Raw genomic sequence first — 144179 nt, forward strand, 5'->3', positions numbered from 1 at the left:
CAGGACTTCTGCATTCTCATGCAGGAGTTTGGAGTCCCATTGGCACCAGGTAAGACAGTGGGGCCATCTACTTCACTGGAGTTTCTGTGAATTGAGCTCGATTCAGTGGAGGGATGCTTCCGTCTGCCAATGGAGAAGGTGGCCAAGTTCAGGGCTTCCTTAATACAATGCCTGGGCAAAGAAAAAGTGACCCTGCACCCGTTACAACAAACAGTGGGTCAGCTTAACTTTGCCTTGAGAGTAATACCGATGGCTCGCCCCTTCTCACGTTTCATTGCACAGGCTATGGCCGGCCTCAAGGAGGGACACCACCGCACGAGACTGTCGGCAGAGGTTCGCCAGGATATGCGTATTTGGTTGGCATTCCTGGCGGACTTCAACGGTCGAGTGGCGTGCAACAAACCCCCAGCATCGTCGGACGAACTGGGTTTGTGGACCGACTCAGCCGGGAGCGTGGGATTTGGCGCCATCTTTGGTAACCGATGGTCGGCGCAAGTATGGCCGACGTGGTGGCACTCCAGTGGCCTAACAGGTAACATTGGGCTCTTGGAGCTATTTCCCATTTGGGTGGCTCTGTTGGCATGGCCAGAAGGTTTTAGGGACCGCTCAGTTGTGTTTTGGTCAGACAATATGACAGTGGTCGAGTGCATTAATCAGCAGGCAGCACGCTGCAAGTGGATCTTGAGACTGTTGAAAGAAATTGTATTACGTTGCATGAGATTGAATGTACAGTTCAGGGCAAAGCATGTGCCGGGTGTACTGAATAATGCAGCTGATGCACTCTCTCGTTCACACATGCAGGCTTTCAGGGGCTATCTACCTACAGCGGATCTAGTGGCGGCACTGTTCCCCGAAGCACTATGGCTGATCGGTGCCCCGGATTATAGGACCCCGTGGCAGCCAGTTTAGCGCCCAGGACGAGGAAAGCCTATGAGGGAGCGTTTGGTTCTTACTGCGCCTTTTTAGGGCCGGCAGGGAGACATAGCTGGGGGCAGGAGGAATCCTTCCTGGGGTTCTTAGTGGCGCTTCATAGAGAAGGCCGATCAGCCGCGACGGCCAACAGACATAGGGCGGCCATATCATTCATGGCACAGCTCCACGGAATACGGGACCCAACGGGTTCCTTTTTAGTCAGGAAGGCGCTCTGCGGTTGGCAACGCCTTGAGGGTCGCAGACAAGATACAAGGCACCCGATTGGTTTAGAAAGATTGTCTCTGCTACTAGCAAAACTGGATGAGACATGCTCCTCCCCTTCCGAGGTAGTTCTGTTCCAAGCGGCTTTCGCCTTGGCATTCCATGGGGCTATGCGGGTGAGTGAACTCGTAGCGAGGAACAAGAAAGATATGGAGGGAGGCCTATGCAGGGATCACGTTCAAATACGGGGTGATTCTATGCTAGTCTCGATAGCCAGGTCCAAGACAGACCAGGATGCTATAGGGAGTAGTGTTGTTGTGCAGTGCGCTCGAGGGAGCCCCAGTTGTCCAATAAGGTATGTAGAGGACTACCTGGCACAGAGGCCGGCGACATGGGGAGGGAGTCTGCTTAGACACAAGGATGGCACCCCGTTGACGAAATTTCAATTTCAGAGGGTGCTGGTGCTTACGATTGCTGCGGCAGGCTTGAACTCCTGCGATTTTGGGACCCACTCATTCAGAATAGGGGCCGCTACTGAGGCTACGGCTCGGGCTCTGGGTGCGGAAGAAGTGCAACAGCTAGGCTGTTGGTCCTCGAACTGTTTCAAGAGGTATGTGCGACTGCACATGTTGTAAAAGACTGATGAAATGCACTCATGCTTGTTGTCTTTTGTTTGAATGACAGTTTCGCAAGCCTGTGACGCGGGGCGTAATTTGGGATCAACCCATCACCAGGGGACCAGCGGTCGAGGATCACCGACTGGAGAGCAAGTGGTATGGGTCGTGGGCCACTCATACATGAGGCGCGCCGGGGACGTATTCATGGCAGGTGACGCGACTCACGCATCTGGGGAATACGGGTTCAGAGTAACCTTCCATGGGAAGGGAGGCCTCTGTTTTGACCAATTTCAATCGTTTGTGGAGGGTCTCTTAGGGCGGCAAAGGTCACCGCCATCTATAATCATAGTACACTTGGGGGGCAATGACTTGGTAAGACTGGGAAGACGAGTGTTAGTGGAACACATTTTGTCGGCAGTCAGCTGGTTGGCTAAGAGGCTTCCGGGGTGCACAATTGCCTGGTCCCACATGATCCCCAGGAGAGTTTGGCGGGGGGTGTCTCTGTGACGGCGTTGAACCACTCGGTAAAGAGGGTCAACAATAAAATTGGGAAATTGTTTCGCTCCGCGCATTTACAAAGCATTCCCCATGGGTGTATTCGGGGTGATCACTTTTACTTGACTGATGGGGTTCACATGTCCAGGGCGGGGAATGATTTACTCATAGGAGACTTCATAGCATGGCTAGTGGGATTGAGGAGGCATGACCTTTAGGAGGTGTGGGGGGGCCGGATAGTCGGTCAACTATCCGCCCTGTGGCGGTAAGGTCATGATCGGTGAGCAGTAATTTCAAAGTCCCTGGGGGGGCGCCACCCAGAATGGATGGGAGTGCCCGGGGGGAGGCAGCCATTGGCCCCTCCCACTGGGAGGCGGCACCCACTACGGATGGGTCGCCTAGGGGGAGACGGCCATAGGCCCCTCCCAGGAGGGAGATGGCTAGATGCCCCTCCTACGAATTTCCCAGGGGCCGGATATCCGCTCCGGCGGAAGAGAATGTGGGGAAGGGGGGGAGTCCACGCTGTCCTTCTTACAGATACCTCACACGGGAACTCGGACGACCTTTAAGATGGCGTCGAGTGAAAGGGGGCCCCCACGACAAGGGAAGTTACAGTTGGCAACGAGGGTAAAGTCCTCTGCGCATGCGCCACTCACACCGTGAGGGCGGGAGTTTGGTAGTAGGGATCTGACACCGGTTAAGACCTTGCCGTTGGCCCTTAATGCTAGGATGTACAATTTTATTTTAGAATGTATGCATTTTCAGGATGCTAGACTCGGCTAGGAAACCTTTGTATTAGAGATCTGTTAAGGTTAGCCAAAGAACATGTCTTCATCAAAATGTAATGAAAGTAAAATTGTACATAATTTATGAAACGTTTTAATTTAATGTTTTAAATTTTGTTTCATATTTTTAATAAATACGGCCGGGGGGTAACTCCCCCCCGCCTTCCAAAAGCTCAAACTTGTGTCTGTCTCCTCCCCTTGGGGAATTGGTGTTGGGAGGGGGTGGCGGGCATCCCGGCCATATGGAAAGGGAAGACCACTCGGTCCCCCCGAACGTATGGACGGGTGCCCCGATCCCCCCGGGAAACCATTTTTGGGCGGGGGCGTGGTTCGGCTGGTATGCCCAAAGCGGCGTAGCCGGAGCACGCCCTTCCCGCCCAGAAGGGGTTGTCCTAGACACCCGCCTGGAAGACCGCGCCCAGTGGGCGTACCTGAGGAGGGTCCCCGCCCTCCCGCAGACAGATAAATAGAGCGGGAATCCAATGAAGCGTCCTCTTGTTCCAGTGCTCTGAAGGCTGCACCACTCGTTGCTCGTGAGCCCTCGACGGAACAAGCGGCAATTTTGACCCACCCACCAGCCCCTTCTTGCAATGTTTGTTTGAATAAAGTAATTGTTGGTGGTAATCGAATGTATTAAAGAGATGCAGTCACATTTTACAGCATTGATATATGCCTTCTTCCGCACCCAGACCCCGAGCCGTAGCTTCAGTAGCAGCCCCTATTCTGAATGAGTGGGTCCCAAAATTGCACGTGTTCAAGCCCGCCACAGCAATCGTAAGCGCCAGCACCCTCTGAAATTGATATTTCGTCAACGGGGTGCCATCCTTGTGTCTAAGCAGACTCCCTCCCCATGTCGCCGGCATCTGTGCCAGGTAGACCTCTACATACCTTATCGGCTCCCTCGAGCGCACTGCACAACAACACTACTCCCTATAGCATCCTGGTCTGTCTTGGACCTGGCTATCGAGACTAGCATAGAATCACCCCGTATTTGAAGATAAGAAAGTAAAAAGGAAAATGATTGAAAAGGAGAGGAGTCTAAATGAGGAACTATTAATAAGAAAAAGGAATAGAAGATGACTGAGAGTGAGTGAAGGGAAGTCACAGAGTGAAGGGATGAAGGGAATGAGGTTAATATAGAACGATGGAGGAAAAAGGAGTGAGAGAGTAAGTACACAGAAAAACAAAGGGAAGGACTGAGTGAACTGCAGAACAATGAGTGAGAAAGGAAAAAGAGTAAAGGAGCAAAAGAAAGAAAGAGAGGGGAAGAAAACTAAAGCAGTGGTACTGAGAGAATGTGAGAAAGATGGAAAGTGGTGGAAGGGAGAGAGAAAATGCAGACAGTTCAAATTGGATTGAGGAGTTGTGAATGAAGTGGAGTAAAGGAACAGCAATGAAACAAAGTTAAAAAAGGCAGTGTAAATGAGTAAAGAGAGCTAAATAAGGGTGGAAAAAGGAAAATGAGTGTGAGATAATTGGAATACAATATAAATTACACAATGCAAACTATAGAATAACTTCTACAATATGTTACATTGTTTATTTTTGCTGTTCTCAGAATATATTGAATTTCACTTAAATTAGTGAGTTCAAACTTTCATCATATAACAGCGGGAAAAAAAAACACAATCTAAAAGATTGTGTTTAAAAAAAAACATAAAAACTTACAACTCATATATGTACACTAATCTTTGATTCACTTACTTTTCCGTGAGGCCAAATAGAAGATAGTGAAGGTCCTTTTGGTGGAAAAAAAGTCTGCTGTTCTCTATAACTTCCATTTCATCGACTTCCTATGAAAAAAAGAGCTAAGAACATCATACCTTACACTTTCCTTACAGCCAAATCGTGTCAGATAAATGAGTATTTTTTACTATGAGATCCACTTACAGTACCTATATGAGATAAATAATTTTAAACATTAGATTAACTAACTAACTAACTTTTATTAACTATTCCCGTCTTCAAAGGCCAATTCCCTTTACTAAAACTTTGGTTTTAAAAATACTAGGTAAGAATTTTTAAAGTCATAAGGCAAACGTTGTTTATAAGTCAAATGAGAATCATTGCAGTAAGTCCAACCTTTTTTACATTTTAAGTAGCATGTATATTGTCCTGATGTTGTCGAAGGACCGTCATGATAAATAATAGCTTCAGTTGTAAAGGTTCTTCCTGAAATTGAAAACTGAGAAGCCACAAAATTTTTGATAGAAGTTGTCAATTTAGTTCCATCAGGTCTACATCGTTGGAAAACTAAAATGATATACTGACCATAACTTTGTATAAATAATGTGGATAGCATTGGACACTTACATTGGGTACACACCATATTATGATCTGCTGCTTTAACTAGATTTTTAAATGACACTGATTTACAGTCTGGTAAAGTCAAATATATAAATCTTTCAGTGTCTATTCTAGTATTACTTGATGAACTACAATTGTGGCAGTCATGCTGCCATTGATAAGAAAGGCTGAAAAGATTATCTACATCTACACCTTCATCTTCCAAAACACCAAACATATACATTAAAAATTCCTGACAATCCTGCTGAATGTTCTGTGAAAATTTATCTTGACCAGAACACATATCTAAAATATTTCGAATTTCTGTTACACTTTCTATTTTTGCTCTATCACTGCTACATTTTTCAAACACAGAATTCAATAAACCATACAATCTTTGATCCCAATTTTCAACAATCTGTTCTAGTAAAGTTTGAAGTAAAAAAAAAACATTAACCACTACATTAGCATAGCAGTTGATACCAGAACTATTTTCAAACTGAAATCCGACAACATTTTCATCACAATCCTTTTTCTTTCTGTTTTGAATTACAGTTTCATCTACTTTTTGTCTGTTTGCAACTACCTCACTGCAATTATTCTCATTTCTTCTTTTTCGGCCTACCACACGTTTTTCAAACAGAGGATATTGAGGCAAATGTAGAGCATACTCTCGTCTTAACCTATTGTATTCTTTAACACAATCTAAATCTGCACAAATCTTTGTCTCATCACACTCAATCAAGTACAATCCTGATAAAGTTCTGACTCGGGATAATGCCACATATGCCATACCCTCTTAAAACACAGATCTTCCAATGTTCACCAAAGCACTATCTACACTTAAACCTTGAGATTTATGAATTGTTACTGCATATGCCAAACAAACAGGAAACTTTTCGGCGAACATATAAGTCTTTTACAAGTAAAAATCTAGCAGAACAACGACTGACTTGTTGTACTTGCTCAATACCATCAAATTTTATTTCTAAAAATTCAATTCCATCTCTATTTCTATAATTCACAAAATCAACAACATAACCCATTGCTCCATTTACCAGACCTCTTTCAACATTTAAATTCCTTCTCAAAATGATACGACAATTTAAACACACATTCAGAGTCTTTTCAAAACCAGCTGTTTTAGAAATACTTTTCTCTAATGAATCCAATTTTGTTTTCAAATTTTCTGACAAAACAATTGTTGCACCCATATGCTCTATTTTATCTATTGTTTCCAGTTTCACAATCTCTTCATTTTCTAACTTTAACATTTTGTTGTTGAAGATGGAACATTCTTGCAGAGTTGGCATCAAACATATCCCAGATTTCTTCTCAGTCATTTTTTTAAAAATATTCTCTGGCAGAATGTTTTCATTTGGATACAAATTTGAAATTAATCGAGCATGTAAAGCTTCTTTCCCAAGCTCACTTACTTTTCCAATTCTTACATCTTGCAGAATATTTTTATAATCTTCATCCTTTGCCTGTCGCATATTATGAAGCACTTCAGCATATTTAATATTTAACCATATATTAACGTTTCCAATGCTTCCAAGGGACTTCCTGGTATCTTCATGTGTGAGCATTTTAAACACTGGTTGTCCTTTTACTGGAGTCAACTGCAATAGATCTCCAAAAACAATAATGTGTTTTCCTCCAAATAACACATCATACTCTGTTCTAAGAATTTCTTGCATTCTCAAATGCACAAAAGCAAGCATTAGATTTGAGACCATGCTTACTTCATCAATGATAGTTTCATTTTCTTCAAGACTCTTGAAACTTCAGAACACGCATCTCCAGATAACTTGCTGTAATGCAATTTATTATCACGCTCAACTGGCAGCATCAGTAAACGATGTAGAGTAATCCCTTTAATGTTATGTGCTGCCAGACCAGTTGGAGCAGTTACAACACAAGACAGCGGTGAATTAGTCCTTTTCTGCAGATAAGTTGAAATGGCTTTAATCAGAAATCTTTTTCCTGTCCCCGCTTCTCCACTTACGTACAGTCGGACAGGCTCAAATGATGTACATGAGCACTCTTTTTTCTCATGTCTAAATCCATGTTCAATCTGTTCTATGACTTCATCATATATCTTTTTCTGCTCAACGTTTAGTTGCTTTACCAAATCTTCTAGGTTAACTCCATCCTCTAGAGCTTGTTCCATAGCTCTTTCCACCTCATCCATGGCAGTTGCAGCTTCATTTTGGATAATTGGTCCTCCTAGTGGATCCTGACTCAATGAAGTAGAACTCTGACTGTCTTGAGAACTGTCTCTAGCAATCTCTTCAGCAATTGTGGTTTCTTGCTCTATTTCTTCGTTCAACATTTGCAGACAATTTAGAAAAATAGGACATTCTATGGTATCCTTAGTTGCATTAAAAGAGTCTTCATAACAGAGAAAATCTCCAAGTAGTTCCTCTTCTGTACGTCATGGCTTAAAGAGTTGCAAAAGAGCTAAATAGTAAAATTCTCTTTTGTCTGGAGCTTCGCAACTCAATTTTTGATGATTAATCAAATGGCCTTTTCTCTGCTTCACTAGACATCCTTCATACCCAATGACAGCATATTTCCCATTATTGATATCTTCTGTGATGTTTCTCTTATAACTGTAGTTTTGCAGAACTTCATACAAACAACTGTTCTCAAGGTGAGTACTTCTATTTGGATAGTATGTATCCAACATATTTGTCTTCAAAATATCTGTACTGTTTGGTTCTTTCTCCGCCAAATATTTAATTTCTTGTACAGATTTCAAAACTAGGTTTCGTGTTGCAGCATATGTATATGAGGAGCACCTCTCACTTGATATTCCTTCCTCCAAAAGAAATCCAAAACCTCTCCAAGGGGAGGATTTTTTTTGTTGGTAATAAAAGACATCATAGCTTCAAATCTATGATTAAAATATCTGCAAACATTCACTGGATCCAAGAACACAGTTCTCCAGGTGTTTTCAATTCTATATTTTGTATGTTTCCATTTGCCTCTCGTAGAAATTGAAGTAAGTCGTCCCATGCATACTCAGCACAGCTAAGAGTGAGGAACCATGTAGGAGTTCCTAAGTTTCTTAGCATATATTTCAATTCTCCATGACGACGGAACCAATACTCATTTGTTCCACGCTGACATGCGATGAGATTATTTAGCTGAGATTCCAAAATACTGTCTTGCAGATTGACTTTCTCCATAAAGTCCCTTGCTGAAACATTTTGCAGATGAGCTCCACTTTTCAATATATGATTAACTGCATAAGAAAGCCCAGACAAATCACTTTCATACAGTAGATGAAACAAATACGGAATGTATTGCCGAAACCTTGGATCTTCAGCATATAATCTTAAAGTCCGGTATTCAGCTGCAGGAATTTGAACTGGTCGATCGTCATATCGTCCACCACGACCTGTTGGAAATAACTGTGGAAAACAACGAGCTTCCAAACTTTCTTCCCATACACTAATGGGACTTCCTTTTGCTGCTTTCATTTGAAACAAGTCAATTGCATTCCCCAATACTTCTTTGGAATGCAATGGATGAACAGTATAATGTTCATTTATTTCTTCACTTCTAGACACATCAACTTTTTCAATTTGGCCAACTGAACAATCACAGTCTTCTTCTGGTGCTGTTTCCTCTGCTCCATCTTCGTAGTACTCATTGTTTTTGACCAAATACAACGTTGCCTTTTTGACTTTCCTAACATCCACTAAATCTTGACAGACTTTCTTACTCTTTGTCGGAACCCCATTAACTAGAATAACCAGAGGATCCTCTTCTACTCTTTCTACACCAATTGTATCAATATTTTACTTGACATCTAGAGGCAAATAAACAACTCTTCCCTTTAATCCTCTTTGTAAATCTGTAGGAGGTAATTTCCCTATCTTAGGCTCCATGCGAACAATAGCTTGAAAAGGATGGACACATTGAATCAAAATTGATTCATAAGTATTTAAATCCATTAATGCAGAAGGAATATCTATCAACTGAAGATTATTATGAGAAGCTCTAGCAGGCATTCCATTTTCATTTAATTTTTTCAAACAATAACTACACATAGGCTGATCAAAACTCAAATCAAAAGAATTCTCCACCAACGAATAACTTACAAAATCCTTCCATTCACTATTATTTTCCAATTCACATTTTGCATATAAATCAACTAACCTAGTCTGAATCTTATAATGAGTCCGTCAACAACACACACAAGTTAAATTAGGCCTTTCACTTGATTTCACCTTAAACTTGGTAATTTCCTCGTCAAACTTTTCTGGACTTGAAATCTGTCCATTGTCTTCCACATTACCATCCATTACTATATCCATTTCTACACTGTCCTCTTTGTTCCCAAAATAACAAAACTCAATTTCTTCACAAATAGTCTTCACATCCACTTCAGATCCATGCAAAAGAGCACTTTTTAACTGTTTAAGCTTAAGTGCTGGACTTTTTGCATAATACAACCTTCTCACTAATTTCCTCACCTTATTATGATGCACTGCTAACATCCTAAAATGATGAAAAACACACTGACATACTTTTCTAGAAAGACAAGCCAGTGAATGCCCATGCAAACCTGTGCTTTCTCTCACTCTGCAAGGATCTAACTCTTGCAAGATCTTCATTTTTTGTTTTAGACTTTTCTTACTATATGTACGTAAGAAATTTCGAAGCAAATCGATTGAATCCTGTCGCACACTACCAATACTACTGCACTTCCATGTGTACACTGGACCCTTAGTACATCTCCCTAAAACTTCATCACTTAACACCTCTTCTACATCTCTAGACACAAGTTTCTCTTTTTCCATCACACAACCATCTTTCACCTCATATGCTCGACCACTGGTGTCAACTGCATGCACCAAATCATTTTCCTGAAAGTAACTCGCCTCATTAAAAAATGGCTCAGAACTTGAACTATGCATCCATTCTCCAGAAAATACTTCACAAAAATTAGTCCGATTAATAATTCTTTTCCATCTACTGTTCGATTTGAAAACATCAATTGCCTTATTAAGTATCCTAATTCTATTGATTCCTAAAATAAATAATTTTTTCTTAACTTCAAAAGCCTGATCAACAATCTTCTCTACACTTTTCTTTTTCCTGTAAAAAGCAGCTCTCTGTTTACCTTTCTTTTCATTTTTTAGCAAATTAAAAACTACCCTATTGCGAAACATTCGTCTACGAATGTCCCTAAATTGATTTAACCTTCTATTGCTATCCATAGTCTTATCTCCTGCTCCAATAGAGACATTTTTTGAGGGCCTCTCCTTCCTTTTTAGATTTGTTCTCTGCTTCTGGATCTTCTTATTACCATTATCATTACTTTTTGATCTACATAAATTGTGAAGAAAAGACTTAATTGTCTTACCTGGAGCTTTTCTGGTGTTTTTTGAAGTACTTGTTGTATAGGATTCTTTTAATTCCTTTGATGATTTTGTTCTTTTACGTATGGTATTTTTTCTATTCCTTTGCCTTGATGGCACTTTTGCTTGCTTTTAAAATGTTGATTTCAATCAGTGGTTCTGAAAAAAATAACACATTAAAGACCACTATTAGCAAACAACAAAGTAATGACAAAATGAAAACAATATCAACACTAATTTGCAACATATTAAAGTTTATACCACAGCAACTCAGGGCCTTATTTATGAAGGCCTTGCGCCACCAGTGCGTCCCATGTTAAAAGAGACGCACCGGGGCCACAAGGCAATCATAAATAAGGGCCAAATGTAAATACCATTGATTTGCCCCCAAAAACGTTTTTTGAATAACATTTAAGAAACACTGCGCAGAACCTATGTACAACCACTCAATATCACTTCTGAAACCTCACTGTTTCCCAAAATACAAATCCTCTATCTTGCAAATGTTCTTAGCAAGTATTATCAAAAAGCAAAAAACAAACCAACAGCAAACAAACTCAGGGCCTTATTTATGAAGGCCTTGCACCACCAGAGCGTCACTTATTTCCCATGTTTAAAGTGATGCACCGGCAGCACAAGGCAATCATAAATAAGGGCCAAATGAAAATTCCAATGATTTGCCCCCAAAATCGTTTTTAGAATAACATTTTAGAAACACAGCGAAGATTCTATTTACAAGCACTCAATATCACTACTGAACCCTCACTGTTTCCCAAAATACAAATCATCTATTTTGCAAATGTTAATATCAAGCATTATCAAAAAGCAAGACACAAACCAACAACAAAAAAACTCAGGTCCTTATTTATGAAGGCCTTGCGCCACCAGTGCGTCCCATGTTAAAAGAGACGCACCAGTGCCACAAGGCAGTCATAAATAAGGACCAAATGTAAATACCATTGATTTGCCCCCAAAATCGTTTTTTGAATAACAATGAAGAAACACTGCGCAGTACCTATGTACAACCACTCAATATAACTTTTGAAACCTCACTGTTTCCCAAAATACAAATCCTCTATCTTGCAAATGTTCATAGCAAGCATTATCAAAAAGCAAAAAACAAAACAAAAGCAAATAAACTCAGGGCTTTATTTATGAAGGCCTTGCGCCACCAGAGCGTCACTTATTTCCCATGTTTAAAGTGATGCACCGGCAGCACAAGGCAATAATAAATAAGGGCCAAATGAAAATACCATTGATTTGCAACCAAAATCGTTTTTTGAATAACATTTAAGAAACACTGCGCAGAACCTATGTACAACCACTCTATATCATTTTGAAACCTTACTGTTTCCCAAAATACAAATTCTCTATCTTGCAAATATTCATAGCAAGCATTATCAAAAAGCAAAAAACAAACCAACAACAAACAAACTCAGGGCCTTATTAATGAAGGCCTTGCACCACGAGTGCGTCCCATGTTAAAAGAGACGCACTGGTGCCACAAGGCGATCATAAATATGGGCTAAATGTAAATACCATTAATTTTCCCCCAAAATCGTTTTTTGAATAACATTTAAGAAACACTGCGCAGAACCTATGTACAACCACTCAATATCACTTTTGAAACCTCACTGTTTCCCAAAATACAAATCCTCTATCTTGCAAATGTTCATAGCAAGTATTATCAAAAAGCAAAAAAGCAAAAAACAAACCAACAGCAAACAAACTCAGGGCCTTATTTATGAAGGCCTTGCGCCACAAGAGCGTCACTTATTTCCCATATTTAAAGTGATGCACCGGCTGCACAAGGCAATCATAAATAAGGGCCAAATGAAAATATCATTGATTTGCACCCAAAATCGTTTTTTGAATAACATTTTAGAAACACAGCAAAGATCCTATGTACAAGCACTCAATTTCACTACTGAACCCTCACTATTTCACAAAATACAAATCCTCTATCTTGCAAATGTTGATATCAAGCATTGTCAAAAAGCAAGACACAAACCAACAACAAAAAAACTCAGGACCTTATTTATGAAGGCCTTGCGCCACGAGTGCGTCCCATGTTAAAAGAGACGTATTGGTGCCACAGGGCAATCATAAATATGGGCTAAATGTAAATATCTTTGATTTTTCCCCAAAATCGTTTTTTGAATAACATTTAAGAAACACTGCGCTGAACCTATGTACAACCACTCAGTATCACTTTTGAAACCTCACAGTTTCCCAAAATACAAATCCTCTATCTTGCAAATGTTCATAGCAAGTATTATCAAAAAGCAAAAAACAAACCAACAGCAAACAAACTCAGGGCCTTATTTATGAAGGCCTTGCGCCACAAGAGCGTCACTTATTTCCCATGTTTAAAGTGATGCACCGGTTGCACTTGGCAATCATAAATAAGGGCCAAATGCAAATACCATTGATTTGCACCCAAAAACGTTTTTGGAATAACATTTTAGAAACACAGCAAAGATCCTATGTACAAGCACTCAATTTCACTACTGAACCCTCACTATTTCACAAAATACAAATCCTCTATCTTGCAAATGTTGATATCAAGCATTATCAAAAAGCAAGACACAAACCAACAACAAAAAAACTCAGGACCTTATTTATGAAGGCCTTGCGCCACGAGTGCGTCCCATGTTAAAAGAGACGCACTGGTGCCACACGGCAATCATAAATATGGGCTAAATGTAAATACCATTGATTTTCCCCCAAAATCGTTTTTTGAATAACATTTAAGAAACACTGCGCAGAACCTATGTACAACCACTCAATATCATTTTTGAAACCTCACTGTTTCCCAAAATACAAATCCTCTATCTTGCAAATGTTCATAGCAAGTATTATCAAAAAGCAAAAAACAAACCAACAGCAAACAAACTCAGGGCCTTATTTATGAAGGCCTTGCGCCACAAGAGCGTCACTTATTTCCCATGTTTAAAGTGATGCACGGCTGCACAAGGCAATCATATGGCCGGGATGCCTGTCACCCCCTCCCAACACAATCCCCAAGGATGGGAAGACGGACGCAGTTCTGAACTTTTGGAAGGCGGGAGGGAGTTACCCTCCCGGCCGTATTTATTAAAATATGAAACAAAATTAAAACATTAAAATAACAGTTTCATATCATGTACAATTTTCTATTTATGACATTACGATGCAGACATTTTATTGGCTAACCTTAACAAATCTCTAATACAAAGGTTCTCCTAGCCGAGTCTAAGCATCCTGCAAATGCATACTTTCTAAATAAAATTGTACATCCTAACATTACGGGCCAGCGGCAAGGTCGTAACCGGTGTCAGGTCCCCACTACCAAAATTCCCCCCTCACGGTGTGAGGGGCGGGCGCACAGAGGACTGTATCTCTGTGCCAACTTCCAATTTCCCTTGTCTTAGCGGGGGCCCCTTATTTAACTCGACGCCATCTTAATGGTCGTCCGAGGACTCGTGTGAGGTGTCTAGAAGGTAGCGTGGACCCCCCTCCCACCCCACACTGTTTCTCACATCCGCCGTCGCGGATATCCTGGCCCCGGGAAATTCGTAGGAGGGGCATCTAGCCGCCTCCTCCCCTGGGAGGGGCCTATGACCGCCTTCCCTTCGGCGACCCCATACTTAGTGGGTGCCGCCTCCCCGTGTGAGGGGCCAATGGCCGCCTCCCCCCGGGCGCTCCCATCCATAATGGGTGGCGCCCCCCTCTAGGGACCTTGAAATTACTGCTCACCGATCATGACCTTACCGCCCGACCAAAAAATAAATACGACATTTTATCTACCTATTGCAGAAGAAAATTAAACTTTACGTTGCAATATTTATCGTCTTAACGTAAACATTCAACACATCTTTCAATTAGACTGTGATACTCTGCTTCACTGGGGAAGGAAAATGTTATGCAGCCAATCATTTTATTGCAGTACAGACGTCGACATCTTTATTAACCACTAAATCAGGAGAAAAGGATATTATCAAAGCCAAAACCAATTTTATTGCAATACTAACGTTGCCATAAGGGGCTGGTGGGTGGGTCAAAAATTAATCCTTGTTCCGTCGAGGGCTCACGTGCAACGAGACGGTGCAGCTTCCAAGCACAGGAACAAGCGGATGCTTCTTTGGATTGTTGCTCCTTTTATTCCTCTTCGGGTGGGCATGTACCCTCCTCTGGTACGCCTACGGGGCGTGGCCGACGGTGTAGGTGTCTAGGACAACCCTCCTTGGGCGGGAAAAAGGCGCGCCCCGGCTACGCCGCTTCAGGCATACCAGCCGAGACACGCCCCCTGCCCAAAATGGTTTCCCGGGGGGATCCGGACCCCCTACCATACGTTCGGGGGGACCGAGTGGTCGCCCCTTTCCATATGGCCGGTATGCCTGTCACCCCCTCCCAACACAATCCCCAAGGATGGGAAGACGGACGCAGTTCTGAACTTTTGGAAGGCGGGAGGGAGTTACCCTCCCGGCCGTATTTATTAAAATATGAAACAAAATTAAAACATTAAAATAACAGTTTCATATCATGTACAATTTTCTATTTATGACATTACGATGCAGACATGTTTATTGGCTAACCTTAACAAATCTCTAATACAAAGGTTCTCCTAGCCGAGTCTAAGCATCCTGCAAATGCATACTTTCTAAATAAAATTGTACATCCTAACATTACGGGCCAACGGCAAGGTCGTAACCGGTGTCAGGTCCCCACTACCAAAATTCCCCCCTCACGGTGTGAGGGGCAGGCGCACAGAGGACTGAACCTCTGTGCCAACTTCCAATTTCCCTTGTCTTAGCGGGGGCCCCTTATTTAACTCAACGCCATCTTAATGGTCGTCCGAGGACTCGTGTGAGGTGTCTAGAAGGTAGCGTGGACCCCCCTCCCACCCCACACTGTTTCTCACATCCGCCGTCGCGGATATCCTGGCCCCGGGAAATTCGTTGGTAGGGGCATCTTGCCGCCTCTTCCCCTGGGAGGGGCCTATGACCGCCTTCCCTTCGGCGACCCCATACTTAGTGGGTGCCGCCTCCCCGTGTGAGGGGCCAATGGCCGCCTCCCCCCGGGCGCTCCCATCCATAATGGGTGGCGCCCCCCTCTAGGGACCTTGAAATTACTGCTCACCGATCATGACCTTACCGCCACAGGCCGGATAGTTGACCGGCTATCCGGCCCCCCCACACTCCTACTAAAGGTCATGCTTTTACAAACCCCTTAACCATGCTATGAAGTCTCCTATGAGTAAGACATTCCCCTCCCGGGACAAATGGACCCCATCTTCGAGATACATGTGATCCCCCCGAATACATCCATGCGGAATACAGTGCAACTGCGCCGAGCGAAACAACCTTCCAAGCTTGTTATTGACTTTCTTTACAGAATGATTCAAAGCTGATACAGAGAGGGCCCCCCGCCACACCTTCCTGGGAATCATGTGTGACCATGCTATCGTGCACCCCGGGACCCTTCTTGCTAACCAGCTAACAGTGGATAGAATTCTCTCGAGTAGTACTCGCCTACCGAGTGTCACCAGATCATTGCCCCCCAGGTGTACTATGATTACAGACGGCGGTGACCTTGTCCGCTCTAACAGTCCCTCAATAAAATGTTGAAATTGGTCAATACAGAGCCCGCCCCTTCCGTGGAAGGTCACCCTGTACCCGTATTCCCCAGCTGCGTGAATCATGTCACCTGCTTTGAATACGTCCGCGGCACGCCTCACGTATGAGTGGCCCACGACCCACACCACTCTCCCCTCAGTCGGTGATCTTTGACCGCTGGTCCCCAGGTGTCGGGTCGACTGCACAGTCCGCCCCGCATCGTATGCTTGCGAAACTGTAAACCAAACAGAAGACAAGAAGCGTGAGTGCATGACATTGGCTTCACAACATGTGCAACCGCACATACCTTTTATAACAGTTCGAGGACCAACGCCCCAATTGTTTCACCTTTTCCACACTCAGACCCCTGGCTGTAGCCTCTGTAGCAGCCCTGATCCTAAAGGAATGGGTCCCAAAATCGCCCGGGTCCAAGCCCGCTGCCGCGATTGCCATTGTAAGCACCCGCTGAAACTGGAACCTAGTCAGTGGGGTGGCGTCGGTGTGTCTCAGCAAGCTTCCGCCCCATGTTACTGCCCTCTGCGCTAAATATTCCTCAACGCATGTCACCGGGCACATGGGGGACCCTCGCATGCGCTGGACAATCATACTGTCCCCCATAGCACCTTGATCGGTCTTGGACCTGGCTATTGTGATTACCATTGAATCACCCTTGATCAGAATGTGTTCACGACACAGTCCTCCCCCCACATCCTGCTTATATTTTGCCACCAGCTCGCTCACCCGCATAGCCCCATGGAATGCTAATGCGAAAGCGGCCCGGAACAGCACTGCCTCGGACTGGGAGGAACATGTCGCGGGGAGTACTGACATCAACAGGTACAATCTTTCCAACCCAATCGGGCGCCTCTCGTCAACTCTATGACCCTCGAGGCGTTGCCACCCACGTAGTGCCTTCTTTACCAGAAAGGACGATGTGGGGTCCTTGAAGCCATGCGCCTGTGCCATGAATGCAATGGCCGCCCGGTGCCTATTGGCCGTTGCCGCTGATCGGCCTGCCTTGTGGAGTGCTACTAAAAACTTTAGAACATACTCCTCCTGCCCCAATTATCCCCTCCTACTGGACCCAAAAATGCACAATAGGAACGAAACGCTCCTTCGTATGCCTTCCTTGTCCTGGGGGCTAGGCTTGCTCCCACGAGGTCCTGTAATCCGGGGCACCGAGTAACCAGAGAGCTTCGGGAAATGGTGCTGCCACTAGGTCCGCGGAAGGTAGATAACCCCTGAAGGCCTGCATGTGGGAACGAGAGAGTGCATCAGCCGCTTGGTTCAACACACCCGGCACGTGCCTCGCCCTAAACTGTACGTTCAGTCTCATGCAAAGTAGTACAATTTCCTTCAGTAATCTCAATATCCACTTGCAGCGTGCTGCCTGATTATTTATGCATTCAACTACGGTCATGTTGTCGGACCAAAACACCACTGTGCGATCACGAAACTCATCCGGCCATGCCTTCAGAGCCACAAAAATAGGGAACAGCTCAAGAAACCCAATGTTACCTGTGAGCCCACTGGTGTGCCACCACGTCGGCCATGTTTGTGCCGACCACCGATTACCGAAGATGGCGCCAAATCCCACGCTCCCTGCCGAGTCGGTCCACAAACCCAGCTCGTCCGAGGACGCTGGTGACTTGCCCCACACCACTCGACCGTTGAAATCTGCCAGAAATGCCAACCATATGCGCATGTCCTGGCGAACCTCTGCAGACAGTCTGGTGCGATGGTGTCCTTCCTTGAGACTAGACATGGCTTGTGCAATAGAGCGGGAAAAGGGGCGGGCCATTGGTATCACTCGTAGGGCAAAGTTAAGCTGGCCCACTGCTTGTTGCAACTGATGGAGAGTAACCTTCTCTTTGCTAATGCACAGTTCCAGGGAAGCCCTGAACTTCGCTACCTTCCCCACCGGCAAACGGAAACATCCTTCCACCGAATCAAGCTCAATTCCAAGAAACTCGAGTGAAGTGGATGGTCCGACCGTTTTACCGGGTGCCAATGGCACCCCGAACCTCTTCATGAGAGTGCAAAATTCCTGTAACGCCAGTGCACATTGTGTGTCGCCAGCAGCCCCCAGGAACAAAAAATCGTCTAGGTAATGCATAACCTGGGTATGGCCAGTGGCTTTGGTGAACGCCCATTGCAGAAAACAACTGAATTTTTCAAAATAGGCACAAGAGATAGAACAACCCATTGGCATACATTTATCCATGTAGTAGCGTCCCTGAAACCCAAAGCCTAACAGACGCTGATCCTGTGGGTGTACCGGGAGCAACCGGAACGCTGACTCAATATCCGATTTAGCCATCAGCGCTCCGGGCCCCAGGCGATTCAACATGGCGACGGCCTCATCGAAGGATGCATACCGCACCGAACAAATTCCTGGATCAATCGCATCGTTCACCGAAAGACCCCTTGGGGCCGACAAATTATGAATTAACCTAAACTCACCTGGGTCCTTCTTGGGGACTACTCCCAACGGTGAACAAACGAAATTAGGGACTGGCGGGTGCCTATATGGGCCAGCAACCCGGCTCCGGGCAACCTCTTTTGCAATCTTACTTTCCACCACCGCCGTATTCTGCTGCACCGACAGTTAGTTTTTACACAGTGATTCCCCCCGAAAATCCCCCGCCGGGATGTGGAAACCATACGAGAAGCCGTCCCGCAACACCCCAGCGGAGACATGATCAGGGTATTCATTTAGCCAGGGGATCATTGCCATGACATGTACGGGGGTAGGTAGCGGTACCCCATGGTCGACATTAGACCTGTTTGGTCCCTCCTCTACCCCGTGTATCGCCATTCGGTATACACCTGTTACAACGCATTCGTTACTCCGCACTACCATTACAACGCGACTTTTACAACGCATACCATTACAACGCATTGCGCTGGGGGGCGCTCTAGGATAGGGAATAAGTATAATTTACTATCCAACACCTTCCCTAGGGTCCACGGGGACTGGAGTTAGAATAGTAAATTATACTTACCACTATCCAGCACCTCAAAGCGCTATGCGTTGTAATGGTATGCGTTGTAATGGTCGCGTTGTAATGGTAGGTAGTTGTAACGGTATGCGTTGTAACATGGTACATCCTCGCCATTCTTAGCTCTGCACGAACTCTCAGGGTGCGAAGAGTGTCCGCACCCTGCACACTCATGCCTGAACTTACATGTCCCTTGTGGCCTCGTGCACTTGCCTCTGTTAAAGTTCCAACAAACCCCTTTTTTACCTCCGTTCCCACCACTCCTTGGTTGGTGGTCACCATTGGCGCCTGCTCGAAAGGGCGCCGCCGAATGATGGCGGGAGGGCGCCGACCCATTCCCGCCAAGCGAAGACGACTTCGTCGGGCCCGGCAGGAGCTGCTTCTGCCAAGAGATGGAGTCGAGACAATCCCACGTCAGAGATGAATCGTGCTCCTTGGCCTTACGAAACTTACTATCATAACCCAACCATTCATTGCCTTCATATGATTCATAGAAATTCATTATACGCGTCTGATAGCAGGCCAATTCCGTCAACACTTTGGGCCTACGTTCCCCCATGATAGCGGTAAACATCGCAAATGCCCTGGCCCAATTTGAGATCGTCTCATCCACCCTGAATCCCGCCATTTTTGCACGCCACACATTCGGGTGCCACAAATCTTTCTGACTTTTAACATACTCCACCTCGTGGTGGTCGGTCAACAGAGAAAACATATTTACATATTCATCAGCCCAAATCAACTCTTTCGTGGCCAGCGGAATATGTTGGACCACCTTTTCCCTTCTTGAGGGTATCGCTCCCTCCCTCGCCATTGGCAATGGCTGCTTACCCGAATCCGTAGCTGGTCCCGCTGTCTTTCCAACGCCAGACGCCGGTCGTTCCGAGGGAACCTGTGGGGAGACAACAGGGAGATTCGCCTTTGCAGCATCTCTCGATTGCCGCAACTGCTTCATTAGTAATCTGGCCTCTTTGGCCGTGTCTCCTGGTGCCGTAGCACCTTCGGTATTTTTGCCGAGCCATGCGGCTAACTGGGCGGCCAGCTCTGGAGGCATATCCTCCTTGTTAGTGGGCGTCACTACAACCGGAATCGGTTGGCCTGCGTCGGGGGTCGGAACCGGGGTCTCCACCGGACTAACCGGGCTTGCCGGGGGTGACTCGGGGACCGGGGCCTCCCTCCCTGCCGCCCTGTTCCTGGCCCTTTTACCTCTCCCAGCGGGGACTACTCCCGGCAATGCTGGGCCGATTACCTTCTTCGGTCTGCCCGAGTTGTTCATTGCCGCCATCTGTTTTTTCATGCTCGCCATTTCCTTCATTAGCATGCAGAGCATCTGGTCAGTCCCTGCCTTCTTACCGGGCTTCTTGCCAGGCATCGTTGTCGGATATTCGATCCTTGTTGCGTACGAGGTCCTGGATCCGACGGTACGGAGTCGCTGAAAGAGAAACACAAGAATTACAAGTTCTCAAAAATTGCTCATTGTTCCGTCGAGGGCTCACGTGCAACGAGACGGTGCAGCTTCCAAGCACAGGAACAAGAGGATGCTTCTTTGGATTGTTGCTCCTTTTATTCCTCTTCGGGAGGGCGTGTACCCTCCTCTGGTACGCCTACGGGGCGTGGCCGACGGTGTAGGTGTCTAGGACAACCCTCCTTGGGCGGGAAAAAGGCGCGCCCCGGCTACGCCGCTTCGGGCATACCAGCCGAGACACGCCCCCTGCCCAAAATGGTATCCCGGGGGATCCGGGCCCCCTACCATACGTTCGGGGGGACCGAGTGGTCGCCCCTTTCCATAAATAAGGGCCAAATGAAAATACCATTGATTTGCCCCGAAAATCGTTTTTGGAATAACATTTTAGAAACACAGCAAAGATCCTATGTACAAGCACTCAATTTCACTACTGATCCCTCACTATTTCACAAAATACAAATCCTCTATCTTGCAAATGTTGATATCAAGCATTATCAAAAAGCAAGACACAAACCAACAACAAAAAAACTCAGGACCTTATTTATGAAGGCCTTGCGCCACCAGTGCGTCCCATGTTAAAAGAGACGCACTGGTGCCACAAGGCAATTATAAATAAGGGCTAAATGTAAACACCATTGATTTTCCCCCAAAATCGTTTTTTGAATAACATTTAAGAAACACTGCGCAGAACCTATGTAAAAACACTCAATATCACTTTTGAAACCTCACTGTTTCCTAAAATACAAATCATCTATCTTGCAAATGTTCATAGCAAGTATTATCAAAAAGCAAAAAACAAACCAACAGCAAATAAACTCAGGGCCTTATTTATGAAGGCCTTGCGCCACAAGAGCGTCACTCATTTCCCATGTTTAAAGTGATGCACCGGCTGCACAAGGCAATCATAAATAAGGGCCAAATGAAAATACCATTGATTTGCACCCAAAATCGTTTTTTGAATAACATTTTAGAAACACAGCAAAGATCCTATGTACAAGCACTCAATTTCACTACTGAACCCTCACTATTTCACAAAATACAAATCCTCTATCTTGCAAATGTTGATATCAAGCATTATCAAAAAGCAAGACACAAACCAACAACAAAAAAACTCAGGACCTTATTTATGAAGGCCTTGCGCCACGAGTGCGTCCCATGTTAAAAGAGACGCACTGGTGCCACAAGGCAATCATAAATATGGGCTAAATGTAAATACCATTGATTTTCCCCCAAAATCGTTTTTTGAATAACATTTAAGAAACAATGCGCAGAACCTATGTACAACCACTCAATATCATTTTTGAAACCTCACTGTTTCCCAAAATACAAATCCTCTATCTTGCAAATGTTCATAGCAAGTATTATCAAAAAGCAAAAAACAAACCAACAGCAAACAAACTCAGGGCCTTATTTATGAAGGCCTTGCGCCACAAAAGCGTCACTTATTTCCCATGTTTAAAGTGATGCACCGGCTGCACAAGGCAATCATAAATAAGGGCCAAATGAAAATACCATTGATTTGTACCCAAAATCGTTTTTGGAATAACATTTTAGAAACACAGCAAAGATCCTATGTACAAGCACTCACTTTCACTACTGAACCCTCACTATTTCACAAAATACAAATCCTCTATCTTGCAAATGTTGATATCAAGCATTATCAAAAAGCAAGACACAAACCAACAACAAAAAAACTCAGGACCTTATTTATGAAGGCCTTGCGCCACGAGTGCGTCCCATGTTAAAAGAGACGCACTGGTGCCACAAGGCAATCATAAATAAGGGCTAAAAGTAAATACCATTGATTTCCCCCCAAAATCGTTTTTTGAATAACATTTAAGAAACACTGCGCAGAACCTATGTACAACCACTCAATATCACTTTTGAAACCTCACTGTGTCCCAAAATACAAATCCTCTATCTTGCAAATGTTCATAGCAAGTATTATCAAAAAGCAAAAAACAAACCAACAGCAAACAAACTCAGGGCCTTATTTATGAAGGCCTTGCGCCTCAAGAGCGTCACTTTTTTCCCATGTTTAAAGTGATGTACTAGCAGCACAAGGCAATCATAAATATGGGCCAATTGAAAATACCATTGATTTGCCCCCAAAATCGTTTTTTGAAAAACATTTTAGAAACACAACACAGGACCTATGTACAAGCACTCAATTTCACTACTGAACCCTCACTATTTTACAAAATACAAATCCTCTATCTTGCAAATGTTGATATCAAGCATTATCAAAAAGCAAGACACAAACCAACAACAAAAAAACTCAGGACCTTATTTATGAAGGCCTTTTGTCACCAGAGCGTCACTTTTTTCCCATGTTTAAAGTGATGTACCAGCAGCACAAGGCAATCATAAATAAGGGCCAAATGAAAATACCATTGATTTGCCCCCAAAATCGTTTTTGAATAACATTTTAGAAACACAACACAGGACCTATGTACAAGCATTCAATTTCACTACTGAAACTTAACTATCTGCTTCCAAATATTCTCCATAGAGCAAACAAGTCTCTATCTAAATTAAATAAATCATTACTTACCTTTACAAATGCTTTGGGAGATTGAAAACAGTGTCAGACACACACACCAATTTTTCTTCAGCAGAGCAAAAGGTGTGCACTCAATACACTGAAACCAAGACTGGCATAGAAAATCTCTAACTTTACACACATATGCCTTATTTCAACCAATCAAAAGTCTTCCCTCACTATTTTCAAACCAACACCCTTCCCCCTCTCAGACCTTTCTATCTGTTACCATAGCAATTCCCTCCTAACTGAACTCTCAGGTTCAAATGTTTATTCTACAATGTTGCAAATTAAGTCAGCAAGGATGTTTGGCCTCTCAATACACTAGCTTATCCAGGGCATTATTGCTTTTAGTGACTTTTTCTTAACCATTCAAATTGCTTCTTACACACAACACAACCATGCACCCTAACTTTCTGTTTTCAACTAACTGAATCCACCAATCATTGCTTGTGATTCAACAGCAGGGAAACTCCACAATTATTTTTTTGTAAACTCCTACTGTTCCAACTGCCATTTCATTCCCACACTTCATCTGACTGCACCTGAACCTTCTCACATCATGTATTCTGTATGGATTATTGGACATAGCTATATCCACTGGACTCAAAGGTATGCAGCAAGCAGAAATTATCACAACCTTGATTTATCAAATGTGGAAATCAAGTGGATTGGCCAGAGAGGATTGAGATGTCATCAATTGATACCATTGGTGAAAACCTTTTTGCATCTGCCAAACCCTGACCTCTTAATAGTGCACTGTGGTGGAAATGATTTGGGCACTATGACTGGGGTTGGTCTGGAAATGCTTTTAAAGGACTCCTTTGATCAATTGATGACACTTTTTCCACAAACTGCCTTGGTATATTCCAATATATGCCAAAGACAGAAATGGAACTGGTCCAACCAATTTTGTCCACAATTTGAGAAAGCACGGAAACATGTGAATAAATCTATTTCTGCTTACATGAGAGACTTTGGAATGGGTTCAATATACAACAACAACTTGCGTTACAACATGCAAGACATCTACAGAGGAGATGGTGTGCACTTCTCAGATGAGGGGAATAGAATATTCCTCCTGAATTTAGGACTGTGGATTGGAACCTACTTGTAGGTACCTAAATCAGCCACAGAACCCAAAAGCTCTTTTCAGAGTTACCCTACCTCTGATCATTCAAAACGTTTATCTTTTTCTAACTTTTTTCACTTTTTTTCACCAAAGTACGCTCCCCGGTACGCTCACCGGTGCGCATACCGGGCGCTCCCCCGCGAAATTTTTAATTTTAATTTTTTATTTTTTGCCTATATGAGCGTCCTAAGCCCCCCTCAGAAAACCTAGAGGGTCAGGAAGTGTCTACCGTGCCCCCTTCTACCCATTCCCAACTTTGTTTGTCCTCCATCTTGTGTCTCGATTCTACCGAAACACAAAATGGAGGACTCCCGTAACGCTGCTGGTGCGCGTACCGGGCGCGCACCGGTAAGCTCTTCCAAAAAAAAGGTGGGAAAGTAATTTACAGAAAAACCACTGGAGACACTTACACCAAATATAGAATACGCCCTACTACATAGCAGTCCCTTCCATTTACCCAAATTTGGTGGTATTCCATTTAGCCATTTGGGCTGTAGCCCTGTCTAAATATCCTGAGGTAAATTACATGACAAAAACACATATGAAACTGTTTGAATTTTCAACCAATTAAAATGTTACTCACATTTTGTACTTTTATGTGCTGACATTTGATTGGTTAAGTACATGAAGATATATGAAAAATGAGAGAGAAACACAGCCATTTTGACTAACACTACCTAAGGTACATTTGGAAAACATTTTCACAGAAAACTTCAACTACTTTGTAGAAGGTAAGTTGTTAATTTGAAAGGAGAACTATGTTATGCACTTTAAGTTAATTTGGGAAAACGTTTTCAGATAGTTATATACTGTCCCTCTGTAAGAGTTAGACATTGAGAAAGGCTTATTTATTTAAATTATTGATTGAGTTAGGCTTCTCTGGTATAATTATGAATTTACTTAGGCTTCATCACAGGCACTTTTTAATAGTTCTACTTCCTGCCTGAAACCATACACTGCCCAAAGATAACTTCACTGTTAAAAACTCACAAGTACCTGTCTGAACTTAAACTGAACAGGGCCCTATCTCTACTGATATATTTATTTTTAATGCAATTTACAGCAAGAAAATGGAAGCACAACAAAATGAAAATAATATTTCATTTCAAATTAATATGGAAAACAATCCTAAGGAAGACAAAGAAGAAATAGACTTTTTGGATGTCACTGTAGACCAAGACTTAATTAAATGTGTTGAAGAAATTGAATCATGGAATGAAAAGGAGGACATACTTGATGAATTAATGTTGCAAATTCTTTTAGATTTTGAAAAATCACAACAATAAATTTAAATTTAAAAAGTTAAAATTGTTTGAGACATTATTCTTTTTTATATGTAAATTATGAAATAGTACCCAAAAAGATATAATATAAAGTGAGACTTAAAATATACTGTGCAACTTTTTTGTGTTACATAGTAAGTTTGCTCATAGTTACTTCCTTTCTCCCACTATATTATCTCCAATGTGTATTTGACATCTCTTTATCATCTCCTGCCTCCATATTGTTTCTGCTTTCCTGACAGACTATGGTATGAATTCCATATACCACAATAACTTCTGTAACAACATGCAAGATATCCACATAGGAGACAGTGTATATAACATTTTAGACTCTGCATTGGTACCTACATGTTGGTACTTAAATAAAAAAAAACAACAAAAAGAACAATTAATAAACAGACAATATTTGAAAAGTCTATTTCTAATTTCTAATTTCTAGGTTTGGTAGAGCGCAACAGCTACCCCTGCAATGGGGTGTCCCGGCGCTAAGAGACACACTAACTCTTACAGAACTGGGGGGGGAGGATGAGGCCCTAGAGAGTGGGGAAGAGGTGGGTCTTGATGGCTTTGCGAAAGGCCGGGAGACAATCTATGGAGCGGATGCTTAGGGGGAGATCGTTCCATAGCTTGGGCCCCAGGACGCTAAAGGAGCGGCCACCAGTGCGACTAAGTCTGATTCTGGGGACTGTCAGGAGAAGTTGATTAGAGGAGCGAAGGTCGCGGCCGGGGATGTATGGTCGGGCCAGATTTCGCAACAGAGGGGGGTTTCCCTGCTTGACGATCTTAAAGATCGTGATAAGAGCTTTGAATTTCACTCTGTGCTCCACAGGCAGCCAGTGTAATTTGCGGATGGTAGCTCTGGCTGAGCATCTGCGTGGGAGACCGACCAGTAATCTGGCCGCCGTATTCTGGATACGTTGGAACCTAGCTATTTCCGCTTTGTTTGCTCCCAGTAGAAGAACGTTGGCATAGTCCAGGCGGGACAAGATGGTTGCCTGGATAATAAGCTGGCGAGCTTTAGAGTCAAAGAGTCCAAGTATAGGCCGGAGGTTCCTTAGGAGCCCTATGCAGGTGGCTGCCACCTTTTTAGTATGTGACTGGAAGCTGAGATTGGCATCCATCCAGACTCCCAGATTTTTTACACAGTTTTTAGGGGATGGAGTGGTGCCAAGGGATGACGGCCACCAGTGCTCGTTCCATAGGCAGGTGTTACGGCCAAGGAGGAGCACCTCGGTTTTCCCGGCATTAAGTTGGAGGTAGTTGTCCGTCATCCATTGTGCCACTGATGCCATGCCCTCTCTAAACTTGGATGCCGCGGTGGACGGGCTTTCCGAGAGGGTGACGACCAACTGGGTGTCGTCGGCGTATGAGACCAGCGAGAGTCCCCACTCTTTGGCCACATCCGCAAGCGGCTGGACATATAAGTTAAAGAGGGAGGAACTCAACGCTGAACCCTGGGGGACTCCTTGGGCTATGGGGTGAGATTTAGAGAGAAAAGGGGGGGCTGACACCTTAAAGGATCTGTCCTTAAGAAAGGATTGGAACCATGAAAGAGCGAGGCCAGTTACACCGGCCATCTCCAGACGTTCCAGAAGGTTGTCATGGGATACCGTGTCAAAGGCTGCGCTGAGATCTAAGAGAATCAGCGCAGCACTTTGCCCGGAGTCTAGGATCGTCCGGAGATGTTCGGTGGTGGCCAGTAAGGCAGACTCAGTACTATGGCCCGCTCGAAAGCCATTTTGGGATGGATCCAGAATTCCGTGACGGTTCACATGTTTCGAGAGAGTGCCATTGACATGGGCCTCTGCTATCTTGGATATCCAGGGTAGAAGAGATATTGGTCGGTAGTTTTCCGGTTTGGAAGGGTCAAGGGAGGGTTTCTTAATTATTGGTGATACCCACGCTTGTTTCCAAGCGATAGGTACAGATCCAGAGGTAAAGGAGAGATTGAGGATATCCATCATGGGAGGTAGAAAAAGATCCAATGAGTCCAGGAAGTGAGAGGGGCTCATTGGATCAGCTGGGGACCCAGACTTCACCTTCCTGCATAGTTTGGTCAGTTCAGCGGCAGTGATGGCAGGAATTTGGGTGAGAGGGATACGGGTGGGGACTGTGGTTGTAGGCTCTCTGGGGTGAGGAGGGTTCTGAAGAAAGGTTGCATATATTTTTTGAACTTTTTCAACGAAGTATGTGGCAAGCTGCTCACATTGTTCGTTGGATGAGATTTTTGGAGATGGCGCCCTAGGGTTTTGAAGTTCTTTGACTAGCCTAAAAATTACTTTAGATGAGTTCGGGTTGGAGCTAATTTTGTTAGCATAAAAAGAAGCGCGGGAGGATCTGATGGCTTTATGGTAGCTTTTGAGTTTGGATAGATAGTTTGCTTTATCCTGGTTGTCAGAGTTTTTTCTCCATTGGCGCTCGGCTTTTTTACAATCCTTACGAAGTGCTTTGAGGGTATCATCATACCATGGATTGGAGGGCGAATTGCGTCCTTTAGTCAGTTTAACTGGGATGAGAGTGTCGAGGCCATTGGTAATCCAGGTAGTGAAGGAGGTGTAGGTCGTTTCTATCTCCTGATTAGTATCGCAGTGGAAGTTACCTAAGGTTTTATGTAGAGCGGAAGTGGAGAGCTTGTGCCAAGGTCTTCTAAGGCGTTGGTTGGATTCAGTTTTATACTGCCGATGTGGTGCAGGAACCATAAGTTTAACGAGGTAGTGGTCCGTCCATCCCATTGGGGAGGGGGTCTCCGTGACTGCCTCTTGGATGTTAGTGAAGATCGGATCTAGGGTATGGCCTGCTATGTGGGTAGGGGCATGGGCTAGAGAGTTAAGTTGTAGTGCCGAAAGGTCTGCAAGAAGGTTAGAAATTGTATGGTCATTAGTTAAATCAAAATGCAGATTAAGATCACCTAGTATGGTGAAATTGGCGGATTTGGTAATAAGCGCCGTGGAAGTTTCAAGGAGGGCGTCAATGAACCTTGAGGCCTGGCCTGGTGGGCGATATATGTAAAGGCTGGATAGCGTAGATTGAGGACTGATGCTGATTTTAAATTCTTTTTTCCCCATAGTACGCTCCCCGGTGCGCGTACCGGGCGCTCCCCCCGCAAAAAATTGAAAAAATGTTTACTTTTTTTTGGCCCGCTGGGCCCTTTTAAAAACCCCCACATCAAACCTAGGGGGTCAGGGAGGGTCTACTCTGCCCCCTTATGGTCATTTCCCCCTTTGTTTTGGCCACCTCTCATGTCTCGATCTTACCGAGACACAAGATGGCGGCCGCTCCGGACTGTTTAGAATGTTTACATACACCCGAGAGTCAATCAGCTCTCCGTGCGCAAGTCGCGTGTCGCGCCCGATACGCGCCCCGGTGCGCATACCGGGGCGCTGCCATAGATATATATATTTTTTTAACCTAAATTACTCAAAATCCACTGGAGCACAAATCTTGAGACATAGCAAAGGCACATCGGGCTACCAGTCCCTACAATTTTGCCAAGTTTGATGTAAATCCATTCAGCCATTCGGGCTAAAAGTGAGGTCGACCGCCCTATGGAAATTAACATGGGGAAAACGCGTTTTGGGACCCCCCTTTTATCTCGGCCCCCGCTTGATGCAGCCCCCCCAAACTTTTAGGGAAGGACCGGAGCTCAATGAGGCCATTTTGAGGAGATTTTCAGGCAGATTCATCAACCGGCGCCAAAGTTATTCTAAATAGAATTTTGAGATTTAACATTGACCGCCAGTAGGTAATATATATATATATATATATATATATATATATATATATATATATATATATATATATACGAACCAATTCCGAAATCTCCATCAAGATCTGACGTTTATTGAAAGTTTATTCACTCTGACGCGTACTGACACACCTGCCTTGTTCACATAGGCAGTCGCTTTAGACGAAATGCATTTTAAAACAAGTACTGCGATCACATGATCCAATTAACTTTGAACATGGAAGACAGACTTTAGCTTTTACATGAGATGTATCATGTTTCTCAAAACATCATCAATCTTCATGTGTATTTAAAGATGTGGCTAACAGTGAAAATAACAATATAAAACATCTATAATACCAGGGAACCCTCTATGATTTTTGCAATGTTCATTCATCTTTGCATTTCAAAACATGGACCTTCAATGCCTTGCAATCTATGGTATCATCCCTTGATTTATTTAATAGGAAATGCATTCTGTTTGGGTTCCTCATAATAAATGTTTGTTTAAAATTGCTGATTTCAACTTATAAAAATACTCTTAAATAATTTTCTTAAGACATAAATACACAACTGAAAGATAAAACAATGAATCTTGATGTCCCATTAGAGAAACATACAATAAAGGGCAAGTGCACTACATGATTTAATATTGGAGTCCAATTGAATCACATGATTTCAGCATTATCATGGAGTATCTTCTTTTCCACACCACCTTTGTTTCTGCCAAAAAACCAAATAAATCACTTTCAAACATATGTTAAAATTCCTTATACCACATGTCACCAGTAAAAGCAATTAATGAACCTAACTTTTATTTCAATAAAATGCAAATGCTATACAACACTATTTTACTCATGTGCAAATTCCCCAATAAAATGAATAAAGTGCACATGCTTCACAGCACTAATGTGCAAATATCGCAGAAAGTGATGATGCTTCACAGTACATATAAATAAAAGCTCTGTTTTTCTGATAATATTAATCATTAGATTAAAAGTATTATTACTAACTGTTGTTTTTTTAAAATATATATATATATATATATTTATTTATAAATATCATTTTGGAACTCCGTGGAGATCCACATATTACAATGATACAAATTAAACATAATAAGATAACGCCACATGTTGTCAACCTATTTAACAGTGATATGCCATTCAACTAATACAATTCTAGGAAACATTTAAAAAAGTTAAAAATTCTGTTACAGAAAATTTCATTCGGGGGACAGATGATTGCATTAATCAAGGATTTAGCAGTTAAAATACCAAATTGGATACATACGGGCTTTACCCACTGCCGACGGTGCGCCATTAGGGCTGGGCAAACTAACAAGATGTGTAGGGAGTCTTGGACTGAACTGTTACAAAAATTACATATATTGGTAGTGCCATACCATTTAGCTAGCAGCTTATTCAATGGAAGTATATCATGCCTAAGAAGTAGCCAGAAGCGGCGCAAGCCATGGGGCATATTCCAAGTGACGTAAGGTTGTATTTGTTTTACCATACAAGAATCAACAGTTTGGTTTCTCCCCTTTTTTTGTAAGGTCAGGGTACGATCCCTTTCATAGCTCAACTTCCAGGTGGCATGCTTTAATGTGAGCTTTAGTTGTTGAGTAGAAAGGACTAGGAGGGAAACTTCCTCCAGATCCAAGAGTTTGAGGGCCTTCCTATAATTCCTTATAAGCAAAGAGTACTCTTTTAATGGGCCCATCAACTCTTTTTTAATTAGGGATCTTAATGTTGCCGGCTTTCCCTTGATCAGACATATTACCCAGCGAATGACTCCTGCCAAAGCCTGTGCCCAGCTGCTTCTTAGCCCGAGTTCCAGACGAAGAGCTGCAGTGCTACAGCTATTATTAGCTGATATTAAGCTTCTCAAGAGGGATCCCTCAACTGTATCTAAGAAACCCCATTCAGCTAATTCAATAAACTCTATACCATAAAGCAAAGTTGGAGGGATTTTTGCCCGGAATGCCTCCAATAGGTAGTCAAAATGCCTTTTACCAGTCGACTTATATAGTGCTCTTAAGCCATTTCCCTGTGTTTTTGCCTTGTGAGTGCTATTTTCAATATGGGATTTATTGCTTAGATTACTATTCACAACCTTGCCCAAGAATACTTAGGATAATACTCTTTCTAATTTCTTTCCTCCCAATTCCCAGCTGATGTTTTCTAATCTTAGTTTTTTCCTCCCCTCCATGCACATTACCTTACTTTTAGAGATGTTTATTTTCAGGTAATGCTCTTCGGAAAATGCGTGTAATAATTGGAGACGATTGTTAAGTCCCTTTGGGGTGAGGTCTAAGATCAATATGTCATCCGCATACATTAGGCAAGAGATGTATGAGTCTCCTAAGCGAGGGGCAATGCCGTCACCTGCGGATATTATACGGGGAAGATCACTTACATATAGGGAGAATAACAAAGGGGCTAGGAGACAACCCTGTTTGAGGCCATTTGCAGATGGTATGAGCTGGGATAGGCCTCTTTCCCCCCCCCAATAATACTCTGCACCAGGTGTTGTCGTGTAGGTCTTGAACCAATCCTAAAAGACCATGAGGCATGCCAAGATCGTGTAGCTTTCTCCACAGTAGCTGTCGGTCGACCTTATCGAAAGCCGTGGAGAAATCTATGAATGCCACATAGACTCTCCCCTTTCTGGCTCCGATATATTTATCTGTTATCACCTGGAGGGCTGCCAAGTTATCCAGGGTACCGTGATTTTTCCTAAAGCCTGTCTGCTCAAGTGGAAGAACAGCCGAGTGCTCCACCCAGATATTTATCCGCTTGAGCAGACACCTTGTGAAGACTTTGCCGACTGCATCCAGTAATGCAATCTGGCGGTAATTCTGGGGGGATAGGCGATCACCTTTTTTAAACAACGGCACCAGGATGCTTCCCTTCCAGGAGGGTAACACCTTACCTCTTGATAGGCAAATGTTAAAAACTGGACAGAGTAGCTTGCACCATTTAGCCCTGTTCTGTTTCAATACATTGATAGGCACCTCATCCGGGCCCATTGCCCCGGAAAAACGCATTTCACTAATTGCCAAATCTATGTCCTTTTCTATAAATGGTTCTAATGGTACCCTCGTATCTATTTGCCATGTTTGAGAATTCGCTTCGTTATTACTAGCGTAGAGGTTGATGACAAATTCCCTCCATATTTGTTCCTCGATGGCAATGGGGGCGGGACTTGTTCTCATTCCGCACCCTTCACCTACGAGGGACCAGAATTGCCTCATTTCCCCGTGGATAGCCGCTTCTCTTAGTTTTACCCATATAGAATCCTCCTTTTCTTTGCGTAACTTAGTCAATAACCTTCTCCTTTTCCTTTTTAGCTTAGTTATTTTTTGTGCTGTATCCGGTAATCTGTTCAGATATTGGGCCCTAACTAGTTTGTTTATTTCTATATTTAGAGATCTCAAAGGGCTGGGGGAAATTCTAATAGATTTTTTCCTATTAAGTGTTTTTGTCCCTGCTACCACTGAATTCATAAAAACGCAGAAGTTTTCGATTTCAAAGCCATTCCAGGACGGAAGCTCGGAGATTGCTGCATCCAGCATTACCTCCAAATTTCGATGCGCCTTCGCGTTCCAAAAACACCTTCCTGATTTGGAATGGAAATTTGTTTGGTCATTGTTCAGTGACCATTGATCACAACTTGGGAGCTTTATATTTAACCAAACGGAAAGAATTTTATGATCACTTAGTGGGGTATCAATTACCTTAAGATCCTTCAGCAGCACGAATGAGTGGAACCCCGTTATTACGTAGTCCAAAATCGATTTCCCTCTATATGATTTGTGTGTGAAATTAGCCGGGGAATCTAATGGGAGTCTCCCATTAACTATGAGCCCGTCTATTTCTACCAACTCCTTTAGAATTATTTTGCCCCGTTTATTTGTTTTTATGCTTTCAGGGAATACTGCCCGGGGAATACAAAGTGTTTCCTCTCGTGATTTATCACTAAATAAGTTTAAGCTTAGATTGGAAATCTTACTATTTAGATCCCCAACTAGAATTATGTCTGACATCGGATCTTTCTCCCTAATACCCTGGACATGCAAGAAAACCTTTTTGAGTATTGCATTAAAGCCTGTTTCTGGAGGAATATAAGCATTAATCAGGACCAGACGGTTGGTAGTTTTAGAATTATCAAACCCAAGTATAGTTACTGCTTGGAACAGATTACTAGGGTCCAGATAATGTTCATAGTTCCAATTTATTTTATTTGATAAAAGGCAGGCTATCCCCCCACTCGCATGACCTTTTTTGTTCAAGATAGCACTGCCTTCTAAGACATAGTAGTCCTTCCCTAGTTGGATTTTATCGGGACACCATGTCTCTTGGAGACATATTATGTTTTGCTCCAGAGATAAGAGAAAAGCCAGTTTCTCTGGACTGTTTTTTATGCCCGCTGCATTCCAAGAGATTATGGATAGTTTTGTGCTAAAGATCCTGATTATTTAAGTGATTATTTGAGGCTTTTTCTGCCAAGACTCGGGGGAGCCAATTCCATTGGGCACTTTCAATTCCTGAGACTGGTTGGTAAGATAACGGAGGAGGGGCAGGGTAGGACACCATACGGGAGTCCTTAGACTTGCATATTTTTAGCTCTGTTAGTTCCCCAGGCTTATTTATACGCCCTGTAGCTGCATGCAACAGGGAGAATGGGGGTTTCTGGGAGGGTTTGGGGAAACCTTACTTTGACCTGAATGACCCAAAACCGGAATGACGTCTATCCCTCTGCTCTGCAAATCTTCTGAACGTTGTAGAATAAGGTTGGCTACTAACTTAGAATAGAACCTCACCCTAGTTGTCATCCCCACTTCTGATTGTAATATTTGTACTCTATCTAAGTCAGCCGATTGTATCAATTTCAAGTTGGCCGATTCTTGAAAGTATTTGAGTAAGAGGGATCTGTTCAAAATACATTCGGTATCGAACAGGGGAGAGAATTCCACCCATAGAGTATCTATACCTTTTTCTTTGGGCTCAGCCGGTGTAATTCCTTTTGCTACTATTCCCGAGAAAGATGGCCCCAAGGGATTGAGTGTTGCGCCCGCTTTGCTCGGGGGTTTATGATCTTGACCCAAAAATGTGGGGGTATTGGACCCTGTTACGTCCCTAGCAACGAAAGCTTGTTGGGAGGTAATATTTGAGTCTACTTTTAATAAGAGGGGAGGAGCGGGACTCAGGGATATTGCGGGCATAATCACAGGTAGGGGTGCGAAGTTTCCCATGTTGCTCTTGGGTTCAGTGTTATTCTCCTTTTCAGCTACCGCCTGAATGTGGGGAACCCCATTATTTAAGGATAAATTAAGGTGTTTTCTAAAGAGGATTTTCCTCCGCCTATTTTTTTCTATCCGTCTCAGCAATTTTCTTTTGTTTTTTCCCTTCTTCTTTAAGTCCTGTAACTTCCCTTTATTGCCGTTTTCTTCTGAAGTCTCACCCACTTCTATATTTCCTTCGCCCAGTTGTTTCTTAAAAATTGGAAAAAGGTCAGTCCCTAGTTTTGGGGGGGGATTTTCAGAGGGGTTTACTTCTATATCGTTGATACTTAGATTTCCTTCTTCAAGTACTTCAATCACAGTTTTATTGATTTTGGACTGCTGATCTTTTATATCTACCCCATTTAGTGCTGGAGGGGAAGAGGACTGTACTTGGACTATATCCTTCTCTTTTTGAGTGGCCAATAAGACCTTTAGAATCTTGGTCACTGTGTCCAAGACACAATCCGATCCCCCCACAAATTTTTCCAAAAGTTGTAGGATGGATGACAATAAATGTTCTAATGTAAGTAGGGAGTCAGAGATAGGATTGTCATTTCCCTGGCATTGTAGTGCCTCCATCCCAGTCAAATTTAGATTAGGACTAATGGAAAAATTTGAATGCGAGGATTTGGAAGGGGTACTACTGTACAACTTCAAGCCAGCGTGGGTCGATGTTAGCGGAGTTTTTAGGTCCATCTCTGCTTTGACCGGGTCGTTTTCTATATATCTTTGACATAGGTCATTATCCAACAACAATGGGGACAAACCATTGTTAAAGGAAACTTTTGTCAAAGAAGTGTTTAAAGTATGGTGGGTGATCACTGGCGGAGTTTCCCCTATATGCATATTATCCTCTTCTATACCATCCCTAGTTTTTATAATTACTTCTGGTTCTAAATCAGTGTTATTTTTCGCTGTGGAAAATACGGGAGGAGAGAAAACACTCTCGACAGTTAGAGGAACTACTTTTGATTCTATTATACTGGTAACCGCAATTTCCTTTCTGTTTTCAAACAATTCTCTTGGAGAGTTGGACAATGTATCCGTGGGGATAACACCAGATTCTATAAGGACCGCTGATTTATTATCCTCCATTGCAGCTTTAGTCTTGCCCTTTTCCCACAAGTTAAAAATCTGACAAGTACTCTTCAGATTGGAGGCCTGACCAAGCTTGTTTCGGAGGGGGTTCGATCTGCCGAGGGTCAGGCGCTCCTGGGACTTGGAGTCCTGCGCCTGCCCTCGCTCGCAGCCCTGCACTGACCTCTGCCCCAAAGTGCACTTCAGCAGTTCGTGACTTGGCCACAGCACTAACCTCTGCACAGTTCCCTCAGTGCAAAACCGGCAGTCAGGCAAACGATGCGGGACCCGCGAAGCGGGTTCCGCGAGTAGTTAAGGTGGGGAGCTGAAGGAAGAGCAGTTCCGCCAATACAAGCTCGCAGTCCAGCAGTCTTCTCCAAAACCAAGCAGGTAAGAAATCCGGCGAGATCCACAGGCTCAAGGGTTTTAGCGGCGCTGAGGCAGGGGAGAAGCCAGCAGGGAGAGCCTCACAGCTGATGACAATGCCGAGGGTCAGGCGCTCCTGGGACTTGGAGTCCTGCGCCTGCCCTCGCTCGCAGCCCTGCACTGACCTCTGCCCCAAAGTGCACTTCAGCAGTTCATGACTTGGCCACAGCACTAACCTCTGCACAGTTCCCTCAGTGCAAAACCGGCAGTCAGGCAAACGATGCGGGACCCGCGAAGCGGGTTCCGCGAGTAGTTAAGGTGGGGAGCTGAAGGAAGAGCAGTTCCGCCAATACAAGCTCGCAGTCCAGCAGTCTTCTCCAAAACCAAGCAGGTAAGAAATCCGTCGAGATCCACAGGCTCAAGGGTTTTAGCGGCGCTGAGGCGGGGGAGGAGCCAGCAGGGAGAGCCTCACAGCTGATGACAATGCCGAGGGTCAGGCGCTCCTGGGACTTGGAGTCCTGCGCCTGCCCTCGCTCGCAGCCCTGCACTGACCCCTGCCCCAAAGTGCACTTCAGCAGTTCGTGACTTGGCCACAGCACTAACCTCTGCACAGTTCCCTCAGTGCAAAACCGGCAGTCAGGCAAACGATGCGGGACCCGCGAAGCGGGTTCCGCGAGTAGTTAAGGTGGGGAGCTGAAGGAAGAGCAGTTCCGTCAATACAAGCTCGCAGTCCAGCAGTCTTCTCCAAAACCAAGCAGGTAAGAAATCCGGCGAGATCCACAGGCTCAAGGGTTTTAGCGGCGCTGAGGCGGGGGAGGAGCCAGCAGGGAGAGCCTCACAGCTGATGACAATGCCGAGGGTCAGGCGCTCCTGGGACTTGGAGTCCTGCGCCTGCCCTCGCTCGCAGCCCTGCACTGACCTCTGCCCCAAAGTGCACTTCAGCAGTTCGTGACTTGGCCACAGCACTAACCTCTGCACAGTTCCCTCAGTGCAAAACCGGCAGTCAGGCAAACAATGCGGGACCCGCAAAGCGGGTTCCGCGAGTAGTTAAGGTGGGGAGCTGAAGGAAGAGCATTTCCGCCAATACAAGCTCGCAGTCCAGCAGTCTTCTCCAAAACCAAGCAGGTAAGAAATCCGGCGAGATCCACAGGCTCAAGGTTTTTAGCGGCGCTGAGGCGGGGGAGGAGCCAGCAGGGAGAGCCTCACAGCTGATGACAATGCCGAGGGTCAGGCGCTCCTGGGACTTGGAGTCCTGCGCCTGCCCTCGCTCGCAGCCCTGCACTGACCTCTGCCCCAAAGTGCACTTCAGCAGTTCGTGACTTGGCCACAGCACTAACCTCTGCACAGTTCCCTCAGTGCAAAACCGGCAGTCAGGCAAACGATGCGGGACCCGCGAAGCGGGTTCCGCGAGTAGTTAAGGTGGAGAGCTGAAGGAAGAGCAGTTCCGCCAATACAAGCTCGCAGTCCAGCAGTCTTCTCCAAAACCAAGCAGGTAAGAAATCCGGCGAGATCCACAGGCTCAAGGGTTTTAGCGGCGCTGAGGCGGGGGAGGAGCCAGCAGGGAGAGCCTCACAGCTGATGACAATGCCGAGGGTCAGGCGCTCCTGGGACTTGGAGTCCTGCGCCTGCCCTCGCTCGCAGCCCTGCACTGACCTCTGCCCCAAAGTGCACTTCAGCAGTTCGTAACTTGGCCACAGCACTAACCTCTGCACAGTTCCCTCAGTGCAAAACCGGCAGTCAGGCAAACGATGCGGGACCCGCGAAGCGGGTTCCGCGAGTAGTTAAGGTGGGGAGCTGAAGGAAGAGCAGTTCCGCCAATACAAGCTCGCAGTCCAGCAGTCTTCTCCAAAACCAAGCAGGTAATAAAAATAAAAAAGCTCGTAGTTTGAACTCCAAGGTATCACATTATTATTCTTTTGATTATTAAGACTCCTTCTTTGTTCTGTGTAGTAATAAGCCGTCTTCCTTCCTCTGTTATTTAAAAAACAGAATTAAAATCTTACTGCAATGAAGAACCTATTTATATTAAATGGACGTGCAGATGCTCCTCAGCATTCATTCCATGAATATTCTTGGTATTGAAGAAAAGTATATACTGTGACTCAAGTTGGCGTAATTTTTTTTCTCAATTACCACCTTCTTATAGATTGTTATACTTGGTCAATAGCAAAGTACACCAATTCATTGGTGTTTTCTTTGTGTACTTTATTGATGTGGCGTGCTGCCACATAACTTTTGTCATTATTCCTTATGGCCCTAAGATGTTGGAGAATACGTACATGTACCATATGGATTGTGCTTCCAATATACATTTTAGGACATGAACATCTTAGTATATAGACCACGAAATCACTTTTACAGTTCAAGGAACATCTTATCTTCCATGGGCTACTTATCAAAGGGCAAAATGACCTGTTGTTCATTTTTGCCATATCTAAATACCTTACATTTAAAGCATTTATGGAACATGGGGCTGGCTGTCAGCCACCCTCCCCCTCTTTTAGTTTCTGGATTGGTCTTGAACAGGTCATTCCTCATTGACTTTGCTTTGTTAAACGTTACCATCTGTCTTCGTGGCACTATATCATGCAGTATCGGATCTTGCTTAACTAGATACCAATCCCTACACAGGCTAACTATGACTTTAGCCTGGTAGGCATTGAATCCAGTAATCATTCTGATCTGATTTTCAGTGTTCTTTTTCTTTTCTTTCACTTTCTCCACATCAGGTTTAAGCAATTTATTTTTCTCATTTGTGTCCACCTTGTTTTTGGCTTGCTTTAATGTAACCTACTTATACCCTCTATGTAGAAACCTTTTAGTTAGGGCATTTTGTGCTTCCTCTAGGGCCACCGGCTCACTACAGTTTTGTTTCATTTTTAAGTGTTCTGCATATGGATGCTCATTTTCAATCTTTGGGGATGGAAATTTTCCGCATGCAAGATCGTTTTGCCTGAAGTCGGCTTCTTATATGTATGGGTATAGATTGCCCCTTGATTTATATATACCTCAAGATTTAAGTATGTCACACTAGACTCACTGATGCATTCTGTGAATTTTAAATTGAGATAATTTATATTGATCTCATGTATAAATATCAGGGCTGGTTCCTTCGAACCGTCATACGGCATAGAAAGATCGTCAATGAATCGGATCCACCTTACTATGTTGTCATTCCATCCCCTGACATATTTGGTTCTGAACACCTGCTCTTCCCACCAGCCCATATGCAAATTAGCATACCTAAGGGCGAAGCAGGTGCCCATTGCCTTGCCTTCCAGCTGTTTGTAAGTATCTCCTCCGTACATAGAGTGGTTATTGATCAAACATAGTCTGCACATTTCAATCAAAATATTGGCGTGTTGGTATAAATTGGTAGATCTCGTATTCAAAAAATGTTGTATTGCTCACAAGCCATCTTCATGGGCAATGCTTCTATACAAACTAATAACGTCAAACATGATCAAAAGATATGTTTCCTTCCAAACTACGGTTGCAATCTGATTCAGGAAGTCTCTTGTGTCCTGAATGTATGCAGGTTATGCTTGTACTTATGTTTGCAGGAAAGAGTCTAGGTACCTAGAGGATGGTTCAAATAAACTGCCAATGGCCGATATAATTTGCCGCTCTGGCGGTGTCTCCTTATTTTTATGAATCTTAGGTATCCGATATAAGGTTGGCAGTACTGGATTTTCAACTTTAAGAAACAGATATTCTGGGGGTGTGGCTACGGCAAGAAGATGGCCACCTAGCGCGGGGTCTCCGCCGCATCGGGACAGACTTTTGTCATTTGGTCCGCTTCCTGCCCTTTTCTGTAGACTTGGGACATTGAAAGGGCTACCGGAATGTGAGCGTTTCCCATAGAGTCATTTCTCGAGCCTCTCCTTCTTGGCATTGTTCTGCGGCCGTGACCCCTTTCCTCACAGCGGAGCGGGTCGCCGCAATTTTATGCGCTCTTCTCCCGCCATACGATGCTGCCTCTCACCGCGCCTCAGGAGTGTGAACAACGCTGGTGAGCAGGGCAACTTCAGTGTTTTGGCAGTATTTTACAGAGGTCTGCCACCTCTGTAGACCTGTTGTCACATTATTATCTGCATATGGTCCTCGCTATATTTCCTCATTGTGTCTCATGAAGTTATCTTTTCATCTTCACTTCGTTGACTTCAAATGCCTGCTTTTCCCCGGAATGCTTCTTCAGCCACACTTCCTGCTGCTGCTGCTGACAGTGGATCTTTCCTTCCAGCTGCATTACTCCTGCCTTTCCTGATTTTTTCGCATGTGGCCAGTTGTTACAGTCATTGCGTGGAATAGTACTAAAATTAAATATCTTGGTGTTTTGTTCTCCAATTCTATTTCATCCTCTATTAAATTAAATATGTCTACAGTTATTTCTCGGATAAAGCATCTGTTTTCTTTCTGGAATCCCCTATTTCTTGCTTGGTGGAGTCGTCTTGACGCTATTAAAATGATGATTGCCCCTATTCTTATTTATATGCTCTCTAAGCTTGTTCATATTCCTGCTTTCTATTTTATTCATATTGATTCTGTTTTATCTAAGTTTCTTTGGAAACATAAAAAAGCTCAGATTTCTTTGTTAGCTCTTCGCAAGGTCAAACCGAATGGGGGTGTCAATTTTCCTGATTTCCGTTTATACCACAAATCCTTTTCTTTACGTCAAGCTTCTAGATGGTTGTCATCGGAGCACTCTCCTTTTTCCCTCGTCTGGCTTCACATTGAACATTCTTTATTATTACCTTCTTCATTTCAGGACGTATCTCGTTTTACTACCAAATCTCCCTATACAATTCCCCCTTTGTTTAAACACACCTCTTCTCTCCTGAAACCTTTGCTCTCCCCATTGTCTATTTCTCGTGAGTCTTTCTTGCTTTTGCCCATCTGGTATAATTCTCTAATCTTGTTCAATAACACACCTATTGCTTGGACCTCTTGGAGATCAAGGGATATAACTTTGAGTCAATCAACTCTTCGATGGTATCTCACCTTGCTCCTTTCCCCAATTTCAAAAGCGATTTCACTGCCCTCATTCTTTTTCTCAGAAATATCATAATCTTATGGAAATTATTCTTGATCGTTATTATTCTCTTCCTTCTTCAACTTCACCTTCCCCTCCTTCTCCTCTTCTAATAATACTTGCTACCCTTCCTAAAGCTTCTCTTATTTACCAATTTGTCTCTTCCCCTAACCCTGACTGTGCCAAAACTAAACTGGAGACTTCATGGGAAAGAGATCTGGACTTCACATGGCCTGTACCTCTATAGGATAAACTTTGGTCCAAAACCCTGAAAACCTCTCGTTCCGCTTCCCTTACTCAATCTTTATTATTCCTATATCACAGACTCTATATTTCTCCTCTTTCTCTCTCTCACTTTTCCTCTTCCTCTAACTCTAATTGTTGAACCTGTAATTCACCCACTGCTGATCTTCTTCATCTCCTCTTTTTCTGCCCTCCTGTAGCTTCATTCTGGAAGCAAGTCTGGACTCATCTTTCTCGCATTTTTACACAGATTGTTTCTTATTCCCATACCCTTGTGTTTATGGCGAGTCTCTCGGACTCTTTAAATCTCCCTTCACACTCACTTGGTCTTTTTGACCTAATGCTTGCTCTTGCTTTTCAACATGTCATCTCTAATTGGAAGTCTCTTACCAAGGTTTCCATACGTTGTTGGTGGAATTCCTTATGTCATTTCCATGGACTCGATGTTGCATTTGCCTCCTCCTGTAAACCCTCTCGTAATGTTGAACACTATTGGTTGCCCCTTACCACATTCCCCCAATCAGAGGTACACCTTTCTCTCCTCAGAAAATGTTAAGCCTCCCTGAAGGATCTTTACTCTCTCCTACTTGTTTTCTTTCCTATAGTTCACAGTTTTCTTTATAATATAAGGTTTTTCAGATATTGTGTAATTTATTTTCTCATTCATTGAGCAATTGTCTTGCCTGCTGTTAATTTTATATAAGCATAATTTTGTTATAACATAGACTCTATTCCCTTCTTTTCCTTTCCCCTTCCTTTTCCCTTAAAAATTCTAAAAATTGCTTGGTTTCTTAGTATTGTCATCAGTAGATTTTCTTTTGGGGGGTGGGGGTTCTGCTTGATTGATTAACCCTAATCCTCACCATCTTGCTAAATCCTTCCAATATGTATGCTTTATTTCAAACAAGTTACTCTGGGGAACCTTTAGATAACAATTCTTGTCCTTAAGTTTTAACATAGATTCATTTTTATATACCTCTAATGGCCAGAGGACAAGGTTCCCACCCTTTTCCGCCTGTCTGACCACTATGTCTGGTCTATTTTTTGTTTTATTCATTACTGCCTGGTATTCTTTTTCAAAGTGACTCGATTTCTTTGAAAATTCTTTGCTGGAGGTTACTGACAATTCTTTTAAGTCATTGATTACAAGGTCTGAAAATATATCTATTGCATCTTTGGGTGTGTTGGGTGTAAATGTGGATTTCGGTTTGAATGAAGTGATTGAACTATCATATGCATCTAAACATAATAGATCAGTTGGCTGGCTCACCGAACCCACTGTACTTAACCCCTCTCCCTCTTGATGCAATTGTTGAAGATCAAACAGTACCTCCATATCATCAACTTCTAGACTTCCTGTTTCTTCTCTTTCAAATGATGTTCTCTCTTGATTAGTTTTGCTACTGCTGAAAAATTTCTTACGTTTTAATTTTCGTATACATTTAAAAAAATTAATACGAGTCTCTGTGTAGCTGAAGTTCGTACGTTTGCAGAATGAGAGTCCCAATGTTAAGAGATATATACACAGTTATTACCAACTATTTAGGTAGTTATATTTAGGACCTAGTTTCCAAAAAAAAAGCGATGTTTGTTTAGCCAACAACTTTGGTGTCATTTGATGAATCTTCTTGATATTTTCAAAATGAGTACAATGCTCAGGTCAGCTACTGTGATGAAAATTGCAGGGTGATCCATCAAGAAGGGACCGAGAATGCAACTTTCCCATACATTTTTCCTTAGGATTTTTTAACACAACTACAGCTCCACCGTTGGACAGAATTACACCACATTTGACAGAAAGCTAGCATTTGGACCAGAAAGTGTGGTTTGGGTATTTGGTGTAAATCCATTCAGTAGTTTTAGAGATATTAACTGAAAAACAAATGTGAATATCCAGGGACACAGATCCTCAATTGGATCCGACAGTGCCCGTGCTGGAATTTGATTGGCTGCCAACACTTCAACCAGGAAGTGTTGGCAGCCATCTTGGGACTCACACTTAGCTGAGTCTCAAAACAAAACTTTAAAAATAAAGAAAAGAGGGCAGTGTAGAAATAACATTACCCCCTGGAACTGGTGGTGTGGTTCTCCAGAAATTCCGCCGGGGGTTAAAATATGTTTTTCAATTTTACCCCAAAACATAAACAAATACTGTATGTTTCCCAGTTAACAGACACACTACCAACCAAAGGAACAGTTCAAGTGCCATAGAAAAGGATTACTGCATAGTCCCAATTGCAGAAATCACACACTGGATACTGCCTAGTATGGACAGTGCATGGCCCATACTTAATGCAAATTACATTGTCCCGGTTTGACTGTGGTACCGGGTCACTACTATATTAATTCTATGCAGACCCTATTTTATGTTAGTCAACTGTCTCAAGCAAAAGACAAAACACAATATCTATGCTGGAACATTCCTTTCAGACAAAGAGTCAGGTCCCAATACATGAACACTGCACAGTCCCTTACATAGTTACAGTATGAGAATAGAGCAGGGCCCATATAAACAAATGGCTTTCTGAAATGGCACTGAGCGGTAAACAGGGCACAGCAGGGATGTTCTGGCTTCTTGTGATGGAATATGTAGCAGGAGCATCATGAAGGACTACTTTCATGGATATTCGATGTGCAACGTGATGAGGGGGGCAATATGTGCGTTCCTTACGATGGAGCATTAAAACATGAGTGATCAATGCACAGTATTGTGCAGGTGCACTGTACAGGTTGACTGACCAGGGCTATTGTGCATTAAACAGACTGCAGGTGTATTTTTCTGCTTGCATAGTGAATGGGGACAATGCACAAGTTTGCGATGGGCATTCTGCTGATATTGTTCAGGTGATTTCTACAGGGGGAAATGTGCAGAGGTATTTTACAAGGACATTGGTGAAGTGGCATTGTGCAGGTGACATTGCAAATCCTGGATAACAAACAAGGGCTTATACTCAAAGAGCAATGAACTGGTAGTGGCACGGCGAAAAGTGGAAAATGTCACGAAATTGGCATTCACATTCTTGACACTGGGTGATAAGGAAAATATGTATCCTTCCTACAAGGCCTGTGATGGTTAGGAGGGGCAGTTGGGGACAAGGGAGGAAGCTGCAATTAGAAAGATATGGGGTGGCAGCTCACACCACCTCAGAACATCCCTGGGCTATGATGGTTGATTTCTACTTCACTGTTAGAAATCCCAATATCCTCAGCACTTGGTGGGGAGTGACATGGATGGGGAAGCTCCGATAGTGATTCTGTTCTTTATGACCAAAACCCATGAGAGTTATGGTGCTTGTATAACCCAGCAGAGTGAGAACACCTGACCTGTACTTGGTTCAATGTGTGCGTCCCAACAGCCCTGCAATGAGTATGAGGGATGTGTTAAGCGAGCAGGTCCTGCAGGTGTGACTCCACCATTACCCATCAGTCAAGTGTGAATACAGTGAGGGGCACTAGAGTGGGATTGACAAATTAGCATTTCAGAACTAGTGCAGTGACATGGCATCTTTCTGGCTCTGATAAACAAGGTCAAGATACGGAGGAGACATTGAGGGCTACTGGTAAAAAGAAGTAGATCGTGGGCAATCATGGATATACACACAGTGGATATTCAGGGAACAATGGATGACATCTGCTGGGTAGACATTGGCGGACACATGGAGGGATGCTGCTTGGACATAGAGGCCCTGACAAATGCTAAATTGCTGAGGGAATTGAAAGGGCAGTGACAGATGAGCTTAGAGTGGGCACCGACAAACAAGTGGTAGGAAATTGAAGGGGTAGGGATGGCATTGTCACAGGTGCCAGATTATTGAAAGAGAATTGGATGGCCATTGTCAGGGCAGGCACTGGCAGTGGTGGGGCCATTGGACTGGCATTGACATGTAAGTGGACACCCAGTGTTCAAATATTTTATAAGGATTGGTACAAATGTTGCAGTGGGGAGAAGCAAAGGCTCAACCAGGCAGTGTTTGACACACAGTGAAAGATTACCCTACAGATCAAGGTCAGAAGGAGTGTTCTTCCTACAAACCTCACACAAGCTGCTTGCTCTGTGCCTTGTGACCCCCTGATCTCATTGTGAGCTGATTCTGGGACAATAGGTGGCATTCCTGTAGGGGGGGGGAAACCAGATTGTCGTGCTACTTCAGCCAGCGATGTGTGATGGAGGAGTTTTGAGAGAGCCGGGGGACTTTTTGTGGGGTAGCAACCTCTTATTACCTGTATAATGCACTGTTTCTCACACGTCTCGTTTTTGTTATCAGAGCAACAATCTGGAGTGACTGTGACAAGTGGATTCTTCATTACCGCACCTGGTGGGAGCAAAGTACATGGTTCTCACTTTAAATGACTATGAGTTTTCAAATGCGCACAATCACCTGGAGGCATCCCTTATTTGTCCCACCTCATCCAGCTTAGTAGTATGCAACTCACAGACTCCTACAGCTACTCACATACCCACTCATATATCCATAAAACCACTCACACACCCATACAGCCACTAACACACCCACTTACAGATCCATAAAGTCATACACACTTACACACAGACCCATACAGCTACTCACATACCCATTTACAGACCCATACAGCCACTCACAAACCCACCCACACATCCACACAGCTACTCATGCACCCATTCACAGCCCCATCCAGTCACCAACACCCACTCACCAACTCACAAATCCGCACACACTCCCTCAACACTACTCGCACACCCACTCATACTTCAATACAGAAACTGACACACCTACTCATTGATGAATACAGCAATCATATACCCAGTCACCAACCCATACAGCCACTTACACACCCACTCACTGACCCATACAGCCACCACCAACTCACAGACACATGCAACTACTCAACACCGGCTCACAGACCAATGCAGCCACTCACACACCCACCAAACCACCAACACACCCACTCACAGACTCATACAGCTGCTCACATGCACGCTCACTGACCTATACAGCCAGTCACACAACCAGTCTCAAAGAGAACAGGTTACAGTTCAGGAATAAAATGTAAAAAAAACCTCAGAAATTCACTTAAGAAAACCAAAGGTACAGGGACGTTATAGCTAGGAAATAACTTTCAAAAACCTTAGAAATTAAAAAAAATAAAGTTACAGGTACGTTATAGTACAGAAATGAAATGTAAAAAACTTTGAAAAACTGAAAAACACTGAGTTTACAGGGTCATTATAGTAGGCTCAGATTTTACTCATACAAAACCATTGAAATTCAGCAGTTACAGGTATCTGAGCTTAGTGTCTCTTATGCGCTTGCAATGCACTGCTTTTGACCTCACATATTACATAACTCATGGCAAATGACATCATCGATGACATCTCAACTGATATCACTGATGACATCATCCACAGAACAACTCACACAGCCACTCACATCTACATACAACCTCTCATCTACCTACTCACATGCCCACACAACTACTCACATATCCATTCACACACCCATACACCTACTGATACACACCCACTCACTCACATAGCCACTCATAACCCACTCACTCACCCATACAGCCACTCAAACGCCACTCATCCACGTATATAGTTACTAACAGAGCAATTCACTCACCCATACAGCCACTCACACATCCATTTACTCATCCATAAAACCACTTACATACTCATTAATACATTGATATGAGCACTGACATGCCCACTCATTCACCTTTACAGTCACTCACAAAAATATGTACTGTGGAAAACAGCCACTCTCATACCTATTCGCTGACCAATTCACCCACTCAAACAGACACTCATGTACTCATATACCTACTTACACACTCAGTCACTCACCCATAGAACCATTCACATAGCCAATCAGTCACTTATACAACCACTCACACTTACACTCACCCACCACTCACACAGTCATTTAGTCACTGACTCACCCACTCATACAGCCACTCACACAGCCTCTCACCCACCCATACAGCCACTCACACACCCACATTCACCAATACAGCCACTCATAGTCACTCACTCACTGACATAGCTACTCACATACCCACTCATTACTGCATACAGCTACTCACACAGACACTCACTTACCTAAATACTTACTCACACAGCCACTTACTCACCCAAACAGCAACTCACACAACTACACACTCACCCATACAGCTACTCACACACCCGCTTATTCACCTATGCAGCCACTCACACACCCATTTGTTCATCCATACAGCCTCTCAACACAGCCACTCACTCACCCACACATCGCTTACATACCTATTCATACATTCATAAAACCACTCACACTCCAATACAGGCACACACACACTATCTCACTTAACCAAACACCCTCTCAAACAGCCAGTCACTCACCCATATAGCCACTTACACAGCAGGTCACTCACTTATACAGCAATCCAAACACCCACTCCCTCAGCCATACAGTCACACACATACCCACTCAGCACCCATACAGCCACTTACACAGCCACTAAGTCACCAGTACAGTTACTCACACACCCACATATACAACCATACAGCCACTCAGACACCCATAAAGGCACTCAGATACCGACTCACACACTGATACACACAGTCGCACAGCCACTCACAAAATCTATGTGAAAAAATGTGAACACTCACTAGTAGTACAAAAAGTATACTAATTTAACTTGTGTGATACTTTAGTATATATGTTTAACACTCATTAACCTTTGGATAACACTCACAATCACTGGATGATGTCATCAGTGATATCATCAGTGAAGTCATTTTAGATGTCATCAGTGATGTCCTCAGTCACACACATACCCACTCACCACCCATACAGCCACTTACACAGCCACTAAGTCACCAGTACAGTTACTCACACACCCACATATACAACCATACAGCCACTCAGACACCCATAACGGCACTCAGATACCGACACACACACTGATACACAATGTCGCACAGCCACTCACAAAATCTATGTGAAGAAATGTGAACACTCACTAGTAGTACAAAAAGAATACTAATTTAACTTGTGTGATACCTTAGTATATATATTTAACACTCATAAACCTTTGGATAACACTCACAATCACTGGATGATGTCATCAGTGATATCATCAGTGATGTTATTTTAGATGTCATCAGTGATGTTCTCAGTGATGTCAGTGACCATGTCATGAGTTATGTAGTAAGTGAGGTCATAAGAAGTGCATTGCGGGGACATAAGTTATAGGTAACTCAGGTAACAATAAATGCTGAATATACATATAAAGCTACATTTAGTGTTTGGGGGTTGATAGTGGTAAAGGGTGGTAAGGGAAATGTTAGTGGTGTGTATTGGTAAAGGGTGGTAAGGTTAATTTTAGGGTTTAGGTGTTGGTAGTGGTACATGGAGGTATGGTAAATTTACAGTTTGGGGTGCGTAGTGGTAAAGGGTGGTAGGAGTAATTTTAGAGTTTAGGGATGGGCAACAGTCTCATGGCTTAGTGAACTAATGTGTCCACTATAGGGGCCTGTGTCTGACCTCATGATCACAGGATTAAATCCCGGCAGGTCCACTTAGCCTTTCATCCTTCTGAGGTTGGTAAAATGAGTACCATGGGGCAGGGTAACAAAAACATCTGTTATTTAGGGTTGGAACCCTTCTGGGTGAACGTGTGCTTTACAAATACATTTGTTATGTTAGTGGTAAAGGGAGTTGAGGATAATTTTAGAGTTTAGGTATGGGCACTGGTAAAGGGTGGAATGGGTACATTTTTGGTTTAGGAATGGGTAGCTGTAAAGGAAGGTTAGGAGTAAATGTAAAAAAGGAGCTTTAGGAGTCACCATCCCAAAAGAAGAAAAAAACACATAGTGGGTTTAGGGGTGTGCAGTGGTAAATGGAGGTATAGGTAATTTTAGGGTTTACGGGTGGGTAATGGTAAAGGCAGGTTAGAAGGAAATGAAAATGGGTAGGGGCTAGGGGATTCCCCCCCAAAAGAAAAATGAATAAATTTAATATTAAATTAAGGCTGCTTGGAAAAGGCATGAGTAGTAACAGCATGAGTTGTAAACGTTGTACAACTTCTGGCGTTCGACACATTGGAAGCCATGATACTATGACTGAAGATGAAAAAGTGAAAGCCAGAAGAAAATTAGACTGCAGGTATTCTTCTTCTATGCACACAGGATCTAGCACGACATCACCATATTCAGTAGTACCGGCCCTACCCTGGTCCAGTTTAGGAAATAGCTGAAAATACCCCTCTTTAAAGAAAAGCACTACATCACGACACAGTAACAGTTACACTCCACTTTTAGAACTCAGCTACTTCTCCAATCAATCACTCCTTAACCTTGTCTTTACCTTTGACCCGCTGCTTAGCACCCTGCAGCCTTTCCAGTACATTTTCATTACAGAAAAACCACATACACACATACAAGGGTGCGTTTAAGTGTCGTTTAAATTTTCTTGAAGGTGAAAATATTTTCCATTAACATTTTTTATCAGTAGACTAGTCACACCGGAAAAATATGCTATAATATATTTAATCGTACATTGGGTTAGAAAAGTGTTGCACATAATATTACAGAGAGTGCAGAACGAAGCAATCAAATTCACATCACTATGCTGGAGCAAGAGATACGAAACATTAGATTGCTATTTTTGGTTATTTGGTTGGCCTTTGCAAATACTTAGGACAGCAGTCATAAATTAAAATAACAATTTTTTACACTTCCACGTGTTATTTTAAAGAATTTAGATTTTACCTGTGGATTGCTTATTACTGCAGAATAAAGTAAGCTTGTGAATCTTGGATATGTGGACGGGAAAGTTATCTGAGCTTTTTCGTTTGAAGATTTGGGCGCGCTTACTTTTTTCAAAGCCGCAGGAACTGTGTCTGAAGTGAGTAAAACATTTATGAAGCTAAAGAAAAGTAACACTTGCCAGCTGCATCCAGTAGCTTGCATTAATATTGTCAGCTCCAGCTGCTTTACTTATAGATGGTTTCTTGAGCTCCTGTATTGCAATACCAATCATGGTGTGGAAGTAGAGAGGAGAAATTCTTTACTTTTGTACTAGGGCAGTTGTGTGCTGTTTGAACATTTGTCAGAAAAGTTATGTGTTGGGAGCTACCCTTTCTGTCAGGAAAAGGACTGGGTCAATAACTAAGAAAAAAACAGGTTGCCTTTTCCTGAATATTGTACCTTTCTAGGTGTGCCTCTTCCACTGGAGGTGGCCACCCCTGTATTCACCAGAATTGTGCACTCTTATCTAGGTTACCAAATTTACAGCATAGGTTATCAAACTTTCAATATCATGTGGGACCATGTATGACGCTTAGATTTGTTTAAAAATATATAATTCATTTATTCAAGATAAAGTTTTTGTTTAAAAAGTCATAATGTTACAAGGCTGTTGCAATTAAAAACCGTTCCACGATATATGTTCAATGTATATAGACAATATTACTAGCACATTTTAAAAAAACAATACCTCATAAATTTTTTAAAAAAAATTTTCTTATATAACATAATTTTTCAAAAACATATTCATAGAAAACACAAATGTTAGGAACAAAACTGTCGACGTGGCGTTTCGGTGCCCCTGATGTTCTTGCACCTTCTTCAGGACTTGTTCCCTGATTGGTCACATCCAGGTTGTGTTCCCTGGGCCCTTTTGGTTATATGAGGCTGTTTAACATCTGCTCATATCCTCTTTCCCTTCTTTTAATATGGGACTTCTTATCAATCAATTTTGTTTGGATGTTCTGTGGAGAGTGTGGAAATTTAACCACTTCAGTACGGTTTTTATTTCCACTTGTTACTTTATGTTTCAGGAGGATGCCTCTGGGAGCTCCCTTTCTTATTGGTTGGGTGCTTCCTGCCCCTGCTCCGTCTTATAAGATCTTTTGAGTGATTCTTAGTTTACTTCACTCAGGTGGCTGATGATCTTTGGATAGATGCCTTTTATCTTGGCTTGAGTTTCTAAAAAAGGGGGTTGAATATTAAGGTTGCTGAAGGGAGCTGAACTGCGTGGCGTCCTCCTGCTCTCGTGAGTGTTCTCGATCGAGAACACTCACGAGAGCAGGAGGACGCCACGCAGTTCAGCTCCCTTCAGCAACCTTAATATTCAACCCCCTTTTTTAGAAACTCAAGCCAAGATAAAAGGCATCTATCCAAAGATCATCAGCCACCTGAGTGAAGTAAACTAAGAATCACTCAAAAGATCTTATAAGACGGAGCAGGGGCAGGAAGCACCCAACCAATAAGAAAGGGAGCTCCCAGAGGCATCCTCCTGAAACATAAAGTAACAAGTGGAAATAAAAACCGTACTGAAGTGGTTAAATTTCCACACTCTCCACAGAACATCCAAACAAAATTGATTGATAAGAAGTCCCATATTAAAAGAAGGGAAAGAGGATATGAGCAGATGTTAAACAGCCTCATATAACCAAAAGGGCCCAGGGAACACAACCTGGATGTGACCAATCAGGGAACAAGTCCTGAAGAAGGTGCAAGAACATCAGGGGCACCGAAACGCCGCGTCGACAGTTTTGTTCCTAACATTTGTGTTTTCTATGAATATGTTTTTGAAAAATTATGTTATATAAGAAAAAAAATTTTAAAAAATTTATGAGGTATTGTTTTTTTAAAATGTGCTAGTAATATTGTCTATATACATTGAACATATATCGTGGAACGGTTTTTAATTGCAACAGCCTTGTAACATTATGACTTTTTAAACAAAAACTTTATCTTGAATAAATGAATTATATATTTTTAAACAAATCTAAGCGTCATACATGGTCCCACATGATATTGAAAGTTTGATAACCTATGCTGTAAATTTGGTAACCTAGATAAGAGTGCACAATTCTGGTGAATACAGGGGTGGCCACCTCCAGTGGAAGAGGCACACCTAGAAAGGTACAATATTCAGGAAAAGGCAACCTGTTTTTTTCACTGTTTGAACATTTTCCACTCAATAAATGTGGATCATGTTTATTGAACAAGTTACTGTTCTTGTTCACTCTATGCACTGAGCATCATGAAAATATTGCACAGTTAAAATACATTTTATAATATTCTTAAGCTTCTTGTAAAATATGTATGCATTCAAGTCGGTTCATTTTTTTATTTAAATTTACTCATAGACTGATCAGCGAATAAGCCTGGAATCGTGTTGTGTGCAAGTCTGAATTAACCAGACCAGTCACTTGCATGGTTGTAGAATTCAGTGATAATATTTACTTCTGCTATTCCCCTTTCCTCATCCCAGTAGTAACATCTTTGAGGTGGGTCCACTTCTCAATTTTCCTAAAATTGTACCTACATAAGACTCTTCTCTTTCCAGCGAGGAAAACAGAAAAGGCCTATCCTCGATGTGTTCTGTGTAACTGTGCAATCACATTATTGGATCGAAGCAGTTTCCCCACCGAGATGACGGTGGGTGTGTAATTACAGGCTTGAGGGGTGAGGAATCAGTGTACTGAGCATTACCTGTAAATAATGTGATTGTTGCCCTCTCAATCCCTTCCTTTTATCTTAAACTTAACCATAAACTAGAGCATCACGTCTTCGTATCAATCCCAAAAATATGGCACAAATGCAGCATACTGTCAGCCCTCTAACACAAGGATCCTAAAAAACAAATTAAGAATACCCTAGAAGGCAAAATATGACCACTTGATAGTGGGCTGCATAGGCTCCTCGCAAGGTCCAATTAAAGTGTTTCCACCTGAAGGATGAATACCCCCTCACTAAACCTACAAGCAGAAAAATGCAATATAAAGAGAATTTAGAACATTGGAATGTTGGGAGCTCCATTGCAGACAATGGAATGCTCCCTGCTTCTACGGGCCGGTAAAGGCCCGCAGAGCAACATTCCAGTGTTTTACAAAGGCTTCTCGAAGCTCGAGGGGATTTATATCCCTCAAGCTTCGAGAACCCTTTGTGTAATTTGTTACAACATTCTGCCCTCTAGTGGCAGAATGTTCTAATAGCCTTATAGCCCTTTGTAGCAGGGCTATACCGGCAATTAAAGTCCCGCTGTCTCGTTAAAGTCCCTCGCCTTCGGCTCAGGACTTTATCAGCGGGCCTTTAATAGCCGGTATAGGGCTTTAAGGCTATAATAAATCCCCCCAATGAGTAAAGCCCGGAGAGGAGCTTTGGGTGTTAGTGGAGATCAAAGAAAGGGGCAAAGAACCTAGTTCATATCACACCTCATTTGGATATTCAACAAGTTCTTAGTCGCATGAATTTGTACATACAGGGAAGAGCGGGATATGAGCTCCTCGTCTATGGTACATCTGCAAGCATCAGTGAAGAGCAATGCAGTCAGGAAGCTGGTTGGCACGATAAGAGCACAGTTGCCAATCCCTAAAGTAATTGCGGGACAGGTGGTAAGAGAATGCAATTCAGCACTATGTTTTATGAGGGGTTTAGGAAACAGACTCCTCTACCTTCATCCCTGCCCCTGTTGCTCTGTACATTTTGATAATGGATTTCAGGGAAGGCCAAGTGCATACTAACCAACAACTAAAGTCATTCATGATTCACCAAGGTGCTACAGCAGAAGGCGATTGAGTGGAGCAGGAAGTGCTACAATCAGAAAGGGCACATCTACTACCAAGCTGAAACCAATCAACACGTTTTGAAGGACATGTTGGAGGAGGCTGAACCCCATTTAAGAAGAGCCAATATACAATTATTTGGAAATCCAGAGGAAGTTAACCGCATCCGTGCGGCGCGAATTCCCCGCCCATGCTGACTCCGCCTTGCGCGGGCGGAGTCATGACGGAACGGTTCCGTCATCAGCACAGCTCAGCCGATGCTGATGACGGAACCGTTCTGTCATCAGCATCGAAGGGGTTAAGGAATGCAATAAACAGAAATCATTAAACAACTTAGGGCCTGATTTATATGTTGCCAGTATGTATATCCATCGCAACGACGAAGTGGAATACATACCGCAACATGAAGAGCCCACCCCCCTGAATTGGCTATGGAGGTGACTAATTTGTTACAGTAATAGCCAAACCTCTCTAACGGCCCGATGGAGTAAGGGCTGTTGGAGAAATGGCTACATGCCCATCAGCCCAATCAGGATGGGTGGATATGCAGTAGTTTGTTTACTGTCCATCACCGCCAGGCAAACCCTGGCACTGAGGGACAATAAAAAACAAATAATGCTCCCCATTGCCATGGGGGATCACACCCATGTGAGGGGAGCAATATCCTGTCTGGGGATTTTCTTTTTGAAAATAATAAAATAATACTGTTTGGTGCAGGGCCGTGTCATGCATAACTGGTGTTACAAAAGCTGTCCTAAGTTGAGTGACAAGATTGCATTCATAATAATCAGAGTTTTATCGACATTATCATTATTTTCCACGTACTACTGATTTAGTTTCACACAGACTTTTTTAATAACTTCAAGAGAGTGTCAACAGTTTTTCAATGGAAAACAACATACCACGAATATTGTGGAATAACTTAGCACATACTAAAATTGTGTAGTGGCTTTTCTTGAATAAAAAAATATTATTGGCAGTGATTTACACATTAACGACAATACTGATAGACCCCCTCCAGAAGCAGGCCCATTGGCCCCACTACTTCAGAGCATGATTCAATCATATCTTGTTCCCAGGAAATTTGGGGGCATATTTACGAGCCCCGTTGCGTCACTCTTGCACCACCCAACGTGACCCAATACAAAAAAGAAATTTATGAAACAAAGGAAAGCCACCCTGTGTGGCCCTGAGTGGTTTCATAAAACTGCGCCAGAGAGGTTTTCCATTGGCATTGCATGGATGTTCCCATATAACTCCTATGGTTTTTGATGCATTATCAGATTTACCAGAACAGATAAAACCTGGGATAGCGCCGATAGATACACATCCCAGGTGCGGCGTAACAATGAGAAATATCTTTATTTTTTCGCAATACTTCCTCTTTCTATGTGTGCTGCATTCTGCAGCACACATAGAAAGAGGCATTTGCATCTCAGAATAGTTTTTGTGCAAGAAGGTGTCCCTTCCTGCACAAAAACAATCCTATCTGCAATGCAATGCAAGGGCGTCTGCATTGGCGCTGCGCTGCGAAAAAGGCGCCAGCACAAAGACAAGGACCGGAACGTGTTATATTCTTTATTCCTGCCCTTTCCCTGTTATGTAGCGCAGCAAGGTGACCTGCTGTGCTGTGAGTCTTTTTTGTAAATATGCCCCATGATGTTTACTAAAGCATGTAGGAGTGTCCTTCACAATAAAGTAAGATTTTCTGTGAGATTAAGATACTAATCGAAATACAAATATCCCTTTTTTACACTGCAGCAGGCTGAAAGGGTTTATGAACATATCCAAGAGATTGAATACAGGTGTCCATAATTTTGCAATTGAGTGCCATGTGTAGTGAGAAGACGAAGTTCGACAAGCCAATCAAATGTATAAATACATTGATGGCACATCATGTAGACTAATTGGGGTTATAATATCACCAAAAGAGTGGAAATACATATCTTTCTACTGCCAGAACGATTTTCCACTGTGAAGTTTAAAAATAATGAATTATTTTGATGTTTAAACAGAATGAATTATTTTGATGTTGAGGGAAGAGTGGGAAGAACCTTGAAATTATAATAATTGTAATTTGTAGAATTAGTAAATGTGCTAGGGCAAACCATGAAAATAGTTTGAGAGAATATAGGGAATATTACATAAGTGCCTAGCAGAAAGGAAGTGAGTGAGTTGATGAATATATGATATTAATGCGATCAAACATTTGGACAGTTATTGGAGGATTCCAAATATGTGCACTCATTTAATTATTACTTAAATAATACTTAAAGGAAAAATATGTTTGTTTCTATCTGACCGTCGTGCACCTTTAATGTTACATAACTAATATAATCATTAGTTTGCATTTTGTAATAAAATATAAAAAATAAATCAAAAGGACATCTTGAGTTTCACTACGGACTCAAGTACCAAAACTCAATTATGCTTTTTCACTTCAGGTCCTTTGAGAAAGATCATCTGTTCTCGCACAGGCCAGTAAATTAGCAAACCAAATCTATGTAAAAGTAATGAACTTCAGCACATTCCCAATGGCATAGATGTTCAAAGCAAAATTCTGGTCAAAGTCCAGAGAGGGGTAACATGAAGAACAATTCTGATTCATGTGGAAAACACTGCCCATTAGGACAGTAACCAATAGAGGTCACTGAAAGTTGTCAGTACCAGAGCAAGGCTCCGGACTATCCAGGGTTCTCTGACCCCAGAGGTTTCTCAGAGTGGGGGGTTATAACCTTTGGTGTTCGGCACCCTACTTCCACTCTACCTCCCACCAGTACCGTGGTAGTTTCCAGAGACTGGCTTTACAGCCCAGGTTAAATACCCTGAGGATGAACAGTTGACTGTGGTGAGTCCTTCCTCCCGATCCCCCTCGATCTGGATCTCCATATCCTTCACTTGGGAGTGATACCCTAGAAAAGTGAGCTTTCAGGAAGCCCTGGGAAGCCACCCCTTCCAGCTTTCTGGACACTGGCAGTAATTCAATACCCAGAATGTAGTCAATGGACATCGATGGGAATACCTATTCCTGTGGATCTTCCAACAGAGGATGGTCTTTTGGTACAGACCAGGCCTCTTGCTTGTGTCCCACCTGGGAGTAATCAAGCACCGGGGCTGGAAATGGAGCTCCCTGGACCACCGGCTTCCAGACCCTCTCCTCCTACTTATAGAATGGGCATGGGAACCCTTTCCCCCACACTATTCTCAGACCTATGTGGGACACTTTATCCTCCCCCTCACTCTGTAGGAGGAACTGGAACCACCCCCTTAAGGGTCAACACAAGGTACCTTCTCAGACAATTTGGTACTAGTCCAAAGGTCCGCCTTCCTTGCAAGCTCCCTGGGGTCAGTGAGCTTGCATTCCTTTAGGTATTGGCATAGCTCTGGAAACAAATGAATGAACATGTGTTCTCTGGCAACCAAATTGTACAGTCCTTATAAGTGTTTATCTCACTACTCTTTACCCAACTATTCAGTGCCTTACAAAACAAGTCCACTGAATCCACCCAGGAATGTTAGGGCAACTTGTGGCTGTCCCTAAACATCTTCCTGCACTTTTCAGGTTTGGGACTATATTTCTTGATAAGTGTGCCCCTCATGAGTGGATACCTCACCCTATCCCCTTCCCCTAGGAATAGCAGTGCATCCCTCCCTTCACTCGGACTGTACCCCTGAAGACTGGCGTCCCAATCCTACACAGGGACACTGTGTATCTCAGGGACAACCTCATAGGCTTCAAATCACTTATGAATATTCTCTCCTGAACACAGTTAGGCACCATGCCCTGGGGTATATAGACCCTCCTGTCTCCAATGGGCAATGTGCAGTTGCTGGCATAATAATTGCTGTCCTCAGAGGATTATTTGAGCTTTAGTTCCAGCTCTGTTAGACCCAGTTCATAAGCTGACTATCTGCCTCAGCCTTCTCCTTTGCCAAGACTCCTTCTGACGCAGCCTTTCTCTCCTTCATTAAGGCTTTTCTGCCTCAGCTCTTTTCTCTTCTGCAGCACAGTGTGTCTAGTTTTACTTCAGGTCCCTCTCAAGGTGTCTGTCCTTCAAATCTTCAGGAGATAGATTGTGAGAGGATACTGTGCTTCCAGCGAAGGATCCAGCAGGGTACCCAATCTCTTTAGGCCCTCATCTTTCCTAAGGAGCCATTGCCAGGTAATTTCCCTTCTCTTCCTTATAGTTCTCAGGGTCATCACCTGCTTGGTCCTCTGTTAGAACTAACTACCAGTGTGCTACCTCAAAACAACTCTTCTTCACGGTCAGCCCCCCAGCTCCTTCAGCTTCTTCATATTGCAAAATAAGAGACAGTTGGGGTTCATTTGCATTCTGGCAAAGTATCACAGGTACACCAACAAAAAGTCTGAAGTGCAGAAAAGGGAGGCAGAAACTATCAATTGAGAGAAAAAAAGGAGAATTTAAAAAGAGGTTGAATCTGGAATCAAATTATTTATAAAGGGGTTTTTATGTTACGACAAAATAACGCAAGGCACTACAAAAACATAATTACTGAATCCCGCCACTTAGCACCAATGGAGAAATTGGGTAGTTGGTTGGGCATGGGGTGAAAACCTACAAAAACAACAGTCACAATCATTGTCAGGAAGAACCACAAACAATCACTGAATTAACCTGTACTTCACGCCTAACCCTATGGCAGTTCAGCACAAAAGCAGTCAGGCTTAACTTAGAAGCAATTTGTAAAGTACTTATGAAGCACCAAAACAGTAATAAAATGAAACACAAAACAAGAAAAACTCTACACCAATTTAGAAAAATTGAGTCAATTTTATTAAATTATTTGATACCCATGTGACATAAATCCAATCAGTAGAACCATAATCTTGCATTTTTAAATTTAAAGTAAAAACTAGTGTCTTAAAGATCAAAGTGCCAACCGTGGATATTTAGTCCCACAAGACTCGGTCAAAGTTGAGAAATTAGGCCAACCACGATGAAGCATGGGCTAGATACAAGAAGTGGATTAGGCCTGGTTGGTGCTTAATTAGGACTTAAAAGAAATTCATTAGAAAATGTCTGAGAAGGCAAAGTTCAGCGGGGTAAGGCTGCAGGCGGTGTCTGAGGAGGAGACTTCATCATCGGGGAGCCAATGGATGAAGTCGTCATGATGATTTCCACGCTTGGACTTAGTCTCTTTATTGGAAGTCAAAAAACCTCTGGCAGAACAAAGCTATAGCTAACGAGGGCTTCACGGGTCAGAGAGCCCTTTTACGAAGGACCACTAAGCAGGATTTTCCAATCCAAGGAAGAACGTAACAGGAGCTGACGCAAAGTCAGTCCACCTAGCTATGCTCCTTGGGCAGGTAGGTCCTGGTCTCCTCTCAGTTCTCAGATCACTTTATAACCAACAATTTTTTAAGTCCCTAGTTTTGGATTTTGGCTATCTGGGCCCCTATAGCACCACTTCGAAGCATCCCAGACTAGAAAGTAACCACTTGAATGGTCTGGACTCACACAGGTGTGGGTTCAAGATGGTTGGGACCTTTTCTGTTCCTTAGGCTGTGATCAGGAGGACAACCATCTAGCCCTTGGGGTCACTCTGGTAGAATGGGGCTCAAGCAGCAGGGCAGGCCCCTGAGACTTCAAGGCATGCTTCAGCCAAAGTATAGTCCTTCCAGGTGCAACACGCAGTCTTTTGAAATACACAGCAAGCCACAGCAGCAGGCAGTCCTTTGAGAGTCCTTCCCCAGGTCCAGAAAGTGAAGTGAAGAGTGGGTCTGAGGATCATATTTTTATACCTGGTGCCTTCTTTGAAGTGTGGAGAAGTTTCTAGAGATTCCTCTTGAAGTGCTTGGATTTTCCTGGTACCCCTGGCCTGGCTCCATCCTGGCTGTAGGCACGATGGGGTAGTGGGAAGTTCTTTGTGTGAAAGCATGGCACAGGCTATTGAGTTGTAATTGGGGCTGTGCCCAGCTCTGCCAACATCCTGCCAGTGATGGCCCATTCAGGCACCCCTAATCCCTCTATTTGGTAATTGTCTGGGAGGAATATACATGGTCCAACTTCCAAATACACACTGTCATATGACCCAGGAGCAGGCTGCAAGCAACAAATAGCTTGGGAAGAAAAATAACTTTCTAAAACTGCAAAAACAACAATTGATGGACGGAATGTTGCACAATAACAAAACATTCACCCCCAGTCACAGATCTGGGTTTAATCCATCATTATTTTGCTCACCACACCACCCCAGTACAGTATGCAACATTCCATCCATCATCTTGAGTGTTTTGCTGTTCTCCCTATGTGGAAAGGGTACATGGGTCCCGTGCTCACTACGCCACTGAAGTCAAGCTATCCTGGCTGAAGACGGCTGATAGCCAGAAACCGGTCCTAAGATGCTTGTTTCTGGTCCAGGGAAGACATGGCTTGGTAGTTCGGTCTGGACTGTTCCCATGAGGCACAGAGTCAAGATTGATTTGCATTTGGCCATGTCTGAACTGGGGTGGCTTGGTGAGCAAAATAACAATGGATTAAACCCAGATCTGTGACTGGGGGTGAATGTTTTGCCATTGTACAACATTCCGTCCATCATCTTGTGTGTTTAACTTTCTAAAACTGGCATTTTCTAAATTGTAACTTAAAATCTAACTTTACCATTTCTAGAGGATCTTAAATTAAACATGAAGTGCACACCTTTTCCCGATCAAAGGTTAACATTTATACAATGCAATAAGGTAACCCAATATTATCCTAGAGAAGAGATAGGCCTCACTGTAGTAAAAAACACATTTGGGAGTTTTCATTATCAGGACATGTAAAATGTTAAAGTACATCTGACCTTTTATTTGCAATGCACCCTGCCCCATGGGCTGCCTATGGTCTACCTTAGGGGTGACCTATATGTAAAAAGGGGACTTGACGGCTTGACAAGGGAGTTGTTTTGCGAAGTTGAATTGGCAGTAAAAATCTGCATCTAGGCTGCAATGCCAGACATGGGACATGTTTTAAGGGACTACTTAAATGGGTGGCACAATAAGTCCTACAGACCCACAAGTAGCATTTAATTTACCAGGCATAGGTATATGGTATACCACTTTTCTAAGAACAAATAAGCAAATTAAATGTGGGAATCAGGTGTAAGCCAATTTCACCTTGTTTAAGGGAGTGAGCACAAGCACTTTAGCATTGCTTAGCAGTGGTTAAGTGCAGAGAGTCCTAAGATTCTTAAAAACGAATTCAGAAAAATAGGAGGGTGCTTGCAAAAAGTGTGGAGGAAATCCACCTTAAGGTTGACAGGTCAAACATGTGAAATGTCTATTCAATTGTATTTCATCCAACTTCTCCTTTGTATATTATCATTCACCCTTTTTCAATTGTCTGTGGTGTATTATCCCTATCACTTCTTTACTGGGCACTGCTCCCCTCTCCTGATGTTCCAAGGAAAAATCTATTTTTTGTGTGTTATTAAGCCCTTTGCTGCGGAGGTTCATCCCCCCGCTGTCCTGGGGGGAGGGGGGCGCGCACAGCACCCCCATGCTAATGACGAGCTCAGCTCCTCATGAGCTACGGCGCTCCTGTGCTCATGACGAGCTCAGCTCGTCACAGGTGTATTGCCTCCCGTGGAACGCTCAGCACAGTGGGGGAATTCTCCCCAAACCTAAGCGTTCCACGGGCCATGACGAGCTGAGCTCGTCATGAGCACCGGAGCGCCGTGGCTCATGACGAGCTCAGCTCGTTATGAGCATTCAAGGTGTTAAGAGGGGTGCTCAGCAAGCTTTTTGTGTTGAGAAGAGTAGGCATGATTTATATAGAAGACTTTCTCAAGCCCCTAAAAAAACGGACAGCTATTAAGCGGGAAGCTCAAGCTTTTGTGACCTCAGTCTTAGTGTTCCTTTCTTTTACAGACTGAAAGGATGAATGTTAGCACATCATAATTGTATATGGGACAATAGATAATATACATCTTCAAATGTGAGTTTATTGGGACTTCTACTGTTAGTGATTGAGCAAATGCTAACACTTAATGGGTTGAACTTCTGTATCTAGGCCTGGGCATACTTTTCAAAAAATTAATTTGTGAATATATGTGGATGACAACAAAAAGTACGGATTGACTCAGCAAAACGAATGGTTCAATTTTGGTATCAAATATTCAGCCCTTCATCTGAGGACATACAAAGGGGGTTATTCACAAAAAAAGTAGGAAAAGTACAAATGTAGATCTTGTCCTCTGCTCGATTGTGCTCTTTACTATTTACCTTTTTTTTTTTTTAACAGCCCCTCGTACCTTACATTTCTAGAACGCACGGGATCACTAAAGAAAGAACACTTTCCGAGCATAACAAGAGAGTCTTTCACAGTCCACCGCCTAAATCTGGTATGTAGTCTTAAGTCAGAGACATTGCATTGGTCCTTTGTGCAACTTTAATGGAGACAAATATGGAGATTTATATACAAAACTTTATTGTTTTGTCGTTTACATCTTACAGACAAAAAAGAAAAAAGGCCCTGATGAGATTCCAGGAACTGGTTTCCTGTAATCGAAACGCGTCGGCATATTTGGAGGCACAAGCATATTTGGAGGCACATTTGGAGGAATAATTGGCTAACAAGAGCTATCTGTTAGCTTAAATATCATGAAATAGCATCATTAATTTGACTCTATTCATCAAGCTCTCTTTTCCTCCTTTTGATTTTGTCTATCATTCATTGTACACATGAATTTAATGTGTGTTTTGTTGTGATGATGTTGTTTTTTTGAGTTTGTTTAGATACATTGTGCTATGTTTTGTTTATAAATTGGTTTGTATAGTCTTGTAAATATATGTACAGTTTGTCCTATCTTTGCTAATGAATGTATATATAAAAAAAACGTTGAAAGAAGTCAAAGGTATAAAATAGAAGTACCTGGTCAGAATTCAATAAAGAGTATTCTTGACCTTCATTAATTGTTCTTGTGTTTTAAGAAAAGAGTGTGTATTTTGCTTTACTATTTACCAACATGTCTAGATTCACCGCTTGAAAACTCAACAGGCACATTTTTTTCTGCAGGGATTTTTTTTTATTCCTTGGAGAAAGACTGTTTTCTTTAGCACCAGCCGATCTGTAGCTGTTCTCGTCCCATTCCCGCCATAGATGAACATTATGCCAGCCCTTTGTTGAAGTAAATGTATAACCCTTACCAGGGTGGAAAGGAGAGGGAGAGGAGTTAAGACCAAACACACTGTACGTATTAGTTAGGGGACATTGTTAAACTTTCAATACAAACCATGCCTTGAAATACCCACTTTCCAACACCATATGTGGGATTTATGATTGTGGAGATCTCAGCACTTGTGGTGGGGATCTCTTTGTGAATTCCAGGCAAGCATAGAAAAGGTACATTTGGTTACACTCATATGGTCACAACTGAATTTTCCATATACCTTAGTGAATAACCACATGTTTTTAACTGCCTGACTAACTCTACCCACCGAACTTAGGAAAATATTTTGGGTTTCTAGACTCTGAAGACCCCTACAATTTAAGATGGTTAAGGTATTGGATGAAGATATTATCTTGTACTTTACTGTAACTGAAGTTTGGGGTCATAGATGTGTAAGATTGTGCTGAAAAAGCTTTTACATAAGTACGTCAAGTACCAGATCACATGGGCACCTTCAGGTCACAAAAGGTCCTTATCACGTGTGGAGACCCCCAAGGTTCTATACTGTCTTCTGTCATCTTCAACATATCAATTACATGAAGCCTTTTGGTGCTCTGCTTACAGATAACCAGACGAGAACCCTCTGGATATAAATTCATCAGTACTTTTATTTTTGTGACACATAGACTTTGTTCAATGTGTTACTCTTAAGCTGTTTCAAAACGTGCAAACAGCTTTAATGTATTTATCCTGGGGTAGTACCTTTTTGGGTAAAAACAGTTAAAGGCATGACGCATTGCTTGACAAACATACAAATATCTTAAGCAACATTCACAAGTATAGAATCATCATGAGTTCTTATCATTCCAAAAGAATGTCCTGCACATTGTTAATACAGATAATTGCTCATTTACTGTCCATGTAAATGCAGTTCCTGTGGTCCCTAACGAGGGCTATGTATTTAATTGATAATTATACAATGAACTTCCTCTGATGTGGAACACTGAGGGGAGAAAAACATAGTTCCGTCTTAATTTATAATCCAATTTGAATGCACGTTTTTGCATGTGAGGTGTAATACCGTACATCACTTGTGTTACCCCGTGGTGGTCTCACTTGACATTTGTAAATCTGAATATTATGGCTGGAAGAGAATGGCATATTCATTGAGAAACTGAAGCTTACATTCAGTAAATTGTGTACTGCCAGTATAAAGGGGCTGAAATGTGTATCTGTATACCTCTAAAGTGAGTCGAGTTTATTCCAGTATCCTCTCTGTTACTGGGTATGACACATCATGTTTTGTGTGTGGCTGGTTAATTTGCCCTGCTTTTAATCCGCTTTGTTCTTCTGCTGTCAAGCGTTTGGGGTGAACCTGTCCCGTTTAGTAGAAAGTTGAGACAGGCATTGTCTGGCACTGTCCTTTCTGTCAGGTTGACAGAATTAGTTTTTTCCGAGAGGTCATGCAGAGTATCACAACCTGGTTCGTGTAGTTATCCTGTTAACCTCCTGGTTGGGGATGCCCATGTTGGGTGCTAGTGCGATGTTATTTTGGGTGCCTGATACACATGTGAACACCAGCTGTCCAGGAACCAGCTTTCACCAGGTACGTAACATACTGACGCTTTTTGGTGGAATTCATTCACTTTCTGTTCACACCAGTGTACACGGATGTCTCACTTCATTTTGAATGTAGTGCTTTGTTATATTTGTCTGCTTTACTTGCTAAAACGAGACAGGCATTTTTGTTTGAGTGCATGTTCATCAATTAAATAAATGTGGAAATGCGCAAATTTTCCACTCCATTTATTCTCAAAACACAAAATAAATATAGAATGGCCATTAAATAAATACCAATGGAATGGCCAAGAAATGCATATGGATACATACAGACGGAAGTGTTAAAAAACATAAATAACATAAAACCGGGAGCCCTAATCATGAGTGTAGTTCTGTACAGATGGCATGCTGAGAAATATACTTTGAGTAAGCAAGTTCACGTTTATGTCTTTGTGTCAAGATACTTTTCAATTCGGGTTGTTTTTTAATCAAATGGGGGCCCACAGTGATGACAGTCTGGAAGATTCATGTACTTTTGGCTTGAATTGATATACTAGCATGGCCATCATAACTGTATGTAAAGGCCTTCCATATATTTGTACAACACTGAGCTAATGGCTGCCACAATGGCACAATGACTTCATGTCTATCAGTCCTCATTAATTGCATAGATAGGTAAATTAGTCACCACATGTTTTAGTGCTTGGCTGAGGTGTGTATTCAAATAACCAAATAATGTGAATAATTCCATATAATGAATGCAGCCCAGTTTCTGCTGGGCTTGACTTCATGATAATCTTGGACTTCTGATTAAGTAAGATAGATTCAGTATATAAAAAAAAGATAAATTCAGAATTTGCACATGTTCGGGACTTTTGCACTATGTTTATTATGTGAAAATCCTGAAATGTACCCATTACACCACTCTGTGCGCCCGATTTGTGGTAAAAATGTACTGCGAATGAGCCATTTGTGGCAAAACTTTATTGTGAACACACAGGAATAATACAACACTGGTGGTGATTTATTGTACACTTTTTAGCGCAAATTCCGCCCTCAAAGCTTTTAACTCGAAAATATAGCACTAAATGATGGATTTGCAAATCAGGTAATTATGCACAATGCTGAAATTTCGTATAATTACATGAAAACAAATGACAAGAAATGACTTGGAAGAGCCTACCAAGCACTCCCAGTTCAGCTTAAAAGAAAACAGCAGAACAGAAGATGTTTCCTCGCAACTTCATTGGTTGTAGGTCTCTTGGTAGCCGTTATTTTGTTCACTCTTGTCATCTTTGCCAACATGATTTTGTATTTCCCTTCCCTCTCTTACCTGTTCCCTTATCTCCTGGGGACATCATTGTTTACAAGATGTGTTCCTTTTTTTGGGGTAATACTTTTTATTTCCTGAATTGCATTTTGCATCTCTGTGGTGCTTTCAAGTTTGGGGATGGAGTGGGAACTCTCCTGGGGTGTCAATTGCCACTTCATTGGAGCATCAGGTAAGTGGATAATAGGGTTCTGAGATATTATGATATTATGCCGCTATGAACATGCTCCATGCATAGAGTCAATATTATTTTTTAATTGTTATCTTTCTAAGAGATCACAAAGCCTGCACCCAAAAAGATTTAGGGGGAGAGTGACTAGATGCTTAACAATAACCATTCTAACATTAAACCAATGGGATCACATCCATTATTTCTCTTTATTTCTCAGACCCCATTTTCTCCTGAGCGAGTGTGGTTGTGGCATTGCTATCATTTCTTCACCCTATCCCTCTGCAGAATTGACAATAGTGTATTATCATTGGTGATCTTTGCCTACGCATTATCATAAGATTTCCTTTTGTGACACACATACTCCATTTCAAGAATCAATGCAGGCAGCACATATAAACTGGTCTTTCCTTACCTAATGTCTAGATCATATCTACCAGCATTCTGTAGAGAACAGCCTGCATCATAGATACCAGGGGACGCATTACAGACAAGGTGCATTTTCATTGTTTGCACCGGGCGTCTCTTTTGAAAGGTGCACCCACAGCAAACTAGGAAAATGCACCCTATTATGATGAATGCACTGCCCTCAGGACAGCCCCGAACTTGCGCTGCCTTGTAAAGACAGCTGCACTGGCTTTCCATCAACAAAAGGATCACCTTCGAGCTCCTCGCTCACGCACACAAGGCACTCCACAACACCGGACTGGCATACCTCAACAGATGACTCACCTTCTACACCCCGAACTGCCAGATCCGCTCCGCCGACCTAGCCAACGCCACCGTTCCCCACATCCGAAGAGTGACCACCGGCAGCGGATCGTTCTCCCACCTCGCCGTCAAAACCTGGAAACACCCTCCCCATCCTCCTACGGCAGACCCAGGACCTACTAACCTTCAGGAGGCTACTCAAGACCTGGCTATTCGAGCAGTAGCAGCACCCCTCCACCATCCCCCGCACCTTGAGACCCTCACGGGTGTGTGGTGCACTTTACAAATGTTCTGATTGATTGTTTAAAGCAGCTGCTCCATGTTTTCACAGTGCAGGCGGCAACCCGCATGAACTTTCAAAGGGGATTACAGATCTCCTTGCAGGCGTGTGCAGTCAGAAACTGCACTCGCCTGCACTGTTAAAGGGTATGTCTGGGAGTCAATGTGACCCCCTTTAACCCCGCCAGAGAGCTGCTAACTGCGTGCCACCTTCTAGGTGGTGCACAGTGAGTGTGCCCCTGAGAGCTTCTTTGCCTTTGCACCAGAGTCTGTAATAAGGCGCAGGTTTAGAAGCAATAAGATTCCCTCATTTGCATGGGGCACGGCCCATGCAAATTAAGGAACACCCCTGAAAATAGCACTGGCCCTTTATGTGCACCAGTGCTATCAGTAAAGAAGGGGATGCACACGCATCTGCACCCCTTTCTGTAAAGCCAAAGTGTCCCGGGGTGCGCAAAGCAGACACAAATGCCCATTGGACCCCTGGGGCACTTTCTGTAAAACGGCCCCAAGGGTTGAGGAAAGACTGTCTAAGAATTGTGTTTTAGCTGAACCAGATTTTGTTCATGAACGTGGTAGGAGTCCACCCCACTCAAATTATTAACCCTATTTCTGACACTTTTGCATTGTGTATTTACACAGCTTAACACAGAGCATGCATCATCTCTATTGGGACAGTGTAGTAGCCATCTAATTCGCATGGTTTCTTTTCTTATTACAGGGATAGTCAAATGCCAGACCAAACCTCTAATAACCTAATGAAATCACAACTCACAGGTGATAACTTTATCACATATGAAACAGTGTTACGTTCACTAGAAAAGTAAAGATTCAGTTAAAATGCCCAGTCAGTTTGTAAATACCTGTGATCTCTGTCAAGTTTTCTTCTTTCAATATTATACATACATTTCAGGAATTCATGTATTTTATGAAAGACGTCTCTACCTCCCTGGGTTTTAGGCAGGGCAGGCCCACTTATGATTTGCACTAATGCATTTTATTCACTTGCTTCTTAACACCTCTAGTATTGGCTCTAAAATAACGCCTCAGAGAACAGAAGATTACCTTTTGTAATGAAGGTGAGTTTAATGTCTAAGCATTGAGATTCTGTTAAATCAAACTGATTCTCTACCACAAACAAGCTATAATAAGTGTCCACATTTGCATAGATGACACAAAAAAATATTTCTGGGGCAGATTTACAAGCCACTCGCACCACAGGTGCATCAAGTTGCGTGACGCACAGGTGGCACAGCCTTCTAAGTGATATTTACAAGAACAGGTAAAGTCACGCTGCGTGACTCAACCTGTGCTTGTAAATATGGCCCCTGTTCATGCACCACTTTGCGTGTTAGGGGCGTGCCATGGATTTTGCTGTGGGTCTTCCCACGCAATAACCATGTCCACTGATGCATTTCCAGATTTACGAGAAATCGTAAATCTGGAAATGCGTCAGAATGCTACGCCACCCTAGGGCTGGCATTGCGAGGTGCAATGAGGAGAAATGTTTTCAGTTCTCCCTGTTTTTTCCTCCTTCAATGCGTGCTGCATTCTACAGCACACATTGGAAGAGGAAATCACCTCAATTGACTGCTTTTGTGCAGGAAGGCACCCTTTCCTGCACAAAAACCATCTCCCCTTGATGCAGGAATCCTTGCACCATGGTGCAAGGGTGCCTGCACTGGCGAATGGCAGCAGTTTGTGCGACAGCGCAGAAGGAAGGATGCGACATATTGTTGTAAATATGTTGCATCGCTGTGCTTCGAAACTAATGCAGCGCGGTGCAGCAAAATGACTTGAGGCACCGCTCTGTGTTAGTTTCTTGTAGAGCTGCCCCCCAAAACTTACAATTTGTTTGTTAAAACCCTTCATGAACACTTGTACACTTGCAGTAATGCACACAAATATTCACTATTCAGCGAGGTCCCATCTTGGTTTTATCCCCTTTTCCACGTCAAACAAGTTTTTCATAAAGGTAAGAGTTCAAATTTCATGATACCACTCTTCATAGTAACGTTAGCCCCTTTGCAGCATCCCCCCCCTCTTCTGCAGTTTACTAGGTGTAATCCTGTACCTTTTCCCAGCCTATAGAAAATATATTAATACAGCATTGCTAAATGAAATAAAGAATATCGGTGGAAATCCAAACAAGATTAATCATCTATTGTGTGACTAGATGTCAGAATATGGCTATGAAGAAATATTGGTGGCATAAATATTGTGTCTTAAATATCGGCTACATTGTTCCATTGAGTGTAGCTATTGTTTCTATTACTAACGCCAACGGGGTTATATTTTTGTTAACAATATCAGCTACATTTTATTTATTTATTTAGCGATTTATAAAGCGCCTGGTGACCCGGAGGCATCCCCGCGCTTCACTACATAGTTCCATTGAGTGTAGATTTCTATTGTTTCTATCACTAAATCCACTGGGGTTATATTTTTGTAAACAATATTTAGTACATGATATTTCTTTCAGACCATATTCTGACAACGATATTCTGGTACCATACTCTGTGGATGACGTGAAGACCAACAAGATATGTTTCTGCAACATAGGATTGGATCTTCATTGACAGTTATAAAACACTAGTATATTCTTCATTGCATTACATTAATGACTTCAATTAAGATTTCTGAAATGCAGAAACAGGACTATAGGTATGTAACCTTTTCTGTCCTATGATCTTACATCGGGAGTTCATTAAGAAGAAGGATATGGTTTCCCCCCACTGTCTCAGGAAAGATATATATCAAGATACTCTAAGCCTAACCTCTAACATTTCAAGGTGATCATAGATATAATACCATAGAGCAGAGCAAACAGATATTTTGGCCTGGCAGCCAACAACATAATTAAACAAAACCCAGCATAGTATGAAGGGACGCAGAAGAGTTATTCATAAAGATTAGTACATTGTCTGCATATGCAGCAATCCTAATGATAATATGCTGAACAACAAGTCCTAGAAGTCATAAGATAACCACCCTCTAGCTCCTCTGCCTCCCTTACTCCAGTACTGACCCATAGGAAGCAAATGACTGTGTCCATGCTCACCAGCAACTGTGCCAGAAAGGAATGCTGTCAGCCTCAATGCCATCCTGCTCCCTAAAGAAGTGCATAGAAGATAATCAGTTGAAATGTCCTTCCCCATGAAAAGAGATGAACAGAGATCTACTGTATAATAAATGCTGGGATCCCAGACCACATATTTTCCTAAAGTATTCCTAGCACCTTAGGTTGAAAGTAATGCAATATTTTTGAAAATAGAAGGATGCCTGAATAACACATTAAAATAAGTGAGAAAGTTTTTTCCTGAAATAACTGAGTGAAACACAAACACTGGCCATCTGCGTTTGGACCAGGAAACAGCTTATCAAGCTTTACCATTAATGATATGAATTAGAAGCCAAATTTAGGAGTATTCTGCCAGCAAAATGTACTTTAACAAATGTGTGCAGCCTGTTGTTTGTGAATAAGCTGCATTCACAAGTACGCATAGCCTGACAGATTGTTTTAATTGACAGAAGAATATGTATGGCATACACAGCTCTTAAATATACATTTAAAACTGAGAAATTAACCTTTTCATCTGCTCTTAAAATATTGACACTTCAAATCCTTGGAAGATCAGAAAATGTTTGCACATTCTCACTCTATGACACTTAAAAATAAAATATTGACTGTCTCCCACGTTCTCATATTTACTGAACTGTGTTGAAATTAAAATTGATAACTAGCGAGTACTTGCAGCAAATTCAAAGCATTTTACTTTAAACCAGATATATGCGTTTTCACTTAAAACGCACATACTATTTAAAAACATCCATTATACAATTATACATTTTAAAATATCCGGTTTGTAATTCAAATTTTTTTTGTATTGTTGACATTCTCAGTACATTCATTTCAGTATATGGATTTTATCCTTTATGCCAAAATGAGTACTGAAGGTTAAGTATATCATTTTATGGATTCATTATGTGGTTTGCTAAAAGTTTACATTTTACTCAATACTTGTTAGCGGTATCCAATCTTTATAAAGGTAATTGAATTGATCAATCACATCTGTTAAATCGTTTCTAATACCAGGGCTTGTCATCATCATAGAACACAATATGGAAGAACTGGCAGTGCAGTTGTAATTAATCAACACAAAGAAATTGGAGTGTAACTGGTTCGATTATAGTATTAATAACAAAACACGACAATACAAACAAACTATTACACAATGAAACAGAATTGTGTAATTAGCAAGCAATAAAATATTGAAAACAAGGTTGAAAATCTGTATTATTTGTAAAATGAATTATTTTGAATTGAGTCATTTAGGAGCATGTTATTTTGAGATTAAGCAACTAAAGAAGTAAGTAGAGACCACAGACACACAGAAAGAGGAAACAACACATTGCAGCTCTTTCTTTCTTCCACGCTTTTATCAATCACACCAAGTCCTGAATAAGGGGCAGGAAGCTCCTTTGTCCCTCTCCCCAATCTTCTCCAGTATTCTCCTCCTGGCTCTACTAGTCCACGGAGAACAATGTCATCACTCCAGTTCAAAGAATGATGTACGAGGAATTTACAATGTTACTGCAACCATCAGTTCTAGAGAACCACACAGCATCATGAAGATATCAAAGGAAAGACACAATGGCCTTTGGAGATGCGGGCATTGTCCTGGAAGAGGTGTGCAATGGGCAGTAAGATGCAGACTCAGGTTCAAGGTGACATGATTACTGGACTAGGGAGACGCATCAACTAGTCAATGGAATTATGTCATAAATATCTGCCCATGAAAGGAGGTCACTGGCATAGGGAGTGGTGGGTAATGAGCTGGAGAAATGAGGGGCCTGATTCACAAAAGTCCTCCACATTTGTGATGGAGGCCCCAAAGTCGTGCTGGGGAGCCCCCACTCGTGGCAGGACCTCTGAAATGAGAAACTGCAGTTCAGAGGTCCTACCACAAGTGCAGGCCCCTCACCACAACTGCGGGGCATATGCCACAAGTGTGGAGGTCCTTTCTGAATGGGGCCCCAGACTCTAAGACAAATACACAGACACTAACAATGAGCCAGGTTGACAGTAATATGGGCATTAAGCCAAGGAAAGGCTATTCGCTAACGCACTCATTCACCCATTATGAACCAGTTTTATTTGTGTTCGCAAGGATTTCTGCCAGTTCGTGAGTGTTTTTTACCAGTTTGCAAACGCGAACTTACTTGTCGGGTCGCAATGGTCACGACCATGTTGTTTCTACGTCTGGTTCATCACAGCACCCTCTGTTTCACCCCTGCCACCCTCTGTCTCACCCATGCCACCCTCTGGTACATCACTGCCACCCTCTGGTTCATCACTGTAGATTATGGGGGGAAAAGCACACCTGCCCAGCCTCAACTGACATGAATTAATTAGGGGTTGATTAATGTGTCACTGAATTTGAACTTCCAGTCTGGCACCTGCTTCCTTATCTGTAATTTGCTTTCTGTTACAGTGTAATTTTTTTTAACAGGACCTTTGTGGCATACTTGCAGCTATTCTCTGAGCCTGCTGTGAGGGTCAGAGCAGGGTCATAGAATAGTTGTAAGTAGGCAACTGAACTCTGGAGGGGCCCCTCAAGAAGCACTACAGGGAATGGTTACTAATGAGGAGTTTGAACTTTTGCACCTGCTGAGTGCTTTCAGTTTTGCAAAAATCGTTTTTCTGCAATTTTGCGGGATTGGCGGGGCGCGAATTTGCGCGAGATCGAATTCGGAAGCCGCGAATTCGTGCGAATATGCGATTTGTTTTTTGTCGGCGTGGTTTTGTGCGTTTTAGCGAGCCGCTTGTAGCGCAACGGCGCGAAGTTACCCTCACGGTCATACACGGGCGCGGCCATCTTGTTTGTGTGACGTATTTCCGTTTCCGAGCGCTATGTGTAATCTCGCAAAGTGTGCGGCTCGCTAAAACAAGTTCGCTTGTGATCGCGATCGCGAGGGAAATCTCGCGCGAACTTACCCATGCGGTCGTGAATGGGCGCGCCATCTTGTTTCTCATTCATTGCTATGGTTCTGGGCATGCTTTCTGTATCCTCTGTCAATCTCTGCCATCCTTTGCTTGTTTGAAGTTTTTTTAATCTATTTTACTTATTATCTATCCCTCTATTTTTCTAGCTCTATATTTTTGTGTTTTCTGCTACTTTTGGTTAATTTTAAACTACTTTTTCAAACTCTTTTCTTTTCTTCTTCCCTATTCTATTTCTTATTTCTTATTTACCTTCATTTCTGCCCAGACCATGGTAAAGGGAGCCGGAAAGCAGCCTGAGAAGGGGAAGGGTCCCGCACCCCGTGCCTGGCTCCCCTGCGGGCGTTTGAGGGGGGATCAAGTCACAGCCCGGGAGATCTTCAGCGGTGGCCGCACTAGTGTTTCATGTCCAGTGCCGCCTCTCCAGGACCATCATGGCAGGCAGCAAGATCGCTAGCGGCTACGGAATCCGGGAGCGACGGAAGCGGTTGGAGAAGGTGTGCCGGGCCATGTATCAACACTCTTGGGTCTGGCGCACCTACAACCAGGCCACCCACCGTTGGACAGATCTCCTGGACCGGGAACGCAACTTGGTCGACCTGCTCTGCCTCGAGATCCCCGGGCTTGGTGAGTAGTAGTAGCTATTTCATCACTACTCTGTTTTCTCCTGCTCTTTGTGTTATTATATTGCACATTTTTGTTTCTTACCAAGAGCAATAATGCTGCGGATTACATTGTAGGTAAATTATATTTCAAAATCTTCTGTGCATTTCAGGTGCACTGCTCTCCTTTTCAGTAGCGTTGCTACTATGCTTATTTGTTTTCGATTTTGTGTTCATTTCATTGGCCTGAGAAATTATGCATGAGTGTAGTTTAAAGAACTGCGTAATGCTAGACACTAAGGATCAGATTTTCAATTACTGGCGCATCCCTGCAAAGTAGCAGGGATGCACCAGTAATTGTGCGCCACGCCACCACCACCCATGGTGCGCCGTATTTACAATGTGGCGCACCACGGGCCCAAAACGTCACCGAAGCGTTACGCATCTGTGCCGTAAAGGCGGCGCATTGCTGGAGTTGCGTCGCAACGATGGCGCAGCTCCAGTAATGCTCTGGGGTGCCCTATCTCCTCAATGCTGCGTCAAGCCGTACGTCTGCTTCAAGCAGGCGCAGGGTTTGAGTCACGCATCATTGTCCTAAAAGTGACTGATTGAAATCTTGTAGATTTCCCTCAGCCACTTTTAGGATGCGTTCCTGCGCAGGAACGCCCTCCCTTGCGCCGGAACGCCCCCTGATGGCACAGGGCTTTACAACGTGATGCATCTCCCATATGCGTCACGTTGTTAATATATGCCGCACCATGGCGCCTCTTTTGTTCTGCCGCTGCGTCACAAAAGTCACTCAACAATGGAGAAAAGAGCCGCAAGGGGCTTGTAAATCTGCCTCTACAGACTCAAGTCCAGTCCTTCCTTTGTACACCTGGCAATAAGAAGAAATAGTGGTGGTGGATTGATAGTTTGAGTATTTTAATGACTGGTTAATGTAGTAGGAAACTTTTTAGTGTTGTCGCTGATCTGCAATCACGATGGAGTTTGTCTGTTACTTCACGTGCTGGGGACTGCTGCCTGCCAGTCCTAGGCGAACCTTTTTAGTAGTTTGTTCAGTGAGTTACATAACTTTCCAAGTCCACGGTCCGCAAATCAAGCAATACTAATATCGTATTAGACCACATGAGATAGGTCAATATATCCCGTGGAATAGTTGTCTATTTGCTATTTCCCCCAAATATTTTGTTATTGTTCTTTTGAAATATTTCAATTGGTTGACAACAATCATCCATGTTTTCGGGACTTTCTTTCTTTCATGTTGTAAATCAGCTCCCCCCAGGGGCAAGAGGACAGAGGAGGAGGGGTTATCGGCTACTGCTGCTGTTCAAGGCCAGGATCGGTCAGGCGAGAGCTCCTTTGCTGGCCCCGGTAAGTTTTCATTTTAATATAGAGTACCTATTTTTTCCTAGCGTTCCTCATTTGATTTTTTTCTAAATCATCTTTGATCTTTTTGTAGACTGTATCTAAATTCTTAACCTGCCTCTACTATGACTCCCTGTGGTATTACTAGATTATTCTTATTAGTCTGTCTGTGTAGCTAACTAAGATTGCACATTGGCAAAAGGTGTTAAACGAACCTCCCATTCTAGTCAGCAATAGCTCTATTCACTGAGTGCAGTCCTCAAGGATTGTCCATAATGTCTTTTCAAGTCTTCTAAATGTTTATGCTTTGGCAATTACCAACAATAAAAAGGTGAATGACCACCAAGAAAGAATAAGATACTACTTTACTTTTTTTTTGGATAGGAGGACAATCCATACTACTACTGTTGCAGGGACAAATCTGCACAAACAGAACTATGGACACTAAATAGGGCATTGTTTATCAATTATAATAGGCGCAGGTAGACTTTCCACATACCTCAGTGATATCAGACTTTGAAGAACCCCCAATCTCCTTACTGACTAGATAGTGTGGCAGAGTCATTTAGCTCCTGACTTCATCGATGATTGATCCCCAATGATGATTATCCAACACAGGACAGGAGTACAGAGTCAGAGTCCAGAAGTGTCAGAGGCACGGACTCATGCTTGCAAATTGCAAAACCTTTTGCTCATTCACTCTTGACAAAAAAACACAGAGTCTATTTAAGTTTTAAAGATTTATTGAAAGTAAAAATATTTATTAAAATCAAGCTTGTCATAAAACATAAACGGTTGATTAAAAATGGAAAAGTGCTTAGTGATTTATTTCACACATTTATTGTGGGCGAGCCGAGCCCTCACCTGGTTTGAACCTTAATTTTTCTTTTTGGTGCTAAATCGTTGGTCACTCCGTCCTAGTAATGATGATTTGTTCTTAGAAGTGAAGCTTCTGTCTGTTATGAGAAAAATGGTGCGTGTTAAAAAGCAAGCATTCATCAGTTGTGCCAAAAAGTGCAGCAAAACAACCCCCTTCCGTGGAAAAAGTCACATTTTTACTTTAGAGTAGACAGTCACAAATTATTAGATTGGTTTCTGTATTCACATTTCTTAATTCCTAGACAAAATACTAGTGAGTGGTGTATGTCTATGACATCTAACATTCTTAAATGTACTTTGTAGGTGGAACATCTGGTGCTGGGTCCCGCGCGGAGGTGGAGGAGGAGACTTCTGGGAAGGAGGTGGTGCAAGTGCCGGACGAAACTGCTGTGCGGGTTGCCACGGTAGTGGCGGGTAGTAGTAAGCTCTTATATTTCTTACTTATTGAGATTGTAGACTGCATAGTGTGCTCCCCGTGGGAAAACGTAAGGTTTGTCCAGATGAGAGACATGAAGAAGAATGATTGACATTAAGGGCCTCATTAGGATCGCAGACGGACTTGCGTCCGTCCGCGACCCCAGAGCAGGAGGGAACCTCCGCATGGCATGCGGAGTTCCCTCCTGTGCAATTAGGATGTGACCGCCGCCCTGGTGGTCACATCCTCTATTTTTAACATTGCGGCGGGTGCGGCTTCAAGCTGCACCCGCAGCAATGTTAAAAATGCAGGTATGCAGAAAGAGGCAGGCACCACGCGGTGCCTGTCGCTTTCCGCATACAAATTCAGGGGGGTACCATAGGGACACCCCATGTGCACCCCCCACCCCCCTTTCACCTAGGGGGCCCACAACGGGCCCCCGCAGTGAAGTTGCACATGCTTTTCCACGGCGGAAAACCCGCCGCGGAAAAGCATCTGAAACAGGCCATCCTAATATGGCGGACGGTGTCTGACAGACACCGTCACCATATTAGAGCTTTTCCACCGCGGTTGTAAGCCAGCCGTGGCGGAAAAGCTGTGGATGGAAACCAGGACCCACCAGCCATCCTAATGTGGCATTGGGTATTTGGTGGGTCCCCTGCGGATTTTCCACATCCTCCGGGCCGGCGGTGGCTTCTGCCGGCCCAGAGGATGCGGAAAATTTGCAATCCTAATAACCCCCATAGTTTGAATGGATGGATGCCTGGATCATGGTACTATCTGACTCTTAGATAGCATATGTGTATCTAGAGAGAGTAGATGGTCACTGGATGAACTAAGTGTTACTTTCAAGAGCATGTAACACCGCACCTGCACGTCTGTCCCAGTGTAGGAAAAGCAAGGAAAAGAAGTTGTAATTTTGTCCGAATAATACCATGAATAGTAGCAGTAGTTTGTATTGCAAGCACAGCATATATCCGGCTATTACGATGGCCACTCACTACCTCTGTTAATAAGTTTAGTAGGACTAGGTCATTCATGTGTGGATGAATCACTGTTCACTCAATAAAAAGCAAAGCACCTAAAGTCATCCCACATGTAAGCAAATACATACCATGTGCAGTGATAGATAATCAGATTATTTATCTTCTTCATTTTCCTTTTCTAGTATTCATTGGCACTGTAGGGTGAAAGTTAAATTAATTAAGCAGTAGCCGTTGTAACAGAGTATTCTCAGTGCCACCTGTAATAGAAAAGTAAGAGCATCACCACCTGCGTGTACTGGACTGGTACAGTAACGCAAGTCTGTCTCACTCATCATGGCGGCCATCTGTTTTTCTCGGGTGCAGGTTGACTGCGCTGGCATTATGCCGGCTTGCAGAAGTTAACGTACCAATTTTGCTAAACAAGAGAGAAGAATAAGAATAAGACTGGTGTACTGTCATAGTCGACTCTAATGGAGTGAGTCCATAGTGCTCGTAGAATTGATTCCTTAAACTCCCATTAATGTTAGATCAAGGATGAAGAAGTGGGAGGTTAGATAGATACTGGCCACAATAGTTATGTACTGCGCTAGCAAGTTGCTAGTTCTACTGTGACACAACTTTCTGCTGAATCATTTTGTGCTAATCTTAAAGAGCATTGGTTACAGATTATGTCTTTCTTTCTTCATATAGATGCTCCTTCCAAACCAACACGGAAGGAGCTGGCTAAAAGGGACCGGCAACGGAGGCTGGAGGTCACTGTCGCCGAATATCGGCGGCTGGTGGCCCAGGAGGAGGAGGACACGCAGAGTATGTCGACAACATCCACGGCGACACCTGCAGCCTCCTCCGTGCTCCTTGGGCCAGCCAGTCAGCGCAGCAGGTCTCCAGCGGTACAGAGCCGGGGTACCGCAGCCACCCACCACCTCCGAGCAGCAAAGAAATCTGCTGCCCCCCACAGCAGTTGCAAAAAAAGGATGCACCGCCTTTCCCTCAGGGTGTCCTACCTCGAGGAGGAGCTCCTGAACACCAAAACCCTCCTCGAGACCCTCCGCAAGGAGCATGCCGACCTGGCCCGAAAAGTCAACAGCAGCCAGCAGTAGGAGGAGACTGTCCCTTGCCCCTTTTTTAAAGACTTCTGGGGGGTGGGAATTGGGAGTTGGGTTTTCTACTTTTTTGGACTTAGTTTTCACGGACATTCGTTGGGGTTCGGGAGGGGGGGCGGGTTGAGTCTTGCGGGAGATTATTTATGTTAGGGATATATAAAAATACTTTAAACTTTATCTTAGCATACGTGTTTTTTACAGCTTTTGAGGCTGGAGGGTGGGGGTTTAACAGTAAGTTTGTTTTCCTGAAACTTAAGTGGCATCTTGATTCAAGTTGTGTAAGTACTAATTGCCCAAATGTTTTCGAAACTAAGTGCCTCTCACAGAGTAAGTGAATTCAATAGTCCTAGGACCGTCAGTCTCTCGTCTCTCCTAATACTCCATTATACTACCTCCCCCAAACGCTTATCTTACCTGTAATTTGTGTTTGGAAATAGGGCTAGGCACAGAGCTGGCTGCACGCGATTAAGGTTGGCAATCCTGGGCGGATGAAATGTCATCATTGCGGTGGTACTTGTGGTGTTACACAGTGGCAGTTGCAGCATCTGAAAAAAAAGAAAATGAAACCTTGTTTGTCCTTACCGTAGCATTAGAATGGTACGATAGAGAATATAGCAGGTGACAGTACACTAGAACAGTGCCACAATGTTGCCAAACAAATGGTAAAGTATTGAAAGTATAACTAGTACTTGAGTTGAATTTCTTTGACATTGGCTACTACTACAAGAAATAGTACTGAAGGTGAAGGACACAGCAGCGTAATAATTTGCCACGTCTTGGAGGAGGATGTTCTTGATGACTAATCAAGTTGATGGCGCACATGAAAATCTGCTTTCATTTGCCAATAGTGACTCAGTGTCAAGCTGAGTAAGAATATATCCTCGGATTCCTTCACTAGCCTGTTGCTATGACCTTATCCTCCCCAGCAAGTGTGTGGAATTATTGCTGTCATTTAGTCACACATCAATCAAAACCACACAGGCCGGGGGAAGAGGGTTAGGGTTTGGGAATGGGGGTTTTTGGGAAAGTTTTGTTGAGAGAAGAAAAAAAAAGCACAGCAGGGACAAACAATAATTGAAGATAAACAAATCTTTGGGTACAAAGCTAACCATAAATCTTTTAAGTGACATAAAGGAAGTGCATGCACTACTGCATGCATGGTTACTGAAAAGTAGGTAGTACTTTCGACAACCGTGAATGAAAGAATGCGACAGTACAGGGCTGCAGTAATAATTATGCGTTTTCACTTGCCTATCTCTGCACTCAGAGAAACACTTCTTACATTAAATTAGGTTTAAAAAATAGCAGAATTAAAACCTATAGAATGACTGTAGGGATGAGTTTAGAAGCAGAGATCAAAGAAATGCAGAGTCACACTCCTAGAAGTTCACAGCAATAACATTAACTAAAAGATAATTAGAAAAGAACGGATACTGTATCTGTATGTTGTTGTAGTTGTCCTAATGAATTTGGTAAGTTGCATGCATCCAACCATTCCTCCTATTAGCGGGACTCCTCCATTCCATCTGACGCTCCGTCCATCAATGTTGGTGACCAGAAGACTAAGCATGGGCGAATTTTGCGAATCTCGCGTTCGTGAATTTTGTGGATTTGCGAACTCGCAATCCGCAAAATCCGCGAATTCTCGCGAATTTGCGGATTTGTTTTTTTTGGTGTTCGCGCGGGTTTCTGCCAGTTCGCGAGTGTTTTTGTACAATTTCGCAAACGCGAACTTACCTGTCAGGTCGCAAGTTTTGCGAACTTGTTGTTTCTACGTGTCCAGCCTGTTTGGGACACTCTTCTTCGTCACTGCCACCCTCTGTCACCACTGCCACTCTCTGACTACTCATGCCACCCTCTGGCTCACCCATGCCACCTTCTGTTTCATCACAGCACCCTCTGGTTGTCCAGTGTACATTATTGTGGCAAAGCAAAGCACACCTTCCCTGCCTCAAGTGACCTGAATTAATTTGGGGCTGATTAATGTGTCACAGAATATTTTTTTAGCTGGCACCTGCTTCCTTAGTGCTTCCTGATTAGTGATCTTTTGCACTTGCTAAGTGCTTTCATTGTTGCAAAATTAGTTACAACACCTGCCCTGCCCCAACTGACAATAATGAATTAGGGGCTGATTAATGTGTCACTGGATTTGAACTTCCAGCCTGGCTCCTGCTTGTCTCCCTTAGCTGTAATTCAGGACCTTTGTGGCATATGTGTAACTATTCTGAGGGTCAGAGCAGGGTCACATAATAGTTGCAAGTAGGCAACTGAACTCTGGAGGGGCCCCTCAGGAAGCACTACAGGAAATGGCTACTAATGATGAGCTTGAACTTTTGAACCTGGTAAGTAGTTTCAGTTTTGCTAAGATCGTATTTCTGCAATTTAGCGCTTATTCGCGGGGCGCGAACTCACGCGAACAGTGCGAGCAAGCCATAAAATCCGCTGCTCGCGGATTTGCGGATTTGCGGATTTTGCGGGAAATTCGGATTGCGAATTTACCGAAAATCCGCAAAATCCGCGAGCGGAACGGATTTTCCGCCCATACTTACAGAAGACACCCTGTCCACTGCCTGCCTGGCGGATACTGAATTGTGGCTCGCTAATGTGAAGCCTGACTTCATCCTTTTTTTCCCAATGCACAGGCTGAAACCCGGCCTGTTTTTATTGATGGAAAAACAGGAAGTGATATTAGAACACCACTGACAAATAAATATAAGGTATGTACGCTGTGTAGTGCAAAAAGTCACACTTTGAGTTTCCTAATAGACAGTACAATATTTTTGAAAGTGCGTACTCTGTCTGAGTCTCCTTTTGTAGGATAAATAAGTATGGGCGAATTAATTTAGCGGATCTTTCCCCTCAAGCCAGGTGTACTGTAAACTGTGTTTTAGAACAAAATTAGACCTTCCCAGTAGTGCTCCCAGACCCTTACTAAACCCAGTCGCAAAAATGTAGAAGAAACCCAATCAGATCTCCAAAAACGAGGCCTAGTAGAAAATGGTGACAAAACGTACTTTGAAAGTAAAGTAGGCCCAAATCCTCCCTTACCCACCATGGATTGTATTCAAACCACTTGCAAGCAAGCAAAAGTATCCATACCCAGCATCGCTCCAAGACTCGCAAAACCCCCCCACAAACAGCACCCTCCCAAACACATGCAATACAATACTGCTAACCCTAACAAGCCCTAAGTTAAGAATAGTGGCAAACGCTTTCTTTAACTAGGCCGAATACCCCCTTACCCACCATGGATTTTCTTCAAACCACTTGCAACCAAAATTACACATTCCCACGAGTGCTCTCAGACCCCAGAACTCAGTTGCAAAAATCTAGAACACCCCGAAACACATGCAATCCTGCTGCTAGTGCTAACCCTAACGAGCCCTAAGTTAATGTGCCAAAACGCTTTTCAGCATGGATTTCCTCCAAACCACTTTTATCTGGTATTAGACCTTCCCAGCAATGCCCCAAGACCTGCCAACCCACCCACAAAAAAGCAGAACACCCCCATACAGGCAAACAGCAAAAATTGAAAATCTCATACTTAAAATATTTTCGGCCTTCTTTCAATTCTGTCCAAACACGCTCTGCAGCTAGGCCCTGACTCCCCTTTTCCACCATGGATTTCCTGAAAAACAAATGCAATCAACATTAGACTGTGCCAAACAGTGCTCCCAGACCCCAAAACCCACCCACAATAACCTAAAAGCTTGCCAAACAGCACCCCAAAGACAGGCAAGTGATCAAAAGCGCAAAATCTTTTTCTTCTCCGATTTTCTCCAAACCACTTTCATCCGGTATTAGACATTCCCAGCAATGGCCCCAGACCCTTCAAACCCAGGCGGAAACAAGTAGAAGACCCCCAAACAGCCAAAAAGCAAAACTAAAAAATGGGGACTTTGAAATTTTCAGGCAAATTTCCAAAATCGCTCCGCGCGCGCTCTGCAATTAGGCCCTAAATCCCCTTTGCCACCATGGATTTGCTTCAAACCTCTTGCAATCAAAAGTATCCATACCCAGCAGTGCTCCCAGACCCAAAAACCCACCCACAAACACCCGTAACCACCCAAACAGCACCTCAAAGACAAGCAAGTCAGCAAAAACGCAAAAAGATATTCACCTCCGATTTTGTCCAAACCACTTTGATCCGGTATTAGACATTCCCAGCAATGGCCCCAGACCCCAACAGCCACCTGCAAAAAAGCAGAACACCCCCAAACTGGCAAAAAGCAAAAATGAGCCTACTACCTGGAATTCAGTCCAAATACGCTGTGCAGCTAGGCCCTAACTCCCCTTTTCCACAATGGATTTCCTGAAAAACAAATGCAATCAACATTAGACTGTGCCAGCAGTGCTCCCAGACCCCAAAACCCACCCACAACAACCTAAATGCCCGCCAAACAGCACCTCAAAGACAGGCAAGTGATCAAAAGTGCAAAATCTTTTTCTGCTCCGATTTTCTCCAAGCCACTTTTATCCGGTATTAGACCTTCCCAGCAATGGCCCCAGACCTGTTAACCCAGGCGGAAACAAGTAGAAGACCCCCAAACAGCCAAAAAGCAAAACTGCAAAAATGGGGACTTTGAAATATTCAGGCAAATTTCCAAAATCACTCCGGGCGCGCTCTGCAGCTAGGCCCTAACTCCCCTTTGCCACCATGGATTTGCTTCAAACCTCTTGCAATCAAAAGTATCCATACGCAGCAGTGCTCCCAGACCCCAAAACCCACCCACAAACACCCGGAACCCCCCAAACAGCACCACAAAGACAAGCAAGTCAGCAAAAACGTTAAAAAAGTCACCTCCGATTTTGTCCAAACCCCTTTGATCCGGTATTAGACATTCCCAGCAATGGCCCCAGACCCCTGCAGCCACCCGCAAAAAAGCAGAACACCCCCAAACTGGCAAAAAGCAAAAATGGGCCTACTACCGGGATTCAATCCAAATACGCTGTGCAGCTAGGCCCTAACTCCCCTGTTCCACCATGGATTTCCTGAAAAACAAATGCAATCAACATTAGACTGTGCCAGCAGTGCTCCCAGACCCCAAACCCCACCCACAATAACCTAAAAGCCTGCCAAACAGCACCCAAAAGACAGGCAAGTGATCAAAATCGCAAAATCTGCTCCAATTTTCTCCAAACCACTTTTATCCGGTATTAGACCTTCACAGCAATGCCCCAGACCCATCAACTCACCCGCAAAGAAGTATAACACCCCCACAAGTGCAGAGTCTTTCTTCATTGGGCGTAATCCAGCCATCTGCTTTGAGGGAAATAGGAGTCTGGAGGAGGAGGATAGAGGAGCATGTTCTTGCGAACTTGTGAACCTGAGGAATGCAGACTACGGCACCTTCAAATCAATAAGCAAATAAGTAAAGACAGTTCTGCTGATGGGCTTGTTTTTGTGATTAGGTGATTAAAGTTTTTTTTATATAGATTTTGCAAAACAAAGAAAGACAGACACACAGCAATAAAAGTGAATAAGGACGAAAAAGAAAGTTAGTGATTCATTGACTCATTTTCAGGGCTCGGTGTCTGGGAAGAATAGGTCGTCCTCATACTCTGCGAATTCAGGCGGGAGTAGGTCACCTAGCAGAGAAGAACTTCCCTCATCTAAGTTGGTGTCCTCCTTGTCTTCTTCCTGCGTGTATTCTCCTATTTTGTAATCTGGTGGTATGAGGTGCTGATTCATCTTGATCATTGTTAACCTCTCCACATTTTTGAGCGAGAGGCGGGTCCTTTTGCAAGTTACAATGCCACCAGCAGCACTGAAAACATGTTCAGAAGACACGCTTGTGAGTGGGCAAGACAAGTAATTTATAGCCAGGTTGGTGATCTCTGGCCACAATTCTCTTTTCCCATGCCAATACGCCAATGGGTCATCATGAACATAGACCTCTGTTGAGTCATTCAGATAGTCCTGCACAATCGACTCAAGGTTCTCCAGGGTTCCCACACTTTGCTTACTTTTTGCTGGGACCTTTTGAGAAGCAAACCCAAGCTGAGTTAACCAATCCTCTTCTTCACACAATGCTACTGTTGTGTCTGGTGCAGATGATCCGGTTGCTGGTGTCTTTAACGGCTGAGAGGGAAAATCACTCACTTCTGCCACAGCCACAGATGCAGAAGTGGATTCTTTTGACTCCGGATGGCCTGCTGATGCTGATGTACTGCCTTTTCCTTCAATTTCCTGTCAATCTTTTTCAAACCTCCTGGCTGCCACAGCTAGCCAATCTTTGTACTTTGTAACTTCTGCATCATCAAATGAAAGAATACTCTGCCTGCCAGTGCCTTTTTGTACCCTGGATCCAGAATAGTAGCACAAATGTAATGCTGTTCTGTGTGGATCTTTTGAAGATGTTCATCGCAAAGTAGGCGCTGTAATAACTTCTCCGCCAACTCAAATGCTTGTTCCTTTTCTTCATCATTTTGAAACGTAGAAGACACTGCCTTCAGTTGGTGCTCTAGCATGCGCAACAATGGGATAGCATTTCCCAAATTACAGTCCTCCCTGCTGACTGCACGCATGAAGACCTCAAAAGGACGAAGCATGTCTGTCAGGCTTTGAACTAGCTTCCATTGCTCCACATGTATCCTCAGGTCCTTCATAGCTGCACCCTGTATAAAGAAATACTGATCGACTACCGCACACTGCTCAAACAGACGCTCTAGCATGTAGAAGGTTGAGTTCCAACGTGTTGCCACCGCCTGGATGAGCGCTTTCACTGGCAGTTTACGTTGATGTTGCAGGCACCTCAGCTGCTTCCTGGCCTTAAAAGAATGGTTGAAATGTGTGCACATTCTTCGGCAGGTGGTAAGTAACTTGCACACTGGACTTTCTTCACTCAAGAATTTTTTAACAACCAGGTTTATACAGTGCGCCAAAAACGGCACTCTGAAATAGTTACCCTTATCAATGGCCTTAACTACATTTGCGCCATTATCCGTGGAAACATAACCAATCATGTGTTTTCTTGGAGACAGCCATTGTAACACCTTTGTCTTAAACGCATGCAAAATGTTTTCTCCTGTATGACTTTTCTTCATGCCAAACATGGCTAGTGTGGCATGTTTCCGAGCAGCTTTAAAAACGTTGTCCGGGTCAACACCTGCGCTTAGCTTTGCTTTAACCCCTGAAAAAGAGACCCAGTGTGCAGTGATGCACATGTAATCAATGGCTTGGCAACTGGTCCACATGTCTGTTGTCAGATGTATAGTGTGAACAGCACTCTTCTGCAAAGCTGCCCCAATCACCTCCAGCACATCTTCATGTAGTACTGGAACCGCAAATCTGGCAAAATAGAACCGGCTAGGAACCTTCCATTTAGGGCAGAGCATTGCCACTATTTCAAGAAAACCAACCCCTTCCACAAAAGAAAAAGGGAGAAGGTCCAGCGCTAGCATTTTAGCCAGCTTAGTGTTATACAGACGCGTCATTGGGTGGTTGCGTTCAAATGGCGCATCTGAAAACAACATGCTTCTAATGGTGGGCTGGACCATTTTACGGGATGATGATGACTTCTTCGACCCAGTTACGCTCGGTGATGATGAACTTTTTTGCATTGGTGTCTCACTCTCTCCCACACTCTTAGTGTGGCTCATATATCTTGCAGGGGGTGTGCTGCTGACAGGGGTACTGGGTGTAAGTGAAGAAATGTTTGACGCTTCTTCCTCCTCGTCATCAACAGATGAAACATCAACGGATACAGTTTGTTGACTTGCAATTCGGCCTTCCTTGATCTCCTTTAGGTGCGCATGCCATTTGACAGTGTGCTGTCTCTCAAGATGACCTCTCTGGCCTCCGGTACCATAGTTGGTACCAAGCTTACCATGACTAACTCCAAGCTTACAAATGGTACAAATGGCTATGTTTTCCCTTGTTGGGCTAACACTAAAGAAGTCCCAAACTGCAGACTTCAAATGTCTGTGGGGGGCGGAGGAGGCGATACTGGGAATGCTAATGACAGATGAAGTGGAGGATGTGTGTTGCCGAACTTTACTACGTTGTGCACTTGCAGCACCACTAATTGAGGAAATGGAGGTCGAGGTGGATGGAGGTCCCTTCTGGGGAGAAAATATGGAAGCGGTAGGTGGTGGTGTACTAGTTAACTGTATTGGTGGTGGTCCCATTGCCTCGTCGACAACATCACGCTCAGCAGCATTTCGGGCTAGGGTAAAAATGTCTGTTTGCTGCATGCCTGCTGGGGCTGCAGTGACGTCTATGATGACTGCATCGTCGTCGTGAGGGTCTTCATCAGCAGGAGTATACCCCACTTCTTGTTCAGCATCATCATCACACTCCATACGTACAAGTCTTTCGGGGACATTCCTTTTACGCTTATCTACCTTTGTCAGATCATGGTGTGCCTCACTCTCAGACGGCCGTGGTGGTTCCCAATTTGGATCCATATCATCAGAAGGAATGGGGCTTGAAGAAGATGTAGACACCATCCTTGATCTTTTCCTCGCTAGGGATCTGGAAGACAATGAATGATCAGGAGGAGTGGCTTCCTCAAATGATACCTCAGCTTGAATGTTGATTTCCTGATGTGCCCCTACTTCGGGAGGAACAACTATTGTGGGCACTTGTGCCGCTCCATGCACCTCTGCTTGCGCATCTCCTTGCGCTGCCTCTCCTTCCACATGTACTTGGGCTTGTACTTGCAGATGTGGTTGTTGTTGCGGCTGTGGTTGTTGAACACTCGTCAGATGAGTTACAACAACCTGTGTTGTTTGAGGGATGCTGCTACTTTCTTGCGATGAGCCAACATCACTGGTCGATGGTGATTGAACAACTATACTGGCTGCCTCTGCAGCACTCAAGGGCTTGGACTTAAGTTGGCGTGGTAGTGGTGGCACTGAGCCCAAAGGAGCGTTGGTGCTGCTCCCAGCTTTGTCCCCAGGAGACCCCGCTGCTGCTGCAGGCGTACTTTTTTTTCCCCCAAAAAATGCGGCGGTCGGCACACCAGTCTCCTTGGTAAGTGGCGCCACTTGCTTCTTCTGCTCCTTACTGGCAACTTTCTTGCTAGAGGAGCTATGGGCAACTTTTTTTGGAGCCATCTTCTTCAGATGTCAGAACAGCAGGCCGCAGTTGCACAAGTTGCAGAGTTGTCTGTGGCCACACGTGACGTTGTGCTGCACACACCGCAGCAGGACTTGTTCCTGGCACTGATGATGAGGAACGATGAGGCTGAAGATTCGTCTTTCTGCACCTAAAAGCAAACGAAGCCAGAGGAACATCAGTTAAATAAATGTTGCATATGTAGCACTTCAATTAATAGTTTGCAAGTAAGCATTTTTATTTTACCCACCCCCCAAAAAAACACAAAAAAATCACCACAATCCAATGCCATCCATGCCCTCAATCATGTTCAAATTTAAGACACCCCACAGAAAGACTAGGCCCATGCACCCCTGAGTACCCCTGGGCATAATGGATGAAAGCATGGCAGACTGGGTGCAGGCCTATGGCACAACAAAGCACACTGCCTGGCTTCAAAATGGCCCCTAGACCCCACCACATGGCCAGGCCCTGCCTGTACCAGTCCTCAAAATGGCCCCCACCCACATGGACAGGTCCCATCAACACCCCAAAACATCGACAAAACACACACAAATCACCACAATCCAATGCCATCCATGCCCTCCATGATGTTTACATTAAAAAGACCCCACAGAAAGACTCAGCCCATGCACCACTGAGTACCCCTGGGCAAAAGGCCCCAACAACAGCCCAAAAATCGAAAAACACACAAAAATCACCACAATCCTATGCCATCCATGCCCTCAATCGTGTTCAAACTCAAGACACCCCACAGAAAGACTAGGCCCATGCAACCCTGAGTACCCCTGGACATAATGGATGAAAGAATGGCAGACTGGGTGCAGGCCTATGGCACAACAAACCACACTGGCTGGCTTCAAAATGGCCCCTAGACCCCCACCACACGACCAGGCCCTGCCTGTACCAGGCCTCAAAATGGTCCCCTCCCACATGGACAGGCCCCATCAACACCCTAAAAAATCGAAAAAACACACAAAAATCACCACAATCCAATGCCATCCATGCCCTCCATGATGTTTACATTAAAGAGACCCCACAGAAAGACTCAGTCCATGCACCACTGAGTACCCCTGGGCAAAAGGCCCCAACAAACGCCCAAAAAACGAAAAACACACAAAAATCACCACAATCCAATGCCATCCATGCCCTCAATCATGTCCAAATTCAAGACCCCCCACAGAATGACTAGGCCCATGCACCCCTGAGTGCCCCTGGGCATAATGGATGAAAGTATGGCAGACTGGGTGCAGGCCTATTGCACAACAAAGCACACTGCCTATCTTCAAAATGGCCCCTAGACCCCACCACATGGCCAGGCCCTGCCTGTACCAGTCCTCAAAATGGCCCCCACCCACATGGACAGGCCCCATCAACACCCCAAAAAATCGAAAAATCACCACAATCCAATGCCATCCATGCCCTCCATGATGTTTACATTAAAGAGACCCTACAGAAAGACTCAGTCCATGCACCACTGAGTACCCCTGGGCAAAAGGCCCCAACAACAGCCCAAAAATCGGAAAACACACAAAAATCACCACAATCCAATGCCATCCATGCCTCCATAGCGGGCGTACGGAGGGGCGAAATAGGTATACGGCTGTATACAGACCACTGAAACTAATACGTTTCCTGTACTGTGGCCTCCCTTCCCTCTAATCCCGTGAAGCATTCTAAACCCCTAAAGAGGAGTTTTTTCTGCTTTTAATGCAACCACTTTTGGGTTGCTTATTTCTCTGCCCTATAACATATTTTGTTATCTGGGAACAAAGGGTTGCAGGCACGGCAGGGTGTTAGTGTACCCTGACCACCCAACACCTTTATTTTGGTCCTGATGAATAACCGGTAATTTCCTTTACGGTTTGAAACATGTAGACCTCACACATACCTCACAGATACATTTGGTCAGAATAAAACCATCACTGTATCAATCACGCACTGTTTTTATTTTTGTCCAGTAGTCTTAGAATAAAATATTGTATAAGCCATACCAGGACAAATTTTAACTCACTGAAACCTTTTTTCTTTACATTCATCACTCACATACCCGCTCCACTGTATCCCAGGTGTTGCAGCACACCTTGATGGCACTCGGCTGTCAAGGTGGCCTTGATGATGAAGCAAGTCACCGACCATGTCGGTGAGTGAGGGGTTCATTAAACACAAAGAAGGACTTCTTCTTTTTTCATTAGAATTCCATCCCACCGATATCGCTCTTTAGCCTTATCTATGGTGATACTCCTCCTTTTGTTATATAGTTTCCTATCCAGGGGATTAGGAGTACCCTTCCATCCACCAAGGTGGATAAAATCCCTCTACTCTCCATTTTTGTTTGTAATATACATTAAAGAGACCCCACAGAAAGACTCAGTCCATGCACCACTGAGTACCCCTGGGCAAAAGGCCCCAACAGCAGCCCAAAAATCGGAAAACACACAAAAATCACCACAATCCAATGCCATCCATGCCCTCAATCATGTTCAAATTCAAGACACCCCTCAGAAAGACTAGGCCCATGCACCCCTGAGTACCCCTGGGCATAATGGATGAAAGCATGGCAGACTGGGTGCAGGCCTATGGCACAACAAACCACACTGCCTGGCTTCAAAATGGCCCTCAGACCCCCACCACACGACCAGGCCCTGCCTGTACCAGGCTTCAAAATGGCCCCTCCCACATGGACAGGCCCCATCAACACACCAAAAAATCGAAAAAACACAAAAAAATCACCACAATCCAATGCCATCCATGCCCTCCATGATGTTTACATTAAAGAGACCCTACAGAGAGACTCAGTCCATGCACCACTGAGTACCCCTGGGCAAAAGGCCCCAACAACAGCCCAAAAATCGGAAAACACACAAAAATCACCACAATCCAATGCCATCCATGCCCTCAATCATGTTCAAATTCAAGACACCCCACAGAAAGACTAGGCCCATGCACCCCTGACTACCCCTGGGCATAATGGATGAAAGCATGGCAGACTGGGTGCAGGCCTATGGCACAACAAAGCACACTGCCTGGCTTCAAAATGGCCCCTAGACCCACACCACATGGCCAGGCCCTGCCTGTACCAGGCCTCAAAATGGCCCCCACCCACATGGACAGGCCCCATCAACACCCCAAAAAATCGAAAAAACACACAAAAATCATCACAATCCAATGTCATCCATGCCCTCCATGATGTTTACTTAAAGAGACCCCACAGAAAGACTCAGTCCATGCACCACTGAGTACCCCTGGGCAAAAGGCCCCATCAACAGCCAAAAAATCGAAAAACACACAAAAATCTCCACAATCCAATGCCATCCATGCCCTCCATGATGTTTACATTACAGAGACCCCACAGAAAGACTCAGTCCATGCACCACTGAGTACCCCTGGGCAAAAGGCCCCAACAGCACCCAAAAAAAATCGAAAAACACACAAAAATCAGCACAATCCAAAGCCATCCATGCCCTAAATCATGTTTAAATTCAACAAAACAGTTGTATTATGCACCCATAACTAACCCTGGTCCTACTGGATACTGTGGCTACCCACAATATATTTTATTTAATGTTCTGAAAAAGTTCCAAAATTGTAGTTGCAGCAACTGTAATGCCCCAAACAAACTGACTTGTGAAATATCTAATCCAAAAGTGATCCAAAGAAAGTCAAAAAGGCCTCAAATCCAAATATCCAGCAGCATCCACCAAAAGTAATCCTTCCCGGTCAAGATCCAAATGAAAGTGACCAGCACATGAAGAAAGCACTGGGAGGAGCCTGCTGGATAGGAACAGGAAGTTGGAGACTGTGGGGCACTTCCTTCCTCCCCCCTCCCCCAAAATGGACTCCTTGCAAAAAAAAGTGCAGGCAAATGTCAACCTGAGGAGTTATTCTGATAAAAATCATCATTTTCAGAACGTTTATGCTGCCTGCTGGTGGATTTCTTGTGCGAAATTGCAAATTTTGCCATTTCGCAATTGCGAGGTTGTCGCTGCATCTACGTGTTCGCAAGTGTTTACTCCGGCGAACTCCCACGATGCGTGATCACGGGCCTTTATGACGTACTCGCGTTGACAAACTCTCACTGTGCAAGGTGGCAAGCCGTGATGACGTAATCGCGGTCGACAAACTCCCGCGGGATCCCGCAGCAAGATCCAAAATGGCGCAGCACACGCAAAACATAAGGAAAAACAACTCTGCAAACGCTGAATGACGGTAAGTGAACGCCGCGCGCCGCAATATTGCATCACCAAGCCAAAAAATCCGCTGCGTGTGAATTTGCGAATTTTCGGCAAATTCGCGAGAGTACGCGGATTGCGAATTTGCCGAAAATCCGGAAATTCCGCGAGCGGAACGGATTTTACGCCCATGCTTAGTCAGAAGATCCAAATGCCTGGCAAGTAGCTCCTTTGGAGCCAAACTCACTATGGTGCTCTACTTTGAAGAAACCCTCAGCTAGTATATGCCAAGCACTGAGATGGTATACAACAAGAATCAAAAACCTAACCAATCTTCTCCAAGTTAACAAGGTACCTGTCAGGACCACACACCTGAAGGTCAGGACATCTGCAGGGGCAATGAATGACCCTCTTACGTTCAAAGACACCCTCCAGCACTGCTGTGTAAAACAGGAGTCACAGTAGATGTCCCAAAAAGGAAGGGGAAATGGAGGAAGCGAGAGGAAAGAGAAAAACACTGCTGCACCTTGCCACCTGGTCCTCCCTAGAATCCAATGGTTCTGGATACAAGCACAGTCATAAAAAACCTACATAAAAATGTAAAATATAAAGAAACTATTAGCTGTAATACTATAATTATCACAAAAGCAATTATAGTGTTATACACAAGGATATAAAGAGCATGATACACACACCTGCACAGTTTTCTCAGGATAGCTTCAATAATAGAGTCTGTAACAAAAGATAGAAATACAAAGAGAAAATAAAGACAGAATCAACTTCGGTTCATACTTTCAATATGTCCCAAATGAACTAAAGATCAGAGGCCAAAGACCCGTAGTGAACAATGTTTCTATTTCACTGTGTGAGAAGTCCAAAATGTTTAAATAGGCATGTTCTAAGCAAGTAGAATATAATACAAAAAGTAGCACACTTGAGTCACCACTACTGGACTTTAAACAAATGCAGGATTTAAATAGTCACTTGACTGAAGTAGGAGTTTCAAGGCCATCTCCTAAGAAGAAAAGCCAGCTCAACAACAAACCGTTGCACAACGAGTTTCTCCTGCGAAGCAAGCAAGCGTCCGAGTCAAACTAAAGGGAGAAATGCCTGTTCTCCAATCTTGTGTGAGAGCCGACGGCTGGCTAATCAGAAAGAAGAGTGCGGTGTGGGCCAATCAGGAAGGAGGAACTCCGCAAGAAGGAAACCGGAATAAGGTTAAGCACTATGACCTGAACTGGTAGACTTTTATTCATTCTGCAAGGCTATTGAGGCACGTTCCTGAAGCCTGCGTGTTTAACAGGAAGGGCCACATGTCTGATTCACATGAACATGCAGCATTCTGAAAAACGTGTGATGAATTATGATTTTTGCAAAATAATCTTGCTTGATCAAATCTGCTCATAAATGTGTTACTAACAAAACAAAGGACTAATGGTGTGAAAAAGTATTAATATAGGTAAAATTTAAGTGGATATGTGCAAAAAAGGCATCGCTCTTTTAGTAAAATATAAGCTGCAACATTTAAGATGCAGAAAGCATAGAAAATATGAAGTGTTTTCACATGAACTAAAATGTTATGAGAGAGACTTGAAAATATTGCATTTAAAATCTTACATATAGAAATATGAAATAGTAATAATTGAAACACTCATAGAAAATGTTTTGTGAAATGTTTATCCTTACTTAAAACAATTATTATTATTAGTTTGATTATTGAAAAGTTAGATTATACTTATGGATTTAATCAGCATGATACATTTTTTGTTTCTGTTACTATATGTGTCGCCTTCTCTTCTTAAATATAAATGTGTTTGTTTTATTTTTCAGAAAACCGATGATTATATACTTTTTCTATGAAGGCTTCAAACCCTGCTAGAGAGTTTTTTCTTTCCCTAACTTAGGCCACAGAAGAATGTACTTTGGTTTTAATTTGTTCTGAAATACTGATTTATTTGTTTAGCTGTGCTTAGCATATCACTAGGATTTCCTTACTACTGTGAGAAAATTACATTTTATGAATAATTGTGTCAACTATGTTGCAAGTTGATATGGAAGCAAGCATAAGGACATGAAAGAATCACATTTTCTTTTCCTGCTTCCTTAGAGCGATGATGACATTTAATTTTACCAAAAAACTCTAACAGAAAAATCTGGATGAACTGACTGAGAAGATGATCACTTCACAAATTTGACCAATGAAATTGTGTAGAACTGTGGAATTGCAACTTTAGGGGGGTTGGAACTTTACCATTTGCGGTATAATTTTTTCAGAGAGAAAATAATTTGGCTGTTCCTTTTTCGATGAGAAGAGAGCCTTTGCTGCTGTACTTTCTATGCTATTTTGGCTGACTATCATCCTTGCAATTCCTGAGCGAAAATATCCTGATTACTTTGCACTTCATAGGCTGATGATGTTGCTCAAGCTATATCTTTTTGGCTGAAGGGTTAGCTATTTCTGACTTTTGCACGCTGTGCATGAGTATTCTATTATCTAGGTTCGTAGGAAATTCTGATTTGCTTACTGATATTGCAATTATGTGTTCCTTTTGTCTCTCATCCCTCTCCTTTCACACTTGTTATTGAATGTTGATGTATTAGCATGAGCTATGTTATTATTGTGAATTTAACTGTAATAACGGAATAACGAAGTGTATTTGACCATTCATATTTTGAAAAGTTAGATAAAAGTAATTTGATAACTATTCAGAGTTCCTCATTATTAATGAATATGTAGACATATGTATATTGTGATTACTGTTGCTGGACAGGCTTATCCTTCATTATAGGTCCTCATGAGGGATACAGCATCCGTCTGTTATCATCAAGTCTACCAAAGATTTATCAGAGCACCTCATATCTGTAAGTGGTTATTGAGTTTCTATGGGCCCAAACTCTTAGATCTAATAACAGTTTTGCACATGATATTTAAGATTTTGTGAAGGAGTTTAAAAATGTACACCGCTTCCGCTGGATCTTGTGTAAACGCGTGTTGCAAAGTGACCACCCAAACACTGCTGTAGCGCGTGAATTTTGTGCATTGCATTTATTAAAACCATGAATTGGGATTAAACAATAAACATTGGCAGCTTCAAATAACAAACATTAAATACTATTAAGTACAGTTTTCTTGGACAAAATATAAAACATAGGAGGACAACTCTGTCACATTTAAAATATTATATGCACAAGACTTTATCCTCATGAATATTTTCTTTGCATTTCTCACGTTTTAAAGATAGTGATATGCTTTACATGGTTCCCATATGGGTGTTGGCAAATGACACAGGAAACCCCATGGTTAGCCATGACAGTCTTCCCCCCCAAAGGTCGTGGTAAGGGCCGAGGTTTTGAGGGATTCTGCGAATGATATCGTCTGATGAACACTAGCGGCTGGTCCCCATGAATTCTCTTCTGGACCATATCCCTCCCATGCCAGAACATAAAACAATGGCCCTTGTACCCGTTTTGGATCTAGAACCTTAGCAACCTCATAATCCCAGTGTCCCTCTACATTGGCATGGGGTGGAGGTGGTGCTGTTTTTGTGGTGAAGGAATAGGGTCGCAAAAGAGACACATGAAATAGAGGATGGATCTGACAGTAATCAGGTAAGGAGAGCTCTAATGTGACTGGGCTATTTGTCACTTGATTGTGAATGCGACAAGATATCTAGGATGCAGTTTTCTGGATCCGGCTAAACGTATGTTTTTTGAGGATAACCAGACTGGATCTCCACTTTGTAGGAGGGAGAAGATTTACTATGCTAATCAGCTTGTGTCTTGACTTGCTGTTGATGTTGCAGGAGATGGTGTATGGCCTGTTTTTGAATGTTGACTAATTCCTGGTGATGTGTTGTCACAGTAGAAACAGCAGCTGTTATTTGGGGATATGAAATTGGGAGCATTCAGGGATGTTATCCCAACAGACAGTAAAATGAAGACATACCTATTACAGAATGACTACTATAATTGTACACAAATTCCACTAAAGGTAGAGCTTTGTCCCATTCTGTTTTCAAGGTGGAAATGGGACAATGCCGAATGTGTTCCATAGATTGATTCAGAGGTTCCGCTTGGCCATCCGTTTGATGGTGGTAAGCGAAGGACAAATGGACATCGACACCCAAGGAAGCACAAAACCCACATGAGAATTGTGACCCAAATTGTGGTACCCGGTCAGACATGAATACAGTAGGCAGACCATGGAACTTGACACCTGTTGGAGAAAAAGGTCAGAACGTTCTTTTGCTGTGGGTAGTCTTTTAAATGGAATAAGGTGACCCATTTTGGTGATATGATCAATTACAACCCATATTGTAGTGTACCCATTGGAAGGTGGAAGATCTGTGATGAAATCCATACTCAGGGTATGCCAAGGGGCTGGTATCAACATGGGACATAAGAGGTCTGTGGGTGATATTTGAGGGGTTTTTGTCCGGACACATGTGGTAAAATTCTGGAATTACTTTTTTGGCATCGGACATTAGTGTAGACCACTAAAACCATCTATGACACCTTTCTACAGTTTTCTATAGCAGGGTTCCCAGCAAGGACAGAATCATTATTCCTAAGGAGTACTATGTTGCGTAACTCCTGAGTGGAAACAAACAATTGCTGATTGTGATAGACCAAACTTTTTTGTTCATGGAGATCATGTGGCAAGGGCTTGCTGACAGGGGAATATCGCCACTTGGCCAAAAACTCTTGGGATGAACTAAGGGCCACAATTCTATTGGGTGGAATGATGGGTCTAGGAGGTTCAGTGTCTGACCGAAGGGCAGTATAACCAAATTGTGATATTGTGTCAGCTTTCTAGGTCTTCTTCACTGGCCAGTAAGTAATAATGAAATCCAATTCATTAAAAATGGAAGCCATAGAAGTTAAGAGGAGTTAAAGACTTGATCCCTTGAAAGAACAGTAAATTGCTGTGATCGGTGTAGATAGTAATGGTCTGTTTTTCACCCAATAAATATTGCCACCATTTTGTAAAGGCGAGTTTGATGGCTAACAATCTTCACTCAGTTACAGTGTAGTTTTGTTCAGCCGGTAGTAACTTCTTAGAGAAGTATGCTACTGGATGAAACCATTCCGTCTCAGGATCTCTCTATGATAACAGACCTCCCACGGCTACTTGGGAGGCGTCTGCCTCCACATAAAATTGTTGGGATAGATGGTATGCTGCAAAACAGGTGCTTCAGTGAAGGCCTTTTAAAGCTGTTAAAAAGCATGCTCTGCTTCCAGGGTTTGTTGAACAGGAACTCCTTTTCGTAATATACGTGTGATCAGAGATATATGGTGAAAAACTGAGAACTAAACCACCAATAGAAATCGGCAACCCATAAGAATCTTTGGACCCCGTTGAGTATTGCCTGTACTTTCAAGCAATCCATAGCGATGCCATCGGGGGAGATGATGCAGTTAAAAACTCAATGTTAGTAGCGTGGAAGACACAATTTTCTAATTTTGCAAACAGGTGATTGTCCCGTAATTTCTGGAGAACCACCCAGACATGAACTACATGTTCCTTGATGGAAGAGGAGTAGATGAGGTTGTTGTGTATATAGACGACCATGAAGCCATCCAAGTAATCCTGCAGCACTTCATTGATAAAAAATGTAAATGCTGCAGGAGCGTTGCACAGACCGAAAGGCATGACAGTATACTCAAATAGCCCAAAGGTGGTCCTGAAGGCGGTCTTCCACTCATCTCCTTCTTTTACCCTTGTCAGGTGATAGGCCCCTCGAAGATCAAGCTTTGTAAAGCTGGTAGTGTGTTGAACTTGATCCAATAAGACCAGAATAAGAGGGAGTGGGTATTTATTCTTGATTGTCACTTTGTTTACCACGCGGTAGTCTATACAAGTGCAGAGTTCATGATTCTTTTTTGGTAAAAAGAACAATGGTGAGCTGACAGGGGAGGTGGAGTGCCGTATAAACCCTTTAGCCAGTAGATCATTCAAGTATTCTCATAAATAGCAGGTCTTTGGGTCCGTTAAAGCATATACCCTATTGCTTTGAAGGATGGCTCCAGAAATTAAATTAATCCTGCAGTCATAGGACCTGTGAGGTGGTAACTGGGTGGCTTGTTGTTCAGAGAAGACATCATGGAAATCTTGGTATGAGGAGATAAAACAAGGACGTAGCTGGCAGAGGTGACATGGGTCGAAGCACAATGGAGAGGTGTCACTGACTATGGTGTGTGTACGTAACAAGATTCCCAACAAAGCATAGAGTCAAGAACCACAGTCCTGTGTACACAGTTAATTTTGGGGTTGTGCCGTTGGAGCCACGGGAAACCTCGAATGGCTATGAATATAGGTGTGTCAATCAGATCTAAATGAATGCTTTCGAATGCCCATTTGCACATTCCACGGTTAAAGAAGAGGTTTGCTATAGGATGAGTCCAGATGACAATTCCAAACCATCTACGGCCGGGACTGGTTCTAGGAGGTCTTTTTTAACAGTGGAGATGTTTAATGTTTTAGCTAATCCAATAGATAAAACATTCTCAGTAGCTCCTGAATCAAGTAGGATTGGTATGACTTTCCTGATTTGGGGGACAGGATAAGTGTAACAATCAAGATTAATTGTCGTGGTACTGGACAGTTAGTATTACCAAGATTGTGACCTAAGGCTGCTTTTGTGGACCAGCTCGATAAGGGGGCCTCAATCCTTATCAAGCTAGGCAGTTTTCAGATTGGTCCTGTCTACAAACAGAGGTACAGTAACAAGCCCCATGACTTTCTTTGGAATGTTAGGTTTATGGATACACTCACGAGCAAAGTGCCCAGCCTTCCCACAATATAGGCAAAGTTTTAACCGCTGTCTCCAATCCTTCTCATATTTTAATATTGTTTTTTTAATGCTTCCTATCTGCATGGGTTCCACAGGATCTTCGAAGGGGGACACAGCATCTTTTTTCTCTGTCTTGACAATTGCTACACGGTTGCCATCACTGCATGCCTTTTCCCCTTTACGTTCCCCCAAATGATTATCTAATCGGACTATCAGATCAATAATTCCGATCAGTCAATGGGCGGTTCCGCGATTTGAGCCAGTATGTCCTTTAATTTAGCCCGGAGACTGCAATAGGGAGGTACGTTTCTCATCAGGCCATTCTGTCTATGTGATTAACCGATTAAAAGATGTAATGTATGATAAGAGATCTTTATTGCCTTGATGCAGGTTTAAAAGCTCATTATCACTAGCCTGCACATATTGATGTTTAGCAAACAATTTTCACATGGCTTCCTTCAACTGGTTAAAATTGTGCAATAAAGGATCATTTCGTTCTATGGATGAAATGGACCGCATAGCGGCATTTCCTCCCAAATAGGAGAGTATGATGGTCACTTTAGTGGGGAAAGCCGCTTGACGACAAAGGAAGTGGAGTTGGAATTGGTTCATGAATATGCTTAATTTGAAAGAGTCACCAAAGAACCGTTCGGGTGAGGACATTGCACCTGACGGTGATGCTGGATAGGTGGTGGCAGAAAATTCTAAACAGGGTGGTTGTATTACCTTTTTCTGCTAAGGTTTAACAGTGCTATTCCGTAAATCCCCATGTGGTTATACCGATGTAATTCTACCTGTAATTCGTGGTTCTCCTGTTTTAAACATGCTACTTCGTGTTGAAGATATACTAAGGCTCTTGTTAAGACTTGCAAAGATGGGGTGTCCTTAGTATCAGGGTCCATCACCCAGTCATCCTGTATTTTGTGGCTTGATTTTCTGTTAGGACCACACTCCTGAAGGTCAGGACATCTGCAGGGGCAATGAATGACCCTCTTACTTTCTAAGACACCCTGCGGCACTGCTGTGTAAAACATGAGTCCCAGTAGATGTCCCAAGAAGGAAGAGGAATTGGAGGATACAAGAGAAAAGAGAAAAACACTGCTGTGGCTTGCCACCTGGTCCTGCCTAGGTTCCAATAGTTTTGGATGCAAGCGCAGTCATAAAACACCTACAGCAAAATGTAAACTATAAAGGAACTATTAGCTGTAATACTATAATTATCGCTGAAGCAAGTATAGTGTTATACACATGGATTTAAAGAGCATGATCCACATACCTTCACGGTTTCCTCAGAATAGCTTCAACAATGGAGTCTGTAACAAAAGAAAGAAATATAAAGAGCAACAAAAAAGAAAGAAGGAATCCACTTCAGTTTGTACTTTCAATATGTCCCAAATGAACTAAAGATCAGAGGTCAAAGACCCGTAGTGCAAAATGTTTCTATTTCACAGTGTGTGAGGTCCAAAATGTTTAAATAAGCATGTTCTATGCAGCGCTTGAGTCTCCAATATAGAACTTCAAACAAATGCAGGCTTTAAAGTGTCAATTCACTGAAGTAGGAGATTCAAGTCGATCTCCTAAGAAGAACCCTGAGTCAAAAGGGAGAAATGCCTGTTCTCCAATCCTGCATGAGAGCCGACTGCTGACCAATCGGAAAGAAGAGTGCGGTGTGGGCAAATCAAGGAGCAGGAATTGTGCAGGAATGAAACAGGAAGAAAGTCAAGCCCTGTAACCTGGGCTATGAGGCATTTATTCACTCTGCACGGCCGTTGAGACACGTTCCAGTAGCCTGCGTGAAGGGTCACTTGTTTGATTCACGTGAATGTTCTGTGTTGTGGAAAACGTGTAAATTGGAAAGGGAAGACCACTCGGTCCCCCCGAACGTATGGATGGGTTCCCCGATCCCCCGGGAAACCATTTTGGGCGGGGGGCGTGGTTTGGCTGGTATGCCCAAAGGGGCGTAGCCGGAGCACACCCTTCCGCCCAGAAGGGGTTGTCCTAGACACCCGCCCGGAAGACCGCGTCCAGTGGGCGTACCTGAGGAGGGTCCCCGCCCTCCCGCAGACAGATAAATGGAGCGGGAATCTGAAGAAGCGTCCTCTTGTTCCAGTGCTCTGAAGGCTGCACCCCTCGTTGCTCGTGAGCCCTCGACGGAACAAGCGGCAATTTTGAGAACTTGTAATCTTGTTGTTTCTCTTTCAGTCCCAGGAGTGCGAAGGATCTGGGACCTCGTTGATCAACTTGAGAGGAGTAAACGAAGCTATGGCCGGCAAAAAAGCGGGAAAGAGCTCCGAACTGGAGAAGGTACTGCGCACCTTGTCGAATCGAATGGCGATCATGGACCGAAAACTGGGTAAAGTAGATTCGATCGGTCGAGGTTTGGCCGAAGTTAAAAAGCAGTTAGCGGCCCAGAACAACCCCTATGGCCGTCCCAAGAAGGTGATAGGCCCGGCCTTGCCGAAAGTCGGCCCTGAGGGTAGGGGGAAGCGTAATAAGAAGAGGGCAGTCTCCGGGGAGGACCCGGTTCCGGAGGTGCCCCCAGCTGCCCCCATCACACCAGCGGACAGCCCGGTTCCGAGTCCAGACATAGGTTTACCAATCCCTGTTGTAATTACCCGGGTTAATGATGATCAGATGCCCCCGGAACTGGCCCTCCAGTTAGCGGCAGTGTTGCCCTGGCTTAAAAAGAAAGCAGGGGGGGCAGTGGCTGCGGGGGATCCAGCCGAGGAGGCTAGATTAATAATTGAGCAGTTACGGCAGTCGAGAGAAGCCGGGACGGCGAATGTTCCTTCTATTTCCCCACAGGTGGCAGCAGGAATAACTACGGTTGGCCGGGAAAAGACAGCAGACACAGCGGTTGAACCCGGTAAGAACCCATTGCCAATGGGTTCTTACCGGGTTCAAAGTTCAGTGCCTTCAAGGCGCGAGAGGGTGGCCCAGCACATCCCTGCGGCCACGAAGGAAATGATATGGGGGGACAAGTATGTTAATATGTTTTCATTATTGACCGACCATCGTGAGATGGAATACGCAAAGACTCAGAAAGATCTATGGCACCCCAGTGTATGGTGGGCCAAGATGGCGGAATTTAGGGTCAATGAGACCGTAGCGAACTGGGTGAAGGCCTTCTCTATATTTACGGCAGTAATGGGGGAACGTAAGCCTGAAGTGTTGCCCGAGCTATCCTGTTACCAGAATAGGATCATGGATTTTTATAACATGTACGGGGGGAATGAGTGGAAAGGATATGACATGCAATTCCGAAAGGCTAAAGAGTTTGATGTAACGTTGACATGGGATTGCCTCGACACAGTATCGTGGCATAAGCAGCTCCTGCCTGGATCGGCAGGTACGTCCTTGCCGGGCGGGAGCGGGCCTGGGACAGTTCAGCAAAGGCCTGCGCAGCCCTTTCGATCAAGCGCCGGTGGGGAGTCACAGCCCAAGACCGGCGGAAATGAGGGCAAGTGCGGGGTCTGCTGGGGTTTCAACAGAGGTAACTGTAACAGGCCCCAGGGAACATGTAAGTTCCGGCATGCTTGTGCGGGCTGTGGGAACTCCTCACACCCGGAGAGTAGCTGTAGATCCAAGAGTGGTGGTTCGGGAGGAAAGGGGGGGTCCAAGCAAGAGTGAGGTGATGCTTGGGAAGCAATCGTCTTCGCCCATTGACATAATGGCTTTGACTCCCTGGTTGAATAAATACCCTGATCATGTATCCGCCGGGATTTTGAGGAGTGGTTTCCTGCATGGCTTCAACATCCCGGCGGGGTATTTTTGGGGGAACCCCTTTTGTAAAAATCAGCAATCCGTCCAACACAACCCAGCAGTGGTAGCCAGGAAAATCTCCAAAGAAGTCAGCTTGGGGCGGGTAGCAGGAACTTTTCCATGCCCGCCGGTGGCGGACTTTGTATGTTCACCTCTGGGAGTAGTTCCGAAGAAAGACCCGGGGGAGTATAGACTCATTCACAATCTGTCGGCCCCGAGGGGCGCCTCGGTGAATGAAGCCATTGATCCGGATGTCTGTTCAGTCCGGTATGCATCGTTCGACGATGCCGTTGCCCTACTGAATCGCCTGGGCCCCGGTGCTCTGATGGCGAAATCGGACATCGAATCGGCATTCAGATTGCTCCCAGTACACCCATGGGACCAGCACTTGCTAGGTTTTACGTTCCAAGGGAACTACTACATGGATAAATGCATGCCCATGGGTAGCGCAATTTCTTGTGCTTATTTTGAAATGTTCAGCAGTTTTTTAGAGTGGGCATTCACCGAGGCCACTGGGAATAGACCAGTGATGCACTATTTAGATGACTTCCTGTTCTTAGGGCCGGCCGGCGATGCGAAATGTACGCAGGCGCTGCGGGACTTCTGCATCCTCATGCAGGAGTTCGGAGTCCCATTGGCACCAGGTAAGACGGTGGGGCCATCTACTTCACTGGAGTTTCTGGGAATTGAGCTCGATTCAGTGGAGGGATGCTTCCGTCTGCCAATGGAGAAGGTGGCCAAGTTCAGGGCTTCCTTAACACAATGCCTGGGCAAAGAAAAAGTGACCCTGCACCAGTTACAACAAACAGTGGGTCAGCTTAACTTTGCCTTGAGAGTAATACCGATGGCTCACCCCTTCTCACGCTCCATTGCACAAGCTATGGTTGGCCTCAAGGAGGGACACCACCGCACGAGACTGTCGGCAGAGGTTCGCCAGGATATGCGCATTTGGTTGGCATTTCTGGCGGACTTCAATGGTCGAGTAATGTGGAACAAACCCCCTGCATCGTCGGACGAACTGGGTTTGTGGACCGATTCAGCCGGGAGCTTGGGATTTGGCGCCTTCTTTGCTAACCGATGGTCGGCGCAAGTATGGCCGACGTGGTGGCACTCCAGCGGTCTGACAGGTAACATTGGGTTCTTGGAGCTATTTCCCATTTGGGTTGCTCTGTTGGCATGGCCAGACGATTTTAGGGACCGCTCAGTAGTGTTTTGGTCAGACAATATGACTGTGGTTGAGTGCATTAATCAGCAGGCAGCCCACTGCAAGTGGATCTTGAGATTGTTGAAAGAAATTGTTTTACGTTGCATGAGATTGAATGTACAGTTCAGGGCAAAACATGTGCCGGGTGTACTGAATAATGCAGCTGATGCACTTTCTCTTTCACACATGCAGGCTTTCAGGGGCTATCTACCCACAGCGGACCTAGTGGCGGCACCGTTCCCCGACGCACTATGGCTGATCGGTGCCCCGGATTACAAGACCTCGTGGCAGCCAGCTTAGCGCCCAGGACAAGGAAGGCTTATGAGGGAGCGTTTCGTTCCTACTGCACCTTTTTAGGCCCGGCAGGGAGACATAGCTGGGGCAGGAGGAATCCTTCCTTGGTTTCTTAGTAGCGCTGCATAGAGAGGGCCGATCAGCTGCAACCGCCAACAGATATAGGGCGGCCATTTCATTCATGGCACAGCTCAACGGCATAAGGGACCCAATGGGTTCCTTTGTAGTCAGGAAAGCGCTCCGCGGCTGGCAACGCCTGGAGGGTCGCAGAGAGGATATGAGGCGCCCGATTGGTTTAGAGAGATTTTCTCGGCTTTTAGCAAAACTGGATGAGACATGCTCCTCCCCTTCCGAAGCAGTTCTGTTCCGGGCGGCTTTCGCCTTGGCATTTCATGGGGCCATGCGGGTAAGCGAACTCGTGGCGAGGAACAAGAGAGATATGGAGGGAGGCTTATGCAGTGATCACATACAAATATGGGGTGATTCGATGCTGATCTCGATAGCCAGGTCCAAGACGGACCAGGGAGCTATGGGAGATAGTGTTGTTGTGCAGCGCGCTCGAGGGTGCCCCACTTGTCCGATAAGGTGTCTAGAGGAATATTTGGCACAGAGGCCGGTGACATGGGGAGGGAGCCTACTTAGGCACAAGGATGGCACCCCTCTGACGAGATTTCAGTTTCAGAGGGTGCTAGCACTTACAATCGCTGCGGCGGGCATGGACCCGTGCGATTTTGGGACCCATTCATTTAGAATAGGGGCCGCTACAGAGGCTACGGCCCGGGGTCTGGGTGCGGAAGAAGTAAAACAGCTAGGCCGTTGGTCCTCGAACTGCTTCAAGAGGTATGTGCGATTGTACATGTTGTAAAAGACTGGTGAAATGCACTCACGCTTGTTGTCTTTTGTTTGAATTACAGTTTCGCAAGCCTGTGACGCGGGGCGGAATTTGGAGTCAACCCATCACCAGGAGACCAGCGGTCAAGGATCACCCACTGGAGAGCAAGTGGTATGGGTCGTGGGCCACTCATACGTGAGGCGCGCCGGGTACGTATTCATGGCAGGTGACGCAATTCACGCATCTGGGGAATACGGGTTCAGAGTGACCTTCGGTGGGAAAGGAGGCCTCTGTGTTGACCAATTTCAACCATTTATGGAGGGTTTCTTAGGGCGGCAAAGGTCACCGCCATCTATAATCATAGTACACTTGGGGAGCAATGACTTAGTAAGACTGGGAAGACGAGTGTTACTGGAACACATTTTGTCGGCAGTCAGCTGGTTGGCTAAGAGGCTTCCGGGGTGCACAATCGCCTGGTCCCACATGATCCCCAGGAAAGTTTGGCGGGGGGGGTTTCTCTGTGTCAGCGTTGAACCACTCGGTAAAGAGGGTCAACAATAAAATTGGGAAATTGTTTCGCTCCGCGCAGTTGCATAGCATTCCCCATGGGTGCATTCGGGGTGATCACTTTTATTTGAATGATGGGGTTCACCTGTCCAGGGCGGGGAATGATTTACTCATAGGAGACTTCATAGCAGGGCTAAGGGGTTTGAGGAGGCATGACCTTTAGGAGGTTTGGGGGGGGGGCGGATAGCCGGTCAACTATCCGGCCTGTGGCGGTAAGGTCATGATCGGTGAGCAGTAATTTCAAGGTCCCTAGGGGGGGCGCCACCCAGAATGGATGGGAGCGCCCGGGGGGAGGCGGCCATTGGCCCCTCCCACAGGGAGGTGGCACCCACTACGGATGGGTCACCTAGGGGGAGACGGCCATAGGCCCCTCCCAGGGGGGAGACGGCTAGATGCCCCTCCTACGAATTTCCCGGGGGCCGGATATACGCTCCGGCGGAAGAGAGTGTGGGGAAGGGGGGGAGTCCACACTGTCCTTCTTACAGATACCTCACACGGGAACTCGGACGACCTTTAAGATGGCGTCGAGTGAAAGGGGGCCCCCATGACAAGGGAATTTACAGTTGGCAACGAGGGTAAAGTCCTCTGCGCATGCGCCACTCACACCGTGAGGGCGGGAGATTGGTAGTAGGGATCTGACACCGGTTAAGACCTTGCCGTTGGCCCTTAATGCTAGGATGTACAATTTTAGTTTAGAATGTTTGCATTTTCAGGATGCTAGACTCGGCTAGGAAACCTTTGTATTAGAGATCTGTTAAGGTTAGCCAAAGAACATGTCTTCATCAAAAATGTAATGAAAGTAAAATTGTACATAATTCATGAAACGTTTTAATTTAATGTTTTAAATTTTGTTTCATATTTGAATAAATACGGCCGGGGGGGTAACTCCCCCCGCCTTCCAAAAGCTCAAACCTGTGTCTGTCTCCTCCCCTTGGGGAATTGGTGTTGGGAGGGGGTGGCAGGCATCCCGGCCATATGGAAAGGGAAGACCACTCGGTCCCCCCGAATGTTTGGATGGGTGCCCGACCCCCCCGGGAAACCATTTTGGGCGGGGGGCGTGGTTCGGCTGGTATGCCCAAAGCAGTGTAGCCGGAGCACGCCCTTCCCGCCCAGAAGGGGTTGTCCTAGACACCCGCTCGGAAGACCGCGCCCAGTGGGCATACCTGAGGAGGGTCCCCGCCCTCCCACAGACGGATAAATGGAGCGGGAATCCGAAGAAGCGTCCTCTTGTTCCAGTGCTCTGAAGGCTGCACCCCTCGTTGCTCGTGAGCCCTCGACGGAACAAGCTGCAATTTTGACCCACCCACCAGCCCCTATTGCAGTGTTTGTTTGAATAAAGTAATTGTTGATGATATCCGAGTGTATTAAAGAGATGCAGTCACGTTTTTCAGCATTTATGTATGCCTTGGATTGAATAAATGTGTATAGGCCTTTTTCCCTTTGTAGAAAAGTAAAGGAGTGTATCACATGATCAAGTCAAGTCAAGTCAAAAAGGCTTTATTTCGACATATAAAAATATCTTAAAAAGCGTACATACAATAAAATTCATTTCAGTGCATTTAAAGATAAAAACCACAGATTTAAATATACCCTGATAAAAAGATAATTAAACAATTTGTCTGAGTCTTTTTGACCGAATTCGCCATGCCCACCCAAGGTACTTCGAGGTGGCACAAGCGTAAAAGGTACGAGTGTCTGAAAGAAGAATCCTTAGGGCCACGTTACAATGCCTAGTGCCCAGTGTGCGACACATGGGTTTTAGCCATTTTGACCGTGGGACTTTATATGCAGGACACTCGAATAAAAGGTGGGGGACGGATTCTTGGCGCTGTGGGCAGAAAGGACACCACGGAGCAGTCTGGTATGGAATTTTCCAATGACTAGTAAATTCCATTACGGGGAGGAGGCCAATTCTAAATTTAAAATACAGGGACCTTTCCCAAGGGGCTGAGATTATGTCCAAATACAGTTCTCTAAAAGGAGTATCTTTGGACTCCATGAAGTTTCTGGTCGACTTGCAAATCGAGGTGGAAGAATTCCTTCTATTTGTCACCCAGTTCCAATAAAGCTGTTTTATTGTTGATTTGGGCGGGGCTGTCTGTTGGAACCATGCTTCTTCCAGCCCCAGATTGGTGAGTAATGCTTTGATGTCCGTTAGCCACTTTATTTTCGCCCAACCTGCCGATCTTAATATCTCCCGCAGTCCATCCGCATAACTTGAGAGTTCGGGGACTCTCCAGATGCGGGCCCACAGGAGCAGGGGGCGTAACTTTGCTAGATCTTCGATCGCCCGACAGCCCATATCCAATTGCAGTGGCAAGATGGGGACAGAAGGGCCGAGGGACATCAGGCTTCTCAAGAAGATGTTCTCAGCTCGAGTAAGGTCTTTCAAGTTCGACATTCCCCATAGTTCCGCCCCGTACAAAGCGGCACTTACTCCTCTAGCCGAGTAGATATCCAAAACTGCAGCTATGGGTTTGGTTGAGGATGCTCTCTGCTCTTTCAGCAGGGTCCCGGTTACTCTTTTTAGGTTTAACAGCATTTTAGTCAAATGCTGGTCCCATTTCATAGTATCCATTAACCTGATACCCAGGTAATCGAAGGTCTTAGTCCTGTCCAGTGCCACGGAGCCCAATCTTGGCGGAGGGCCAAGTTTTTGCGGAGGGTTCAAAATGAGATACTTTGTTTTGTCTGTATTTATACAGAGTCCTCTTTGTTTGCAAAAATCGTCAAAGCCCGAAAGAAGCTGTTGTAGGCCCATTGGCGATTTTGATAAGAGCAAAGTATCGTCCGCAAAAAGCAGGGTGGGAACAGAACGACCTGCCAGGCGAGGGGCATCTGCTGGTATCCTTGACAGGTGGTCCACCACCCCATTAACATAGAGCGAAAAGAGTGTTGGGGCAAGAACACACCCTTGCCGCACTCCTCTGTTCACATCTATTCTTCGGGTCTTTTGACCGTTAGGACCCCAGCGGATTTGGGCATAGTTGTTTTCGTGAAACTTCATGATCAGATGAAGCAGGTAGGGTGGCAGGCCGAGGTCATTAAGGACCTTCCATAAGTTGTTTCTAGGGACCAAATCGAAGGCCGTTCGGAGGTCGATAAAAGCAAGATATAATGTGCCCTTCCCAATCGTAACGACCTTCCAATGAATCATAAATAGCCTTAACGATTGTTCAATTGTTCCTGTGCCAGTTCGGAACCCTGCCTGGAGATCCGAAAGTACCCTGTTTTCATCTGCCCATTGCTGTATTCTAGTTAAAAGGACCTTGCCTGCAACTTTTTGTGAGCAGTCTATCAGGCTAATTGGCCTGTAATTCCCTGGGTCTTCTCTTGAACCTTTTTTGTGCAGGGGGACCACTTCAGCGGCCATCCAGGAAGCAGGCAGAGGAGCACCCGCCATGGCAGCGTTCAATACAGATGAAATCAGCGTGCTCCAATCGTCTAGGTCAACACGGAGCAAGTCACCCGGAAGACCATCGGGGCCAGCCGCCTTGCGCGGGACGAGAGATTTTATTGCACCTTCCGCTTCTTTCTTAGTGAACAGACTTTCCTCAGGTCTCTCCTCCACTCGTGAGGGCTGTGGTACTGTGAAATCCGTCGCTTCAGCTGCGGTTGCTGTGTACAATTTTGAAAAATGTGTGTACCATAGTTCCTCGGTTATGTTACAGGTTATGACTGTGTCAAGGGGTCTGTTTTTCTTGTGCACTAGGTCCCAAAAACCTTTTGCGTTTTTTCCGGCGCTGGCAATTCGGAGATCCTGCCAAAATTTGTCTTCCCAGTCTCTCTTTGCTGTTTTAAGCTCCGTTTTATAGTTCTTCCGTTTGGTGGCTATTAGGGAAGCATCTCCGCTTTTTACAGCCGCTATCAGAGCTCTCTTCAAGGCACGACACTCCTTCGAGTACCATCCTGGCTTGCCATGCCGGTTATCACGATTAGACTTTCCATTTTTTACTTTAGCCTTGAAAAGGTCCCCAATTGACAGCGAGACCTCGCAAAACAACGCTGTTATCTGATTTGGGCAAACAGGCTCAGTTTCCAAAATGGCGCAGGCTGTAGAAGTGACGGCTCTGATACATGCCAATTTCTCCTCATCTATTGCCACTTTGTCCCATTTCAGACGTCTTAAGCAGTTTGATGGAACCACCCCTCCCAATGGCCCTATTGCTAGTGTATCCTGGTTTCCAATTGCTTGGGTAATCTCTTTCCACCAGTTTGATAAGGTCAAAGAAAGAGCATTATGGTCACTATCCAGGGAGGGTAAGACTATCATATCCTTCATGTGTGCCCACAGGGAAAAATTTAAAAGGATGTAATCAATCCGGGATGAGTGACCGACCCTGTTATATGTGTGGGCCCCCGCTAAGTCTGATGGTGTCCTACCATTGGCTGCTCTTAAGCCGTGCTCCAGAGTGAGGGAATTTAGCTGGATGATTCTGGGGGTCCAACTGTTTATGATGGGAAGATCAAGTGACGGGACGCCTCTCCTAGAATCTTCATCATATAAATCCAGGGATTCATCGGGCAACAAAGGCTCGTATGTACAATTGAAGTCCCCCATAACCAAGATTAAAGAGTCGCTGCTACACTCGCCCAGGGTTAGCTCGAGGTCCGAGAGCGTTGGTGACAAGGCTCTCCCAGAGGCCCCTCGTGTGTAGATGTTAATAATCTCCAGCTTTTCAGCTCTCCTTGGACAAGTTACAGTAAGGCGCATCAAATCTGGAGATTTCTGGGGGTGATGGTGTACCCTCCATCCCAAAGAGATGTCTACCCAAACCAAGAGACCTCCATAGGGGCGACCTCTTCCCGAAGTTGGAATTTCTGCCGGGACAAAGAAGGTGGCATGACCCACTCGGTACCTTGGTTCTACGCACCACGTCTCTTGGAATGCACAGACTGAGTGGGGTTCGATGAGAGCCACCCAGTCCGGGACATCTAGCTTGCTGTTTAAGCCTGCCACATTCCAACTAATGGTTTTCAAGAATGCATGATGCTGGGGCTCATTACAACCGCCATTCCCACCCGGTGGACCTGGGGTTTGAGTTCCAACCACTAACTCAATTTTATCTGTCCCGTCATCTAATGGAACGGTAGGCGGGGATTGGGGTACAACATTAGTGGGCAAGGGAACCTCCCCAGCTATACATATTTTATTAACCCTGGGGGGGGAGACATTGATAGCCGCTAAATTATAAAGTCACCAACCCCAACCCTGTGGAATGGCTGATTGAGTAGGGGTCCATACCCTTGCTCTTGGGTCCAAGGTTGGATAATGAGGGAGCCATGCTCCTCTACCCCCATCTTGAAGGGACTTGTTTAGCCCCATTAAAGGGGGGGGTGATAAAAGTACCCCAAATCTCTGGTCTGTATGTCGCAGAAGTTGTGATACGACTGCTGACTACAGATCATACCAGCTGCTCTGGGGTCATTAAAGTTGATCAACACACAATCCCCGGTAATAGCCTTACGTCTGTTGCCAATCCAACCCACGCGTCGGACGAAGGCTATTCTACCATCGATGTGCCCTGGGAGGGGTCTATTAGCTTTTAGCCAGGAGAGCGTCTTGTGTTTAAGGTCAGAGTAAGACTCACAAGAACCCTCTTCAAGCTCGGGGACCCCTGTTAAAATTACCACATAAGGCTTACAGCCAGGGGGAAGACTAGCATTTGGCGTGTGCCGCTTTACCCTGTCTTTAGCCGGAGATTTTACCGTGGTTTTTACTGGAGGTTTGGTCACAGCCTCAGTAACAGGAGTAGGAGGGGATGGGGTTGTAACACCCTTACTTGGATTCATTATGTTACCAGTTACCTTAGTGTTAGAGACTATAGGCTTGGGATTTGCAGCAAATTTGACCTTAGATGCCTTGGGAGCCTGGGTACTAGATTTATTCATTGGACGGGCTAAACTAGACTCAGGAGTAGAAGTGGGAGGGGGGGGGTATGGTTCCAGTGTTGGATTGCTTCGATTGGAGAGCCTTTGCCATGGCGGGTGTTTTTCGGCAAGATGTGGGCTCAGGGGGGGCTGTAGAAATAGAGGGAACTAATGGCACAGCACCCCTCCTTGGCCCTCCATTTTCTTCAGCCTGGGACTTAGCGTGAAATTTAACGAACGATTTCACTGCATAAAAGTTGTCCAGCATTGACTGCTCAAGTTAGGCTAGCTTGCGAGTGAGGCCGTCAATCTTATCTACGAGCGGCATCACCACAGACTTAATAATGCTCTCTACTTGAGGGAAAATGCTAGTATCTATAGGAGCCATTTGACCAGGAATACCCTTCAAGGCAGAGTCTCCGCTGTGGGATGCGTGAGGTTTTAAATAAGGAACCTGATTCGGAGTAGTACCCCCTTTTGATACAATGTTCCTACTTACTTTACTGTGAGGTTTTAGAGATCCTCCCCTGCGGGGGCTAGCGGGACGCTTTCTCTTCTTTTGAGGGACTGTGCCTAGGGTTGAATTCCCTACAGGTGCAGTTTGGGAAGTTACTACTCTAAGAGTGTTGATACCGGTGTGTCCTGTAGTGGATGGGGAAGTCACAGCTTCACTAATAAGCACAGGGGGGCTGGGGACGTCAAGGTTTTTGGGGTTGCTATCTGAAATCTGGCCCCCTGGAGATGGAATACTAGGAGCGGAGGAAATGGAGTGTGTCGGGTCAAGTACAATACTTGGTGCTGTGGTGGTTACCCTTTCTAAACTGGCCCTAATCCGACTCACTCTCTCGTCTATAGTTGGAGAATCAACTATCAACAAAGGAGTTAGAGGAATATGACCAGGGCTATCAGCTAGAGCAATGGCTCCCAGAGATGAGCGCTTGTTAGACAAACTCAAAGAGTCCCGAGATAACCTTCGTTCTGCCAAGATTATCTCCTTCTCAACTATGGAAACTGCTCGGGTTATGAACTGGTCCATTGTACCTAAAACAACGTCTCCAGCAGATTTCTTTGTCTTACAGGATCGAGTACCTGAAGCCATTGTCCTAGTGGCTGGATATCCGCTTTACGGAGCCAAGGGATGTAGCCCAGCCCGGCCTCCTCCGGCCCCGGACGGCCACAGACGGTCCCGCCCTTGTCCCGGGCTTCTCCCGGCGCGCTCCCGCGTAGCGGGGGCGACTCCCTCCTTTTGAGTCTGCAACTGTTAGGATGTGATAGGCGGGGGCGTGGCCAGCGGGGAGAGCAGCCCAGGTGTTGCAGGTTGGGCGCGCAGGGGCTCCTGGATGCTGGAGTCCCTGCCTGTGCTCGCAGCCCCGCTGGTCAACTCGCCTCTCCCCGCGCTCTTCTCCAGCAACCAGCAGTCACCAGCAGCAGATGGCGCGCTGCGGGACCCGCGGAGCGGGTCCGGCGAGGTGTCGGTCGGGAGGTGCTGAGGGTCCGTTTCCCACAAGGAGGTGCTGAGGGTCCGTTTCCCACAAGGAACAGCAGGGAATACACGCTCTTCCGAAATCCGGGTAAGATTAGGCAGAAGAAACAGCTTCCAAGGGTCCCACAGGGGCGAGAGTGAAGCCCGTTTTTCACTCTGTTGGCGGGGGGTGTGGCCAGCGGGGAGAGCAGCCCAGGTGTTGCAGGTTGGGCGCGCAGGGGCTCCTGGATTCTGGAGTCCCTGCCTGTGCTCGCAGCCCCGCTGGTCAACTCGCCTCTCCCCGCGCTCTTCTCCAGCAACCAGCAGTCACCAGCAGCAGATGGCGCGCTGCGGGACCCGCGGAGCGGGTCCGGCGAGGTGTCGGTCGGGAGGTGCTGAGGGTCCGTTTCCCACAAGGAGGTGCTGAGGGTCCGTTTCCCACAAGGAACAGCAGGGAATACACGCTCTTCCGAAATCCGGGTAAGATTAGGCAGAAGAAACAGCTTCCAAGGGTCACATGATGAAATTGTCTTGTGCTTTAGGACTTTTTTCCCTTTGTACAAATGAAAAGTTGATGAATCATCAAGCTGTTTCAGGTTAGGCGAATTTTTCTTTCCTTAGTAGGTAAAACAACTGTCGTATTTATTTTTGGTCGGGCGGTAAGGTCATGATCGGTGGGCAGTAATTTCAAGGTCACTAGGGGGGGCGCCACCCAGAATGGATGGGAGCGCCTGGGGGGAGGTGTCCATTGGCCCCTCCCACAGGGAGGCGGCACCCACTACGGATGGGTCGCCTAGGGGGAGACGGCCATAGGCCCCTCCCAGGGGGGAGATGGCTAGATGCCCCTCCTACGAATTTCCCGGGGGCCGGATATCCGCTCCGGCGGAAGAGAGTGTGGGGAGTCAGTCCACGCTGTCCTTCTTACAGATACCTCACACGGGAACTCGGATGACCTTTAAGATGGCGTCGAGTGAAAGGGGGCCCCCACGACAAGGGAAGTTACAGTTGGCAACGAGGGTAAAGTCCTCTGCGCATGCCCCACTCACACCGTGGGGGCGGGAGATTGGTAGTAGGGATCTGACACCGGTTAAGACCTTGCCGTTGGCCCTTAATGCTAGGATGTACAATTTTAGTTTAGAATGTATGCATTTTCAGGATGCTAGACTCGGCTAGAAAACCTTTGTATTAGAGATCTGTTAAGGTTAGCCAAAGAACATGTCTTCATCAAAAATGTAATGAAAGTAAAATTGTACATAATTCATGAAATGTTTTAATTTAATGTTTTAAATTTTGTTTCATATTTTAATAAATACGGCCGGGGGGGTAACTCCCCCCGCCTTCCAAAAGCTCAAACCTGTGTCTGTCTCCTCCCCTTGGGGAATTGGTGTTGGGAGGGGGTGGCGGGCATCCCGGCCATAGTGTGCTGCCAAGCGACCACCCAAACACTGTTGAAGCGTGTGAATTTCGTGAATGACATTTATTAAACCATGAATTAGGATTAAACAATGAACATTGGTAGCTTCAAATAACAAACAATAAATACTACTAAGTACAGAAGTGTTTTCTTGAATAGAATATAAAACATAGGAGGACAACTCTGTCACAATTAAAATATTACATGTGCAAGACTATATCCCCATGAATATGTTCTTTGTATTCCTCACAATTTAAAGATATCGATATGATTTACATGGTTCCCATATGGGTGATGGTAAATAACATAGGAAACCCCATAGTTAGTCCTGACAGTACCTAACAGTTGAGCACTCTTTCTACTGAGATCACATGCACCCGTGTTGGTGGTGTCCACAAGACGAAACAATCATTATTGGAGTCTCACTAACTGAACCCCTGTACCCTCAAACACTGAATCTTGAATTAAGACTGGAACACAAACATTTGGCTCCTCCACTCCAAAACTCATGCAGAGCACACATAACAAGACACAATGTCCTTGAGTGTTGGAGCATCAAAGTACCTTATCACTATAAGGGACTCCACCCATCTGGAAACCCCACAACTATCATTTCGATGGCAAATTGTATTCTGTGCAAAAAGCGAAAATAACATTAAAAAAACATGTTAACATAGAGGTGCCTATTGTAGTGAGGATACGATATTGCTTGCAGACATTGCTGGGTTAGCATGAGTGAACTAAATGCTTAGACTCCATCTTGCCGCTTTTGCACACGACACTTCATGCTTCTGTTCTCGTAAATAAAACTGCTTGCTTTTCTTCACATGAGAACGGTCTGTTTTTCACAAGTATAGGTTTACACCGCGACTTCAGTCTGCACAGAGTATTCAAGGTCAAATAACAATGGATGCCGTTAATTCTTGTTGATCAGTCCCAATCACTTAGACAAAACACGAATGCGGCTGCACATAACTGAAACTCGAGTGTTTTTAATATGGCATTGCATGAATGTAGAGAGCACTTGGAGAAAGCCTTTCCATCTACAGAGAGCTGTGCTTGTCCTGGGATGTAATTCTCTTCACCTGATCTTGGAGGTATGGAGACCCCCCTTTCTGCAACCTAGAGATCTTCTATTATTATAAAAATAGGTACTAGCCAGTGGAGGGTGGTATTCAGTGCTATAACCCTGTTTCCACTATCACTATATTATGATTTCTCCCTTTGTGTTTTATGGAACTGTAACCATACCGATTGTGTTATTTTTATGCATCGTTTTACTAGTATTGGCAGGAATACTGCATCTTAGAGAACGTAGTTAAAATAAACATTTTAAACTATAACGTGCCTCTGATTACACACATTGTAGACTTGTATGAGAATGAAAACAAATGTGTGTTCTTAATTCCCACTATTCCTGCGAGTACACTAAGTCGCTTGTTCTGGGTTGTTTAATCATTGGTAGCTTCTCTGTAGCACAGAGAACAAATGAGACACTGATGCTAGTCTGATTGGGGTCTGGGCACTTAGGTGGATTTTTGGTTCACCACAATACACAGAGGTCCTGGTTTCCTGCGCATAGTTCTGTGCATGAGCAGAATCCCTGCAACACTATTTGCAGTGACATTTTAGGGTACATAATGTAGTACACCAGTATTCCTTACATTCTTTTATGTAACCCTTCATGCTTTTGTGAATTGAGCACAAAAACATCTAAACCTGAAATAAAATGTGAATATTATGGCAAAGCTTATTAAGAAAAAACGATTGCATCTTCCTTGCATTTTTATTATAATTGAGTTGGACAATTTTGGGGACGCTTACAAAAGCATAAAACCGTGATCATTACTTGCCATTCTCATCATTAAAATACTTTTGTGAATCAGCCCCAGAGATGTGTTTACTTGACTGGCTGTATATTTCACCTGATAAGAAGTAAGCTTAAAACCAATGTGCTGAAAAGTTCAGGGACGACAGCCAGATTTTTTGTGTAAAACCCTCTTATAAAACACTTATCCTTAGATTAGTGGATCAACTAAACAATCCTTATAACAAAACTACATCTACCAAGGGGAAATATTTAAAGAAACTAAACATAATCATAGAATGTAAGTCAGGATGAGTAAGCATGGCAAATACGTACACCGTCTATACATAACTATACATAACTTCTCCATGGCATGTAACACCTAGCTTACGCAGGTCCCACATGACAACACGGCTGACATAAGCCCTACTGTGCAAGCGGTGGAACTGAACCCTGATCTGCTCTTTGTCCATATGGAGATCATGAAACTCAATAGCATTTTCAGGGTTCTGGATACTTCAATGCACAAAGGTAGGACTGAAACGTATTTACTAGACAATTTATTAAGAGCACCATTCCTGCAATATTGTTATTGAATAAACTCCTAGTGAGAAGGGCACAAAGATCAATTTTACCTCTAGACTGGTTCATGGGGAGAGTCTGCATCAATCATTGTCAGACTCCTAGTATAAAGACACTATGATTGCACCCTGAGGCATACCCAAGAAGCTAGGGAGACAAAGTATAAAAGGCCAGAGCCAGATTTTTGTAGATTTATTATTAGTCAATCAAAAACAGAGGAGGTTTCTCCATGTCAAGAAAATTGCCCTGCCCATTACTAGAAACAACGGGGCAGACTGATGACAAAGATAGCAATTTGTCCAGATAAGGCCTAGAGTTAGCTCAAATTTCAGTCACCCTATCATCAAAGTAGAACAGTTGATTGGGGAAGCCGGATTTTGGTTATATCCTTCATATCCTTCATTTCCTTTGTTTTCTTCTTTTTTCTTTATCAAGGTTTTTTTGGTCATAGGATAGACAATTAATAGCAATTCGTGCAGGATAAAATTATAGTATAACAAAACAGTGCCAATAGTCACAATTAGTTATTAGCAAGTTCATACATGGATATGCCTAAATTACAAAAATAATTGAAAGACTCACCAAGATTAGATTAAATTGCATGAAATAACAGGGATTTAAACATATATAAAACCATTTCAACTTCCAACCAATCACTTGGGTTTTTGAGAAATTCAGTTTGTAGCCAGAAAAGTGGCCAAATATGCTTGCTTCACGAGCAATCTGAGTAATTGCTACTGCTGGATTAGAGGGAAAACGTGTCACATTGTCGGCATATGCATTTAGTTTCAATTGTTGGCCCTCGAGAGCCCATGGTTGGATATCTATATTCCGAGAGAGGTATTGTAGATCGGGCTCCATATACAAAGCAAAACGGAGGGGGGAGAGTGGACACCCCTGCCTTGTCCCGGCGAGAGATCAGGAAAAATCCCCAATGGCTCCCGACGTGTTCCACCCGAGCACTTTGTGTCTCATAAAGTGTCCAAATCATTTTAATTAAATCTTCCTCTCTACCAAAGGCAGACAATTTGATTGATAAGCAGTCCCATGCAACATGGACAAATGCCTTCTTGGCGTGCAGTAATCTCATGCCCGTATTCATATTGCACTTCTCAGCGATGTCAAAGGTAGCGATTGCTGTATTGATGTGACCAATAGAGTCACTCCCTGAAACAAATACATGTTGCTGTGGATTACTGACAATACTAAGGATGGAATTACGGAATTAAGGTGGGAAGGCAAGATTTTAGCTAACCATTTGGCATCAGTGTTAATGAGTGAAATGGGCCGGCATGAGCCCAAATCCTCACCCTGTTTTGCTTTTTTATAAAAGACCACAATTTTAATTATTTGCCATTTTTTAAAAGACTAAAATTTTAGTTTTTTGCCAGCTTGTAGGGTCTGGCCCTCCTGCCTGAATAAATTGAATACCAGAAGTAAATTCCAAACACAATATGTCCCTTAATATCTTATAAAACTCAGTGGGTAGTGGTCTTCCCCTGCAGCCTTACCTGATGGCAGGGCCATTAATGCAGCCTCAGTTTCCAGCCTTGAAATATCTGACTGCAGGTCATTTGACTGGTCTTCTGCTAGAGACAGGAGATTGCATTGTTGAATATATCCTGTACATTTACATTGATCAAACTATAGTGGCTGTATAATTTTCCATAAAACAGAGAGAATTGTTTTAGAATAGCGGTGGTGTTTGAATAAAGTTTCCCATCTAGTCCCTTGATGGCCTGAATTTTACCCTTATTTTGTTTTTCTGTAATTTGGGGCCAGATGTAGGTAAATGAGATTTACCGATTTTTAATTACCGAATTTTACCGATTCGGTAATTAAAAATCGGTAAATCTGAGGGGTGGATATGTAGGAACATCCAGATGTTCCTTTTACCGAATCGGTAAATATCTGTATTTACCGATTCGGTAAATACCGACCGGTAATGCCCCATTCATTCCTATGGGCTTTGAAGCCCATAGGAATGAATGGGGCATTACCGGTCGGTATTTACCGAATCGGTAAATACCGATTCTGACAAGGGTGCAGGGGGTGTCACTTTGACACCCTCTAGCACCCCCAAAAAAGGTTCGGGGGCCATGTGGCAGGCATACCTGCCCTAAGGGCAGGTCTGCCTGTCATATGGCACAGGTGTGCATGCACATGTGTGCATGCACACCAGAATCGTTATTTTACCATCAAATAGTATTTGATGGTAAAATACCGGTTCTGTAATGCTTGTGGGACTCAGAAGAGTCCCACCTACATATCTATTTTACCGAATCGGAAAAAATACCGATTCGGTATTTTACAGAATCGGTAAATTTACCGATCGGTAAATTTACTGATTCTGTAAAATACAGGGCCCTACATCTCAAATTGCATTTACCGGTCGGTAACGGCCGAATTCGGCCGTTACCGACCGGTAAATGCCTACCTACATCTGGCCCTTGGTATGCTAATTCTCTGCCGACCTTTTCCTCATATTCATCCTGAAGACTCTTATTTTTAACAAGTCTAGTAGCTATCTGTTCCCTCAGTCTCCGTCCAGCACAGGCTTGCATCTCTAGAAGTTAAGTGAATATTTGACCTGCATCAACAGTGCCCTGCATAATTTTAATTGCATGAAGCAGTTCAAGGTGGTGGACCATTTAGTTTAAAGAACTAACTACATTTTATTTGACTACATATTGAAGCGTGATACCATGACTTATGCCTTCATAGTGTCCCATATTATTGATGGTGAAGCCGACCCTCTATTAGTAGTAAACAATTCCTTAAGAGACTCCAAATTGAGACTGATGTAATCGCTATTAGTAAGTGGCGAGGGAAAGTGATCCTAGGAGTATTGGACTTAAATCCAGAGAAAATTGGAAGTAGATTGGATTATGGTCTGATTTATCCTTGGGCATACTGACATTTCCATAGTTTCACGCCATGTACACTTAATGAAAACCATGTAAATTCTTGAGTATTGTTTGTGAGGATGGGACATCCCTATAGCCTTCATTTCCTCTCTTTGTTGAAATATTCTGTTTGCTCATCGGATAAAGGTTGTGGTCTGATGTATAAATATTTCACATTTACTTCTATGCAATTATGACTTGCTTAAACAATGGATTTTAACACAGTTGAATTTGTTCAAGCAGGAGTCCATGAGCTGTAATAATTATCACTAAGTACAGCTAGATAAATGTTGGGCTTGTGTAGATGTGTATTTGATATAATGAATCTGTGAGGCGTATGTTTACTAATCTTTGCTTTTGAAATCTCACTATTATTTCCTTGCCTTTACCTTTTTCATTCAGAACAATTGTTTTTCTTTCCCTGTTTTTCGCATTTCCAGGAAATGTTTAATCTAGCCATACTTGTTCTCAGTATGAAACAGTTATTAGTATAATTTATGGGGCAATATATGTGAATTTAATGGCTATCAAATCCATGCCTAGTGAATGGATTTGACCTGAGAAATCTCTGTCATCTCACTTTTAGTTCATGGAGTGTCACAAGAAGACCACTAAGGATCATATCAGAGTTATTGCAAAATTGTTGAAGTATGTCATACCTTGTTACTGTTCTCTGTTTGGGTGGCCTACCTCTTTAGCATCACCTGTTTGGCCCTGTATCTGTGTGGGCCTACCTGAAAACTGAATAGTTATTATTGGCTCACATTTTTCAAAGCGATAGTTGCTTGCTTGCCCTTTTCTGGTGATGTACGTCTCAGAATAACGCTTGCACATCTCATGGAACCAGGTTGTGTGTCTGAATTCTGAGAATAGTAAACCTTAAGTCACAAGCATTTCCAAAAGCACTTGTACCACTACAAAGCAGCAGGTAAGCTGTACATTCTTGCCTAAGACACTGGACACTAAAGTGGTGAAGTTTATAATTGTTCTTCACGTGGACTCCAGAAAATAAACTGGCATACATTGGACAAATCTTGCAAGAGGTGACATTAGATTGAACTGTGCCTTGAATACTATCAACATATCTATGTTCATGTGTCATACCACAACAGGCAGTCTCCATTTCTAATCTGCTCTTGTTATTATATTTCACAGTTGTACTACTACATTTTTAAGATTGGAGAGTTGACAGGAAACTGGCCCGGGGCAGGCCTACAGGCCGCTCCATTAGAAAGGACAGGGAGCCCCACTAGGCATTTTGTCCCTTGTATTTACTGAGGATTTTTAATGGCTCACAGAGGGTGTGAGAGGTGATTACATCGCCAATAGTAGCACCTTTATTTTATCAAATTAAAAACCAAAGGGGCTATGGTCCTGGGGAAAAAAATATTTTAGCCAAACACTACATCATGTTTCTCACATGATATAACTGTGCAAAGTTATTCTTAAAAGAATGTTAAACTATAGCTCACACTAGATGGTATGCTTCATTATTGAGTCTAGTCCTAGCAGCTGAAGAGTGTTGACCCCAGGCTCAACATTAGCTCTTTATGGTCTTGTCCCAAGGTGTGATTATATCCACATATTCAGGTTAGTGTCTGGGTGGAATAAACTTGACCATATCTACCACTGGGCAATGGTATGTATATGCCCCAATAACGTAAAACCTCAGCACACTCCAATCCAATTAGGTGAATTTAACCACAACATAAGACAAAACCATTAAGAGCTCACAATAGGTCTGCAGTAAACATTGTTCCACAGTGAGGAGGAGACTCAGTGACCATGATATCTTATGTGGATGGGAGTCCATGTCATTTTAACAGTAACTGTTTCACAGTTCATTTATGTGAGAAAGACCACTTAGAGGTTGGATAAATGAATTGTGTTATCTCAACCCCAAGACCCCAGTAATATTCTGTTCCTTGAGTTACTGAGGATAACAATTATTTACTTTTTGATTTATTAGGTGAGTTATGGCTGGAGGAAAGACATTTCTAAGCTGAAGTGTCATTAAATGAACTCCCAGAGAACCTTATATTATATTATAGTTGCTGCTCGATGCTTAGAGTACATTATTATTAATATTATTAGACACAAAACAGGACTTAGTACTACATGAGTACTCTTTTACTTACTCTTACGCACCTTTGTGAATTCACCCAAAATTGCTCCATTTAAGTAGACAAGCAAATATAGTGCAGGGCTTTTTGTTTTAGTAACTGTTTATGACTATCTGATGAATATTCCAATGTTATTACCATTTAAGATTATTTGGGCAAATACACAAAGACATGTAATAGAATGTAAAAGAGTACTATGGAAGTACTACTTACAAACTCCTAAATGCCTTCCTGAATATGCCCCTACATAAGCTAATCCTGCATCTATTGGGAAATAGAGGATGAGAAAGAAAGAAAAATGAAAGTCATGCATGATGTTTGTAACCTATCTGCAGTTACTATCTGTGGGGCTTTTGTAGGCTTTGAAGCAGTCCATATGATTGTCAGTCTGTTCTCCAAGGTTATTTAACTTTCCAAGACTTGCTGAGTGTTTTGCCTTGATTGGAATGGATTTTTGCACACCAGGTAGTGTGTGGTTACTAATGGCATATAAACAACAGTGTCAAAAGAATACACTTCAATATGTCAGCTATGATGGGGCAACCACTGAGTAAAAGCGTTTTTCATATTTTAATAAGGTGGATGGAATCGGATGATTCAAATCAACAAGCAGCTATTCATTGTGAGAATCACATGTCTCTACGTGTGTTAATATTACACACAGAGATTCCAGTACTGTATGATGTGAAAATACTGGGGCATGGATTTACCAAATTATTCCACACTTTCTACTATAGAACGGGGGTTGACCACAGAAATTTGTGTCTTTGCACCAATTTACATGGGTAATTCCTAATTTTCATGCAGTTTTCCAAAGACATTTTGTGCCTGGTTATATCTAATGAACTCTCAACTTCTGTAATGCTAGAATTATATATGGGAGTTAAAAAGTATACTAAACAAAAAAGGGTTCAGTGGTGATAACAAGGGTGACCAATGTGAGCACTTGCCTAAACCCTAGGATCAGCTAAACTGCTAAGCATGTTGGATGAGAACACCTCACCCACATTTGTGGCATGCTTCATTATCAGCAAAGTCAACCCACCCTGGTAAGATAGCACTACCAGTGCAAACTCGACCTCACTGAGGTGTTCTTCAAATATTTTAAACTGAATAAAGCCAGTTTCAAGACAAATATAAAAATGCAATGAGGCAAACCTAAGGGAGATACCTTTATTTGAAGGTACCCCAAATATGAATAAAAAAACAACGTGTTGGATGATTTAGGGTACAATGGCCATTTCTTGCCCTAAAGAGCAAACATGTTTCGGGTCACACACAAACCAAGAAACTGGTCAGGGGCATTATTATAACTAACTCAATCACAGGGACATGCTAAAACATAGACTTACATCTCTAAGTGGAAACACTTCTATGCCTGGTGTATGGATAAATAGCTTAACCTCATCTTGATGCACTGCCTCCAGTAATACTGTAATATCTGCACCTGGCCCAAGAAGGTCTCCCATGATCCTTGGTTAAAGTTTACATGGCTGTAATATCAAGATTCAGGAGGACCAATAATGCTTCTTCATTATTGCCCTAGAGGACCATAAAACAATTTATGAAGAGACTTTTTTAGGCTCTTCCACTAGTGAGACGCAGGTTGAATACAGTGCTTGGTCAAGTAATGCTGGGTCCCTTCAAGACAAAGAGCACATCTCACCTTCCACTCATGGAACACTGTGTCAGATTAGCTAACACAGTCCAAGTGTATGCTTGGACTTTCATCTAAATGAACCTCTTAATCCGGGCTTCTTTTTTGACCAGTGGGTTTGACCGGCATTTGTCGCCCACTGTGTGAGTAAGGAACTGCTCCTTGGGTGTCAGAATGTATCACCTTTTGCCACAGTAAAGTTGTTTGGCTGCTTCAAGATAGGGTGAGGGTGCATTACACGGGAAGCATGGTGATGACAATGTATATATATATATATGCAGGGGTACTGCTCATGGATATTTGGGGTGCGTCTATGTGCAAAATCAGAAAAACTTTAACCAAGAATTGGATCATAAAACACGCATTGAAAAATTGGAGAAGTGCTGTCTTACATCCATAAAAAAATCACTAAAATGACACAAATTGAAAACCACACAATGGATAAATGGGAATTCCTGATGATAATATGTCACCCCACTCCAACTATAACTCACTTCTTCCTCTTTATATGTAGACTACCATCCAGCAATTTAAACTTTAAAGATGTCTTACTAGAAACAGTGACCAAGACCGATCTGAACCACCCAAGCCCGTACATTCTAGAAGACCTCAACATATAGCTTGACAAGAAGATTCTAACCCCCAGCACATTTATTACATCCAACTTTTACACCTTACACCTCCAACATATTGTTTCTGGCCCAACTAAGTTTGCTGGATACACTCTAGATGTCATGTTTGTACCCTTATAACAAACTATAGTTACAGACAACTCCCCTCCAAGTTTGACTGGCAACATTATGATCTTCAAGGTCAACACACCTATCAATAACAAGACTTGAAAGACCCTAAAACAACTGCTAATACAGACTGGGTAAAAAAATGGAACCTCCACAAACGAAACTCCCTTCTTAGAAAAAACCCTATAAACATGCTCTCAAAAGACATGCACACATTTTTATAACTAGATTGCCACTTCACTGGACCAACACATACCGATAAGGCCCAAATCGAGGTTTGACCACAAAAAGAACCCGCAAGGATTAATGACAACATCAAAAGAATGAAAACAAAACTCGGCATACTACAATGCAAGTGGAGAAAATCAAGCAATAAAGCAGAAAGAAGCATCCTAGAGCACTATAACAGAGCCTAGAGAAGGAGAATGAGAACCACAAAAATAGAACACTACTTCACACACTTAATTGAATCTGACTGCCCTTCTAAAGAGCTCCACAAGATTCTAGCACAATTCTGCAATCCAGATGACAAAACACAGAAATCCCACAGCCACCAGACTTCTGTAACAAAATCTCCATAGTATTAATCTAAAAAAATGAGAAGATAGAATGACCTTAACTAGAGCACAGACAACACCACATTAACAAATGATCAATCAACAAAGAGACAAAAGCAATATTCTATCTCTATATACTTTGATACTATCTCAGAAAACGATTTCCTCAACATTATCATCACAAGCAGACCATCAGGATCACCTTTAGACCTAGCATCCACAAAAATCTTTAAAGATATCCTTCACACAACCTGTACAGGGGAGGTAGCTAGATGATTGCTCAATGAATCCCTGGTACTAGGTTGATTCCCAACCAAACTGAAAACCTCCTACAATACACCACTCCTCATAAAGAAAAACCTAAACCCATCCAACCCAGCAAACTACAGGCCTATATAAAAGGGACTGTATTTGACAGATCAGTGTTTTTCAAATTTTACAAAAAGTAATCACTTAAAGTCAGTCCACCAATCTGGCTTTGGTCCAGGGAGAGACACAAATTAAGCCATCATATTTATTTGGGAAACTCCCAGTGAGCAAGAATAGAGTAACAGCTCAATTGCTTCTAGATTTATCAGTTGCATTTCGACTCTCCATCACCACACACTACAACAAAGACTCCATCATCTCAGAGTACATCAAAATGCTCCAAAATGGATTGTTCCTTATCTCAGAAATGGAAAATGTGTTATATGCTTATTACCTTTCACATCATCTCCTCACATACAACACAGTGCTGATCTTTAAGGGTCTGACCTATTCTCTCTGTTATTAAACATCTGTTGTAGCCTGCCCTGTGTGTTTTCCCAAACTTCTTGGCTCCCTATATCCTTGGCATTTTAGTGTCTTCTTCTCTGGGTCTTTTGCTGATCCCCTAAACCGGCTTTTCCTTTTGGGTCCCTGAGCACTCTTGATCCTTTAGTAATGTTGCCCCCTCTAAGTCCACCTGCGCCACCTACGCCGCCAGTGCTTATTCTACCTTTTCCCTTTAGTACATCTGCACACTTAGGCCCTCCCGTCCAACTTAATCCACTGTGGTCCTATTTCCTCTTAAATAGGCTGGTTCCTTGAACATTCTCCTTGCATCCGTTTTGTTTTAGGCAACTGTTAGCTTCACTCAAAGTCTTGTGCTGGCTCCAGTTCTCACAAGATTTCACTGCCATCTTGAAGTCAATGACCAAACCGAGGTAGGTGCACTGAACCTAACTTAAAAAAGACTTTGGATTATTAACTATTTGATTGTGAGAAAGGCTAGTGCAGAACATTTGCAATTGGCCTAAGGACTCGGTGACTTTCACAAAGAGCTTAAGCCACTTCTACCCTAAATTTCTATCAAGTAATAGAGTGAAAAGGACATACATCTAAATCTACAAGCAGTGTACCTTGGTGAGTGATGTCAGTACCCTTTAAAGTGCATAACAAAATACTGAAAACTATATACTTGTATGTTAAATAATGATAATAATATTTGTTGTTCTATACAAAGACTTGGAAGTGTTGAAAAACAAATGCTAAAGTAAACCCTGCCTTTTTGTTGATGACGAGGTTCAGTCTCTGTTTCCTTTGGATGAGGAAGAAGCAGAGTTCCGCACCAATCCCAATCTCAACTCCCCCATACCCACATCCCTCGGGAAGCAACCGCCAGTACCTAAGCCTTCCACATAATGAGGGTTGCTTCAGCAAGGACTCAGTGGACAGCCTTCGCTGCCACAGACAACTGCCTTTCAGGTGAGTGGTACTTGACAACATCTACCTAACCGCCTTACCAAACCTAATTCAATCATCCAACTTCACCTGTTACATCTAGGAGTTCTGTATACAACTCATCACCTACCTTTGTGCCATAAATACATTGATGTTGAATAATCATCTAAAGCTCAACACTGGCGTGACGGCGATCATCACCTGCAGACAATGGCAAAAATACCAGCCTACCACCATACGGCTCCAGGAACCTAAGGCCCCTGCAACAACATCAAGAAAATTAAGAAACCTAGGCACAACCATGGACTCAGGCCTCTCCATGATACCACCTTCTTTGACACATCCATCACATCTTCCCGAAAGATGGATAGCAATGGAGTCTATGAGCCATGTTCACACTTGTAAATTCCAGGCTTGATTATGCAGCAACCTATCCCTTGATGCACCCAGATTTACTACACAAAAAATACAATTAATTCAATATAGTGACACAAGACTTCTTTATTTTTCTATAGTAGAACGCATGACTTCAGTCTTGCAGTCACTCCATTGACAATAGTCAAAACACTCTGCATTGTCCACCAAGCCTCCTAAGGTAAAAGTCCACTATACCTATAAGTTACATTCAAGCAATAGAAATAAAACAGGGCACTGTGCTCCAGGACTGTACCACATTTCATCATACTACCTTCTCATAAGGCAAAGCTTTCTCAGTACAAGCAGCCAACATGTGAGGCATCTAACAGCATATACACGTCAGATGACATTTAAAAACAAGGTTATTTCCATGATAACTACATCATACCACATTCCTGGTGTTGCAAAGTCATCCTTGCACCCTGGGCACCCCCCATATTTTTTGCTGACTGGTACTGGTGGTAACTGACTCCGACTGTCCCTGGGCTCTGCCTAACGAAGCCCACAGACAGTGCTATGCTGAAAACACACTTATAACACAGTGCAAACACCTACATACAAAGGATACACTATGGGTTAGGGTACCACTATGATTGGCATGGCCTCCCCTACACAGCCCTAGTACATAATAGGGCAGGGGGATTATAACTGCCTTTAAATTTCTAGTATATAATAAGGCATGGCAGTTCAGAGGCAGCCCTTTCTACACTTGCTTATGTGCACTGTTGAAACCTGCGGTCAGTTTAAAAGCAGTCCTGTGTTGCAGGACTGCTTTTAAAAATGTAATTTTTGCCCAAACTCCACTTTAGTGTTAGAGGCACTTAAAAATTATTAAACTACAATATTTTAGCATATTAGGTACCTCCAGGGTTTTCTTTAGGTGTTCCAGTGGTGAGGGTCAGGTACATATAAGGTGGCCCACTATAAAATAGGTTTTATATGCCTTGTGTTTAATGAAATTGACATTTCACTTCCCACACTGTAGCAAAGAGCTTCCCAAAATCGTTTTTTGTGCTTGTAGCACTGTGGAGTGAGGAGCCTCAATATTCTTACATCTTCAGAACACCTCAAGTCTCCCCTAGGTGTTCCGGGGTAGGGGTCCGGTAGATATAGGCTGGGTCCTTATAAAATATGTTTTATACGCCCTGGTATTGGAAAAATTGCCCAGTTCATTTTCAATATGAAAATTAAAGTTGTGCTGTTCCTGAAGGATCTAGAATTGAGCAATATACAAAGGACAGTAGGCTACAGATTGAAAGAGATGGGAATCCATTTCTTTGGAATGTAATGCCCAGTTGGGTGTCATGCTTCATCCTCGGGCTACTCCTCGTCTGGCTGGCACTGCATGCCTGACGGGCTCCCGATGAGGGGCACTTTGGCGGAGAACTTATTTCAAATAGCCGTTTGGTGCGGGGTGAGAGATTTAGTGAGTGTAGATGAATAAGTGGTGTGTGATGTTTAAGTGAGTTAAAACAGGATTGGGAGTACCCACAAAAATATCTTTAATTTTGGGGTCTCCTACCCTGATTAAAATATAGAGGAAAGGTGCAATGCTAAGTTAATGTCTTAGGTGTGGCGCTCTTCCTTATGGTTGGTCAACATGTTTCTTCGCAAATCTACAAGTCTAGAGGCGATTCGTCAGGACCTAAAGTTAAAAACTATCTACACTAAGGTGGATTGGAAAACAATAATGAATTAATGTTTGGGATTTAAGCCACCATGACTTACTCTGTCTAATGTTTGGTAATACTGGTTCTACCTATTATGGAGAAAAAATCACCAAAGAATGTATGATGTCAAACAAATATCACAAGTATCAAACATTACTGTCCAATTCCCTGTGTGTATAAATCACAGCACACAGTGGTGAAGAGTTGCAGGCATAATAACACCAGGTGCCAAGTATTGAAGTGGTCACATTATCACTCATGTGTGTAGTGACAACATCTGTGTATTAAAAACCAAAAACTGCAAAAAGAGGACAAGACTCACCCTAATTGGGATATACTACTGGTTCATCATGCCCCAGCAGGTCAAGATATGAGGAACTTTCCCATATACTACAGGGGTATGCAGATAAAAAGGAACAGTTAAAAGCTACCAGGTTGCGAAGTTAAAAGTGTTTTAATTGGATAAAGTAGAGGATTAGATATGTGGGCCTCCTTAAAACATATACTCACATGCTCCTACATCACGCTATCTGGCACCTAGAGAAGTGCGCATCATTCAGGGGTAGTTCATTAACATTGCTCACAGCATTAAAAAGTGATCCCAGTTATGGTGGGACTACACAATCTTCATATTTGTTACTGAAGTTGAGCTAAAGAAATAAAAACAGGAGAGGAGGTAGGGGAATGTCTACCTAGTTGAATGTTTTAAAGTGGCTAGGAACCCTTTAACAGGGGTTGGGAGTGAAGAACATCAACAGACCATAAAGGTTAACATTGTACACATGTTTGTGTAGTATGCAATGTGTCCAAAGACCTATCCACTGCTGCCGGGACCGGGAGGTATGGTGTAGTGAAAAAGCCTGGTTTAAATACCTTCTGCTCCTCCTCGTTAACTTATGATTGCTACCAGCTGCTGATGGACCGCTCCCGTGAGTGAGGACAGCCATTGTGCTGTTCTCTATACTACGGGTGCCATCTTGTAGTGGGTACTCAAAATTTTGTATCTAGTCAGTTTCAACATCTGAAGGCTATGGAAACAACCCAGATCAGGTGCAGGGTTTTAGAGGTTGTGGAATTAATAAAATAATCGACCGCCCGGGCTTCCGCCTTACTTTAAATAAAAAGAATATACATGGTGAGCGGACGTGAGGCTAATGAAGATATATATTGTTCTGCCCCGCACTTTGTGAAATGCAGATAGGAGAGTAACCTAATAAGTTATGTGTTGAGTTTATAGGAGCATTCTTAGTTGGCAACCATCATGAGTTTGGCGTGTCCTCCGTTCTTGGTAAAGAGAAGAAAAGGAGGATGGGGGCAATTTTGTAATCTATGGAAAGCTAGGGGGATATTTTAAATTAGAGTAAAGGTAACAATAAAGCTTCATTATCATCTCCTGCAAAGCATCCCCAATATATAATATCACATGAATGTGAATCTTAGTGTACTGGGTCTAAATGAAGGGCAGTAGGTATCAGTGATGCAGTGATAATGTGCTATTCCAAGGGACTTTTTAAGTGTGTAAAATGCTCCAAGGAATCTCCTCAGCAGATCCTCAGCCACATAGGTTAACATGGCAAGAAGTTATTAATCAATAACTTCCACATGGAAACACAGACAGATATAATGCAAGGACTTACTAGAATGGTATTGATAAATCCAACAAAATGCTATTGCTGAACTTATAATAAAACTTATAATAAAATGCACAGACAAGTAGTTATAGGATTTCTAGTGATCTGTCCTGATTGGTCAGAGTTAAAAGGATTAGCCAGGCTGCTGCGATAAGGTGATAAGTGGACCCTGGGGTGAAAGGCCATTCTTGTAGGAGAGGGTTCTGTTGTGTAGGAATTCCTGAGCAAGGGGGAGGGGTTGTAAACCATGATCTTCAAAAGAAGGAAGGGAAAGGCCAAAGAAGCCAGTTTCACGTACACCCCTACTCTTTGAGCCCAGGCAGATGGCAGGCTTCAAGAAGGAATGTGCAGTTGCCAGGGGAAGGGAGAATATGGGGATGAGTCATTGAGGTGGTTGGTTTAGCCAGCTCTTGCCTCTCTGCTGGGAATTCAGTCATATTGAATTTTAAAGAAATAGTGCTTTCTGGGAGACCACTGTGCAACACTTTGGAGGAAATGGTCATGCTCTGGAGTGTTGCCCTGCTCCTCATTGAACAGGAGTGCCCTCCTGTGTGACTCCAGAGAACACTGAATAAGTATCTGAGAGGGCAGTGCCTCTCAGTTCTGCTGGTTGAAATTGAGAGATGAAGAAGGGTTGCCAAGCTGGAAACTTGATTTGCACCTTCCGGCCCTGCATTCTGACTGACTGCGCCTGCTGCATTATCTGGTACTACAACCCTTTAGATGTACCTTGTTTCAAGAGGAATAAAGTGTGGACTCCCTGCAAGCTACAGGTTAGCAGAGCTCACCTGCATTAGCTTCACCAAGAGTCCCCTGCCTGGAGTGTATCCAGTGAACACTAAAATGTGTTGTCCAGGTGCATTGTGGGAATTGTGGTCCCAACGTTTCAAGGACCATCCTGGAGATTCCAGAACCTTGGATTGTGTTTTGGACAGTTTGGACCCTCAAGAGGAACTTCAAGAAGAAGTTCCAGAAATTTGGGAAAGTTTGGTGAACTTTTGTGATAAAGCTCTAAAGGGTAACTGGACTCTCACAGAAAGGCAATCTAGCAAAACCTCACTGAATCCTGCCTGGTGGGGGAGGCCGCACTACGTCTGGTGATAAATCTTCCAGAAACGTTTCTAAGTCTGAGGGTAAAATCTTGACCTAGGCCTCCCGCTAAGATTATCCTATCAGTGCTCCATCATGATCAGCCTCAATCGTTGACTTTGTCCTGGTCAGAGGCGACCAAATGTCCAGAAGTGGCACTATTGGTTTCTAAGCACTAAAACATGTGTTTTTTGTTTTGGTGTCATTTTAAAGATCTAAGTATTTCCTATGTTTATAAATTAGTGTTGGATTTTTATTGTGTGTTGTGTCTTTAACATTTACTGAATTGGAGTTCTTAAATGCTTTACATAACTGTCTTTGAAGTTAAGCTTGCCTGCTCACAGCAAAGCTACCAAGGGTTGAGCATGGGAATACTTTTCAGACACCTATTCTAAGCCCTAGACTGTGTTAGTCATTATTTCAGTGGCAGATACATATTTGCCACTATTAATAAGCTACTTTCCAACACCTGAGATATAACCACATTCAAGATCAGTCTTCAGCTTACACCCCCAGAAATAGAACAACCCATCAACCAAACTGTCTTGAATAAGCAGAAAAGCAGAGAAGTGCTGACCTATGGCTCACCTGGGTGTCACATAGTTGTGTAAAATCATATATACAAATTGTGGCCCACACTAATATTAATTCTTTCTCTCTTTAGGTCAAGACCAAAATTATAAACACAATTTAAGGGTGGGTAACCAAGTCCAGTAGCCAACTCAGTTGACTATAATCATAGGAAATACCACTAAAGGGACCAGCAGAGGTGTTCAAAGCTGCCATCAAACTGAAATATATAAACTGCGGAGCTATCTCTCACATATGGAAACACTTACCACATAGGATTACACATTGAAGACACAAACCTTCCAATCATACACCCTACACAATGTAGCTCTAGAACCCCACAGATAGACTGTAAGCACTATATAAATGCAACAATATAATACAACACAATAGCTGACATTAGATCTAGATGATGATAGTTGGATCTAACCCTCTCTAAAGGGTCATACCCAGACTTTTTACCTTTGCACTCCATATTTTAATGAACTTGTTTTTGTTGACCCTAGGACTCTGTGAACCTTACCACAGCTAAGCAGTGCTAAAGTGCGTGTGCTCACTCTCCTAATCATGTTAAATTGGTTTACACCTGATTTGCATATTTAATTTACTTATAACTCCCTTGTAGAGTGGTATACCACATACCCAGGGTCTGTAAATGAAATGGTACTAGTGGCCTACAGCACTTATTCACCATCCTCGTAAGTAGCCCCTTTAAACATGACCCATGCCTGTTATTGCAGCCTGAATGCAGCTTTAAACCTCCTGTTCGGCTTGGTAATGTAGCCCCTTGCAAAACCTTAAACTCCCTTTTTATTGCATTTAAGTCACCCTTAGGGTAGGCCCTGGATAGCCCATAGAGCAGGGTGCATTGTAATTTAAAGGATGGACATGTACATTTAAGCTTTACGTGTCCTAGTAGTGAAAAACTCCTAAATTCATTTTTCACTACTGGAATGCCTACCTATCCCATGGGATAACATTAGGTTGCCTTATTACATTTTAAAGGGTAATGCTGGATTTCAAATTACAATTTTGAAAATTCCACTTGTAGAAAGTTGGCATTTTCCTGCCCTAACTATTTGGCGCCTGCAGACATTACTAGGTGTAGTTGGCATTTAGGACTTCGTAAATTCCTTCTAGAGAGTCACACAATAGAGGGATTGTGTTTGCCTGAATGGGCCATCTGCTGACAGAATGAGGGGGGTTGAGCTGGGCACATCACCACTTGCATCTGAGTAGGCTGTGCTCTGCCTTCACACAAAGGGTTTGTCACCACTGCATTGTTCATGCAACCTGCTCGAAGTCAGGGCAGGGGAGAAAGAAAACTTCAAGGGCGTCAAAGGAAATTCTCTAGAAAATCTTCCTACTTCAATACTGGCATCAAGTATACATATTGGACCCTCAGACCCAACACTTTAGTACACTCCTGGACCTATGGAAACTACAGATGAAGGACTCTTGTGCTGCCTTGCTGCCAGATGGACTGCCTCTCCACTGCCTTGCTACTCTGATGCCTGCCTGCACACCAGGTAGGATGCCATATTTACAACTTCAGTTTCAAATCTGGTAGTCATTCTTATGGTTTTATTACACACCCATGGCAAAATTGTTCTGCAAACAGAATTCCTCTGAATGTCTTTAATCTTGTTCCCCTTGTCCATTTGTTTTCTTTCTGCATTAGTCCTATTTGATTATTTGCAATTACAGTTTTATGTCATAACTACCATTCCGGACATCCACAGCTGATTCTTGCATGTTCTCTTTATACTATATTGCAATTTCATTGTATTCTGCCTGTATTGCCTTGTTTTTCACCAAACTTTCAAGTTCATAAAGAAAGATAGACAAAAAAGGAAATTAAAGGTCAGTCCTACCCTGAAACCACTTTATGATCAAACAATCTCTGTGTGCACTAATGACATGGAAAGACTCAAGTGTTTTGCTCCTCAAAGGGAATATTCCTGGGGTAGCCATGTTTGGTGTCATGCTTTTTTCTGCTATTTGTAGGTGTACATAATAAGTATCAAAGTCAGATTATTGAGAGTACTAAGTATCAAGGTCAAAATATAAAAAAAGAAATAGGTAAGTCTAGATTTTCTATATCTAACCCCACATACATTTACCTACATGCTACATATATCTTCAAGGTAAGTAGATAGGGAGTTAAGAATAGTAAATCAATACTTCTGTATATGCACTTTACATTTGATGTTTCTCCTTTTGATATTCTGTCCTTGATATTTTTGTACAATAGTCTTCATGTCAATAGTACTATACTATTTGTGCTGGCAATGAATGAGATGTGAATAGGCTTTGTTATGACAAAGAGGTTGTATTTCTCTATGTTAACACGGAGACAACATTTTTGGTATGCATTTGAGCTAGGTGTCCTGTTGTGGAAATATTAAAAATGTTCCAGCTCAGTCAGATACACAGCAACTACACACACTTGTATTTGAAGAGAATACGGACGCAAATATGCATTTGAACGGAACATTTAAGATAATGACATTTACAATTTGAAACATAGGGGCATATTTATGAGAGGCTTGCATCACATTTGCACCACGCAAAGTGGCACATGCGTGACGCAAGCCTCTAAATCAGATTAATGAAGCCACTCAAAGTAAAAAATGGCTTGAGAAAGCTGAAGTAAGGCAGCGCAGTGCAAATCGCTGCATTGCCTTACTCTAGGCAAGTGAGGCATTCCCTGGGTATTGCAGTAGGTGTTCCCACGCATCTCCTGTGGTTTTGACGCATTCCCATATTTAAAAGGAATTGTAGACATGGAAATGCCCAAAATCTTACGCCTCCCAAGGTGAGTAGTAACATGGAGAAAGATCTTTATCTCCCCCTTTCTTCCTCTTTCTTTTTGTGCTGCATTCTGCAGCACAACTAGAAAGAGGAAAGAGCAAGTGAGGAGGACAGGATTGTGCATTATTGGATAATTATGATACATTCCTGTCTTTTCCCAGTGAGGCAGGGCAGCTCAGCAAGGTGACTTGTGTCACTAATTTCATAAATATGCCCCATAATGTTTATAACATGTTTGATTAGTAAATAGCTAAGGTCAGATGTGTGTGCATAGATGAGATACCTCTCTTATTGTCATAATATGTAGGAAAGATTCAAATTGAAGTAACACCCTAAACTAGATGTGTGTGCATAGATGAGATACCTCTCTTATTGTCATAATATGTAGAAAAGATTCAAATTGAAGTAAAACCCTAAATGTATCTGGGGTGAGCTAGGAAACCAGGAGGATCAATAAAGGCATAAAAGAGGTTTTCCAAAATGACACGCCGGCGGAGCATGCCGGTAATTAATCCTCGTGTCTCTTTGCAAAAAGTATTGTACAATCGCAGTTAAACGTCCATCAACCAATCAATGATTCCAAGGGTGTTTATTTCAAATATTTGTTTTGGAAATAAACACCCTTGGAAACATTCCTTGGTTGATGGACGTTTTACTGAGAGCGTATGATACTTTTTGCGAAGAGAAACAAATATATATATATATATGCTAATCCTATGCTTAAAGAATTTGATTAAAAAAACAGACATTTGAGGTGAGCAGATCTAGAGTGTTGCTGGTGTTGAGAGTGCTCTAACTGGAGCTGCTTTCCACCTAGACTTGAGAACTACCCAGAGTTCCCTCCTTCTTTTTTGCATAATTTTTGCGTCACTCTATGCCTGAAAGGGTTTTGTTTTGACTTACACTGGGTGTTCCCTTATTATTACCAACAACTAGCGATAATTTTTGTCTCTAACTTGTTCAGAGACAAAAATTATCGCCGCACATCGGTGATTTTTATCGCAGATAAACCTTGCTATTAGCAAGGTTTATCGCAAATGCGATAAAAAACGGCCGCAATGCATGAATATCGCTGAAAAGTCAGCGATATTCATGCATTATCGAGCAAATGCTCTTAGCCATGTTATCCACCTCCCATTGGATAACATGGCTAAGAACTGCTCAGGGCAGGTGTTAGCTTTTGCAGATATTCGCGCTTAGAGCGAATATCTCCAAAAGTTGGTAATAGGAGATAGCGATGTTAGGGACTGTTTCCAGTCGCTAACATCTTGGCACGCCCACTTTGCATGTCATTAGTGATAAATATCACTGACTTGCAAAGCGGGGCCCAAGATGGTCGCTATCTCCTATTAGCTGTCACTAACTGGTGTTAGCGACAGCTTGGTAATAGGGAGATAATTTTATCTCCGCTTTCTTGGCTTTTAAAGCCAAGAAAGCGGAGATAAACCCCCTTGATAATATGCCCCTCTGTTTGGTACCTGGGCACCTTCGGTTATTCAGCGGATTTCGACACAACCCAGAGGCAGTGTGGAGGTGGGTCTGGGACTGATACAAGCCAGCAGACGGGCAGACACGGTATAAGAGATCCAGAAAAGGAAGGCATTGAGAAAGGGAGTAAGCATGGGCGTAAAATCCGTTCCGCTCGCGGATTTTGCAGATTTTCGGTAAATTTGCAATCCGCGAGATTCGCGAATTTCCCGCAAAATCCGCAAATTCGCACACAGCGGATTTTTTTTTCTTGGTGATACAATGTTGCGGCGCGCGGCGTTTACTTCCCGTCATTCATGATCGTATGCAGCGTTATTTTTCTTGATATTTTGCGAGTGCTGCGCCATTTTGGATCTTGCTGCGGGATCCCGCGGGAATTTGGCAAGCGCGATTACGTAATCGCGTCTTGCCAACTTTTACAGCAAGAGTTTGTCAACGCGAGTACGCCGTGATCACGTATCGCGGTACTTCGCAATTGCGAGCTTGGAGATGCGGCGAGCAGCAACATTCTCGCACTCGCGAAAATATAAAATTTGCAATTCTGCACAAGAAATCCACCAGCAAGCAGCATAAACCTTCTGGAAATGATGATTTTTATCTGAATAACTCCTCAGGTTGACATTTGCCTGTACTTTTTTTGCGAGGAGTCCATTTTTGGGAGGGGGTGGGGGGTGGGAGGAAGGAAGTGCCCCACAGTCTTCAACTTCCTGTTCCTGTCCAGCAGGCTCCTCCTAGTGCTTTGTCCATCTCCTGGTCACTTTTCATTTGGATCTGGAGCTGGAAGGATTACTTTTTGTGGATGCTGCTGGATATTTGGATTTGAGGCCTTTATTACTTTCTTTGGATCACTTTTGGATTAGAAATTTCACAAGTAAGTTTGTTTGGGGCATTACAGTTGCTGCAACTACAATTTTGGAATTTTCAATTTTTGGGCTGTTTTGGGGCTTTTTGCCCAGGGGTACTTAGTGGTGGGTGCACTGAGTCTTTCTGTGGGGTGTTTTGAATTTAAACATCATGGAGGGGCTGGATGGCTTGGGATTGTGCTGATTTTTCTGTGATTTTTGTTTTTTTGGCCTGTTGTGGCCTTTTCACCCGGGGTAGTGAGTGGTGCATGGGCCTAGTCTTTCTGTGGGTTGTCTTGAATTTAAACATCATGGAGGGGCTGGATGGCTTGGGATTGTGCTGATTTATTTGTGATTTTCGTTTTTTTGGCCTGTTGTGGACAGACCATGTGGTTGGGGGCCATTTTGAGTGCTGCTACAGGCCCTGGCCATGTGCTGTGAGGGAGGGGGCCATTTTGAATGCAGGCAGTGTTCTCAGGCCTGCACCCATTTTGCCTAGCTTTCATCCATTATGCCCAGGGGTAGTGAGTGGTGCATGTGCCTAGTCTTTCTGTGGGTTGTCCTGAATTTAAACATCATGGAGGGGCTGGATGGCTTGGGATTGTGCTGATTTTTCTGTGATTTTCGTTTTTTTGGCCTGTTGTGGACAGGCCATGTGGTTGGGGGCCATTTTGAGAGCTGCTACAGGCCCTGGCCATGTGCTGTGATGGAGGGGGCCATTTTGAATGCAGGCAGTGTTCTCAGGCCTGCCCCCATTTTGCCTAGCTTTCATCCATTATGCCCAGGGGTAGTGAGTGGTGCATGTGCTCAGTCTTTCTGTGGGTTGTCTTGAATTTTAAACATCATGGAGGGGCTGGATGGCTTGGGATTGTGCTGATTTTTCTGCGATTTTCATTTTTTTGGCCTGTTGTGGCCTTTTCACCAGGGGGTAGTGAGTGGTGCATGTGCCTAGTATTTCTGTGGGTTGTTGTGAATTTAAACATCATGGAGGGGCTGGATGGCTTGGGATTGTGCTGATTTTTTCTGTGATTTTCGTTTTTTTGGCCTGTTGTGGACAGGCCATGTGGTTGGGGGCCATTTTGAGTGCTGCTACAGGCCCTGGCCATGTGCTGTGATGGAGGGGGCCATTTTGAATGCAGGCAGTGTTCTCAGGCCTGCACCCATTTTGCCTAGCTTTCATCCATTATGCCCAGGGGTAGTGAGAGGTGCATGTGCCTAGTCTTTCTGTGGGTTATCTTGAATTTAAACATCATGGAGGGGCTGGATGGCTTGGGATTGTGCTGATTTTTCTGTGATTTTCGTTTTTTTGGCCTGTTATGGACAGGCCATGTGGTTGGGGGCTATTTTGAGTGCTGCTACAGGCCCTGGCCATGTGCTGTGATGGAGGGGGCCATTTTGAATGCAGGCAGTGTTCTCAGGCCTGCACCCATTTTGCCTAGCTTTCATCCATTATGCCCAGGGGTAGTGAGTGGTGCATGTGCCTAGTCTTTCTGTGGGTTGTCTTGAATTTTAAACATCATGGAGGGGCTGGATGGCTTGGGATTGTGCTGATTTTTCTGTGATTTTCATTTTTTTGGCCTGTTGTGGCCTTTTCACCAGGGGGTAGTGAGTGGTGCATGAGCCTAGTCTTTCTGTTGGTTGTCGTGAATTTAAACATCATGGAGGGGCTGGATGGCTTGGGATTGTGCTGATTTTTCTGTGATTTTCGTTTTTTTGGCCTGTTGTGGACAGGCCATGTGGTTGGGGGACATTTTGAGTGCTGCTACAGGCCCTGGCCATGTGCTGTGATGGAGGGGGCCATTTTGAATGCAGGCAGTGTTCTCAGGCCTGCACCCATTTTGCCTAGCTTTCATCCATTATGCCCAGGGGTAGTGAGTGGTGCATGTGCCTAGTCTTTCTGTGGGTTGTCTTGAATTTAAACATCATGGAGGGGCTGGATGGCTTGGGATTGTGCTGATTTTTCTGTGATTTTCGTTTTTTTGGCCTGTTGTGGACAGGCCATGTGATTGGGGGCCATTTTGAGTGCTGCTACAGGCCCTGGCCATGTGCTGTGATGGAGGGGGCCATTTTGAATGCAGGCAGTGTTCTCAGGCCTGCACCCATTTTGCCTAGCTTTCATCCATTATGCCCAGGGGTAGTGAGTGGTACATGTGCCTAGTCGTTCTGTGGGTTGTCTTGAATTTTAAACATCATGGAAGGGCTGGATGGCTTGGGATTGTGCTGATTTTTCTGCAATTTTCGTTTTTTTGGCCTGTTGTGGCCTTTTCACCAGGGGGTAGTGAGTGGTGCATGTGCCTAGTCTTTCTGTGGGTTGTCGTGAATTTAAACATCATGGAGGGGCTGGATGGCTTGGTATTGTGCTGATTTTGAAAGTTGCTAGTAAGGAGCAGAAGAAGCAAGTTACCAAGGAGGCTGGCGTGCCAGCCACCGCGTTTTTTGGGAGTAAATGAAAAAGTATGCCTGCAGCAGTAGCGGGATCTGCTGGGGACCAAACTGGGAGCAGCACCCCCGTTCCATTGGGCTCAGTGCCTCCACCACCACGCCAACTTAAGTCAAAGCCCTTGAGTGCTTCAGAGGCAGTCAGTGTACTTCTTCAATCACCATCGACCAGTGATGTTGGTTCATCGCAAGAAAGTAGCAGCAATGTCCCTGAATCAACACAGGTTGTTAAAACTCATCTGACAAGTGTTGAACAACCACAGCCGCAACAACAACAACATGTGCAAGTACAAGCCCAAGTACATGTGGAAGGAGAGGCAGCGCAAGGAGATGCGCAAGTAGAGGTGCATGGAGGGTCACAAGTGCCCACAATAGTTGTTCCTCCCGAAGTAGGGGCACATCAGGAAATTGACAATCAAACCGAGGTATCATTTGAGGAAGCCACTCCTCCTGATGATCATTCATTGTCTTCCACACCCCTAGCAAGGAAGAGATCAAGGCTGGTGTCTACATCTTCTTCAAGCACACCTCCTTCTGATGATACGGATCACAATTGGGAACCAGCACCACTGCCGTCTGAGAGTGAGGCACACCATGATCTGACAAAGATACCTAAGCGTAAAAGGAAGGTCGTCGAAAAACTCATAGCTATGGAGTGTGATGAGGCTCAACAAGAAGTGACGGATACTGCTGCTGATGAAGCCTCTCACGACGACGAGCCAGTCATCATAAAGGTCACTGCAGCCCCAGCGGGCATGCAGCAAAGAGACATTTTGACCCTATCCCGAGAAGCTGCTGAGCGTGATGATGATGTCGACGAGGAGGCAATGGAAACACAACAATCATTGGATTTGGCGTTAACTAGTACACCAACACCTACCGCTTCCATATTTCTTCCTCGCAAGAAGGGACCTCCATCCACCTCGACCTCAATTAGTGGTGGTGAAAGTGCAAAACGTACTGAAGTTTGGCAATCCACATCCTCCACTTCATCTGGCATTAGCAGCAGGACCACCACCACCAGTATCGCCGCCTCCTTTGGCCCCCAAAGACATTTCAAGTCTGCAGTTTTGGACTTCTTTAGTGTTTGCCCAAAAAAGGAAAACGTAGCCATTTGTAGCATTTGTAAGCTTCGAGTTAGTCATGGTAAGTTTGGTACCAACTATGGTACCAGAGGCCAGAGAGGTCATCTTAGGAGACAGCACGCTGTCCAATGGTTTGCGCACCTAGAGGCGATCAAGGAAGCCCGAATTGCACGTAATGAAAAAGTTGATGTTTCATCTGATGATGACGAGGAGGAAGAAGACGTGTCAAACACTTCACTTACACCCATTACCCCTGTCAGCAGCAAACCCCATGTGAGCCACACTAAGATTGTGGGAGAGAGTGATACACCAATGCGAAAAAGTTCATCAGCGAGCGCAACTGGGTTGAAGATATCATCATCATCATCCCGTAAATCCTTGGTCCAGGGCAACATTAAAAAGATGTTGTTTACAGAAGCGCAATATGAACGCAACCACCCACTGACGCGTCTGTATAACACTAAGCTGGCTAAAATGCTAGCTCTGGACCTTCTCCCTTTTTCTTTTGTAGAAGGGGTTGGTTTTCTAGAATTAGTGGCAGCGCTCTGCCCTAAATGGAAGGTTCCTAGCCGGTTCTATTTTGCCCGAGTTGCGGTTCCAGCACTACATGAAGATGTTCTGGAGGTGATTGGGGAAGCTTTTCAGAAGAGTGCTGTTCACACTATACATCTGACAACAGACATGTGGACCAGTGGCACAGGCGCTGATTACATGTGCATCACTGCATACTGGGTCTCTTTTTCAGGGGTTAAAGCAAAACTAAACGCAGGTGTTGACCCGGGCCAAGTTTTTAAAGCTGCTCGGAAACATGCAACACTAGCCATGTTTGGTTTGGAGAAACGTCACACAGCACAAAACATTTTGGATGTGTTTAACACAAAGGTCCTTGACTGGCTGTCCCCAAAAAAATGCCAGGTTGGTTATGTTTCCACGGATAATGGCGCCAATATAGTTAAGGCCATGCAGCTGGGTGACTAAACAGAGTGCCGTGTTTGGCGCACTGTATAAACCTGGTTGTCAAAAAATTCTTGAGTGATAAAGACAGTGCAGCGTACAGGGTAGTGGACACCTGCCAAAAAATGTGCAAACATTTCAGCCATTCTTTTAAGACCCGGAAGCATCTGAGGAGCCTGCTATATGAACGTCACATGCCAGTGAAAGCACTCATCCAGGAGGTGGCAACACGTTGGAACTCAACCTTCTACATGCTTGAGCATCTGTATGAGCAGTATACGGTACTCGATCACTATTTCTTAACACAGGGTACAGCTCAGAAGGAGGACCTGAGGATGGGTGCGGCGCAATGGGACATAGTTAGAAGCCTGACATGCATGCTTCGTCCTTTTGATTTCTTCACGCGTGCAGTCAGCAAGGAGGACTGTAATTTGGGAAAAGCTATCCCATTGTTGTACATATGGAGCACCAACTGAAGGAGGTGTGTTCTGTGTTTGAAAAAGATGAAGAAAACCAAGACCCTTTTGTTCTGGCGGAGAAATTATTAGAGCACCTACAAGGTGATGAACGTCTTAAAATGATCCACTCAAACCAGCATTACATTTGTGCTACTAGTCTGGATCCACGCTACAAAAAGGCGCTGGCAGGCCAAGCATTCTTTCCTTTTGCTGATGAAGATGTTACAAAGTACAAACAGTGGCTAGCCTCCTCAGCCAAGAGGTTTGAAAGAGAACGGCAGCAAATTGAAGGAAAAGGCAGTACATCAGCATCAGCAGGCCATCCCCAGTCACAACAATCCACTTCTGCACCTGTGGCTGCGGCACAAGTGACCTCTCAGTCGTTAAAGAGACCGGCAACCGGATCATCTGCACCACCAGACACAACAGTAACATTGGAGGCTGAAGAGGATTGGCTAGCTCGGCTTGGGTTTGGTTCTCAAAAGGTCACAGCAACAGCTAAGCAAAGTGGAGGAACCTTGGAGGAGAACCTTGAGTCGATGGTGAAGGACTATCTGAATGACTCAACAGAGGTCTATGTTAATGCTGACCCATTGGCGTATTGGCATGGGAAAAAAGAATTGTGGCCACAGCTCTCCAACCTGGCTTTAAACTACTTGTCTTGCCTACTCGCAAGCGTGTCTTCTGAACGTGTTTTCAGTGCTGCTGGTGGCATTGTAACTTCCAAACGGAGCCGCCTCTCGCCCAAAAATGTGGAGAGGTTAACAATGATCAAGATGAATCAGCACCTCATACCACCAGATTACAGAGTACCAGAAAGCTCGCCGGATGAAGACGAGGTGGACAGCAACATAGATGAGGGAATTTCTTCTCTGTCAGGTGACACTGAGCTCACCCTGCCTGAATTCGCAGAGTATGATGACGAAGCCTTATTCTTATTCGTGGACCGTGATACCGAGCCCTGAAAATAAGACAGTGAATCAATAACTTTCTTTTTCGTCCTTATTCACTTTTATTCCTGTGTGTCTGTCTTTCTTTGTTGTGCACAGTTAATATAATTCAAACTTTAATCACTTAATCACAAAAACAAGCCCATCAGCAGAACTGTCTTCACTTGTTTGCTTATTGATTTGAAGGTGCAGCAGTCTGCATTCCTCAGGTTCACAAGTTCAGAAGAGCATGCTCCTCTATCCTCCTCCTCCAGACTCCTATTTCCATCAAAGCAGAGGGCTGGTTTACGCCCAATGAAGAAAGACTCAGCACTTGTGGGGGTGTTGTTCTACCTCTTTGCTCGTGAGTTGACGGCTCTGGGGCCATTGCTGGGAAGCTCTAATATCGGATAAAAGTGGTTTGGACCAAATCCGAGGCGGAAATTTTTTGGTGTTTTTGCAGACTTGCTTGCATTTGAGGTGCTCTTTGGTGGGGTTCCGGCTGTTTGTGGGTGAGTTTCGGGGTCTGGGAGCACTGCTGGGACACTCTAAACTTGATTGTATTTGCTTTTCAGGAAATCCGTGGTGGTAAACCGGACTTATGGCCTAGCTACACAGCGCGTTTGGACCGAAGGCCGAGAAATATTGTAACTATGAGATTTTGCTTTTGGCCTGTTTGGGGGTGTTATGATTTTTGGCGGGTGGGTTGGCGGGTCTTGGGGCATTCCTGGGAAGGTCTAATACCGGATAGAAGTGGTTGGGACAAAATCCACACCAATTTTATTTTGCTATTTCTGACATTTTGCTCAATGTAGCATTTTCGGGGGCCTGTTTGGGGGATTCCTGGTGTTTGTGGGTGGGTTTCGGGGTCTGGGAGCACTGCTGGCTATGGATACTTTACTTTGCAAGAGGTTTGAAGCAAATCCATGGTGGCAGAGGGGAGTTAGGGCCTAGCTGCAGAGCGCGCGCGGAGTGATTTGGGAAATTTGAAAAAAAATGACTAAGTCCCTATTTTTGTACTTTTGCTCTTTGGCTGTTTGGGGGTCTTCTACTCGATTTCTCCTGGGTTGACGGCTTTGGGGCCATTGCTGGGAAGCTCTAATACCGGATAAAAGTGGTTTGGACCAAATCCGAGGCGGAAATTTTTTGGTGTTTTTGCTGACTTGCTTGCCTTTGAGGTGCTCTTTGGGGGGGTTCCGGCTGTTTGTGGGTGAGTTTCGGGGTCTGGGAGCACTACTGGAACACTCTAATCTTGATTGCATTTGCTTTTCAGGAATTCCGTGGTGGTAAACCGGACTTATGGCCTAGCTACACAGCGTGTTTGGACCGAAGGCCGAGAAATATTGTAAGTATGAGATTTTGCTTTTGGCCTGTTTGGGGGTGTTATGCTTTTTGGTGGGTCTTGGGGCATTCCTGGGAAGGTCTAATACCGGATAGAAGTGGTTGGGACAAAATCCACGCCGATTTTGTTGTTGCTATTTCTGACATTTTGCTCAATGTAGCGTTTTCAGGGCCTGTTTGGGGGGCTTCCTGGTGTTTGTGGGTGGGTTTCGGGGTCTGGGAGCACTGCTGGGACACTCTAATCTTGATTGCATTTGCTTTTCAGGAAATCCGTGGTGGTAAACCGGACTTATTGCCTAGCTACACAGCGCGTTTGGACCGAAGGCCGAGAAATATTGTAAGCATGAGATTTTGCTTTTGGCCTATTTGGGGGTGTTATGCTTTTTGGCGGGTGGGTTAGCGGGTCTTGGGGCATTCCTGGGAAGGTCTAATACCGGGTAAAAGTGG

This window comes from Lissotriton vulgaris, chromosome 3_1 (genome assembly GCF_964263255.1).
Source record: "Lissotriton vulgaris chromosome 3_1, aLisVul1.2, whole genome shotgun sequence".
NCBI lineage: Eukaryota > Metazoa > Chordata > Amphibia > Caudata > Salamandridae > Lissotriton > Lissotriton vulgaris.